At 38.2% G+C, this 144,179-nt stretch overlaps 6 protein-coding genes across 12 annotated transcripts; 3 read left to right on the top strand and 3 right to left on the bottom strand.

Annotated features, from left to right (window-relative positions):
* Positions 1 to 43,910: 43,910 nt before the first annotated feature.
* Positions 43,911 to 57,228, top strand: LOC142530367 (protein LNK2-like). 4 transcript variants are annotated; one of them, XM_075636174.1, is made up of 8 exons: positions 43,911 to 44,254; positions 45,369 to 46,712; positions 46,971 to 47,316; positions 47,431 to 47,560; positions 51,422 to 51,677; positions 54,869 to 55,534; positions 55,624 to 55,766; positions 56,817 to 57,228. In XM_075636174.1, exons 3-8 carry the CDS (start codon positions 47,088 to 47,090, stop codon positions 57,172 to 57,174), a joined length of 1,782 nt encoding a protein of 593 aa, XP_075492289.1. In that variant the 5' UTR covers positions 43,911 to 44,254; positions 45,369 to 46,712; positions 46,971 to 47,087; the 3' UTR covers positions 57,175 to 57,228. The 4 variants fall into 4 exon arrangements, with proteins under 4 accessions (XP_075492289.1, XP_075492285.1, XP_075492288.1 ...); XM_075636173.1 differs by lacking the exon at positions 45,369 to 46,712 and adding an exon at positions 56,344 to 56,702 and having other exon boundaries at positions 43,916 to 44,254; positions 56,817 to 57,027; XM_075636172.1 differs by lacking the exon at positions 45,369 to 46,712 and adding an exon at positions 56,344 to 56,698 and having other exon boundaries at positions 43,916 to 44,254; positions 56,817 to 56,956.
* Positions 57,229 to 62,264: 5,036 nt separating this feature from the next.
* Positions 62,265 to 62,705, top strand: LOC142530606 (secreted RxLR effector protein 161-like). The gene has a single exon (XM_075636429.1). It carries the CDS (start codon positions 62,265 to 62,267, stop codon positions 62,703 to 62,705), a length of 441 nt encoding a protein of 146 aa, XP_075492544.1.
* A 2,382-nt stretch (positions 62,706 to 65,087) lies between these two features.
* On the bottom strand, positions 65,088 to 66,584 carry LOC142531643 (aspartyl protease AED3-like). The gene is given in 2 exon segments (XM_075637855.1): positions 65,088 to 66,002; positions 66,004 to 66,584. Coding segments are annotated over 2 exon segments (1,308 nt in total). The 5' UTR covers positions 66,504 to 66,584; the 3' UTR covers positions 65,088 to 65,194.
* A 2,977-nt stretch (positions 66,585 to 69,561) lies between these two features.
* Positions 69,562 to 90,291, bottom strand: LOC142531965 (uridine 5'-monophosphate synthase-like). Of its 3 annotated transcripts, none has more exons than XR_012816427.1 (7): positions 89,793 to 90,291; positions 88,908 to 88,984; positions 88,043 to 88,126; positions 87,758 to 87,840; positions 87,585 to 87,672; positions 70,606 to 71,173; positions 69,562 to 70,021 (listed from the first exon to the last, which is right to left on the bottom strand). XR_012816427.1 is itself a non-coding variant. In XM_075638252.1 (6 exons), exons 3-6 carry the CDS (start codon positions 88,106 to 88,108, stop codon positions 70,955 to 70,957), a joined length of 456 nt encoding a protein of 151 aa, XP_075494367.1. In that variant the 5' UTR covers positions 88,109 to 88,126; positions 88,908 to 88,984; positions 89,793 to 90,288; the 3' UTR covers positions 70,046 to 70,954. The 3 variants fall into 3 exon arrangements, 1 of the variants encoding a protein (XP_075494367.1); XR_012816428.1 differs by having other exon boundaries at positions 70,602 to 71,173; XM_075638252.1 differs by lacking the exon at positions 69,562 to 70,021 and having other exon boundaries at positions 70,046 to 71,173; positions 89,793 to 90,288.
* Positions 90,292 to 104,320: 14,029 nt separating this feature from the next.
* Positions 104,321 to 112,556, bottom strand: LOC142530407 (F-box protein At3g54460-like). Of its 2 annotated transcripts, XM_075636238.1 has the most exons (8): positions 112,043 to 112,556; positions 107,634 to 110,213; positions 107,340 to 107,553; positions 106,324 to 106,608; positions 106,183 to 106,242; positions 105,966 to 106,096; positions 105,448 to 105,562; positions 104,321 to 104,677 (listed from the first exon to the last, which is right to left on the bottom strand). In XM_075636238.1, the coding sequence occupies exons 1-8, from the start codon at positions 112,513 to 112,515 to the stop codon at positions 104,531 to 104,533; spliced, it is 4,005 nt and encodes a 1,334-aa protein (XP_075492353.1). In that variant the 5' UTR covers positions 112,516 to 112,556; the 3' UTR covers positions 104,321 to 104,530. The 2 variants fall into 2 exon arrangements, 1 of the variants encoding a protein (XP_075492353.1); XR_012816151.1 differs by lacking the exons at positions 104,321 to 104,677; positions 105,448 to 105,562; positions 105,966 to 106,096; positions 106,183 to 106,242 and adding an exon at positions 106,797 to 106,869 and having other exon boundaries at positions 106,471 to 106,608.
* Positions 112,557 to 133,768: 21,212 nt separating this feature from the next.
* LOC142531177 (zinc finger protein ZAT9-like) lies at positions 133,769 to 135,121 on the top strand. Its single transcript, XM_075637245.1, has one exon. It carries the CDS (start codon positions 133,901 to 133,903, stop codon positions 134,819 to 134,821), a length of 921 nt encoding a protein of 306 aa, XP_075493360.1. The 5' UTR covers positions 133,769 to 133,900; the 3' UTR covers positions 134,822 to 135,121.
* The last annotated feature ends 9,058 nt before the right edge of the window (positions 135,122 to 144,179 follow it).

Here is a 144,179-nt window from a genome sequence, read left to right on the forward strand (position 1 = left end):
CGGCTATTATCTAAGTCCAGGGATCCGTACCATGGCTCGGGGCTCCGCACCTCGACCATTATCTAAGTCCAGGGCTTCGTACCCTGGCTTGGAGCTCCGCACTTGGACCATTATCTAAGTCCAGAGATCTGTACCCTGGCTCGAGGCTCCGCACCTCGACCATTATCTAAGTCCATGGATCCGTACCCTGGCTCGGGGCTTCGCACCTCGACCATTATCTAAGTCCATGGCTCCGTACCCTGGCTCGGGGCTCCGCACCTCGACCATTATCTAAGTCCAGGGCTCCGTACCCTGGCTCGGGGCTCCGCACCTCGACCATTATCTGAGTCCAGGGCTCCGTACCCTGGCTCGGAGCTTCGCACCTCAACCATTATCTGAGTCCAGGGCTCCGTACCCTGGCTCGGGGCTCCTTACCTCAACCATTATCTAAGCCCAAGGCTCCGCACCTCGACCATTCTCCTATCCCGAGACATTCTCCTCAGCCCAAGGCTCCGAACCTCAACCATTTATTAGGCCCAGGGCTCCGTACCTTGGTCATCCAGTAAGTCTGCGAGACATGAGGCCCCGCCATTTTATCTCTAGTCCGGGAGACTTAAGGCCCCGATACCTCATCCCATCTCTGGGATATTTGAAGCCCCCGATGCTTTTATAGTCTGGAATTGATAATCTTTCTATTGAAGTCCCTGATCGGGCACACAAGACTAATCTGGACAGCGAGTATGACTCTAACCCGACTATATAAGGAGGGAGTGATGATACCCCCAGGATAGCCCGCTTCAGGGGTTGTGCCTGGGTCAGGAGTATGAATTGTGCCCGGGCTTTTAGGATGATCCGAGACAATTGGTGATGTCTACAAAGAAGCCCGGGTCACGGACGACCCGGGATATCTAGCAGATAGCTCAAGTCAGGGTAAATCTATTAGAAGGGTCACCAGAGGGCGAACAGTTGAAAGACCGAGACGACTTATCTCCAGGGTATTGGATGCCCGGGCTCTCGTGCAAGCTCCCGGGAAGTTTTCTACCAGACCACCTCGATATGAGCACCACACTCGAGTGTACTAACAGAATAGGATATGAGCAATTGTCTCATCTCTGACATTGATCCAAGTGGTTGACGGAATCAGACAGGCAGGATGTGACTAGTATATGATTTGACGTGTCAGGATATAGGGTATGATCAGCCGCCCTACTATAATTAGTAGGTAGCACGAAGAACGAGGTCATCATTACTTCTCCTACTATAAATATCATGTTCATTCTACATTAAACACAAGGTGCACACACCTATTCATATCAGCAACAATATTTTCTCTAAAGAGCTTTCTCTTTTACACCTGCTGACTTAAGCATCAGAGTGGCCACGCCGGACACCCCTCCGGCGGCCATTCACGAGTTTCTTTCCTTGTTTACAGGTTACAGCTGAAGCCATACTACAGAGATATATCTTCATCACATATATAGTCCTTGCTTAGTTTCCTTTATTATTTTGATAGCAGATCCGTTGGAGCACCTGACCCTGCTCACTCATTTCACCAGGATCACATCAATGGTTAAAGTAGTTGTAGTGGCACAAGATCGCCGGAGATAGAGAAGTTTACGTGCCGGAAAGCCGAAAAGAAAATTTGCAAGAGCTTCGCCGCAAGTTTGAATTCGAAAGTAATTTTTGAAAAAAAGGAGGGCTAATATATATAGGCGGTAGGAGGAAAATCTCAGCCGTTGATCCAAACACACGTGGACGATCGAGATGTGCCTCGTAAATTGCACCGGGCAGACAAAAGGACGTGCACATATATCAAGATGTCAGACTTGTCGGATTCTCGAAAAATAGAACGTTTTTTGGCGGGAATTTAATACTAAAACATGCGTCATAATGACACCTCTTGGACAACCCGGGAGATCTGAGGCCCCGGTATCTTATTCAATCCCGGGAGATTTGAGGCCCCGAAATCTTATTCAATCTCGGGAGATTTAAGGCCCTGGAATACTATTTTAAACGCGGGTGGTATCAGACCCCGGTATTTCATCCTATCTATGGAATCTTTGAAGCCCCCAATGCTCTTACATATTCAGAAATGTGCGGTAAATAAGAATGCAAGTATGACTGATCGGGACAGCGAGTCAAGCTCTAGCCCGACTATTTTAGGGATGAGTGGTGATACCCCAATAAGGATTCAGGCCATCATTAACCCAGTTTATTACTTGGACAATCCTTATCAAAGCCACTTGCCGGGTACTCTCCTCAAATACCCGGGTATTACACCTCTTCCCGGGCAATCATCTCTGCCACCCGGGTTCTCGAGCCAATAGTTAGGATCTCAAGCAAACACCCGGATACCCTACTACCCGGGCCACCTCGAAACTTGCACCATACTCGAGTATGATTGATACAGGCAGTCTAATCTGTCAGAACCACTTGGGCTTGGAGTGTCCTAGAAGTTATCAGGAGCTACAAGTATGGGTAGCCGACTTGACATATTTAGTAGGTGGCTCTGGAATCGAGGTACCTACCCTATTTTCTACTATAAATAGCAGGTATTACTGTCATTTATAAATTCTGAAATCTTTGAACTCTCAAGCATTTACATATTTCTCTCAAATATTGCTTGTGATCATCTTCAACCTGCTGACTTAAGCATCGGAGTGGTTACGCCGGACACTCCTCTGGCGCCCATTCACGAGTTCCTTTCTTGTTTGCAGGTGCTTTAGAAGCCATTATCTTCACTCAAATTCCGCAAACACTAAAAATTATTGATTCGGTCCGTTGCAGTCCTGTACCCGGCTCATCCATCTCAACGAGATCGCATCATTAGGGAAGCCAAAATTTTCAAGTAGGCTATTATTTTTGTACTTGGGAAGTTTTTAATCATTCAAGACGGCATCTGAATTGTGTCTGTGTTCTTTTTTAGTGATGTTTCTACCTTTTTTACTACCTTTGATGGTTTTGAAACCCATACTTTTGTATCGTACTATAACTCATCTCGGAGTTGTTTATACGGTTCTCATTGCATTTGAGATCTATGTTATTGCCTTTTCTTCGCATTTTGGAATGTGAAGAGCTTATTTTTTGTTGTTGCAAGAAGCGTTATGCCCCGTCTGTTGTTGCTTTTTATGATCTACTATGCATATCAACTCTTGTATTCTTGTCTAAAAATGACCACCCACGATGGAATGAAAGGCGTTTACAATATAATTTGTAATGATATCTTTGCCGATTCTTGCATAGATCTCACATGGTTTTTACATTTTCAATTAATTACATTGGTAGCAGAAAGTTGATTACAATGAGCTTTAGCTTATTCAGTTTTGTGGAACTAAGGACCGAGCTTTTCATTTGACTTGAAGAAAACTGGGTTCTAATGCTGTTTTCGCTTGTTATCTACATCATTTAATTTTATTACTGGTAGTTAACTTAAGAAGTCATAGTTCCTACCGAGCCATTAGGTCATTGTTGGTTAATATTTCTGGAGCTTCCTGTAATAAATTTGGTAAAAAAAAGTTGTTTTTGATCGCTTTTCTTCAAGGGTCCACAGAAGAAGACATATCTATTTCAAGAAAAATCGAGAACTTGAAACACCGTTCTCAATATAGAAGGAATGATAGAGATTTTTTCTTGTCAGATTCATCAAAATATAATGCCGTTATTGAATAGCTCAAAGAAATACTTCAGCAACTTTCTCCATAGTACACGACATTTACAAAGTAAAGATCATCTCCAGGAAAAGGGTAAAATTGTTTGCAACCTTACAAGGGGGTTTTAGATGTAAATTGTCATTTTAATTGTTTAGTTCAATCTAAAGACAACAAGTATCCTTTTAAAACTCATTTTATATTCTAGAAAATGAGTTTTTTACTTGAAATGTCAAGATTTGTGTTTTGATTTGGAAGAGATGTTAAATGATTAAATGCACGTAACTGGTCTAATTTTTCATAGAATAATACAATATTATATGATCAATGATATTGTTGATTTCACACTATCTTTTGCAATCTTATACTCATTTTGTTGGCTAGACTATCTACCTAATTCTCTTTCATTTTTTATTTTTTGTATATCATAAGTTTTAAAGTAAATAAAACAGGTTTTATGAAATGAGTAAACTGCTCTAGCTCAACAAGGTGTTTGATGAATTATTTTCGATTATTGATTTGTTACTTTGTAAAGGAAAAATCCATAATCACTTTTTTAAAACATTTGCAAACACTACATAAGAGTCGTAATTAATGATAGCTCTCATATAATGCCCAGATATTCGTATGTATATGATGTAAGGTAATGATTATGATTAAGAATGTTTATTATTCTTTTTATGATTTGTTATGATGATCATTTGGGATATGTGATGTAATGGTGATGATTTATGGCTTCAAGTTATGATATGAATGATAAAGAATGGATAGAGAATGAATGAGTAGAATAGAAAGTTGATCTTGATTCAAATAGGTAATGGAAATGCAGAAACGATATGAAAACTATGGCAGTAGTTGTGTTTTTTGTCATAATGATTAGTATATTGATTCAAACAGTTTGAGGCCACTTTCGTTAGAAAAATAAGATATAAGGCTATAAGTTTCATGTTTTAAGTTTTGTTCAAATCATTAGAGAAGACGAGCCCTGCACTGACACATGTTGGGAGAATAAGCATAAATTTCTCAAACCTTCAAATGACATGAGGTTAATTGGAGATGCAAGCCAAGACATATGATTATAACTTTCATGTTTACCACTTTTTCAAATTATGAAGGGAAGAGACGTTTCAGAAGCAACTATTATTGTAGTTGTGTGCAGAGCGCGTTCGAGCGGTAAGATTTGACCGCCCGAGCGCGGCTCGCTCTGGATTTTTGAGTTTTGGACAATAAGGTCCGCACTAGGGCGGTAAGATGTGACCGCCCGAGCTCCCAGCAAAGTGTAAAAGCGTGTTTTGGGTATTTTAAGGCATAAAATCGATTGAGACTCACTTTTTCCTCATTTTCCTTCTCTTCTTTTCTCTTCTCTTCTCTTTTCTATCGAGTTAAGGCCAGGGTTCTTCTTCTTTTTTTTATCCTCTCATTAAATCAAGCAATTAATCTTCAATCCGGAGTTGGAACTTCACCTTTTTAGCGAAATGAGAAAAGGTAAGTGGTTTTTCTTCTTGTTCTTGAGTTATTGATAGTTGGTGAAGTTGGAAGATGATAGTTGTGATTGATGTATTGGATTAAATGATCATTTAAGGTTATTATTTGGGTGTTAATGTTTAGTTATTGGGTTTATTGTTGTACGATCATCGTCAAGGTTTAGGAAACCAATTGCTCCAAGTATTGTTAGTGGAATCAGTTCTTAAATGCATCACATGATCCTATATGTATGTGTTTTGATGGTTTTATGACGTTAACTCCTTTCAATTTCTATTCATGATATTTATATGTAAATATGTAAATATGGTAGTGCAATTATATGCATTTTTGAATGGAATGAGTTAAACTTTAAAGGATGCCTCTAATGTGTTCGATAAAATGTCTGAATGAAGTTTTATATGATTGAATGATTGGATTGATAGTGATAGTAGCGGTGTTGCCTCTGGCAATTTTAAATCCGCAATGTAATTAACCAATTAATGATGAAAACATGTGTTATCTTATAAGATGCATTTTATGCAGAGGTACATGTCCCTCCTATAAGATTCTTTTTTTTACGAATAGGGTTATCAATGAATGAACTATCTTATATGAACTATCAATTCTTCAGTTAATAAATGAAAATGAATATCATCCCTATGTATTGTTGTATTATGATTCTTGACGGATGATATTAAATGATGTTTCAACATTTATGATATGAGGAGGATAATGTTTTCAAAAAAATTAAATTTAAGCTGCATTTTATGTTTTACAATAAAATGATATATATGTATATTAGTCACGAGTGTTACATCTGACTTTCCGGAAGCCTAGGGTTGCTTGTGGTCAATCTGGGGATCCAGTCCTAACAGGAGGAGCACATGAACTATTCTCGGAAAGACATTCCTGTTATGACCAATCTTGTTTATTTAATGGCATTACTTCCCAAAGTCCATCGATTTCCAGCTTGCCCTCCCCTCCTTCCCAATCATTAAGACTGATTCAAGCTACAAACGGAGATCCAAAATGTGCAAATAATAGAGCAAAAATCATGGCAGGAAGAAATCAATGAAATTATTCGAGAGATGGAGATCGAATACTCATCTTAAACTGAACTTAGCAGGTTATTTATCATTATATTATTAGGACGTGGTGATGAGTAAACAAGGGTATGTCGGATCTACTTATGAGTGGGTCATAAGATAAATTACTGAATTCATATTTGAAAGAATAGTGGGTGATCAAATCATCAACTTTGAATGACCCTAGATCAAACCAAAAAGCAAGATAGCTCCATTTCTAAATTTTAGAGGGCTATTTTAATTTTCTTTGAATTAGAACTGTTGTTTTTTTTATTGTTGGTTGTCTTATCATTAGGAGTGGGCATTATATCGGTTAAACCGAATTAATCGACCAAACTGAATTTAGTGATATCGGTCAAATTTGTAAAACCCGCAAATTTCAAACTCGGTGTATTATTTATGTATCGAAATTTTAAACTAGATTATCAAAGATTGTATTTAATAATTATCCAAATTATTAAGTGATATGAAATAATTAAATCTTTGTGTACAAAATATACAAATAGTTCAGATTTCAAGTGATAAATATACCTAATTTTCGATTTTGGTATATAGATATAAATATGTCAAGATCCAAGAATTTAAATAAGGAGATATTGGATATATACAATTATGTATATGTGTATTTCGAAATTTTGGGTATATAATTTCGAAATTTAGGAAATAAAATACAAGATAAAGATATAGGATAAGATTCCATATATATAGGGAATCTTTTTTAAATTTACGTATACCAAGATGATGAATAAAAAGTCCATCAGATATTGGAAATTAGACTTGAAATTCGAATTCTATGTCTAACAAGAATAGATTTTCAAAAATCTTATCCAAGGAGATAGATAAGATATGATAATATATCCTAGATTCAAATTTTAATTCTAAAGTTTAAATGAGAAGATAATACCAGATCTGGATAGCAGTCACCCCTCTAGAAATTGGAAAAGCCCCCATTTGAAATTTACACATCATATTACAATCAAATTTTTGAGTTTTGCTCTCCATATTTTCGAAAAGCCTCTCCCAAATTCTGTTGTAGTCATCAAACTTATGTCCAGCCCTCTCCTAGCTTGCATATAGCCCTTGTACAGCCCATATAGGACCATTTCTAGACTCCCTTAGGACCCTTGAACACATCCCAAATAGCAGCAACAGTCGTGCCCACTTAGAACCCAAGTTTGAAACCCTAGGACTCTAGAATCCCATATTTTCGTTCATCCCATTTCCCTAACTTTTTCAGGCCTTATACATGCATCTCATGACCCTTAAACATGTGGAAGACGTCTCATCTAGTAAACCTACCATGACAGTCCCTTTGTGCATCATTAACATAAGTTTTAGATCATAAAAACACAAGTTTTGACCATGACATGTCATAAAAACGAAAATATAAAAAGTATATCATGCTTTTCATGCAAACATACATCAAAACATATATTATAGTGTGATAGATGAGAAAAGAGAGAATTAAGGCGTGTCTTTGCGTAATTCACACACGAAAAACGATTGGCGATGCGAGGGACATTGGCAGAGAGGTGGGGGAATAATCCTTGCTGAAATTCTGCACTATTTTCGTGAGTTTTCCCTTGAAAACGTGCTGGTGTGTGTGAGTTTGTGATGGTGGAAGAGTCCTTGTGCCTTTGTGTGATGTGTGCGTGTGTTTCAAGTGTTTTGAGTTAGGGTTTGGGGCCTTATTTTTTAAATAAAATACATGGCACAAGTTTAGGTCCAATAACATGGGTATAATAGGCTCATTAAGCCCATTAGATGATAATTAAAATACTTTGTTTAGGTTTTTTTTTCGAAAATATTAACCGAGCCTCCAAAAAATCTCTATTCTCCTCAAAAATCGAATACCAATTTAAAATACGACTTGGCGCATGAAAAACCCTCAAAAGTTTCCATTTTCAAAAAAATATCATATAAAATATATCATGTATTAAACAATTAAAATAATTATTTAATAAAACTATTTTCCCTCATATGGCATCCGGTCTTCGTTCCTCGATCGCATTTCGAATAAGCTTTAAAACACAGTTTTATGCATTCTAATTGAAAACCATATTTTAAATATGTAAACATGCCTATCGCATTTAATAAATTCAATTGAAATAATTTATTTAAAATACATAAGAAATTTGATAATTTTGCATGCATATGGCTAACGTGGACCTTCAAATTTTTGGGACGTTACAGGAAGGATTCAAGTGGATATGTGTGGGAATCCCATTTTATGATAAGCTTATGGCCCTTATACTGTGAGATTGTAGGCATCATATGGTCTCGCTCTCTTAGAAAAGTAAAAATTAGGGACTGATAAATAATAGAAAGCAGAGGAATATCAGTGCCTTGCCCAAGATATGTTTACGTTATGTTTATGATATGTGGTACGAAATATGTTATGCGTGGTATGAATTTTTCGAAGATCGTGTATGTTTGTGCTTGAACGACTTTCACTTACTAAGTGACGACCATATCACTCACATTTCGCTCTAACCTCCCCAGATAAGTCAGAAAGAGAAATCGAGGAACAAGAACAAGCCCAGTTTTGTGGCTGGTAGTTATACACATGAAGAAGTTAAGGCTGGTAGTTATACGCATGAAGAAGTTAAATTAGTTTATGTTATTTATGTTTTATTTATTTTAAGTTGTAAAATGCTTACACAGAATTTTCTTATGTTAGTGGTTACGTTGTAAAAACGATTCTATTTGATGACATTTATGAAATAAATTGGTTTTGATTTATATTGTACTGCGAGGCTTGTTGTTTGACAATTATGTGATTGTTGAATAACGCCGTGTCGATTAACCTCGATCTCGAGACGTGATAAAATTAGTTTGGTTTCGGTTTTTGTTTAAAAAATTCAGTTAACCAAATCAACCAAATAATTAAAATTTGAATATTTTTTTATCATGCTTTACATATAATTTGTATTAATTTTGTATGGATTTTTTAAAAAAGATTTTTAAAAAAAAAATCGTTAAATTCTGTCACCCTTACTTACCATGGAGGGTATAAATGAGTAAATCCAACTTTGAAAAAAAAAAATCATCTAGAGATCTCATGTTTTTGAAGGCCAATCATATATGTCCCATCTTCATGTGGAACAAGTAGTGAAGATAAGTTTTTAAATTGTTCCAATTTAACGTCTGAATTTGGTAATTATGATGTGCTGTTAAATTTGTGAGAGCATGACAAAGGTGAAAATAGGTCAATTTTGAGTGTTTCCACATTTTTCTTGGAGTTTTAGTATGGATGTTACACGGGGATATTCTTAAAATCACATGCAAGTTAAAAAAAATCCATATTTTGTAGCATTGGAAAAATAGTGTACTTGGCTCTATGGTATGGTCCTAAGCACAAAATTGAATACTCAGTTGTAGAAACTCCCTAGTTTCTTCTTGAAATGACTGCATTTCAAATGGGTTGGAGTAGTATAGAAAAACAACTGTGTGAAAATAAAAACAAAATGGTTTTGACTCATACGAAGATAAAACAAATAAACAATTGATGTTCTGGTGGGGAGTTGAACATGATTAAGGAAAAGGTGTTTAGCAGAGTAAAGAAGATGACTATTTTTACAGTGATTCCATATTATGAAAGATGACAAAGATGAGGATTTATTTTTACCATTCTTCCTATAATCTTGGCATTTGGCTCGAAAATTATGATATGATATTTTCTTAAATGATATTCGCCATATTTTATTGATTTCATACGCCTGTGCATAATTATTGTATCTCTTAATCTCGTTGATGCACAACTTCGATGACCACTCCTTCCATAATAATAAATCCTCAATCATGCCGATATCCTTCTTACCGATCAAATCTATCATCTTGATCGCATCATATTTTTTAAAAAAATTATTCTACTTGATTTACTCAGTACTAATAATATAATAATAGAATGCTTCAATGAAAAGTTCTCTTTATAATATCATCACGCTACATGTGATTCTTATCAAACTTTCACCAAATAAGGTCTTGGTTAATCATCGAATGATTGAATGATAAAATGATTGACCAAGACAGATGCCTGGATAACGGATTTTGGTCTGGAGATTGAGTCCATTGAATGATGTGACCTTAGTCTGGATATATTAGTTTACTTGGCTCATCATTCTTTGCTAACCATATTTTTTTCCTATGCATTCATATGACCGGATGCTAACCCTGTTGTCATTATATCATTCTGTAAAATTTACATCATATTTATTATTATTTAATTATTGCTAAATAATTTGTAATTTTCAAAGACAGGTATCCGAGAATTGGATAAAGAAAGAAATTTTGGTGAATGATCTAGCGGTGGTTGTCTAAAATATTTATAATAAATTGTTGTCTTTTTTTATTTTATGTTTTAGTTTGGTATTGTAAAACTCAATCGTAATTCACTAGTACTTTGTTCGATTCGTTTCCGCTAATAAAGTTTAGAAGTTTTTTTTTTAGTGCCTACAATACTTCAAAGGAGCATTTCTGCACGAGGTGATATTAGGTATGGTGGCATTTCTCGAGGGCTAAGTCCTGAGTTGAGTGTCACAGAGGCATTTTATTAAAAAAAAGTTTCTATTGGATAAAAAAGACATAATGATAGACTCGAAGAAATTCGATAACCACCCACTTTTGAAATAATAGAACCCATACTCCAAAAATCAGTTGAAGAAACACAAGCTCATAGGAGATCCGAAAGGGTCTCAAATCTACAAGTAGTTGGCTATATGGCAAGTGGAAGATTTTTACAGCAGCCCAGCAAGCCAACTTATGGCTTGGACTTTATTGACTCTTATGTATAAACAATTTTTATTTTAATAATATTTTACGATTTTATCCAATTTTGACATTTATTTTATCTGTATACACATGCAAGCTGCATAGAGAAAGTTCTTGAATATGCAAAAGGTACCACAAAGTCTGCCTTTCAACGTAAGATCGTGGAACTTATTAGGAAGTGTACCATATATTCTAAACAGGTTCTTAGTCAAATTAGCCTCCTAAAATAAGGATAAAGATCGCTTGAAACTAGCATCTGTTATGTAAACGCCATATTTCATTGGTAAGGACATGAAGATGTCCATTCATATAGATGATTGTTCATTTGATGATGCACTGAACAACCTTCCATTTGACTATCCAAGTGGTTATTACTTATCGAGTGAAATAATTTCCATTTATGGTTGTACACCATTAGTTATTTGACCTGGGACAATGTAGAGGCTATACGTAATAACATGCACTTTGATGCGTTTACTGATTCCATTGAAGGTCATCAGGTCGCGAGGTTGGATGTAGTTTCAAAATACTTAACCAAAAATGCATTGTAGTCGGAGAATCACCATTTGCCTATGGGTAAAGATATGAGTTAATAGTACAAGTAATCTCTGACTAGAGTAAGACATGTGCATTTTGAAAAGTGTTGAGTACCTCATTAGTGTTCTGTAGTTCATGGATTTGAGACTCAACTTGCTAGTGGTGCTGCCCATGCGTTGTCAGTATGTTGCCTCTCAAGCAGAAGGTCGTCGATTTGTTTGGTTAGTGGAAGTTTACATCTGAGATTTTTATCATGGCACCTGAGCGGCCTCTAACAACTTTTTGTTCTTCTCATGCTGCTGGTTTGCCTAAGTCAATCGAGAAGTGTAGTGGTCGATATCACCACAAAGTTCTTCTCTCGATGGCGTCCAATTTGAATGTCATCTCATAGACAAATTTTGTCACATTTAACTTGCTCCAAATGATGAACAATTTGGCTCATATTCTCCTTGAGATTAGCATTTACTTCGCCTAATTCTTAATTCTCACGACGTTCACTAGCAAGTTTAGCCTTTAAGCACTTCATCAGCCGATCTTGGTTATCGATGGAAATCTGCTTTATATGATAACGAATTGGACATGGGCACGAGGTTGAAACAGAGCAATTTCCTGAAATAACATAAAGAAAATGCTTAGAATACATCAAGATGATGATAGCACTAATCAAAAGGTAGTAATTAGGTACTTTAAGTAATTTCAGCAAAATAATAGGTCGAATGATATTTTTCGAAATTTTCAAAAATGAAAAGTTTGGAATTTTTGACATTGATGGAAAGCCTAAATGAAGAGGTTTTTGGAATATTTTTTGGAACCGAATTCCGATTTAATATGCAAAATTATGGATTTACAAGATTCCAAAAATTTTGGCCGAAGTTTAGGCTCTGAGATGTCTGTTTTACGTATCTTGCCAAAAATTTCAACAATTTTTGCACTTCAATACTGTTTGGGTTATGAACTTGGTGGCTATCCCAACCGGATTGTGAACCTGGTGGGTTCTGATATCACATAAATGTCATACCTCGAGACCAGGGTGAGTCAACAACCGATATTTTTCACAATCATAAAACAACAAGTCTCGTCGTATAATGTACAACCAAACTAGTGTTTTTCATAAAAATAATAAACAGTGTCATTACAATGATAGGAAACCAAATACAAAATGAGAGGAAGCGAATTATAATCTAAATAAAGTAAATTAAAATAGAACTTCGATATTTATCACTACATCCAAAACATATTTTGTTCCTCACCAACCATCGGGGGATTCTCAACCAATCTTCCCCCACGCTGGAAACAAGGCTGGCTCCATACCCATGATTTAAGGCGGGCTCTAAGAACACATCAGATTGGTCCTAACTGCTAGGTTTGATCTTTGTGATTCAAAGCAAAGTGCTTTCTCCTTCATTTCAAAGTTGTCAAGTTTATCTTCGTTATTACCTGTGCAGAGAGAATAATAAATAATAAAATACATATATTTATACGCTTCTAAGAATAAAATGTCAAGATCAAAGCTGAACAAAAAATATGACAATGGAAGTGATATTATTTTATATGGTTTACTGATCACTCTTTAATTTTTATTCCTCTACAGAGCAAGACCATGATATCGGTTATTATATCACACCGTATCAAAGCCATATCAAATCAATATCAAAGGTTGTAATTTTTTTTACCATTTCAAATGCAAATCATAACATTGTCTTCGAATAATTTCAAACATATATTTATATTGAAGAGAAACGAAACAAATAAATCATATATCAATTTGAATAAATATATCACGTCGATCGAATTTTCAAACACATACATATATTTTAAAGCATAATTTACAATTTATGCTCCAAAATGTTCTTGGATTAGAACAGAATTTTGGACAGAAAAATTGATTGAATATGTCGAGAAGTTCAATAGATGTTTTTCTATGTGATTTTTTTATTATCATAGAATGTCGTGTTGGAATTATTTTGTGGGCTTACATAATTTAATTAATTGTACTTGGACAAGTTATCTAACAAAGGACCCAATAAAGTGATCAAATTAATTTTGAAAGTATTAAATAAATTCGTATGGTCTATTTTATGTGTAGAAACTCAGCCCAATTAGGTCTTCTATAATGGGTCGAAGACTGCTAAGGTTATATAAGGTTATGGTCCCCAACGCACAGAGAATAACACATAATATATACGACATACATATTCTAGATTTCTCTCATTCTCCCATCAAAGTCAAAAATAAGGTGGTCGATTCTCTGTTGCCTTGGAAGATCCACAATTCCGACGCTAGATCAATCGACGGATTCTGGTACGTGTTTACTGTTTTTTATATTTTCTGATAATTCGACATGAATTCCTGACGTGTTTTAATATATGGATTCAATCACATGATTTATAGATTAATTTTATTAAATCTCCGACACGTCGAGTTTATAGACATAATGAATCCAAATTACGCTGTTTTCCCATAATTATCGACTAAGTGATGTCATATCCTTCTTTTACTATACATTAATTACACGTTGAAATGTATGCTAACAAGGCTCGATGACCAATTAAATTTCCACAAATTATACATGATTTCAACATTTGCACTGTAATATAAATATTATAACTTATTATTACTCATAAGTATATTATTTCACAATTTTAAATTCTAAGGTACCAAATTTGTGAGGGTCTTCTCAGATATAACATTTGTAAATTTTTTTTTTTGAAAAAATATACTAATTATCATCTCTCATATAATAAAACATAGATATTTGGTTGAATATTTTCTAATAACTTTTTTTACATATCATTTTCATTAGTCAAATATATACTTTACTTTTTAAGTCAGTTTCATAAAATATTTGAGAAATTTTATCTAGAATATGAAGATATAATTTTATTAATTTATTTGTCTTTTTATTTTTAGTTTTTTGGCGTTTTAAGCAAACCCGAGATTGGTTGGATTGTGATACCCCCATAAGGATCCGGGTCATCATTAACCCGGTTTATTCATTAGATAGCTCGGATCAGAACCAATATGTCGGGTACTTTACTCAAGACCCGAGCATTTCTCCTCTTCCCGAGTGATCGTCAGATAGCCCTGGCCCTCAGACCAGTACCCGGGTATCTTACCACCCGGGCCACCTCGAGAATTGCACAACACTCGAGTATGATTGATACAGACCGTTTAATCTGTCAGAACCACTTAGACTTGGAGTATTCTAGAAGTCATCAAAAGCTATAGTATGGGCAGCCGACTTGCCATACTTAGCAGGTGGCACTGGAATCGAGGTACCTACCCCATTTTCTACTATAAATAGCAGGTATACTTCTCATTTAACCGGGACTTAATCTTTGAATTCTCAAGCACTCACATATACTTTCTCATATATTTGCTTTTGTTCATCTTCAACCTGCTGACTTAAGCATCAGAGTGGCAACGCCGGACACTTCTCCGGCGCCCATTCACGAGTTACTTTCTTGTTTGCAGGTGTTAATTCAAGCCATTACCTTCACTCAAATTCCTAACACTTAAAATTACTGATTTGATCCGTTGGAGCTTCTTACCCAGCTCATCCATTTCAGCGTGATCACATCATTGGCGCCGTCTATGGGAAACTTGAGATTAAGACGTTGATATGGCTCCAACTCGAAGAACTAACCAGGACAACTCCCGGGCTCCTGGAGATGGTGCTGGTGCACATACTTCGGGACAAGGGGGTGCTCTTCTCACAGGACCTAATCTTATAACTGTGACCCCGGAAGATCTGGCTCGGATGATAGATGAGGCAGTTAAAAAAGCCATGGCCCAGAAAGATCCCTCTCATCATGATACTATTCCAGGGAGGGGAGCAGGAGCAAGGAAGAAGGGTGGAGGAGGAGATGAGAGGAGAAGACGAAGAGTCCAGCGCCGGGTCTAAATCTCCAACTGTGGCGGAAGAATTGTTGGAGCTAAGACAAAAGAAGAAGGTCTTGGAATGGCAGTTGGAAACCCGGGATACTTCCCGCGCAGTCACCAAAGGATGCCCTTTTGCTGGTATCATTGTCTGGGAACCTCTTCCCGGGAACTTCAAATCTACCAAAGTAAAATATTACGATGGCAATGCAGACCCCGAAGAGCACCTGGCCAAATTTAAAAATATGGCCATGTTACACTGTTACACTGATCGAATCAAGTGTAAGGTGTTCTTAACAACATTGATGGATTCCGCTCAGAGATGGTTTGAGGGATTGGCTCCTCAAAGTATCCATTCCTTCAAGGACTTCCAGAAGGTGTTTTCACACCATTTCAGCAATAGTAAGAAGTACAAAAAGACTGCTTTTAGTCTTTTTGAAGTCAAACAGAGTCTGGAGGAGAGTCTGAGGGCTTACATCAGAAGATTTAATAGAGTGGCTTTGGATGTCCCCACCTGCGCTACTGAGACGAAAACTACTGCCTTCACCCAGGGTTTGAGGGAGGGTGAATTTTTCAAATCGTTGACCAAGAAAGTGCCCGGGGACTTTGAGGACTTATTATCCCGGGCATAAAAATATATAAACATGGAGGAAGCCCAAAAGCAGAAGAGGGAGGCGGGGAGAAAGGAGAGGGGGGACAGGGTGGTAAAACCCGAGGAGAAGGGGCTGAGGAGGGGTAATCCGGGGCATTTTTCTCATCATGTGCCTTTAAAGATTACCCGGGAGAGAGAAGTGCAGGAGTGTAGCAGAGATTTGGCCCCAGATCATCAACTTCCCCGGCCGGAGGAAAAAGGATATTGCACCCTTCACAAAGTGTGTTATCATAACACCGAAGATTGCAAAACCTTGAAAAGAAATTATGTCCAAACATCCAATCAGGTACATAATCAAACCAACAAGAAGCCGAGAATGCCACCTTGGACATCTCGGCAGCTAGAATCCAGCTCTAGGGGAGGAGGTTTGAGGAGTAATCTGAGGAGTGAGCCCGGGAGAAAGAGAGAACCTGAGCCCGAGAGAAAGAATAATTCACCCCCGACTATGGGGGTAATCAAAATGATTTCTGGAGGATCCACTGATGGTGACTCTAACCGAGCGAAGAAATCCAGGAATAGGAGGGATTGCATGGAAGTAGAGGGGATGAGGAGGAATGAGGCGGTAATCAGCTTTGGCCCGGAGGATTTGATAGGAGTAAATCTGCCCCATAATGATACCCTAGTCATCCAAGCCCAGGTGGCCAACTATGATGTCATGAGGGCCTTTATTGACTCGGACAGTTCTGTGAATGTAATCTTTAAAGAGGCCCTCATACATGATGGACTTGCAGGGTTATCATTTAGAAGCTGTGGAGACTGCACTCTTTGACTTTGCTGGCCATGTGGTTTACCCGGAAGGGGAAATTGTCTTACCACTAACTTTGGACTCCCAAGATCTTAAAAAGATAGTGATAACCTCTTTCACTATAGTGGACTCCTCATCATTGTATAACATCATTCAATTTCCTACATGGCTCTCGAATGTGGTGTTGGTGCTTAAGTCCACCGAGAAGTGGAGAATGTGCGTGGATTTCCGTGATCTCAACAAAGCTTGTCGCAAAGACCATTATCCCCTGCCCAGGATTGCTCTACTGGTGAATTCCACCTCAGGCTTTGAACTGCTGAGTTTCATGGATGCTTACCAGAGGTATCATCAAATCCCCTGGCCAAGAATGATCAAGATAAAGCCAGCTTCATCACTTCGGGGGGTACATTTTGTTATGTTGTAATGCCTTTCGGGTTGAAGAATGCAGGGGCCACTTACCAACGTCTCATGAACAAAGTCTTTGAGAAGCAATTGGGCCGGAATGTGGAGGTATATGTAGACGATATTTTGGGCAAGCCTAAAGAGGTCACGGACTTCATCACTGATTTGGAGGAAACCTTTGCCACTCTGATGCATTATGGAATCAAGCTCAACCCTGCCAAATGCATTTTTGGCATAAAGAGTGGCACGTTCTTGGGTTTCATAGTGACAGATCGGGAGATCGAGGTGAATCAGGAGAAAGTCAAATCTGTGTTATGCATGTCATCTCCCCGATCTGTCAAAGAAGTACAGAAGCTGACTGGGAGGATTGCTTCTCTTTCTCGATTTATATCCCGGTCAGCACACATGAGTTATCCTTTCTTTCAAGTCCTAAGGATGGCCCAACGATTCGGGTGGGATGAGAAGTGTGAACAGGCCTTCCAGGATTTGAAGATCCATCTTGCGGAGCTTCCTGTATTGGTAAAGCTGGAGCCTGGGGAGAAACTGTTTGTTTATTTATCAACTACGGAGTATGCTGTCAGCTCAGTCCTAATAAGAGAAAAAAGCTCTGATCAAAAGCCTGTCTACTATGTCAGCCATGTTCTCAGAGGCCCCGAGCTTCGATACAGTGAAGTAGAGAAGATTGATTTGGCCTTGATCATGACTGCCCGGAAGCTACGACCTTACTTTTTGTCGCATCAAATCGTTGTTCTCACCAATAGTCCTCCTGGGAGGATTATGACTCACTCAGAAGTGTCCGGGCGAATGATCAAGTGGACAGTGGAATTGTGCGAGTATGACATTGAATATAAGACCCGGGTTGCCATCAAAGTACATGCCTTGTTAGATTTTTTATCCGAGATGGTACAGCCCGACGAAGAGGAAATATGGAGAGTTTTTGTGGATGGGGCGTCTAGCCTTGCTGGGTGTGGAGTAGGGGTTGTGATAATATCCCCCCGGGAGAAAAGATTAAATTGTCCCTAAGGATTGATTCCAGGTTAAATAATAATGAGGCCGAGTATGAAGCCGTCCTTGCTGGTATCCGAGCTGTCCCGGGAGATTGGAGCATCCCAGATTATTCTGTTATCTTATTCACAGCTAATCACTCAGCAGATTAAGGGTGCTTATGAGGCTAAGGATGACAGAATGCACAAATATCTACAGCTCATCAAGGCCCATTCAGAAGTCTTGGTGGATTGGAGTATTGAACAAATACCCCGGGAAGAGAATAACGAGGCAGAGGCTCTGGCAAAGATGGCTGCTTCTTTTTATCAGAGGCCAGTACCCAAGTAGTGCTACATGTTACTCGGCTAGTCCTTTCCGCAGAGGAAGAAGTATTGCCAGTGCCCGAGAAATCCTGGATGACACCCCTGATCGAGTTCATTATGAACAATGAATTACCCGAGGACAAAGCCCGAGCTCAAAAGATTAAGAGACAAGCTCCCAGGTTTATTCTCTTAAATAATGTCTTGTACAGGAGATCATTCCAGGGACCTCTATTAAAATGCTTATCTGAGGGAGAAGTGGAGTATGTCCTCCGGGAAATTCATGAAGGGTGCTGTGCTGAGCATCTCGGAGGAAAATCTTTGGCTCGGAAGACAATGCTTGTTGGGTTATAGTGGCCAACTCTTAGCCAAGATTCTGCTCTATTGGTCCTGACTTGTGAGGGTTGTCAAAATCATTCAAATATTCAACATAGCCCGGCTACTCATATGAAGCCTATTTGGGCATCTTGTCCATTTGATCAGTGGGGTATGGACATTGTGGGTCCCTTCCCAATTTTCCAGGATCAGAAGAAATTCTTGCTGGTGGCTGTGGATTATTTTTCAAGTGGGTAGAAGCTGAACCCTTGGCCAAGATAACTGAGCAAGAGGTTTTGAAATTTCTGTGGAAGAACCTAGTATGCCGATTTGGGATACCCAGAAGGTTGATCTCAGATAATAGAAGACAGTTTCAGGGCAAAGAGATTACATCCTGGTGCCGAGAAATGAAGATCACTCAGTCCTTCACCTCTGTTGCCTATCCTCAAGCTAATGGCCAAACAGAAGTTGTGAATAGAATTATTCTACAAGCACTGAAAACTAGGCTACAAGGCAAAGGAAAGGACTGGGTGGAAGAATTACCCAGTGTTCTCTGGGCATACAGAACAACTCCCCGGGCACCTACTCAAGAAACTCCCTTCAACTTGGTTTACGGTTCTGAAGCAGTCCTTCCAGTTCAAATTGGACAAACTTCTTCCCGGGTAGAATCTTACCCGGATAACAATGATCAAAGCCGGGCCATGGGGTATGATTTGGTGGAAGAAAAGAGAGATCGAACGTTGATTTGAATGGAAGCATACCGGGGCCGGGTTATGAAATCTTATACAAGAAGGTTCGAATCCGAGATTTCCAAGTGGGGGATCTGGTCATGAAGAAAGTCAATCCAGCTGGGGATGTTGGGAAGCTGGAAGCTCGGTGGGAAGGACCTTATAAAATCGGCCGGAGGGTCAGCTCGGGATCTCTTTATCTAGAGGATGCCCAAGGACGTTCTCTCAAAAGGCCTTGGAATTTATTTAATTTAAAGAAGTATTATGCTTGACATATGTAATTATTTGAAGGAAGATATAATGAAAAGATCTATTTTCTCAGAGAGAAGTGTTATATATTGTTTCTTATATCTTAACCCGGGAGATACTAAGCCCCGGTTAGTCAAAAAGCCTCTTAACCCGGGAGGTACTAAGCCCCGGTTAGTCAAAAAGCCCAGGGACACTACACCCTGGCTCGGGGCAACACACCTCGACCATTCCCAAGTCCCGGGACATGCTCCCCGGCCAAGGGCTCCGTACCTTGGTTCTTAAAAAGCCCAGGGCACTACACCCTGGCTCGGGGCAACACACCTCGACCATTCCCAAGTCTCAGGACATGCTCCTCGGCCCAATGCTCCGTACCTTGGTTCTTAAAAAGCCCAGGGCACTACACCCTGGCTCGGGGCAACACACCTCGACTATTACCAAGTCCTAGGACATACACCCGCGCCCAAGGCTCCGTACCTTGGTTCTTAAAAAGCCCAGGGCACTACACACTGGCTCGGAGCAACACACCTCGACCATTCCCAAGTCCCGGGACATGCTCCCTGGCCCAAGGCTCCGTACCTTGGTTCTTAAAAAGCCCGGGCACTACACCCTGGCTCGGGGTAACACACCTCGACCATTCCCAAGTCCCGGGACATGCTCCCCGGCCCAAGGCTTTGTACCTTGGTTCTTAAAAAGCCCAGGGCACTACACCCTGGCTCGGGGTAACACACCTCAACCTTTCCCAAGTCTTGGGACATGCTCCCTGTGATAGAGGATCGATTAAGGTGCCCTTTAGCGCAACGGAAGTTTTAAAAATTGTTTTTCAACAAGAAAACCGAGCACCTCAACCACTATAGTGTTTAGCAAATACGAAAAACACGAAATATGTCATACATAGGGTGTTTTAAGAAAATATACCTATCAATCTTAAAATATTGATGTTGGCTCCAACTTAGTTGATATACAACTATGCTCTTGATGGCAAGACTATCTTCAAGCTTCCTTCATTCAAAAATTAGGCCCACCACCAACTAGCTAGAACCCATCTTATTTTGCACTAGAAAAATAAAAGGATTTTTCAAAGAGAAGTGTTTTCTTTCCTCAACAATTGAAGAAGAAAAATGAGAGAAAATTTGAAGGAGAATGATGTTGATGCGAGCACGGATGGTCAGGCGCCAAGGAAGGCATGGGACCCTTTGGAGTTGCCGGAGGGACCAATCACGAGGGGACGATTGAAGAAGTTCAAGGAAGCGTTGCACTGGACTTATGAGCAATGAAGAAGGACTTACAAGCAAGGAGCAGAGTGCTGAAGGGTTTGTGGTGCATGGGATTGAGTTCGGAAGGCATAGGAACACCATTCAAGTGATGAACGAAGAAAAGTGACAGAATGCTTCGCGCCCAAGCGGTAAAAAACAACCGCCCGAGCGCCAGATGGACTGTCCAAGACGTGATTTCCAGAACACCCGGCGCCCGAGCGGCAACATTCTACCGCCAGAGCGCGAATAGTGCAGAGCCCCTGTCGCTCGAGCGGTAATATTCTACCGCCCGAGCGCGAACCAGTTCCGGAAAAATCCTAGTTTCCTAGTTAGAGTTTTGATTATTTTGGTAACTAGATTTGCAATCTTTTTCTAATATGTAGACATATTTTCACGAAATTTTGAACATTATTCAGATTCATTATTGATATTTTATCAAAGTTTAGAGTTTTCTCTCGAACTTTTCAAAGATTCGCTTTGTTATTCAAAAATCAAACTTATCAAAGTTTTTTAACTTTGTGGCGTTTGTCGATCGTGCTTGTGCGGATTGTCGTTGACTTGTTCTTCGAAGGTTCGTTATAATTTCGTTTGTTTATTTCGTGATTATTTGTTGCTAGACTTTTCATAGTTTAGAGGTGAAAATCGCAACACACACACTTGATTCAAAAGATCGGGACAACAACGATTCCTTGTTCGTTATCGAATTGAGGGCGCGATTCGATTTTAATCGTGTTTGCTATTCGTCGTACAAAGATTCACATCATTTGGTATCAAAGCTTAGGTTCATTGAATTCAAGTAAGTATCTTGTTATTCAATTTTCAGATCTGTTATTTCTTCGTAGTTTCCAGATCTGTTTTCGTTTATCGTTCTTCGTCTCTTCGTGAATCTGTGATTCTCGAAGAAAAGTTGATTTTTTTATTTTTCTTTGGTGATTTTCGAGCAAGTACTCAGCAAAAAAAAAGAGTACAAAAATTCCGAAAATTCACCATTAATTCCTTTTGATATCTTGTTCTACTTCCTTTAGAGAGTCATAATCAATTGCCTCTCACAGTCAAAAAAAAATTATTATTTATCTTCAAATTGCTTGTCTACGCAGTCTAAGTGGGTCGATCACAATTGTTCACAAGTTAAAACTTGATTGTTTGATACACAACTACAAAGCTTGAGCACCTTGAGAGAACTCTCGAATTCGAGTGACATTACTTGAGTGCGAGTGAATTTCTTGGAGTGAACGGTGATTATTTGTTGTGAGCGAAAAAAAAATTGAGAGAAAAGACGAGTGAATTTCTTTGGAGTGATCGTGAGCATTTGGGTGAGGATTATTTTGTTTCTACTAACGTTTTCTTGCAGGTACAAATTTGAAATTAAATGGAGAGGGAGGTAGGAGATAGTTCGAACCCGGGGTTGTCTAAGGTTCAAATGGAGGCGTTGTTTGGGTATTTTAGTAGGATGATGACGACCCAAATGGAGTCGTTACATGAAAGGTTGGATAAGCTTGAAGTTGGTACTAGTGGGGGTAAGGCTAAGTCTAAAGATTTGGGTAGAGGAGAAGAAGAGGAGGAATATGATTTGGGAGGAGACGAGGAGAGTCAAAATGAAAATTGGGGTAGGAATGGAAGAGGTAGAGGATTCGGTAGAGGAAAAAGAGAAGCCGTACGGGGTAGATATGATGGGGATAGGGAAGATGGTAACATGGGTAGCATTAAGATGAAAATTCCATCGTTCCATGGGAAATCTGACCCGGAGGCGTATTTAGAGTGGGAAAAGAGGGTAGAGTTTGTGTTTGAATGTCACCACTACTACGTACAAAAGAAGGTGAGGTTGGCGGTGGTGGAATTCTTAGACTATGCTCTTATTTGGTGGGATCAATTAGTGACCACTAGAAGGAGGTATAATGAGAGACCTATTGAGTCTTGGGATGAGATGAAAAGAGTGATGAGAAAAAGGTTTGTGCCCAATCACTACTATAGGGAGATGTTTAAGAGGTTACAAACTTTAAGGCAAGGGGTGAAGAGTGTTGAGGACTACTATAAGGAGATGGAAGTAGTCATGATTAGGGCAAACATTGAGGAGGATAGTGAGGCGACCATGGCACGTTTTCTTTGTGGTTTGAACAGGGAAATTCAAGATCAAGTGGAGCTTCGGCACTACTTGGATCTAGACGAGATGGTGCAAATGGCCATAAAAGTGGAGCAACAACTCAAAAGGCGTGGAGTTGGCCGCACCAATCAAACTGGGGGTTCATCATCTTCTTGGAGGTCAAATGTAGTGAAGCGTGAGGAGAGCAAAGTGGTGGCCAAGCCCAAATTTGAAACCAAACCAGAGGCGCCTAAGCAAGGAGTACAAGGTAAATCTGAAACTCCTTCTAATCGATCTAGAGATGTTAAATGTTTTAGGTGTCAAGGGTTATGGCATATTTCTAGTGAATGTCCTAATAAAAGGGTGATGATTTTATATGACTATGGTGAATATGAGTCTCAAAGTGAGAGTGACGATGATGAGATGCCTGCATTAGAGGATCCTGATGAGGGGTATGAGGCGGTTGTAGGTGAAGCACTAGTGACTAGGCGTATCATGAGTGCCCAAGTCAAGGAGGAGGAGATTAACCAAAGGGAAAACTTGTTCCATACTAGGTGTTTTGTAAATCAAAAGGTTTGCAATTTAATCATAGATGGGGGGAGTTGTACCAATGTGGCTAGTAGTGAGATGGTGGAAAAATTGGGTTTACCTACATTAAAGCATCACCAACCATATAGGCTTCAATGGTTGAACGATTGTGCGGAGGTGAAGGTGAACAAACAAGTGTTGGTGTCTTTTTCTATTGGGAAGTATGTGGATGAGGTTTTGTGTGATGTGGTACCCATGCATGCATGTCATATCTTGTTGGGTAGACCTTGGCAATATGATAGGCGGGTGACACATGATGGGTACAAGAATAGGTATTCATTTATGATGAAGAAAGATTCCATTGTTTTACTTCCATTGTCCCCAAAGCAAGTGTTGGAGGACCATTTAAAAAAAAAGAAGAGAGATGAGGCCGAAAAAAGAATGAACTAAAAAGTGAGATGGCCTTTGAAAACAAAAATGAGATGGCTGAAAAAAAGAGTGATAAAAAGAGTGAGATAGCCATACAAAAGAAAAATGAGAGGGAAGAAAAAGAGAAGAAAGAAAATGAGAGGAAAGAGGCCAAAAAGAAATCATATATGGCCCAAAAAAGTGAGTTGAAACACTTGTTGCACACACATGAACCAATTGTGTTGATTCTTTATAAAGAGATCCTCTTTAACACAAGTGATATAGCCGGTTCCCTTCCGAGCATTGTTATTTTACTATTGCAGGAATTTGATGATATATTTCCGGAGGAGCTACCTCAAGGACTACCGCCTTTGAGGGGGATTGAACACCAAATTGATTTGGTGCCCGGGAGTGCATTGCCAAATCGTCCAGCTTATAGGAGCAATCCGGAGGAGACGAAGGAGCTTCAACGGCAGGTAAGTGAGTTGTTAGATAGGGGTTTTGTGCGTGAGTCCATGTCACCTTGTGATGTACCTTTTTATTAGTTCCTAAGAAAGATGGCTCATGGCATATGTGTGTAGATTGTAGGGCAATCAATAACATAACTATTAAGTATAGGCATCCCATACCTAGACTAGATGATATGTTAGATGAGTTGCATGGTGCTTGTATCTTTAGCAAAATTGATTTAAAGAGTGGTTATCACCAAATTAGGATGAGGGAAGGTGATGAGTGGAAAACTGCTTTTAAAACCAAATACGGGTTATATGAGTGGATGGTCATGCCTTTTGGCTTAACTAACGCTCCTAGAACCTTTATGAGATTAATGAACCATGTCTTGCGTGCATACATAGGAAAATTTGTTGTTGTTTATTTTGATGATATCCTAGTATATAGCAAAGACTTGGATGAGCATGTTGGTCACTTGAAACTTGTGCTAATCACATTAAGGGCTGAAAATCTATATGCTAACTTAAAGAAATATGATTTTTGTACAAGAAAACTTGTCTTTCTTGGTTTTGTGGTAAGCTCACAAGGGATACAAGTGGATGAAGACAAGGTAAGTGCTATTCGAGATTGGCCATCGCCTACTACTGTTGGTCAAGTCCGAAGTTTTCATGGACTTGCAAGCTTCTATAGGAGGTTTGTAAAGGATTTTAGCACACTTGCAGCACCGATGACGGCGGTAATTAAGAAGAACGTTACATTCTATTGGGGCGAGGAGCAAGAGAAGTCTTTTAATCTTATTATGCACAAATTGATTAATGCTTCTTTACTTGTTTTACCTGATTTTTCTAACACTTTTGAAATTGAATGTGATGCGTCAGGTGTAGGTATTGGCGGAGTTTTGATGCAAGGGGGACGGCCAGTGGCGTACTTTAGCGAGAAGCTCAATGGAGCAGCCTTGAACTACCCTACGTATGATAAGGAGTTCTACGCACTTGTGAGGACTCTAGAGACGTGGCAGCACTACTTGAGGCCTAAGGAGTTTGTGATTCACACGGATCATGAGTCTCTTAAGCACCTTAAGGGGCAGCAGAAGTTGAACAAGCGGCACGCCAAGTGGGTGGCATTCATCGAAACATTTCCTTACATCATCAAGTACAAGCAAGGTAAGGAAAATGTAGTGGCCGACGCACTATCACGGAGGTATGTACTAATCTCTACTTTGGAGTCTAAAGTTTTGGGATTTGAGCATGTGAAGGAATTATATGTGCTAGATGAGGATTTTAAGAATAAATTTGAAATATGTATGCATGGTCCACATGACAAGTTTTATTTGCATCATGGTTTCTTGTTTAAGGAAGATAGGTTGTGCATCCCTAGATCATCCATTCGTGAATTACTTGTTAGGGAAGCGCATGGGGGTGGCCTAATGGGGCATTTTGGTGTGGCTAAAATTTTAAGTGCATTGCATGAACATTTCTATTGGCCACACATGAAACGTGACGTTGAGCGTGTTTGTGATAAGTGCATTACTTGTAGGCAAGCTAAATCTAAAACACAACCACATGGCTTGTATACACCACTTCCCGTCCCTAGTGAACCTTGGGTTGATATTTCTATGGACTTTGTTTTGGGGTTGCCTAGGACAAAGAAGGGGAGGGATTCTATATTTGTTGTTGTGGATAGGTTTTCTAAGATGACACATTTTATTGCTTGTCACAAAACTGATGATGCATCTCACATTGCGGACCTATTCTTTAGAGAAGTCGTTAGGTTGCATGGCATGCCTAGGACTATTGTTTCTGATCGCGATGTTAAATTCTTGAGTTACTTTTGGAAGACGTTATGGGCTAAACTTGGCACAAAATTGTTGTTTTCTACTACATGTCATCCTCAAACGGATGGACAAACTGAAGTTGTCAATAGAACTTTAGGAACACTTTTGCGTGCTATTCTTAAAAAGAACTTAAAGAATTGGGAAGATTGTTTACCATTTGTTGAGTTTGCGTATAATCGTTGCATGCATTCAACTATGAATTATTCGTCATTTGAGATTGTTTACGGTTTTAATCCTTTGACTCCGTTGGATTTGATGTCTTTACCTGTGAGTGAAAGGTTAAACATGGATGGCAAAAAGAAAGCTGAATTTGTTAGGGGTTTGCATGAAAAGGTCAAGGCCAATATTGAAAAGAAGAATGAGCAAAATGCCAAGCAAGCCAACAAGGGAAAGAAGAAAGTGATATTTGAGAAGGGAGATTGGGTGTGGTTACACTTGAGGAAGGAGAGGTTCCCCGAGAAGATATGTTCAAAGCTATTACCTAGGGGCGATGGACCATTTCAAGTCCTTGAAAGGATCAATGACAATGCCTACAAACTCGATCTACCAGGTGAGTATAACGTGAGTTCTACTTTTAATGTTAGTGACTTGTCGTTGTTTGATGTAGGTGACGAGCTGGATTTGAGGACAAATCCTTTTCAAGAAGGGAAGGATGATGCGAGCACGGATGGTCAGGCGCCAAGGAAAGCATGGGACCCTTTGGAGTTGCTGGAGGGACCAATCACGAGAGGACGATTGAAGAAGTTCAAGGAAGCGTTGCACGGACTTATGAGCAATGAAGAAGGACTTACAAGCAAGGAGCAGAGTGCTGAAAGGTTTGTGGTGCATGGGATTGAGTTCGGAAGGCATAGGAACACCATTCAAGTGATGAACGAAGAAAAGTGGCAGAATGCTTCGCGCCCGAGCGGTAAAAAACTACCGCCCGAGCGCCAGATGGACTGTCCAAGACGTGATTTCCAGAACACCCGGCGCCCGAGCGGAAACATTCTACCGCCCGAGCGCGAATAGTGCAGAGCCCTTGGCGCTCGAGCGGTAATATTCTACCGCCCGAGCGCGAACCAGTTCCGGAAAAATCCTAGTTTCCTAGTTAGAGTTTTGATTATTTTGGTAACTAGATTTGCAATCTTTTTCTAATATGTAGACATATTTTCACGAAATTTTGAACATTATTCAGATTCATTATTGATATTTTATCAAAGTTTAGAGTTTTCTCTCAAACTTTTCAAAGCTTCGCTTTGTTATTCAAAAATCAAACTTATCAAAGTTTTTTAACTTTGTGGCGTTTGTCGATCGTGCTTGTGCGGATTGTCGTCGACTTGTTCTTCGAAGGTTCGTTATAATTTCTGTTGTTTATTTCGTGATTATTTGTTGCTAGACTTTTCATAGTTTATAGGTGAAAATCACAACACACACACTTGATTCAAAAGATCGGGACAACAACGATTCATTGTTCGTTATCGAATTGAGGACGCGATTCGATTTTAATCGTGTTTGCTATTCGTCGTACAAAGATTCACATCAGATGTGCAATTTTCAGCCATGTGAGATGGGAGAGAAGGAGTGAATGAGTTATCTTAGTGTGTGAAAAAGTAAAAGTAGTATTTGCATTGTCATGCAATTTTTTAATGAAAAGTATTCCCCAACTCTTCACCTCCCAAGCATGCTTTTGACTTGAGCTTGTAACAATTACAAAGCCCATGGACTTTTATTTAAATGTCCCAAACATATTTGAGTCCATTTAAAGTTTACTTGATTTTACTCAAGCCCACTAGTTTAATAATTATTTCTAATTGGGCTCTACAAGGCCCAATGTTATTTAATTAATCCAACACTTGAATCAATTTAATTATTTGACTTTACTAGGTCCACTAGTGTTTAATTAATTCAAAACTTGAATTAATTTAATTTAGTCCATAATAATGTTTATGAAAATCAAAATTTTCAAATACATTAATCGTTTGGCCAACTTTTAATTTAGGAACATTTCCTCAAATTAAAAGTTACATTCTCCTTATAGAAGTCATACTTCTATTTTATTTAAGCTTATAAACTCCTTTATAAGCCGTTCAACACATTGAACTATTTTACTTCTCAACGGAATCTAGAAAGCTAGCACTTGTGTGGCTCTCAATGGTTCATTGATACAACTAGCAGTGGGTTCACATCTCCATGTGATTCGGACTAAACATGTCCTTATACGAGCATACCCCAATTGCTCCATTCTTAATTATCAACTCCTTGATAACAAGAACGTCAGAACTCAAGTCTGATAGTACCCAACCAATCATGTTAAACTCCTAGCAGCATCGCTTACATGTTTCCTTAGGTATCAAATGATAGTGCCTGCAAGAACCATTCAATTATGGTTAGCGTACAGTACGGTCCCTTCATCTCATATATCCCGACCGATTCGACAACCATTGGTATATCGAGAGTTGTAAATGAATCGATACTATGTGTCATGTCGTAGTTGCATCGATGGTGTAATCTATGAAACCCCTTTCATAATTACCACCATACTCTGATCAGAGATTTCATACTACATACACATGATTTCACATGGGATATCCATACCCAAAGGTAAGCGGTGAATCCCCGACTACAATGCATCGACTCCTATATGTTTCGACAAAACACTCAACCTTGCCACCTGATGATCCCATAAGAGTCGGTAAACAAATCAAAGTGTAATGCTAGCACATAGAGTCTCAATGTTGTCCCGAGTCATAAGGACTAATGGTGTACAACCATAAACTAGGACGTTTCCACTCGATAAGTAAGAACCACTTGGAAAGTCCTTTATGGAGGGTTGTTCAGTGCACTCTACCAGGAGCACCTATCTGTATGCTCGGATATCAAAATGTCTCCTACCAATGAAACATGGTACTCACATCGCAGATACTAGTCTCGAACTCGAGCGGCCTATATCCTTCTTAGCGGCGGCTGAATCGACTAGGAACTGTTTAGAATATATAGTATTACAAATATGAGTTTCATGATACTCATCATATGAGCATCTCATATTCTTTCTACTATTTGTATATTCAAGAACTTAATCTATGCAACTAACATGGGTATACAGATAAAGAAGTGCCAAAACAATAATTTCAAATATTATTAAAATAAAGATTGTTTATACATAGAGTTTAAACATGAACCATCGGCCAACACTTGGCTCGACGGGCACCTACTCTAACACCCTGGCCTAAGGCTCCGTACCTTGGTTCTTAAAAAGCCCAGGACACTACATCCTGGCTCGGGGCAACACGCCTTGACCATTCCCAAGTCCCGGGACATGCTCCCCGGCCCAAGGCTCCGTACCTTGGTTCTTAAAAAGCCCAGGGCACTACACCCTGGCTCGAGGCAACACACCTCGACCATTCCCAAGTCCCGGGACATGCTCCACGGCCCAAGGCTCCATACTTTGGTTCTTATAAAGCCCAGGGCACTACACCCTGGCTCGGGGCAACACACCTCCACCATTCTCAAGTCCCGGGACATGCTCCCCGGCCCATTGCTCCGTACCTTGGTTCTTAAAAAGCTCAGGGCACTACACCATGGCTCGGGGCAACACATCTCGACCATTCCCAAGTCCAGTGACATGCTCCCCGGCCCCAGGCTCCGTACATTGGTTCTTAAAAAGCCCAGGGCACTACACCCTGGCTCGGGGCAACACACTTCGACCATTCCCAAATCCCGGGACATGCTCCCCGACCCAAGGCTCCGTACCTTGGTTCTTAAAAAGCCCAGGGCACTATACACTGGCTCGGGGCAACACACCTCGACCATTCCCATGTCCCGGGACATGCTCCCCGACCCAAAGCTCCGTACCTTGGTTCTTAAAAAGCTCATGGCACTATACCCTGGCTCGGGGTACCACACCTCAACCATTCCGGATCCCAAAAACATGCTTTCTGGCCTTGTCTTCACACTTGGGTTATACATACAAGAGCATTAAACCCAGGTTTAAATTTTCTACATCTCGGTTGTTTGTTAAAATATGGGGTTCCTTATTTCTTACATAGACCGAAATCCGACTACTTATTCAAAAAGTTAACCGGTTAATTCTCAACACTTGGAAAATTTTCTGATTATTTTTCATACAAACAATTATGTTACTCGGGTCTTTGAAGATTTATCAGGATACTACTGCAAGAACAATTGAAAGAAATATAATTGCATTAAAAAGCCGGAAGGCGGGAATTACAGGAAAGAAATAAAGAAAAACATAATCCTAGTCTATATCTATGTGGTCAGACCCTGTCTGTTCTTCTTGAGTTCCTTCCTTCTCTTTCTTCTCCATCCTTGGGAAGGGAGGCTACAGCACGCCCAAAGTCCGAGAATTCTCCCCTATCCGCAGGCACAAGACCGGCTTCTTCAAATTGTTCCCGGCACTTTTCAAAACCGGTCTGGAAAAGGGGATAGGCCCGGTCTTCAACGGCCTTCTTGAATTCGGGATATTGAAGGAAGGAGGCTTGCCACTTATCTTTGTTATACTCAGCCAGGGCGCTCTCGGCTTTCTCGGCCCGAAGTTGTTGTACCTCTACCTGCTCAGAAAGGGAATGATTCCTCTATTCCGAGACAGATAGGATACCTCGCAGATTTTCCTCCCAAGCAAGGCCTTCGTTGATGTCATCTCTGGCCTTGTCCAGAGCCGAGCGCAAGCTGGCCATTTCCTCTTCGTAAGTAGCCCGAGCCCGGGACAATTCTTCTTGAAGTTTTGACTGAGTATCTTGGAATTTTCGGGCTCCATTAGCGGAAATGGTGGCAGCCGCAGCAACCTCCTCGAAGGCCGAGATCATCAGTTGAGCAGCCTGTTCAAAAGCAAGTCAGTAAAAGATAAATAATAACATAGCAAGAAAGAAAAGCAGAAAAACTTACCGCCAAAAGTTTGTTCGAGCCCTTGAAAATTTTGGCAACAGGCCGGGAGTTCTTCAAACAAGCCTCCTCGTCAAGAGTCAGGAGCTGTTTAAAGATCTTAAGCCCCATTTCCGAGGATCCCTCCTCAAAAATGTTGACCCAGAGAGGCTGCTCGGTGAAGAGGTGCTATTGGTTGGATTGTTGATGGGGAGGGGTGGTTGATTGGGCTGCCTGAGACGAACCCTAGGCCCCCTTCATGGTCACTCTCGACCAGGATCGGCTCCGGGTTTGTGACAGCCTTTCGCTTCCTCTGGGTGAGAGGGATGTGGTCTTCAGAATCCTCCCGAGATTCATCTCGGCTTGCCTCCTCCTCATGTTGAGTCTCGGCCCAAGTCAACTCAACTTGCCGGGTCGCCTCCCTGGCCTTTTTCTTCTCAGCTGCGGCTTTCTGGGCTGCCAGCTTCTTCTCCTTTGCCGCCTTCTCTTCCGCCCATTTCTTCTCTTTGCCTCCTGCATTTTGTCTGCGTAAAGAAAATAACAGATGAGTATGAGATTACCAATCCAAGCAGAACAAATACAAGACAAGGAATAAGAAGTTACCGGGTTGAGAGCCCGAGCCAGCTACTTCATCGATCACCCTATCTACCGGATCTTCAGCCCGGGCACTTAACCGATAGGTAACCAGGTTCTCTTGGGCAATGAGGGTGGAGGAGGAGTGTTTTTGACCCTCCACCAAAGTCTGGCTTTGGGTGTAAAACTCCTCAAATTTATAAGCCCGGGGAAGGGCAGGTTGTTGGGGAAGAGAAGTGATGAAGCCGGTTTGACAGGAAAGAGGGGCTGGGAGTTGAATGAAAAAATATCTTCCTTTCCATCCCTTCTCGGAAGAAGGGATGTCATCAAGGAACCGGGCATTAAGCCGGGAAGAAAGGAAAAAAGAATAATCACCTAATCTACAAACAAAATAGTAATGAAGGATGAGGGAGTTAATTACAAGATTATGCATTTTAAAGAGAACATAAACCGAAGCCATTATTCGGAAAGAATTATGGTGGTATTGGTTGATAGGCACACCAAAGAGCTTGGCGACCTCGATGTAAAAAGAAGGGATGGGGAACCGGAGAACATTTCTAACCTGGTCCCGAAAGAAGGTTGTATAGCCAGAGGGAGGTTGATCATCCCTATCAGAGGGGCCGGGTATGAGGATAGAGTAGGTGGAAGGAATAGCCCCCAAAGTTCGAAGTTCCTCGTCTGCCCCCGAGCACAAACTGCTGCTCATTGAGATAAACCAAGGAACCCCCGGGGCCACTGTAGAAGGAGGGTCAGAAGCCCGGGCTTTGCCCTTGCCCTTGTCTTTTTTCAAGACTCGGGAAGTGCCCGAAGAAGAAAGTTTGGAAGAGGAAAGCTTGGTTTGGTGGGCCGCTGGTTTTTTGGAGGTTTGGGTAGGGAGGCGACGGCGAGGGGGAGATGTGGAGGAATCAGAGCGCATCGCGGTGGACTCATCACTAAGAGAGCCTCGCGCATTCGCTCCGGAGGTCGAAGATGTTGAATTAGACATAGTTCGAGGGAGAAAACTTACGAGTTTTTGGAGGAAAAATCGATTTGAAGTTGCAGACGGTGGGAGATCACCGGAGGTAAGTGATTTTGCATGGAAGAGCTTCGTAGAAAAATTTTGCAAGGGCTTCGCCGATGATTTGAATTTGCAAGTGATTTTTTGAAAATAGGTGAACTACTATATATAAGGGGAGGGAGTTAATCTCCATTGTTGATCTAAACTAATCGGAGGGTCGAGATGAATCTTGGAAGTTGTGCGGGCAGATGAAAGGACGTATGCGGTTATCGAGGCGTCAGACTTATCCACTCTCGGAATACGGAATGCTTTTTGTCGGGAATTTAATGCTAAGACATGAGTCATAATGACAGCCCCTTGGACTGCCCGAGAAAACTAAACGACAAATATTCAAAGCCCGGGAGATATGAGGCCTCGACATCTTATTCAAAAGCCCGGGATACATGAGGCCCCATCGTATTATCTTAATCCTTGGTGGTATCAAAACCCGGTATCTCGTTCCATCTGTGGGGTATTTGAAGCCCCCTATGCTCTTAATTTGAAGCCCCCGATGCTCTTACACATGCTGGATTATGTTGTTGCGAAAGTACAAGTATGATTGATCGGGACAGCGAGTAAGACTCTAGCTCGACTATTTTAGAGATGGGTGGTGATACCACCATATGGATTCGGGTCATCATTAACCCGGTTTATTCATTGGATAGCCCGGATCAGAACCAACATGCAAGGGTACTTTACTCAAGACCCGGGCATTTCTCCTCTTCCCGGGTGATCGCCATATAGCCCGGGCCCTCAGACCAGTACCCGGGTACCTTACCACCCGGGCCACCTCGAGAATTGCACCACACACGAGTATGATTGATACATGCCATCTAATATGTCAGAACCACTTGTACTTGGAGTATTCTAGAAGTCATCAGAAGCTATAGTATGGGCAGCCGACTTGCCATACTTAGTAGGTGGCACTGGAATCGAGGTACCTGCCTCATTTTCTACTATAAATAGCATGTATACTTCTCATTTAACCGGGACTGAATCTTTGAACTCTCAAGCACTCACATATACTCTCTCATATATTTGCTTGTGTTCATCTTCAACCTACTTACTTAAGCATCGGAGTGGCTACGCCGGATACTCCTCCTGGCGTCCATTCACGAGTTACTTTCTTATTTGCAGGTGTTAATTCAAGCCATTACTTTCACTCAAATTCCTAACACTAAAAATTACTGATTCGATCCGTTGAAGCTTCTTACCCAGCTCATCTATTTCAGCGTGATCACATCAGATTGATTTGAGTTTTATTTAAGTCAAACAACAGGTAAAAGGAACCAAGGAAGAGAGACAATTCGTGAAATTACATTCTATTTTCACTTGAGTTTTTGTCATTTTCCAAACTAGAAATATAAGAATTTGAGCAAGACATTTTAATTATTTTTTTTATACATTCTTCATTCGGAAAAATAATATAATTTGTTTTTTTAAAAAACAAAGAAAAGAAAAAAAAATAATATAATTTGTACGTGGCGACATTCCACCACTTGACGAATTTTCCATCGGTCTCAATTCCCATAAGACGAAACCACATTACACTGGTTTGTCAATAGGTCATTGTACGGGAAATGATTTTAAAAGATAAAGATATTACGAGTTGTAACATTTTTAGTCATTTATTTTATTTGAATCAATTATAATATTACATTTATCTTACGATTGACTTTAGTCATTCTATTTAGAGACGTGTAAATAAAAATTATTAATTTTAAATTATTTAAATTATATGATTAAACTCATACGCATGTCACACTGAATTTCTTTTAATGATAAATTTGTCAAAAGACTCTGAAAGTAACCAAAATTTGCTTTCACTCTCTGTGTCAGAGAAAATGTATTTGAACTCCTTGAGTCAACATGTCTATTTTTGTATAAAAATCGGTACAAAATATTTAAAATATGACACTAATATATGATATTTGAGTGCCAATTTTTTAGATTGATATTGATATATGATTTTTGAGTACTCAAACATGTACAACAAACATTAGTATTGTCTTTTCGGTTAAAATTAATACAAAACATTGAAAATATGATACTAATATATGATATTTGAGTACTAATTATTTTCGATCTTATATAAAAATAAGATTTTGAGTATAAAATTGGAACAAATTTATTAATATCAACATTTGCTATATATGTTTGTGTACTAAAAAATCATATATTGGTATCATATCTCAAACCGTTGGTACTTAGATATCATATAACAATACAATATTTTCAATGTTTTATACTGATTTTTATCCAAAAAAACTAATGTGTCATTAATATTAATATTTGTTAAACATATTTGAGTACTTAAAAAATATATATTAATATCAGATCTAAATAGTTGATACTCAAATATCATATATCAGTACTATGCTTTTACTTTTTGTTTCCGATTTTCACTCGAGAAAAAACATGTGAAATCGAGGAGTGCAAACATATGTTGTTATGGAACAGAGAGTGAAAACAAATATTTTTTTTAACAGAAATTAAATGCCAATTTAAGTTTGAGTGTCTGAATTTAAAGCATATTTACTTTTGTTTTTTAATTGTCCCCATTAAAATTTTTGAACCCTAGCCCCGATCAAATCTCTAAAATACTTAATTGCGGAAATTTAAATTCATCGTCTTTCTCTTCTTAGTGATAGGTGATGGAGATGATTATAATTATGGATTTTACAAATTTGATCTGAGGCAAGAGTTGCAAATTTTTAATGGAGCTTTTAGTGATAAAAAATATATTTTGTGACATACATGTGTGTTTAATCATATAATAATAAAAAAATTAACATCGATAATATGATTCTGATTAAAATGACTAAAATTGATTATCAGAATAACAAACTATATATACACACACATGCATGTATATATAAAAAAACACGAGTAGGTATCTTGTGAGACGGTCTCACGAATCTTTATTTGTGAGACGGACAACCCTACCGATATTCACAATAAAAAGTAATATTATTAGCATAAAAAAGTAATATTTTTTCTTGGATGACCCAAATAAAAGATCCGTATCACAAAATACGACCCGTAAAACCGTCTCACACAAGTTTTTGTCAAAAAACATAATGTACTCATATATATTGAACCAAGGGAAAATTGTTCGTAACTCCCCAAACCCAAACTCAACTTTACCCAAACTCCCTACACATCAAAAACTTTCTTTAAACTCCCTAATATCCTAAAATGGACAAAAATACTCTTATTTCCTATTTTAAGTTTAATTGATCCTCACGCTTTCAAAATGATATCAGAGCGAAAGGTTGATTTATTTCAAACACAAATGTTATTATTAATAGTAACTAATTGTATGAGAAGGAGAATTTCGAAAAAATCATGAATCCGAACTTAGGTTCGAGAAATCTCAGGTAAACTTATGATTCAAGCAAATAAGTTTCTGGAGATAGTACCAGACTCCTCTAAGCTCTCTTTAGATCTTAGATAAATCCAAAAAACAGTACAAAATTATGGCAACATGCTATATTTTGTACCCCAACGAGTTGAAGAAATCCTTAAAACCCAGGAAGAAATTCTTGGAATATTAAAGGATATTCAAACAAGAATTCAGAAACTAGAACAACAACCAGGTTCTAGTAAAAGAACTTCAGGAGGATGGTTACCACCATCATTTCGCACCGAACCTTTGTTACATCAACAAGGGAAGGCTAGAGTGGTGTCAAAACCATTGATTGAAGAAGAAAAGATGATCAATCTAATTAAATCTATCTCAGAGTTTGCAGAATCTTTTGCAAATCTAAAAGTTGTAGATCTAAAGATGAACACAGCAGGAGGTGAAATACCTGCTATAACCTGGTCATCTACTCAGAAACCACCAAGAGAAAGTGTGAGATCTCAGAATGTTAACATGATAGAATCCCAATCTGATTTCCATACTGGTGGAGGATCACACCCAGCGGGTACAAGGACAAGGAGAAGTCAAATTTCCTTGCACCAAACACCCTACGGGAAGACTGTTTTAGATCTGATACATCCTTATGGGGTTATGCTTAACCTCGATGTATTAGATTTTAAAAACAGAGAAGATCTCATAGATGATTGGACATCTGCTATGAGAATCGCAGCAGATACACTTGATCTCAACAAAGAAGGATTCATTAAACCCTTAGAAATGAGTCTTATGGGATCAGTGAAAATTGTTTGGGACATGACTTCATTAGAAATGAAGGAGTCAGTCCTGGCCGGAGAATCTCTGAGCGAGATAGCCGGAAAAATGGCTACTCTATTTAAAGCACAATTTATAAGGGTAGACTATTTTAACAGTCAAGATACAGAAAAGAGAAAGAAATATACTCAAGCTCTGTATAGTCTTGAATTACACGATATATGTTTGGTAGATGAATACATTATGTTATTCACTAAATATCGATGGAATTCAGGAGTCGAGGAAGATATAGCTATGCAGATTTTCTTTGCAAAAATGCCAAGCCCTTGGAGAGAAATGCTCATAAGGAAATACGTACCTGGTAATCCAGATACGTTGGCAAGAAGAGCCTCTTTTCTTGAAGGAAAGTTAGCAAAATGGTGTCATATGGACAGCATTACAAAAGAATTACAAACGCCTAAGGGGTATCAACAAAAGAATTCCTTTGTGTTGTAAAGAGAATGATCTTCCAACAATTATTGGAAGTAAACCACAGAAGCATAAGAGAAAAGGTTTTAGGACTCATCCTTATGCTCGAAGTGGAAAAAGTTCCTGGAAACCAAGAACTGTTTGGTCTAGACACAAAGCCAGATCTTATAAATCTGGAAAAAGAAATGGACCATCAAGGAGTAGGATATCATCCCAAACATCGAGTACATCTCGAAGCAAGGAAGAACACCTACGAAGAAAACTTTCAGAAGAGCTCATACTCAAACCAATGAAAGTTTCAAGGATTGTAATTGCTGGACATGTGGAGCAAGAGGTCATATCCCGACCAATTGTCCAGAAAATGAAAAAAAAGGTATTAAACGTTTCGATCCTACCCCGGATATTGAAGAAGCAGTTTATTACCAAGATCTTATTCAAGTATACCGATTTGAGGGCATTGCCTCAGATGAGAGTATATATGAAGAAGAATAAGTTTTAAGTCAAGAAGGATCCGATGGAACTGAATCAGAATTTGACTAAGGACGAGGTGTTTCGACACGAAACACATGAAGATTTGTCTGGATTCTTCAGCCAGACAACAAATATCTCATAATATGGTCCAAAGGATCATGAGAGAAAATCCTAGCCTACAGAGATATCAAGGATTCTCTGCAGGACAGGTAGAAAAGTTCTTAGGAAATCTTGGCCTAAGAAACAGAAAGCATCTTCTAATCTATAAAGTTTCTAGAAGGGAAATAGCAATCCCTATGGAACTTACAGGCAATAGAATGGAGATGCAGTTAATTCTTTCCGAAGAAATTAAGGAGGAATTACAAAAACTCAAGATAGAAATAGCAAGACTATGTCTTGGATTCATATTGGAGCAATCCAGATTATGATAAAGGCTACTTTCAAAGAAGGGATAGATTCACCTATTAATATTGCTATATGCGATAAATGAATGGGGAATCTACAAGATTTAGTACTGGGAACAATTTCAGAAAATCTCTGTGCAGGAAAGATTTTAGGAAGTAATCTATCCAAGGATAGCCTACAACTTGGCAGATTGAGATTTCAGCCGAGCCTTGACATTACATCAGAATTTCAAGGAAAAGAGGCTGATGAAAGAAGGTAATAGACCATATTCTATTACTTATTCAGATTTCATATGCTCTATCTAATACACATCATTCTGAGTTGTTTATTAGAAACGAGTTTATTGAAATACCAGAGATATTTGGAAAAGTTGCTCAGGCAATCTATCCAGAACGAGTTGAGTTTCCTTTAATACAGGAAACAGATATCCAAATACAAGACAAACCGATTCTACAAAGGAATCAAAGTCTTAGATTGGAATCAAGAAGACTATCTTTTCAAGGAGATAGAATTATGAGTTATAGGTGGGAAAAAACACCTGTCATAGAAACCCAACAGGAGCCGAAAAGTTTTTCTACAATGGGAAAACTTAGATGCCCAGAAGGGTGGAAGGAAATATAAATAGTATTTGATATTACTAAGCAAAGGAATCAATTTTCTTGTAATTCAATATACTATTTGGAACAACCTATGATAGGAACTTACCAAGGACTGATTAATATCGGAGAATCGGAAGTTCATATTCAAGGAATTCCAGAGGAAAGAATCAGATCGACTGATTCTTGGACTAGAGTTTCTCGAGGAACACAAACCTTGAAACGTCTAGAATATGGAATGAAGTTTATGGCAGAAGATAAGATGTGGAAAATCCAATGACCACAAGTCCATTATCCATATACATTCCAGTAGGAATGTTGTATGAACAATATAAGGCAGAATACTTTGCTGCTTATATTGATTCAGGTGCTGGAATCCGTACAGCAAAAAGAGGTGTTTTTCCAAATAATTTGGAAGAAGAGTTACCAAAGATTGCTGGAAGATATTTTTCCAGAAGAATCTTAATCTTATGTAAAGGGATTAAGATGACAGAAATCATGATTGGCGGTGCTGGGCAAACACCTTGGTACAAGGTTAAAACACCACCAATTTATTTTCATGATACAGGAGCTGACATATTGTTAGGAAATAATTTCCTACAGATGTTCAAATTCTATACTCAAGAAAATGAGACTAGAAGATTAGTGTTCACAACACCCTGTGATCACAAAATCATAGTCCAGAGACTAAGAGATGCATTTTATAGAAAATTGTCGATCCACTTTCGCAACAAGCGTGGTGATTCGGGACAACTTCTGAACCCAAAGATGAAAGATTCTAGACGATTTGGAGAAACAATGCTCCAGTTAAGAGCAGATCAAGCACTCCAACCAGAAGATATAGAATGCCTTAAGATAACTCTATAAACAAATGAAGTAGAGTTTGAATCTAAGGTATCATTGGAATATGTCAAGAAAACGATCAAGGAAAACTACAATGAAGATCCCTTGGCATGGTGGGACATAAATCAACTCAAAGCTTGCCTTAAAATTAAGGAAGGCAAAGAGTATGAATTTGTCAGTTGCAAGCCTATCCCAATGAATATCATTGATCAAAGGGATATGCAGATTATAATCAAGGAACATTTGGACCTTGGTTTGATCAAAGCAGGTATGTCACCATATAGCAGTCCAGGTTTCCTGGTAAGAAATTATGGTGAGATAAAACGAGGAAAAACCCAGATTAGTTATTAATTATCAAGAAATTAATAAAATTCTGGAGTTTGATGGGTATTTTACACCAAGCAGAGAACATCTAATCAGTTGCATACGCAATGCAAAGATATTCTCTAAATTTGATTGTAAGTCCGGATTTTATCAGATTCGGATGGAGGAAAGAAGCAAGAAATTCACAACTTTCTCCACACCTCAAGGACATTATATTTGGGAAGTATTACCAATGGGGTTGGCTAATTCACCCCAGATATTTCAAAGGAAAATGGATAATCTTTTTAAGGATTATTTTAAATTTATGTTTGTTTATATTGACGATGTTTTAATAGCATCTAAAAATATGGATGAACATGTGAAACACTTGGAGATTTTCTCTAAGGTTTGTAAAAAAGAGGGACTGGTTTTATCTGAAAAGAAAGCATTTATTGCAACAAGAAAGATTGAATTCCTCGGAATTGAAATCGATGAGTCAGGAATAATTCTGCAAGACCACATAGTCGAAATGGTGCAGAATTTTTCAGAAAGTCCTAAAAAACAAGAAACAACTTCAAAGTTTTCTAGGAGTTGTTAATTTTGCTGGGATGTTTATAAAAAACCTAGCAAAACACAGGAAGGTGTTCAGTCCATTATTGAAAAAAGAGGCAAGATTTATATGGACAAAAGAACACACAGAAGGACTTATCCATTTAAAGGAGGTTTGTAAAAATCTTCCGAAAATGGCTATTTCTCAAGATGAAGATGATCTGGTATTATATACTGATGCCAGTGATCATTGGTGGGCAGCAGTTCTTACTAAGCTCACACCAGAAGGAGAACAACCATACAGATATTGTAGTGGGTTATTCTCAGATGCAGAAGCCATAAGATGGCATATTAACGAAAAGGAATTTTATGCAGTAAAGAGGCTTTTGAAAAATGACCATTATTTTTCTCAGATGCAGAAGCCATAAGATGGCATATTAACGAAAATGAATTTTATGCAGTAAAGAGGGCTTTTGAAAAATGGCCATTATTTTTACTTGCAAAAATATTTACTTTAAAAGTTGATAACACACAGGTAAAAGCTTTCTTAAGGAATAGAATTGATTTTAAACCTGAGAAGGCAAGATTATTAAGATGGTAGGCACTATGTCAGAATTATATTTTTGATATTGTGATAATAAAATCTCATGAAAATATTCTTGCAGATTTTTTAACAAAAGATGGACAGCGGTGATATCGATGTCATCATCAAGATGCAGAGGCATTTGAGGGAACACCTTGAAATGCTTCAAAACGAGTTTAACAAGTTGGTCTTAAACGCAGAAGTTGCAGGAAGACTACAACAAGCCGATAAGAGAGTTGTCTCTGATCGAATTACAGGATGTTTACAGGCTTATACTCAATTATGGTCTGTTACACAAAGGCCTATCCTCCAAGGCATTGAGAAGCCATTGGTTTGCCAAATGGAGAGTTTTTGAGTACAGGACTCTATACCTGGAGCAGGGGATTCAAATACCCCTTGCACGAGTGTTAAGTCGGGATCATCTCCAGATGAGTCGGCTGAAACAAAAATTGAGACTCCTGATCCTTATCTTGAGTCATCAAGTCAACCCTTCACCTCGGGGATTGAAGAGGGAGAGATCAACCTTAGGCCTCGTACTGACAAAGGCAAATATAAGGTTGGTACTAATGAAGTTGCAATTTCTCCATTTCAGGTTTACCAACAGAACTGGGAGAAATTAAAAACAAGAAATGGCATTAACCCAGCTACCAATAGGGTTGATGTTTCAGGGAAATATCCTAGGGTATGGATGAAACCTAATTCATATCCCAAGGAGGTCAAAGCTTGGTATGAATTCGGGGCTCTTGCCTCAGTTTATACTACATCAGCCAGCTTTCCGGAAATTTCAGGTCTACCAAAATGGATCCAGGAAGCTGTTCATGAAACCTGGGCGAATAATGATTATTTGTCCAGAGGAGATGTTTTGGAGCTATACTTTTTCAGTGCACACCAGAACCAGCAGGGAAAGGTACACATGAAGCCTTTCATTTCATCAAGTTAAGGAGGCCAGATACAAACATTCAGAAATTTATCAAAGATCCTCCGACAGAAGAAACACCTCTGGTTGCTTCAATTACTGAAGATGACATTTCTACCAGAAGAGCTTGGGGTCTATGGGTCTGTCTCACTGAGATGGACAAAGTCAAGTTTTCGTTCAAATTTTATAATCATTCAGTGAACGGATCAATCCTGTTAAACACCATGACAGGAAAAACAACAATTTTTGCAGAAGATTTATTCGAGAAAAAGAGAAATATTTTGTGGAACAGCAAGCTGCCGGCAAGTAAAGAAACTCGTCGGAAATTCTGTAACATGGCACATGTAGGAAGATGGTCTGAAAACATCTATCCAGAATGACAAAACCAGAAGGAACCTGAATTCGATAAAGGATTCAAACCGAGATCTGATCGGAAACACTTTACCGACACAAGCACAAGTGGGGATGGACCACATTCACGTTTTTCCCGAGGACACCGAAAGCCAAAGATTCCTCGAAAAAGTTAATTGTGGACATGTGACTAGCCCACTAACAAAAGAAAAACCCACCATGTGAGTGGAAATAAAAAGACCACCAATAATAGGTGGAAAAGGACACAAGAACCACTAATAATGAGTGGTAAAGGACGGGAAAACATTGGATACTTTATTTAAAAAAGGAATCCAATAAAGCAAACAAGAAAACTTGACCCAAACTTTACACTATAAATAAGGGTAAATGAAACCAGTTAAACACACCAAAATCAAAACTTAAAGATGTATCGTCTATATCTGAAAGTTTTGAAAAAGAGAATCAAGTATAAAAGAACTCATCTGGAAGCTCTCAGATCATTAGTCCAAATGTTCAAAGAAAAAGATGATGAGATTACAGCCGATATCTTACATACACATTTCTACTGGTATGTCAGAGAAATAAAAGAAGATGAAAAGTTGATTTCTAGACTAATCATCTAGAAAAAGACATCTCAAGAAGATGGAGGGACCACTTAACCACTACATGGTCCATATGCAAGCTGTAAAGGCTTATCAAGATTTGAAGTCCGAGTTTCAAATCCGAAGAAGCCTTCTATAAATAAGGAAGCAGAAGGAAGATGAAGGAATCGATCAACCTCTTCATTTTTCTTCAAAACATTTGTAATAATTTTCTTTCGAATATATGTGTGTAGTGAGTTCAGCTACTATTAGTAGCTAAACAAGTTTCTCTTCCTCTACAGGAGGTTACTATGTATTAATAAAATGTTGGTGTTTGAATAAAGAGATCTTCGCTCTTAGCCCCTCTCATGTATTATTTTCAAAATTTTCTCTTTTATTGTACACTCTAAGGTATGAAACGAATTAGAGTTGTGCCAAGTATTACTGAAGGAATCTACGTCGGTAACCATCGGTTGCCATCGCGTGGTTGGGCTGTGAGAAGCAGTCTGTAAAATACGGTGGATATAACCCGGTGGTACTCCGATCAAAAAGGTAAAAGATTTAATTTATTTTACGGAAGCATGATGGGCCATTATTTACAAATGAAAAATCAATTATTCAAAATAAGAATATAAGGGTTAATTTGGAAATTTGAAAGATATGGGGAGTTGAAACAAAATTTTAGTGAGGTAGGGACTAAAGGAAAGGTTGAGAATGAGAATAGGGTTTTTTTGACAAATTCCCCTTGAACCAATATCATATTTTTACCTGAATTTGTTTATATTTGCAACTTGAACCGATATAAGAATCAAACTATACCTATTGTACGAGATAACGTTTTCACTTGAACCAATGACAATGCAGCAATAGATCTGATAATTCTTATATATATATAAAAAATATGATAATTCTAAGCCACAAATTTGATATGCTGCGTCAAGAATCAGCCTTTCTCGCCCTCAAAACGAATCGGTCACGTGGGATTGGGCCCCGCCACCCTACCTCGCTCTTCTCTCTCCACCAAATCAGTCTTGTCTGAAAGTCCCACTTGTGAAGAAACAGCCCTCCCCCTGTTTACCCTTCAGGAAGCAGGATGAATAAATAGAATTAATGGAATCTTATTATTGTTTTCTTGATCAATACTTTTGTTCGACAAGGCTTGCTTGGAGGAAATTTGGTTATACTTGAAGCTGGATTTAGTGAAACTGCTGTTTTTTCGATCTGGTGAAGCGATTTTTTCTTTATTTCATGGCTATGTTTGATTGGAATGACGAGGAGGTATGTGGGTTTGTTTTTTGTTTTTCTTTGTTGTTTTTGCTGGCTAGTGGCTTCCTTGAGAGTAAAGGAGAATAATACTGGAGAAAATATTCTTGAATGATCGATTGTGTGATTTTTATTTGAATATATGCACCATTTAAGGCATTGAAACGAATAGATTATTTTGAACTTCTTTCTGTTTCGATTATTTTTCTTGATGATTGAACTGGATGCTTTGTGTCTGACGTGATTTACCTAGATTTCTTTCATATGTATTCTTTGGTAAAATGATGTTAATTACTCACATCAGCATTTAAGTCATGGACTGTAGCAACTAATAGGCCAAGTTTTATGCTCCAGAAAATGGATGGTGAAAATTGCATAAACTCGGATCACAAGAAACACTTTTGGGTCGAGATATTGTGACATACTACTACAGAATATTGAGACCCAAGATTGACCCTTTTGGAGAATCAGAGTGATTCTAGCAACAAAAGTTGTTTTCAACCTCCCCAGTCCTTGATATTAAATTCATTTAGAAGGCATTATTTTAAAATTAGATATCTCTCTTCAATCGTTACCTATCACTGTCATATCATTCATGTCCACCAACAAGGATTGTGACTCCCCCTGATTTGGAGTGTGTGATATAGAAAAATAATGGCAATTTTAGCTCGTTTGTACCTTAATGTGCGCATTACTTTGGTGTGTCGTCCGAACTAGGCTCTCAACAATTCTTTGTGTCCATTGAGATCCTTTTTAAGTCTACATGCCATTCCCTCTCTAGATTCAAACCCAGGGCAACATGCATGTAGATTTCTTCTGCTATATCGCCAAGGATATAGCTTAGGGCAACTGATAGATCCGTGTCATGCTTAGCTGCGAGCTTGTGCTTGGTTAGAGGTTAATGCTTAGTTATGGATTTCTTAGGCTCAGTTGATGGAGAGACATTGTTGGTTGGTGTGGGAATAATTTCAGGAGCTGGATGGTTGCCTGAATAGGAGATTGCTCTGCGCCAATCGAGATAGTGGGATTTTCTCCCTGAAATAGGTTTTTAGTGATTGAACATGGTCTTGTTTCCCCTCATTATTCATCATTTCACATGACTAGGCTGACTTGACAATTGGTATGACAGACTTCAGAGGACTGGAGTGGCTTGGTGACTTGATCGATGCTATAATAGAGCCGTGATAAGAAAACTTTGAAATAGGCGTGGATGGAGACTCGAAGAAGTTAAGTTGCCTGGGAAACTCAGCAAGAAACATGTCCTTATCTCTATCTTCCCTTATTTTCTTCCCCTGAAGATAGGAGGATTGAAAAATGGCTCAGTTTCATCAAACATAACATCGACAAAGGAATACTTAAAGAAAATTCAGTGGTTGGAAGTAACTTATATCCTTTTTGTGGAATACTCGATGAAAATTCATCTAAGAGCACCTGTTTCAAGTTTTCCTCCTATTTTGAGAATGTACATGAATGAACACGACACTTGCAAAAATTCTGGGAACATCATTGCTCGAAATACTCACATGGGAAAATTTTTGCGAGGAGTTCGGTTGGGGTTTTGAACTCAAATACCAGAGTAGGAAGTCGATTAATAAGTCTTGCAACGGTTAAACAACTTGTCCCAAATATTATTTGGGAATATTTTTGTAGAAAAAATAGGCTCTTGTGAGATCTAAAAGGTGGTCATTTTTATGTTCAGCCACCTCATTATATTGTGGTGTGCACTTAAGAGGACTCGTGTATGATTCCTTCCATTGGGAAAAATGAAGAGGGGCTCATTGTAATAGTCTTTGGCATTATCAGATCTACCTACATCTCTTAATCTTTACATCATATTGCGTCTTGACCGTGTTGTAAAATTTGGGAAAAATGGTGCTAACTTCTGATTTACTTTTTAAAAGATAATCCGTAGTAGTTGAGTACATAATGAAAGATACAAACCACCACCCCACACTAGAAATATTGTGAATAGTCAACATACCCCAAATATCACTATGAATGAGAGAGAAAGAACCAAGTGTTCTCTTATAGCTTATTGAAGCATGTTTGTGCTTAGCAAGTTCACAAATACAATAAAACTTAGGATCAGCACTTTTAGATGATAAATGAAATGTCAACTTGAGAACTATAACAGATGGATGACCTAAACGATGATAATAATACCAAATTTTGGTTTTATTTGACTTAACTAACTTGGACAAGAATCATGTAGATAGGGGATTGTCAACCCTAGTTCTTCCATTTTTATTTTCCAGGTAGTAAAGATAGTCTCTCTCTAGCACGTCCCATTTGATTGATATGCTGATTGAATATTTTTCAATTCTGGGTTGAAGCAGCCCATATTATTCTCGATTGTTGGGACATTGGAAACAGGGCTGTCTGTTGTGGTATCCGACATACTGCTGGGCAGTATCAAGAGAAAAAAAATTTAAGGGAATCAGAAAGATGACAGCTCCTCTTTCATGATTCTACTGTATGATATTGTGTCTCTCTTCACCTTATGTAATGCCGTGAATATTTCAAAAGTCATATATTTCTACTGATGATTTCATTTTTATTGCAATTTATCTTATCTGATTGTTCGGATACATCTTATGTATGTTGTTGGTCTTTCTGTTTCATTACAGCTTCATGGGGCAAATTAGGCTTCTTCATGTTTCATGATACACTTCAGTCTCTGAGTTAATTGCAATTGTATCAATACCTGACTATCTACTTCTCTTTGGTTCAGTTAAAAAATATCATTTGGTGTGAGGCTAGGGAAAGTGATGATGATCATATTGTTCCTTATCCTGATCAAAATGAGGAGAACCATCCAGTTTTATCTCGAGATCTCACGAAAAAGGAGATGAATCGTGAAACTGCTTATGTTAGCCGTATTGAACAAAAGAAACCTTGTACAAATAATGAACGTGGGGTTGAAGCGGTTGTCAGCTGCAAGTATGGCATTCATGACCCCTCGAAGGGATTATCTAACTCATGGCCTGATGGTTCAGAAAGAGCTATAACAAATCTTGAGAAAGTTGATAAGGATTCGATGGGCACCGCTGCATCCAACAATATGATGACTACAAAAGGTGGATTTTTGAAGGCCAGCGCATCAAATTTATTTTACTCGAACAATTATTTTAAATATCAATGAAAAGGCTTCGTAATCTAATTATCTAATTGTTTATCTTCTAAATACATAGATGCAACTGGGCAAATAGATAAAGTTCCTGATTTTCTTCAAAATCCACCAGAGGACAGAGAACAAGGTGATTTTGCCGACTATATTTGGGCAAATATCGGAAGTTTTGATGATTTGGATAGGATATCCAGGTAATTTAGAATTCTTATTTTTCGTCTTTTTATTAGAATTCATTTGCCTTGCAGATTTTCATTCCTTTGAATTTTCTTGATGAAACAAAATTATTTTTCGAAGGAATTAAGTGCGTGCAGTCAATCAAACTTGTGATTGATGGCAAAAAGCTAAATTTGTTTATGTCACCAGCAAAATAAAGGAGGCCACAACCATCCAACCACCAAGTAGACATGATGAACATGGAAAGCTTAAAATTCCCTTATGATAATCAATTTGATGGAAACTTCAATTGGTAAAACATATATGTTTCTTCTGACATCAACTTTTCTCATCAAAAGAATTGTGGTATGCTGTCAAAGAAACATACTTGAACCTCAAAAACTCGTTGCAAATCTTTGAACTAAAATTAAGATTGTGGCAGAAAAAACAAGGTCTGAGAGGTTACTGAGTATTATAATAAAGTGAAGTCACTGTGGCAAGAATTATATCTCCGCCATGATAATGATTTGGCTTGGAAAACTGATAGAATCCATTTCCTGAAAGTGATTGGAAGACACGTTTGGTGGCTCGAGTTCAAGTTTTCCTTTGTTCCAGTAATTATGAACAAAGGTTGTGCAACTAAAATCTTTAGAGGGTAACTATCCTTAACTTCTAGTTGTTGGAGAAGAGTTTTTTAAATTTGAAGGGGAGTTTGAAAGTTAAAATTTTAGAGGCAATCATTGAATGAGATATGGTGCAGTTAAAATAGCTCTCCGTATAGATACTTAAAAACCTTTGTGGAAGGTAGTAATGATCTATCTACCTCCAAAAGATCCTTGTTTTTTCTTTGGGCCTCTACGTTTACGTTGGGCAATATTAATACATGAAGTTTGATATTGTTGGGATGCAACCAAAGTCCCACATTGAAAGATCTAGAGAAAGATCATGGGTTTATAAAGATGGAATGATATCTCTATTGGTATGAGGCCTTTTGGGTGGTTCCAAAAGCAAAACCATGAGGGTTAAAACCCAAAGTGGACAATATCATACCAGCGTGGAGATATCCGGATTCCATTGGTCCTAACAAGTGGTATCAGAGTCATGGTCTAGATCGAGCTGTGTGGGTAGAATCCTCGATACCTAAACGAAGGAGGTGAGGGCTCCCGGTAAAAATCCTTGATTAAACTCTCGGGGTGGTTTATGCTCCCAGTTTCATGTAAGGCGTGCGCTCCAACGCAGTGAAGTGGAGTAACCTCGATTGGAGGACGAATAAGGCTTGAGGGGAGGCTCGGCCCATGAGAATAATAGTGGAACTTCGTTTGAGGGGAGGATTGTTGGGATGCAACCAAAGTCCCACATTGGAAGATCTAGAAAAAGATCATGGGTTTATAAAGATAAAATGATATCTCCATTGGTATGAGGCCTTTTGGGTGGTTCCAAAAGCAAAACCATGAGGGTTAAAACCCAAAGTGGACAATATCACACCAGCGTGGAGATATCCGGATTCCATTGGTCCTAACAGATATATTATACCATTTTTAAGGAAAAAAACTTCCTAAGATCAAATTAAATATTCATTTCCATCATCACTCCTAAATATCTAGATCTTTGTTTGAAACTATTTCTGTACCATTTGGTAAAATCTTAAGAGACTTTGCATGTATCGGAGTTGTTACTTAGTAAATAAAAAAGTCTTGTGTGATCATGTGTAAATGTGATAAATATATTTTATTCGACAATGTGTTTATTTAGAACCCCAAACATCACTTTGTATTATTAAAAAGGGTTTTGAGGATTTAGATGGTTATGAAGGAAATGAAATGATGATGTTTTTTTATATTCACATAATTCCAATTAAAATGAAGATGATTCATCAAAAAATCATTTAGGAAACAAATGTTTTAAATACTTGAAGTTTGGATAACTAAGTCTAAAATGACATAACATAATATAATCATGGATTTGGGACAAGACAAGTACTCAATGGTTGAAATTTTTTCCCCAATTCCGATCCATTTTCAAAGAAATATAGGCCTCCACTGTGTCTAGCACTGCCAATCTCCTTCCCTGTAATCAAATCCTGAAAAGGACTTTGGAATGAAGAGAAATTAGCTTGATGATTTTATCATGAGTTAGTTTACTTATTGAAAATAGATTACGAGGAAAATCGTGGATGTGAAGAACATCATGAAGGGTAAGAAACGGCGACACAAAGATAGACCTTTTTCCTACAATGGCTTAAAAATAGCTATACGTGATTTTAACTTTCCGTTTCCTTGCACAAGGACTAAGAAAAGAAAAAAGAAGTTTGACAATCCTGTGACATGATCGGTTTCACTTGAATCAATAATCTAAGGACAATTAGAATCATTTTGAACAGGAGCAGAGGTAAGGTTTTTATCTTTTGGGGCTATTGTGCAATAAGACTTGTTTGAAATTCAAAAGGTTTGTACAATTGGTTTACTTGTCCCTCTGTGGAGGGAAAAGAATGTAAAGGAGAATTTCTCCTGATATGAACCACCAGCCTGAAATGCGCAACCCTCGTTCCCAACCTTCTTCTTTGGGTTTGGTGGCTTACAATGAATTTTCCAACCGGTTTCTCGAGATTTGATTATGAATCGACGTCTGCAAAGATCATACCAAGGTTTGCCTTCCTTTCACCCTATGTCTTGGTATTTTCTGTCACTAGGGCAGAACTTTTATGTTCGATTATTGAAGTACCACAAGGTGTAAATCTTCTCCGACCTTCACTTTGAATTCTGATTATGCAAGGATGGAAATGGCTTCTTTCCCAGGATTTGGACCCTAACTTCATCCAGCTCCTTGTTGAAACTAGCAAAAAACATAAAAACCCTGTCATTCTTGTCTCTTTAAGTCTCAAAACACTGTCATTTGGGTATTACCACACGTCGTCAGAATAGAGATCCAGTTCATGCCACCATAACATCATCTCATCGTAAAAGGTTGTGGCATCTCGGTGACCTTACCTTGTTTGCCACAATTTGGATTTTAATCCAAATAATTGAGAGGAATTCTATGAGTCAGATATGTATGTCACGGCCAAGCTTCCATAGCCGTTGTAAAGACATGATGGTTTTCAATCACGTTTCAATTGAGTTGACTAACCTGGCAACCATTAGGGAGTTCTCAGCTCTCCAGTTTTTATGTTGGATCACCGGTCTCTCCTGACATGACTTCGTTGTTGCCAGTTCTTCCTCCATAGCTGCCGTTGGTGGAAATCATGCTTGTCACAAGTTTATTCGCCGTTACGAAACGATTTGGTTTGGACTACACTTGAGGCTGTGGGCTTCTGAAATACCGAGTTCTTGAGCTTGTTGGGTGTTTGGACTTAGACAAAGGATTGCTTCGCTGCTGCAAGAGGTTCGCACTAACACCACTGTCACTTCTGCAAGAGGATCAGCAGCACAAGAACACAATGTTGAGGTAGGTTTCTGCGGCTATGGGCACTGTGATACCCAGAAGGAGCGCATCAACGTAAGGTTGAGTTAGGGTTCTGCAGGCTACATTACACCTTTGCAGATCCTAGTTTTTTTCATGGAATATCAGAATGTTTGAGAGGAAAATAACATTTATTCTCATTGATTACCCTGGTACATATATAAGAAAACAAGGAAACAAAAATATGAAACAAATAAATTATGTGTCTCCTAATTTATTTTATTGTATCTACTAATTTATTTTAGTTTCTTAAAATCTGGAATTTTACTAATAGTAAAACGTCTGCCTTTTTTTTTGTTTTTGAAAATTTTAAACTAAACAAAGTTCATTTCATTGAATAAATGCATGGCCCGGAGCTCTATTAACTTTACTATCACGGTTTACTGGGTTTCCTTATCATGTCCATCTGATTTAGTATCCTCATAAGTGATATTTTACAGGAACAATGACCCAATATGTGGAGTCGTGAATGGTGGTACTGTTGATGAGCCATGGTTGTCTTCTCAAGGTGTTACTAGTCATACATCGATACTTATGCCTACATCTGGTGATTCTTCTGATATGCCTCTTGGTGCACCAAACTCTTTAGATATGTCTGAGATTGGAGCTGAATTTATGCTAGATTCCAGCCATTGTTCTGTTTTTGTGAATGAAACATTCAGCAAGATTAAGTCTCAAGCTGGGAAAGATGAACAGGCAAGCACAATTACTATTGAACATATAGCGAGCTATTAGTGAAAGAGAAGGTGCAAAGAACTAAGTTTATTTTATTATTGTTCTTTTCTCGTTTTTTTTGGAAATTGACGAGCTTGGCTTAATCATCTTCTGGTTGTGTTTGAAGAAGCTGCTCCTAGTCCCTCTAGGATAAAAACAAAGAAAGAAACAAACTTACGGATTAGAATCATTCTTTGTCATTGAAAAATTTTATGCTCGACTTAAAAATATGTTTAGTTGCCAAACAACTTTCTGAACCTTCTATGAGATTTAAACTCAAATACTTTATAATAATCTATTAGCTGTTATTTAGAATCCAAACACATGAATTCTTTTTTTATTTATTTTTTATTTTTATAAGAAACGATATTTTATTAAATATTTAATAGCTTTTAATTACAATAAGCGGACTAGTAATCCATTCACGACAAAATACTAGACAAGACCCTAACCCTGACATAAATGCACAAGAGCCCAACCTCTCAATAAATCTGAAATTGAGACATTCTGAAAGTCTACTTGATATCCAATCTAAATAGATATTTTGATAATGATATTTTCCCAGCACTCTTCCCTTGTATCTTTAAAGTTGTAAAAAATTTTCCTATTTCTCTCTGTCCGCACACACCAACGTATGCCATGAACCACCACTTTCCAAAAAAATTTGCCTCTCTTGCCAAGAAACTGTCCAAGATCTATATCGAATAAATCTTGCGTTGATTTTGGCACCACCCAAACCAATCTCAGTTCTTCTAAAGCTTTTGCCTACAATCCATTCGTAAATGTACAATGAATCAACATGTGATCTCGCGTCTCCATGTCATTCCGACACAACACACGCCGATTTGGGCACAAAGCACACGTGGACCAACTCTTTTGCATTATCTCTGAGGTCGACAACTTATCCATAACCGCTATCCACGAGGATACTTGAATCTTTGTTCGAACTGTAGGTTTCCAAATAACATTGTAAAATGTAAAAGCGGGAAAACTAATGCTCGAAAAGAGACTCAAAGAAAAATTTGATTGAAAAAAACCTAACGGATCCCCGTTCCATACTCAGACATCATCTTCCCCTTCAATCCGAAAATGCAAGTCCCATGATGGGAAAGAGGATAAATTATCAAATAAAGCAAAATGAGATATAGACATATTATGAACCGAATAAAGCTGAAATAAAGACGGATAAAGATCCCGAAAGGAAGAACCCCCCACCATATATCTTTCCAAAACCTGACCTTTGTACCTCCTCTAACCATTGTACTCACTAATCGATAAAAAGTCAGGTAAGATCTAGAAATAAACTTCCATGGGCATCTAAACATCACGTTTCTTGCTAAACCCACATCCCATCCATTATCTTGTAACCCGTATTTACTCAATATGATCTTCTTCCACAACGTCCCGTCTTCTGCAAATACCTCCACCGCCATTTCCCCAACATGGCCCTGTTCCTCAAACAAACACTTCCAATACCCAACCCCCTCTATTTTTGGGTTTGCACACCTACTTCCAGGCAATCGGATGATGATTACGTGATTCACCATCAGATCCATCCCAAAAAAAATCCCTCGTAATCTTCTCCATCACTCCTCTACCTTCTTTGGTACCCTTAAAAGAGACATGAAATACATCTGTAAAGAATTCAGAACGGCCGCAATCAACGTTGACCTCCCCCCTCTTGACAAAAATGCTTTCTTCCAACTTGCCAACTTCTTTGACAACTTAGTCAAAATCGGTTCCCAAAACGGGATTTTTAATGGATTTCTTCCTAAAGACACCCCAAATACTTAATTGGCCATTTCTCTGTACCACACCCAATTTGTTGAGCCAACTCTTATAATTCTTCTTCGCAATGGAGACCCAACAAAACACTCTTTTCCCAATTGATTTTTAACCCTGACATTTTACAAAACGACTTCACAACTACACGATTCTCCTTCTTGACAAAGAAAAGTGTGTCATCCTCGAACTGAATATAAAATATCTCGATCTTATCTCTACCCACCTCCATCCCTTTAATTAAGTCCATGGCCTTGGCCTTATCAATCAGTCTCCCCAACACATCCACCACCATATTAAACAAAAATGGGAACATAGGATCCCTTTGTCTAAGTTCTATCTGTGCTTGAAATATACCCCTTGGCTTCTCATTTGTTTGTCCTTGGATATCGAAAACGTGGTAGGCTGATCATGAGAAAAGAAAATAACACTGGAAATTCATTATTTTGAAGGACAGCTATAGTATTTTCATTAAAAAAAGGCTGATTATGCTATATTTGTACTAGTTAATGATCTAAATAGTCAAGGAAGAATAAAGTCGGTAGATTGTTCATCACAGGACAAATGCTTTGCAAATCACAGTTTGATAATTTTATTGAGTTGATATTTTCCAATCTGAATGTTTGACTAGATCTATCTACAACTCTTTGATTAGATTACAAGTTGGAATGAATTTACCATACAAAACATGTGGAAGTTAAGAAATTGTGTACATCTTTGTATATCATTTCATAAAACATTATACACTTAGATGACTTGCTATCGTGACATTGTCTCTGCAGAAACTGTAAGGTATGTCACTCTTTCTACACGTTTTTGGATTTTTACTCAAACTAATTGTCCATGATAAAGTTTCAGTTGGTTTCTTAATTAACCCGTGCTTTCCTCCTGGGCACCAAAACAAGCACACACTGTTTTTGTTGGTCTTTCTGTGATTGTCTTTTTTTCTTTGAATTTCAGATTGTTTGTCTAGTTGTTTTTGCTGGGTGTTTGAATATATAAAGGAAGAGTCTATAAATTTGAAGGGTAATATATATCAAAATGCAATATATTTCAATAGAATTCTTGCACTACAATTCTATTGAAAATACAATGCAGCACTCCTGATGCTCTCAAATCCACTCAATTTTCTTGCAATTCTATTGAATCTACAATGCAGCACTCCTGATGCTCTCAAATTCACTCAATTTTCTTTCTTGGTTTCGTGCGGTAGAAAACTATATATTACTAAAGAGTGAATGTCCTATTTATAGCCTATTCTAACCTCTAAATATCATTATATTATTGGCCAATTTGGACAGCATACAGGCGGTCATTGTTGTTTCCATCATGAATATGTGGTCTTCATTATACCATGGATAATTATCTTTCAACATTTTTCATGTGCTCAGGGCAATAATAAAAAGAGATTGCCGAAGGGCCATAAGTGCCAGAAATCAGAAGCAAAGAATGACATCAGACAGCTGCATGATTTAGGTTATGCATGCTCCTCGCGAGCAAGCCCGTCACAGCAATTCAACATTCGCTACGCACCATCAATGGTTAACCAATATCCACCTTTGGTCCTTAGCCAGCAATGTCAGTTTCAGAGGGCTGTACCTTTCCAACAAAAGCAATTTACTGGTCCACTTTTGTCATCTACTTTATATGGGAATGGTTTTCACTGCCCCTCCATGTCTATCTTACCACAGTTTCATCCTGTGGAAGGAAACCATGAAATTGGCAATGCAAATTCCCCAAATAAGTCAATGGATGGTGCAGCGAAGCCTCAAACAATGACACCCAAGGAAAAAATCGAAAAGTTACGGAGGCATCAACAATTGAGAGCATTTCTTGCAATTCAGAAACAGCAGCAGCAATTCGGTAATCATTTATCAGTTGAGCATTCGACAATGGAAGGAGGGAACTTAGAAGTTGATGAAAATCTTAGCACCTTGCCTTCCCTTGATCACAGCACATCCACAGAAGTCAATGATTCCAGTGTAGTTAGCATACCTTCTGAAAATTGCTCAGTGGAGGAATCAGTGCTTTATCAACTTCACGAAACAATTTCTAAAGTTAGTAAAATGTCACTGCTGGTAGAATGCTTTCTGGTCATTTTTCTGATAAGTTGGAATAACTCGGCCACAAACTGACATTTTTGCAGTTAGACATCCAAATAAGACTTAGCATCCGGGATAGCTTGTTTCGACTTGCTCAAAGTGCTATTCAAAGGCAATGCCCTAGTGACACAGCTAGTATCAACAGCAGATATGAAGTGCTCGGTAAAGATATTGATCCTCATGAGAGGTTAGTTAACAATTTGTGAGGAACACTCACGTCAATCATGCATGTCATTTGTTGCACTGTGGGAGCCCCTTGATTTTTTATTTTTAAATATTTTCAAGTTTTGGACTTTACCTACATATTATTGATCACGCTTTTGTAACTTATCATGTGAGAGATCATGATTTCCAGTAAGACAATCAGCGTTTAATGATGATAAACATCGGTAATATGTTGTCAGATAATCATATCTAATAGAGAAAATAGAATGTATAACATTAAGTTGTTGGATGTAAACTAGTGGAATTGTATGAATGCTGAAGTTTGGAGCAAAATTTACTCTCTTGAATCAACTGCAAGTCCAATGGATTTTTATTAATGCAGTTGGAGAGATTTAACTTGTTGGCCAAAATTTAATTGTAATGACACAAATTTCGAATGCACGCACCCTTAAATAAGTTCCAAGACTTCTTTTGAACTAATGTGATCATGTGCTCTCCAATCATTTTCTTCTCCAGTCCTGAAGCATTGATAACAGAGTAAGCTTAAGTTATTTTGGTCTATCAGCTATGTTTGATCATCTGTTTATTTTCCCAAACAGAATTAGTACAATCTCTGATGAAGAGAACGACACCAATCCAACAGATCGAACCGTGGCACATTTACTTTTCCATAGGCCTCTAGAGTTATCAGGAAAATTTTCCAAGAAACATGATTCACCTGTATCTGCTTACCTCTCGCATGAAAGGAAACCAAGAACTTTAAAAAGCTTAGCGAAGGGACATTTTCCAGACACTTTTGAGAAAGCTCATGTCAAATCTCCACGTGGATCAAAAACTTTGGGTGTATATTTTGATAAAGATCAGTCCAAAAACAGCCCTTGCTTAGACACTCCTCCAAAATATATCAAACGGTGAAGCTGCAGAGAGTGAACTGAATTGCCTCTGAATTATTATGTAAGTGATTTCCTCCTCTTCTATCAATTTGTTTACATGTCTTTACGCATCAACCTTACCAATCCTTTGGCACTGAGTTTACATATTATAATCAGTTAACTTTATCCTTTTCTGATAGGTTGTACGATACCTGTACTAGGAGCCTATTCTACAAGGAAAAAGGTTTGTGGCAGTCATATTTTGAAGTGTTCTGTGTTCATCTTTTCCTGATTCATTTTCAAGATCGATGTGCTATCAAGGAAGTGGTGTCATTCTTCAGTTCACCCTGTCATGTTCGAAAACTTCAAGACGGGCTTAGTTTTTGCAACTATAATGCGGTGTTGACATGTCTTACACCTCTTTGTAATATGGAAAAACATTCATTCATGTTCTTCTGTATGTGTAGTTTGAAACGTAGCTCAAGTCTAACAGAAGAACTTTGGAATGCACTGATTTATGTAAATCTCTTTAACTGGCTATATTTGCTTTATATTTAATATACCAGATGCTTTTGTACGTGATTCTTGCTTGTATTGATTTTGTGAGAAGCTTTTTTTTTTCTCAACATCCGGTGTAACCAATTATTTTTTCCAAAAAAATGAAAATATCATTATATTTAATTTATTTTATTTAGAAAACTTGTCTGTTTTTCACTTTAAGAACATATGTGAAATATCCAAAATTTAAAGTATTATCGAGTTACAAATGGTGCTTTAGGTATATAGATTATTGCTGTTACTTAAATTATGTTTAACTAAAATTATAAGTGTTTTTTTTTAATAAGGAACCAGATTTCATCTTGTTAAGACATAAACAAATCATGACATTTTTTATAAACCATGGAATGGCTTCCTCCAACACTGAGTTGGCGTTTTAGAAAACATCTACCGCGAGATCATGTGCCACACGATTAGCATTTCTAGGATAATGATGTATATCAGCCCCTGGAGCATCAGCACGAAGTCTTCGAATAGATTCAGACAAGGGGTCATCCATTGCATAAGGAGCAGGAGTCCATATTGCTTGAATCACCAAGAGTGCATCCGTCTCAAGAATCCAATTATGCTAACCAACCTGGAGTTGTGAACCAACCCGGGAAGCATCTGCCTTCAGCCAAAAGAAATACATGCCTGTTTTGATCCGATCCTCAATATACAAACTGAAATAATCTTTGAAGTCTGATACCACTGGTGGTAGAGAACTTTATGTTTTGAATATAATGCATTCAAAGTCCATGTCATAACTATCTAACAAAATTTTCTGAGCTCCGGTTCGAGCCTTGTACTTCTTCTTTAGAAAATCCTGAAAACTTATATTGATAGTCTTGATTTGTACCGCAAACATCAGCAACTCTGAGCTACAAGAGCCCGGCATATATCGTATTTCAAAGAAATCACTAAACTTGCAAGAAGTGCGAGCATTACTGAGGCTGGCTATGCACAGCACAGAAGCCATGTATTCCTCAAGATCAGCACTTCCAACTTGTTTTTTTCTTTTCAGCTTCTTTCATGCACCGTCCGAGGCTCAGAGCTACTTCTTGCTTGACGCTTAGGGCCGAGCACAGCCCTAGCACGGAAGCTGTATGTAGAGCTGTTGGAAATTTGAATAAAATTTAGAGTTTGAATAAAAATTATGTCTCATGAATGTGGGAGTGTCTTTTGGCTCTCCACATTCTTGAGTTAGTTGAAGAGTTTTGCCTCTTCATATTCTTGAGTTAATGAGAAGATTAATTGAGTTAATTAATCTTGCATGACTCTTGGTGTGCATTTTGGGGCTTATTAATAGTGTGTTCATTTCCTCATTTCATACACATGAAAATTTTATCTCTTTCAAGCACTCTCTTGCATAACATATTGTTATCTTTCCGTTTAGCCTCCGTTAAATCTCGGTGATAAAGTAAAAGTACGTTTTCAGTTCGTCGTAGTAGTGCCTCGTGCTACGTCACTGCTGGTTTTTCCGTTGTATCCTGGGAAACAGATGTCCGTTGAAACCTCGAAGCACATACCGGAGGGGGCGAATCTGTTTTAAGGAAACTGTACACGCTACAGACCTCAGTTTGATTTAATTAAGCATTATACTACTGTTTTCTTCACGATACTGATTTGCTGGTTTTATACATTAGTCATACTGTAAACAACACGCTTGTTTATGTTACTGCTTTATCTCTACAAGTTCGTTTCTACGCTACTGTTTTTAGCAATTTTTTCTAACAAACTTAAAACAAATTCCTCATTACTTGGTTTGTTTTAGATATGGCTACCGAAACCAGCGTGCAAAGAGAAATTGGTCATGTTGTCCCTACTGTGGCTCAGGTTGTCCCTCATGTTACCCCACGTGCTGCTGCGGTTGTTGTCCCAGCCAGTCACGATGAAAAGCCTGAAAAGTTCACTGGTGTGGACTTCAAAAGGTGGCAGAGAAGATGTTGTTCTACTTGACAATGCAGAACCTGGCCAGATTCCTGTCTGAGGATGCTCCTAAACTCGAGGAGGGTGAGGGAGATGTTGAATCTGTTAGTGTTGTGAAGGCATGGAATCATTCTGATTTCTTATACCGAAACTATGTACTAAACGGATTGGCCGATTCGCTCTACAACGTGTTTTGCGAAAGAAAACGATTAAAGAGTTGTGGGAATCCCTTGACAGAAAGTACAAAACCGAGGATGCCGGGGCCAAGAAGTTTCTTGTTGGCCGCTTTCTGGACTTTAAAATGGTAGATTCAAAGCCGGTTATCAGCCAAGTTCAAGAACTCCAAGTGATTCTTCACGAGATTCACGGTGAGGGGATGACTTTGAGTGAATCATTCCAAGTGACTGCTATTGTTGAGAAGCTACCACCAGCTTGGAAGGATTTCAAAAATTACTTGAAGCATAAGCGAAAGGAGATGAATGTTGAAGAGCTCATTGTTTGACTTCGCATCGAGGAAGACAACAAGAGTTCGGAAAGACGACTGTTTTCTCCTGTTGCCGCTAAGGCAAATGTTGTCGAGCATGGTCAAAGCTCGAAAAAGAGAAACTTCTCTCCATCAAACAAAAAGTTGAACCTCAGACCCAAGGGAGGCGTTTCAAAGAAGAAGTTCTCTGGAAAATGCTATAACTGAGATGGCATGGGTCACAAGGCATCTGAATGTAAGAAGCCAAAGAGAAACCGAGAGGTAAATATGGTGGAGAACATATCTCAAGAGGTTTCAAACATGAATCTATGTGCTGTAATCTCTGAAATTAATCTGGTGGGTTCAAACCCAAGGGATTGGTGGATCGACACTGGTGCCACTCGCCATATTTGCTCTGACAAGGAGATGTTTGCTACTCTTGAGGAATCTATGAATGGGGAAAAGCTATTCATGGAAAATTCCGCCACTTCTGATATCAAGGGTCAAGGAAAAGTTGTCCGAAAGATGACATTTGGAAAAGAACTGACTTTGAACAATATGCTGTATGTACCGGACATCCGCAAGAACTTGGTGTCCGGGTCGCTTCTTAACAAGCATGGTTTCCGCATTGTCTTTGAGTCAGATAAGATTGTTTTGTCGAAAAGTGGAATGTTTCTTGGCAAAAGTTATGTTTGTAATGGGTTATTCAAACTCAATGTAATGGCTATTAAGCCTGTGATGAATAAAGTTAATAATTTTGCTTACTTGCTTGAGTCTTCGTGTTTGTGGCATGGTAGACTTGGACAAGTTAATTATGATACAATTTGTAGACTAATTAACATGAAAAGCATTCATGCATTCCAAATTGATAAACAACACAAATGTGAAACTTGTGTTGAGGCAAAACTAACGAGATCATCTTTTCGAAGAATTGAAAGAAATAGTGAGCCACTTGAAATAATTCACAGTGATATATATGATTTAAAAGGTGTTCAAACTCGTGATGGAAATAAATACTTCATTACTTTTGTTGACGATAGCACAAAATTTTGTTATGCGTATCTCCTCAAAAGTAAGGATGAAGCTATTGACAAATTTGTTCAATATAAGAGTGAAGTTGAAAACCAACTTAGCAAGAAAATTAAGGTGCTAAGAAGTGATCGTGGAGGTGAATATGAATCACCATTTGCTGAGTTTTGTGCTCAACACGGTATCAAACATGAAAGAACTGCACCTTATTCTCCTCAGCAAAATTGCATTGCAGAGAGAAAGAATCGCACCTTAAAAGAAATGATGAATGCATTGTTATTAAGTTCTGGTTTACCACAGAACATGTGGGGGGAAGCTGTTCTAACAGCAAATTACCTTTTAAATAAGGTGCCCCGGAAAAAGCAAGATAAAAGTCCATACGAGTTATGGAAAGGTTGAAGTCTTTCCTACCAATACTTGCGAGTGTGGGGGTGTCTTGCCAAGGTTGCAGTACCCACTCCAAAGAAAGTAAAGATAGGACCAAAAACTGTTGATTGCATTTTCATTGGATATGCTCAAAACAGTAGCGCGTATCGTTTTCTCGTACATGAATCTCAAATACCTGATATTCACAAGAATACGATAATGGAATCAAGAAATGCCTCGTTCTTTGAACACATGTTTCCATGCAAATTTAAGGAAGAACCAAGTTCATCCAAAAGATTATATGAGACAATTGAAAAGGAACAATAGCTTGATCAAGATATTGAACCTAGACGTAGCAAGAGAGCTAGGACTGAGAAATCCTTTGGTCCGGATTTCATCACTTTCATGATGGAAAGTGAACCTCAAAGCTTCAAGGAAGCAATTAGTTCATCTGATGGACCTCTATGGAAAGAGGCTATCAATTCCGAAATGGAATCCATTTTACAAAATATACGTGGGAATTAGTACATCTTCCTCTGGGAAGCAAACCACTAGGTTGTAAATGAGTTTTCAAAAGGAAAATGAAATCAGATGGAACTATAAATAATTATAAATCCAGGTTGGTAATTGAAGGTTACCATCAACGTGAAGGGCTTGATTACTTTGACACATATTCTCCTGTATCGAGAATAACCTCTATTCGTATGATACTTGCGATTACCGCATTACGAAATCTTGAAGTACACCAAATGGATGTAAAGACAGCTTTTCTAAATGGAGATTTAGAAAAAGAAATTTACATGGAACAACCTGAAGGATTTTCTGCTACTGGGCAAAAAAAAAAAGATTTGTAAACTGATGAGGTCTCTTTATGGCTTAAAACAAGCGCCAAAGCAAAATGGCACGAAAAATTTGATAAAGCCATGATAGAAAGTGGATTTAAATTCAGTGAATGTGACAAATGTGTATAAATAAAAACCACTGAAAATGGATATCCATTTTATGTCTTTACGTAGATGACATACTTATCATTGGTAGTAATGATAAGATGATCAAATCCAGCAAGAAGTTATTGAACTCAAGATTTGACATGAAAGATTTGGGCTTAGCCGATGTAATCCTTGGAATTAAAATTCATAAAACATCAGAAGGGTTAGTTCTAAGTCAGTCACATTATGTTGACAAAATACTTGAGAAATTCAATAAGGATGACTCTGCATTGGCTAGAACCCCAATAGATATCAGTCAGCATCTATCAACGAATCGAGGTGAGAGTATGTCTCCATTAGAATATTCTCGAGTCATTGGAAGTCTGATGTACTTAATGAGTTGTACAAGACCAGACATAGCTTATGCAGTGAGCAAATTGAGTAGATTCACGAGTAATCCAGGAGTTGAATACTGGAAAGCAATTATCAGATTGCTAAGATACTTAAGGTACACTCGTGATCATGGGCTGCACTATACCAAATATCCTGCTGTTATTGAAGGATACAGCGATGCAAATTGGATATCTGATATGAAAGACTCAAAATCTAAAAGTGGACTTGTATTCACTTTAGGAGGTGCAGCAATTGCGTGGAAATCTTCTAAACAAACTGTAATAGCCAGGTCCACAATGGAATCTGAGTTTATAGCTCTTGACAAGTGTGCTGAAGAGGCTGAATGGCTGCATCACTTATTAGAAGATGTTCCAAGATGGGAAAAATCAGTGCCGGCTATATGCATACATTGTGATAGCCAATCTGCGATTGGAAGGGCATAAAATAATATGTATAATGAAAAGTCTAGGCATATACGTCGTAGACATAATACCATTAGACAACTACTCTCAACTGGAGTTATCTCTGTTGACAATGTAAAGTCAAAGAATAATATAGCGGATCCGCTGACCAAGGGGTTAAACAGAGAGTTAGTTGCGAAATCGTCAAGGGGAATGAGGCTCAAGCCTATAGTATAAATTGGTGCGAAGGAAAACACAACCTACGCTGACTGGAGATCCCAAGAACTAGGTTCAATGGGACAACCTAATCGAACTGATTTGGTATATCACTGTAGGGGTTATCCCTAGTCCATTCCTATTATGAAACAGTGAATGTTGAGGATAAGCTTACGGCTTTTAATGATTGTGATAAGAAGCAATATAGAATCACCAATGTGAGAGAGAAGTGGGGCCGCTTCGAAGGAATTGCAGGGCTCAATTCTAGACCCTCTCGCAGAACCAGGCGTGTGTTCATGGCCAAAACGAACGCAATCATGAGAACTGAATAGTATCAGGGAGAGTCTTGTGTGAAGTATATCTTAATTTACATAAACGGCAGAACAGTTTAAGGACATCATGTCTACTGATCAGCTAAGTAAAGAAAATATATTTCATAAGGGAAAGTTCAAAGGGTAACACCTACCTATCATATGCAGGATTCAACTGTAAAACTTTGTCACCAAGATTTGTATCAATTTTCATTCATGTGGGGGATTGTTGGAAATTTGAATAAAATTTAGAGTTTGAATAAAAATTATGTCTCATGAATGTGGGAGTGTCTTTTGGCTCTCCACATTCTTGAGTTAGTTGAAGAGTTTTGCCTCTTCATATTCTTGAGTTAATGGGAAGATTAATTGAGTTAATTAATCTTGCATGACTCTTGGTGTGCATTTTGGGGCTTATAAATAGTGTGTTCATTTTCTCATTTCATACACATGAAAATTTTATCTCTTTCAAGCACTCTCTTGCATACATATTGTTATCTTTCCGTTTTGCCTCCGTTAAATCTCGGTGATAAAGTAAATGTACGTTTTCAGTTCGTCGTAGTAGTGCCTCGTGCTACGTCACTGCTGGTTTTTCCGTTGTATCCTGGGAAACAGATGTCCGTTGAAACCTCGAAGCACATACCGGAGGGGGCGAATCTGTTTTAAGGAAATTGTACACGCTACAGGCCTCAGTTTGATTTAATTAAGCATTATACTACTGTTTTCTTCACGATACTGATTTGCTGGTTTTATACATTAGTCATACTTGTAAACAACACGCTTGTTTCTGTTACTGCTTTATCTCTACAAGTTCGTTTCTACGCTACTGTTTTTAGCAATTTTTTCTAACAGGAGCAATATTCTACTCTCTATGGAATGTAGGATAAACAATCAGCTGTCCAAACTCCACATTATAAAACATATGACGGGCTCTCATATTTTGAGCAAGCTCATCCCCTCACATCGTATTCGCTGTCTGAGTGAATAATCTGCCCCATTATGTAACATGTAATACATGGACAAAGTTCCAGAATCGGAACCATCGGTTTTGGAATGGTGGTCAGGCCTACTTAGACCTCCATTATTCAATATAATGCACAAAGTTGGCAGCCTTATCCAATCGGCCTCTTGGTATGTCTATCACTGTCTCGTTTCAAAAATCTTTTATACCATGTATTTCAATCCTACCAAGTTGCAATAAATCGAGTTTAAAAAAACCCTCTCTTCCATTGTTTCGATTTCCACTTTAAAATTTGTTTAGAGTGTAAGTGATCGCATCTTTTTAACCAGCATCCATTTGTCCCAACATTTTAGTACGATAGAAAGGAATTAAAGACAGAAATTGAGAAAACTAACAGAAAAATGTAACGTGGGAACAAGCAAATTAATAGATAGTGGTTGGAGGAAGTTTGGTAATGGAAATTTGGAATGACAAGGGAGAGGCACGGACATAATTATGTATGTATGGAACTTTAAACATCGTTGGTTCGAATAGATTCAATGGAATTAGACCGTGTTTCTAAAATATACTCGTTCCTGTTTTTGAGGGTCTAAATCTCTCCTTCAGGCTCAAACCGCGCTTTCGGGTGTGCACTGGGTAAGCTCCAGATATGCGCAGTAGCCTACAAACCGGACAAGTATTTTTGCCCCTCCTCGGTAGTTTCGTAGAAGGTTTTTCCGGACATTTTCTAGGAATATGAGGTAAACCTGCAGAAAACTATAGGCTCACACAGAGAAAACTTTGTTGGAATTCTAACTTGAGACCTTGATTTCAATCTTCAAGCTTCAAGCACTTAAATAAGGAGTCTGCTAGTTTTTGAGCTAAATAAAACTTTTACAACATAAATTTTCAAAGACATTTTATATATATATATAGCTGTGGGGCTGGATGGACACAATGTTTTCCAAAGCACTGTCAATAATGTAATCAAAAGACATCATTATTCTTTTTCACAAACATTGACAATGACCAAGAGAACATCAAAACTAAAATACAAGCCTAGTTAATCAATTACAAAGCTCACGAGCAATGCCCAAACGAGAGTTGACAGTATCAAACAAAATCCTCAAATTTTGTTGCTGCAAATTGGCTATCACATTCAACACCGAGTTCACATTATTTGGTGCAGCCGCCATAGCCAAACAAGCCAGAGAACCCGAGCTACTGTGTATCAAAGTATTCTCGGCTGGCAACTTTATGTCCAGCCCCGAAAAATGCAATGTGATTGTTGGTGCTACTTCTTCATTGGTCGCAGCAAAACATGTGTCGAAAGCCCCCAATGAGCTAAAAGGCCCTTTCACCTGCTTCGTGAATTCGTCTCTAATGGCGGTGTACACGGGCTGGACGAACCGGGTTATCACCGTGCCAGAGTCTATTATGGTGCCCGCGCCTGTGTTGGGGTCGAATGCGAGTAGCTCCGGAGCTATGGGGATGCTGATCCTGCCGACACTGACGCCAGTGATGTTCACATAGTATAGCGATGGCCGGTGCGGGCTGGTGAGAAGTGGGGTGGTTTTGATGTTCTTCGGCTGACCCAAGGGTCCGAGTTTGAGCGACCCGGAGAAGTAGTAGTTCTTGAAACTAGGCAGACAGTACGAAAACACACCGGAGTAGAGGGACCCAGTTTGAGAGAGCAATGAGAGGGAGCCTCGGCCAAGACCCAATAACCCCTGGGGCGGGATAGACCCGCCGGACACGGCGTTGATGCATCCGAAAGCGTAGTTTGGGATAGCATCCTTGCCGAGGCCGAGGATGTCGTGCGACAGCGTGGCCGTGAACGAGGAGGCGGCCCCGTACGACCGGTTGAAGTTGCAATGAACCCGAGCCTACGGTGGGACACGATGTTCCGCTGACTTGGGTGCATTCAGACGCGGAACAGTCCAACGACCCGAACGTGGAGGATGTATTGGTGTCGAACATGGTGGAGGAACATCCCACGCAGCCGCTGCATGGGATCCATGCAGCATCATTGCTGGTGTCCAAGACCATGAACATGAGCTGGCCCGGAGTTCCGATCTTCGCCCTGACGACATAGTTTCCGACGTTAATAACTTGGCCGGGGGCGATGGGGACACTGGTGGGCTTTTGGACGGCAAGGGAAGACAAATAGGAGAGCCTTTTTGGGTCATTTGAGGCCATTTTCATGACTGTGCTGAACCATGAGGAAGCTTCATTGGAAGGTGTAAAGGGTGAGCATTTGCCATAAATGTGGAATATTGACAGGTCTGAATCTGAAGAACAAGAAGGATCAAATGCAGCAATGCATGATGTGGAAAGGAAGAAGAAGAAGAAGAAGATAATGGATGAGTACTCCATTGGTGAGCTTAGCTAGTTTTGAGTGAGAATCATGCTACTTTTGAATTTATAGATGAGTTGGAGTACTATTTGGGTTAATTAATGTAGATATAAGACTCTAATCATTTATAGACATTGAGTCGAATATCGTATGAAACAACAACGAATAGGTCTCTTGTGAGACGGTCTCACGAATCTTTATTTGTGACACGGGTCAACCCTATCGATATTCACAATAAAAAGTAATACTCTTAGTATAAAAATTAATATTTTTTCATGGATGATCCAAATAAGAGATCTGTCTCACAAAATACGATCCTGAGACCGTCGTACATAGTTTTTGCCAACAACAGGAGGATATTATTTAATGCGCGAGCGTATATAATAATAGTTGTTTTTGAAAGTTTATATGAAAATCTAATCTTGTCTAGTGGATATTTTACTATGGGTTTGTTTTTCTTGTTTATTAATGTCAGTTGTTTCTATTTTTTATGATATCATTTTTTATATCTAGTTGTTGCCTCTTGGTTTTGAAGAAATTAGAAGCTAAAAACAAATATCTATTTGGATTAATGGTGAAAAAAATGTCGATATAAAAAATAAAATGGTAAAATTTATATATATATAACTAATAAATATTAAATTGGAAATATGGAAAAGTGTGGTTAAATAAAAATGATGAAAGTAATATTAACATATACACAAACAGACAATTAAAAAATCTATTTAAAATTTATATTTATTGATTATAAATAAAGTTTTGCTTTCGGATTATATGTGTTTATTCATAAGTAAATTAATTCAATCAAGATCATTTATCTGTGTTGAATATGCTGAAACAATAGAATGTTCGTATCACTGAACAACGTAATTTTCATCTTATCAGTTGGCTTAAATTAGATTTTGATTCTCTGATTAATTGTAAAAAATAGTTCTTAAAGTATTTTTAATACAATTATTTTCACTGATAGAATACCGATGCGACATAACATATCAGTAATATTTGACGTAACATCAACAATATTTAACTTCGTATCAGCAACAATCGATGTCATATCAGCACTATTACGAAAAAAGCTAAATATGCAAAAGAGTACTTGTTATGTTAGCGCACTAAGATTAGATGTGTAAACGAACTGAATCAAGCTGAATATGACGAAAATTTGAAGGTTCAAATTCGGCTCGAATTAGTTTTATTCGAGCTCGATTCGAATTTCGAAAATTTTAAAACTTTTGGTTCGAATTAAAGCTCGAGTTCGGCTCGAAAGATTCGAACATATTCGCAAACTATTCGAATTATTGCTCGAAAATAAGTACTTGAAAGACTCGAAATTTATTTATTTAATATATAATTATATTATATTAATAAAATATTAAAGCTCTCAAAAGCACGCGAACTATCGAATAAAATAATCTGAACTCGAATTCGGCTCGAAAAAAAGTTCAAACATGTTCGAAATCGACTCGAATTCGACAAACTCGAATCCAAATAAAAAATTTTTCGATACAGCTCGAAAATCTCGCGAACCGACTCAGTTCATTTACATACTTAACTAGATCAAAATTCAATTTAGGTACAGACTGTCTTCATGTGTTTTTTTTATCAGCCAACCATAAATTTGAAACTATAATACTCATGATCGATTGGTTTACCTGTTATTTATATTAGAATAAGTAAATAATTAATACACTAGCCTAAAATAAAATATACACTTAATTTGAAATAAAACAAAGCTCAAGGCAAACCGATGAGCTAAGCAGCCAGCTGCCAATTTGTCCTCACTGTGCATGGCCAAAAACATCGATTGAATTTTTTTTTTTTTTAAAAGATATTATAAATTCGTAGGGGAATTTAATTTAATGAAAAAAGATGTGCAAATAATAATGAACACGATCGTGAATTCTCTTGGTGGATAGTTTTGCGAGGAAAAAGGGAGTTTGTCGTTTGGGAAAATAGAGCAGATTGTGCGGTCGGTCACGAGCTTACACTGAACACTTTCTGATCACGTGACTTCTTTGTCATTTTTCTTGCCCCGTTCATAACAATAATTGACATATCATACACACACGCTTTTTCTAAGCAACAGCGTCGACTCGATTCATATATATATATATATAGTACATATTTCATAATATAATTTTGATATACAATAATATTTTTTATTCAGATTAGCACATATTACATAATTTTTCATTATAACATAACTAACAAAAATAATACTTTTGTAATAAAAAAAATATTTTGAAGTAATATTTTTTGTGGATCGAGTCAAAATTTTGTATAAACATGATTGACTCGTAAAATAATATCACGTGAATTTTTGTACATATATACCATCGATCATTGTCACCGATCATTGCCTACAAGTGTACAGAGTAGAAAGGAGAACAAGATTTTGCATTGGAGAGCGTAATTGCAATTTGAGATCGGTTAGAGAGACGAAATTATCATTTTGAATATATATTTAAGATTATATATATATATATATACTATTCTACATTATTAAAATCGAAAGATTTAGAATATTTAACTTTAGTGTCATATTATCAAAAGATAACCGATCCATCTTCTCAAACTATAAAAATTATTTCTTTTTAATAAAAATATTATATAAATATATTTTAGTACCTTTATATTTAATTTATATTTAACATATCCTAATGAAAATTATTTATAATTTTAAATTTTTAAATCGTCATATCACCATACAATAAAAATTAATTTTTAAAAAATCAATTTTATAATTTTTTTTAATTTTAATATAATATTTAGATTTTTATTAAAAAAAACTATTTAATATACATGAACTCATCTCATATCAAATGACACTTGTTAGTATAAGTACGAAAATGAAGTGGGTAACAAATTAATTTTGGTCCAAAGTTTTTTTTTTAAAAAGTTAAACTTGTCACGTATAATTGAAAACATTGAAATATATTGTGAGCATGTGGCAAGACTCAAAATCAAACATCTTTAAAAAGTTTGATCCGTTTGTGTAAAAATACCATAACTTACTTGATGTTTTAATTCAATATTTATATGCAATAAATCTATTGTAAGAAAGTGGGCTAAATAGATGCTTTAATTAATATCAAATGAAAAAGGCGAATTCACATGCAATGTATGTGCATCTTGCTTGAATCTAACAAAAGCCTACAACAGAATTAGATGTTTATAAAAAACATGATCGTAAAAAGTTATGGAATTCTGCATCAGAGAAAGGGCCGTCAAGCTCAAACGAGATTTCATACACAGGCAGCAATTTATGCTTAATGTTTGAAAACAACAAGGTCAAGCCATGTCTAAGGCTTTTCCCCGGATGATGTCGTGCAACCGTGAATTCTTGAAATTTTACCCGCCGGATGAGATGCGTCAAAACAGAAAGCGAAAGGAGCAAATCAAAATTTGTTACTTGCAATCCAGCAAATATGCATCCCATCCTTGATGCCGGTACTCGCGTGCTGCCTCAGCAGGGTTGGCTGCCTTTATTAAACCACGGCCAACAATGATAACTGTCGCTGCCTCTCGCAGAAATGACCTGTTGTCGTGAGGCCAGTAAAAATTATGCAAATATTTGGTAATACAGTATATTGGATCGATTTTTAAGCTTTTTTCAGTTCTCTTCAAAGATTAAAAAAAGCGTGACGCGCAAAACATTGGTCTCAGGTGGAGAAGTTCATGAGAAAAGAAATGCCAAACATTTATCAAGCATGCCATCACATAACCTTTAATGCCATGAAATTAGTTCAGGAAGTCTTGAGCCAGTTTTGTAGGTTTTTCCATTAAGATATTGCAATTAAGAAGCAAACATCATTATTTAACAAAAGAAAACTCGTTCTTATTTCCATAATCTATAGAATCCAACCGAACTTTGATGTACACAACCAATTTAACACTCGTTTTTCTTACTAATTGCAAATTCCTAAACTGCCCTCTTATGAAAAATCCATTTCATAGGCAATGAAAATGCTGTTTTTCTTGATAATAAGATACAAAAGTAAAGCTTGGTATGAGAATTTGCATTACAAAACTAACGGAAAAAGAAAACCAAAAAAACTACCTTTGCACGTTTCTGCTTAAGGCAATGTAAAGGAGTGCTATATTAAAATGGACTTTACTTACAGAACTTGGAGTGTTATATTGCTGTCCCAAAGAATCTCCACCTTTGACCAATTGGACACCAGGGGTTGCGTGAATAAGTGATGGATTTCCAGTACCAAGATGCAGGATTGATGGAGATGAATCCAATTACAAAGTCTGCATGATCTTCTGCTATTTTTACAGCCGCAGCCGTGTAATCACCCTTGGCCAGGTTGCCACATGAACTCATCTCAGCAAGTAATAACTGCAACGTCTACTCGTTTTTAAAAGTGCGGAAATATACATATTTTTTAAAGCTCTCATTTTGAAAATAAACATTTAAATAAATCACATGCATGCAATCCTACGTAAAAACATCATTTAAAAATCATCATAAGCAATTATCATTAAAAATATATAGCGGAATAATAAAAATGAGCAAGAATCCTAACACCCAACAATAATATAAAACAGTGTATAAAATCCTCATATCCTCTCCAAAACATAAAATCATAATGTGCGGAAAATCATAAGGTCGTCGGGTCGTCTCGCCCACCACGTCTGCTGACTCAGAGTCCAGCACCTCCAGTCTCTTCGGCATCGAACTCACCTGCATCACACATGCCTAGTGAGTCTAAAGACTCAACACACACGTACCATAAATAACAAATACCTATACATAGCACACAGCAGTGAAAAATATCATAATCAACATATCCTTCATAAACTTTAAAAGTTTAAAGTAAATGTGTCGTGTAAAATAATGACGTGTCAAAACAGCTCATCGTTAATCATCATTCATCGTTCATCATTCATCGTTTATCATTTATCATTTCCTTTGGTGAATTCAGTTCATTAGAGTTGACTATCGTACATCATCATTTACGATGGATCCATCATACATAGAACCGCGGTATCTAGTGGCTATCGGACATCAGTGACAGGATTACTCATCCACTGTGCATAGGCCTCATCATCAGCATTTACATATACATATTAAACGTTTACATATACTTCGATAGTCACAACTAATTCTCATCATTCAATGCATCGTCATTTACATCACTTATAAAAATTATGCACAAATGCAATTTTCTTTAAATTCAAGCAAGCAACGTATATTTTCATAAATTCTTAAAAAATCGCGAATCATGATGCATAAACATTCAAAATATGGTAAATTTGTGCGCAGGGCGCTGTCATGACCAAAATCTCACCCCGGGTGCAAAATGACTATTTTGCCCCTGGAAACCCAAAAATTACCGTTTCACCCCTGGACCTCTAAAATTGACCCGAAGCTTACCAAACTCCTTAAATTGTCCCAAAACATTTTTAAAAGCATTCTTAGACGTAACTCGAGCCAAATTCAGAACTTCATCGATTCGTTTTAACACTTGGACCGGGGCCCTGGTTTTAACCCGAATTGACTCGAAAACTTAACCAAAACTTTCCCAACTATCACCATACCTAAAACACTCATTTACAGCCTTAAAACCACATTTTCCAGCCCACTAAGACCCATTACAACAAGGCGCACGTTGCTGGAAATTCAGTCAAGTCTAGGTCGAAAAACCCTTGGTGCAAACTTTCCATAATTTCGTTCTTATCACGTGACTGAATAGACCAACTCCTATCCAACCTCCCCTGGACCTCTCTAGGACTATACTGAACCGGAACAAGCCAAGGACAAAACTCCATGCAAGCCAAGAAGCACCACTCTTATCTAGACCTCAAAAAAAAGAACGTCTGGCGGCTCCTACGTTAACTTCGATTCCATCCATTCTTACATCACCTCCAGCAGCGAGCGACCACCCTAGACCATGACTCCGACCCACAGTGGTCAGGTCCACGGCCCGAGATGGTTCATCACGCTACCAGCTACACGCATACACCCGAGCGCACACTCGATCGCTTCCCAGCAAGGCGTCGCACAGCCCTTCGCTCAATCCGTTACAACCCCGACATCACCCTCAAGACACCCTCTTAATACCGTGAACAACCCTTAGCACACACCAAAACCAGCAGCCCTTGCAACCAATACAAGAAAACGTGAGCAACACAGCACAAACATGCAATATTCCAATGCAAAACCGAAATATTCATCATGTCCTAGACTAGATCGAAAGATTTCATGAACATACGCATGCACAGCAGTAATATCAACGTGAATGATGCAATACAATGTAACAAGCGTGCCTGATGAGTTTATTATGTACAAATGCTCAAAGGACCCGAGGAATGGAAGGAGCTTGAGATTGAACGAAAGGAAGAAACCGAAATTCTATGTTGTAGCACTCACGACTGCGTGGGTTTTTCTTCGAATGACAAGTGCGGTGTTAGCTGAAGTGGCTCATAATTAAGCACATGTAAAGGATTCGACATGTACTTACGCAGCATGGTGACGTGGAACACATTATGAACTCCCGCAAGATTCGGCGATAATGCAACTCTATACGCAAGTGTTCCAACTCTCTCTAGGATCTCGAATGGTCCGATGAATCTAGGGCTGAGCTTGCCCTTCTTCCCGAACCTCATCACACCCTTCATCGGTGCGACCTTCACGAAAACATGATCCCCTACTGCGAACTCAAGATCTTGCCGCCTCTTATCAGCATAACTCTTCTGACTGGCTCTGTGCAGTCTTCATCCTGTCCCGAATCCTGGCAACTAAATCTGTTGTCTTTCTGACAATATCCGGACCCAACTCTGCTCTCTCACCTACCTCATCTCAATAAACTGACGACCTACACTTCCTCTCGTATAGTGCCTCGTATAGAGCCATACCTATCGATGCCTGATAACCTGTTGTTGTATGTGAACTCCACAAGAGGTAACTTCAGCTCCCAGCTGCCTTGGAAGTCTATCATGCAAGCTCGGAGTAGGTCCTCCAGAATCTGAATAACCCTCTCTGACTGACCGTCTGTCTGAAGATGAAAAGCGGTACTGAACAGTAGCATTCGTACTCAAAGCCTAGTGAAGACTCTTTCAGAATGAAGACGTAAATCTCGGATCCCCGTCTGACACGATTGACACTGGAATCCTTTGCAGTCTGACTATCTCTCTGATGTACAGCTCTGCGTACTGAGTCATGGTGAGTGTCTTCCTGATCGGTAAGAAATGAGCTGACTTAGTGAGCCGATCAACATTCACCCAAATGGCATTGTATCCTCCAGTAGTCCTCGGAAGCCCCCCTGTTACGAAGTCCACAGTAATATTCTCCCGTTTTCACTCGGGAATATGGAGTGGTCTCAGCTTCCCTGCAGGTCTCTGGTGCTCTGTTAACCTGCTGACAAGTCAAACACTCGGAGACGAATCGCAGAATATCCCGCTTCATGCTCGTCCACCAATACAGAGTCTGTAGATCCTTATACATCTTCGTACCCATCTCCTCTATCGCATGTTCAGTTCTTATGTGTGAAGAAGTACTTCAGTCTCTTATGATCTGTGAAAATCCTGCACTTCTCCCCATACAGATAGTGTATCCAGATCTTCAGGGCAAATACCACTGCGGCTAGCTCGAGGTCATGAGTCGGATAATTCTTCTCCTAGACCTTCAGTTGTCTGGACGCACTCTGTCCAGCTGCATCAGAACCGCGCCCAAACCAAGCTTAAATGCATCTGTATAGACCACAAACTCTCCTTGCTCTGATGGCATAGCTAGTACAGGTGCAGTGGTCAATGCTAGATTCAGTCTGTCAAAGCTCTCCTGACACTCTGGTCCCTCAGATAAACTTGAGATTCTTCTTCGTCAAGGCGGTTACAAGCACCGCAATAGAAGAGAAGCCCTGGATAAACTTCCTATAATAACATGTCAATCCCAAAAACTACGGATCTTTGTCACGCTCTTCGGAACTGGCCAATCTCTTACTGCATCTACTTTGCTGGGGTCGACCTCTATGCCATCCTGAGATACAATGTGGCCCAAGAATGCCACCCTGTCAAGCCAAAACTCACACTTGCTGAACTTGGCATACAGTTGCCTATCCTGTAGAGTCTGTAACACTGTCATCAGATGCTGACTGTGCTCCTCCCTGCTCTTCGAATAGATCAGAATATCGTCAATGAAGACTGTGACGAACTGATCTAAATATGGCTGAAACACGCGATTCATGAGATCCGTGAAAATCGCTGGCACGTTCGTCAAACCGAAGGGCATCACCAAGAACTCATAGTGCCCGTATCGCGTCCGGAAGGCTGTCTTATGTACATCCGACTCTCTCACCTTCAGCTGATGGTATCCAGATCGAAGGTCTATCTTAGAGAACACTGAGGCTCTCTGAAGCTGATCAAATAAGTCCTCGATCCTAGGCAACAGATACTTATTCTTAACTGTGACTCTGTTTAGCTCTCTGTAGTCAATGCACAGTCGCATGCTACCATCCTTCTTATTAACAAACAGCATTGGAGCGTCCCAAGGAGAAAAACTAGGGCAAATGAAACCCTTATCCAGAAGATCCTGAATCTGATCCTTGAGCTCTTTCATCTCTGCAGACGCTAATCGATATGGTGCCTTAGATATTGGCACTGGCCCTGGCATGAGCTCAATAGAGAAGTCCACCTCTCTATCTGATGGAATGCCTGAAACATCGTCAGGGAATACGTTGGAGAACTTACTGAACACATCCACATCCTTCAGCCTCTGACTGGCTGACTCTGTCACTGACACGATGCTGGCTAAGAATGTCTGGCAGCCTCTCTTGATAAGCTTCCTCGTACACATGCAGGAAATGACGTGCGTGGACTGCTGAAGTCTAGCTACCTCAAATACAAACGGCTTCTCCACTGGGAGGTCTGACAGTACACTGACCTCTGGCGAAAATCTATGACTGCGCCGTGAGACGTTAGCCAGTCCATACCTAATATGATGTCGAACTCCGGTAGTGGTAAGACTATCAAATCTGCGTGCACCGAATACTTCTATAACCGAAACTCCAATCTCTTTACTATCTGGGAGGTGAACATCTGATCCCCGGATGGGATTGATACTCTGAAACTCAAATCCATCGCTCCTGGTATGATTCCTAGCCGCTTCATGAAAGATTCGGATATAAACGAATGCGTAGCCCATGAATCTAGCAATGCATGCGTGGCTACACCTGCAATGTATATCCTCCCTACGACAAAAAATACCATCAAATCTAATAGAGTTGAACTTAGAGATTTCTTATCGGCATTTAACCCAAAATCCTCGAAAAATCACTGAATTAACCCAAACATCATTTCCTAAAATTACGAAATTGAGCTTCGTAACATCGAAAATCGTAATTAGTCCCATAAAGTTTCGAACATTTCATTTTGGTCCTTAAATTAACCTGTCATTACAATTGGGTCCTTAAAATTTTTCGGACCTAACAATTATATTCTTAATCCCAACCAAGTAGAACATGCATCCTAAACCTTTCTAAGTTATAAATCCCACAATTAAACCCTCAAACAATCATAAAATTCATGCAATAGTACAGTAAATTAAAATCTTAAAACAAAAAGGTTACCAGTAATCAGTGTCGAGTCTGGTGCTGTCTCAGGCTCCTCGGCATGCATCACATATGCCCCGCCGGTAGTGGGGCCCTTGCTCTTAGGGCAGTCTGCTGCTTTGTGGCCCTCCTGTCCACAAACGAAACACCTGTAGGACCCCCATAAGCACTTGCCGATATGAAATTTGTTGCACTGCGGGCAAGGCTGTCTGTCATCTGGCTTAGGCGCCTGAGGAGGTCCCTGCTGCTGCTGTTGTTGTGGCTTCCTGAACTGCCCTTGGGGCTTCTGATGCCCATGCTGTCTCGGTGGTCCAATAAACTATTTCTTCTGCGGCTGGGAACTGGGCTGAGCCGGATGTCGCTTCCGCTGCATCTCAAAATCGATATCCCGTAGAGTCTGCTCAGCTTGAAAAGCGCAGGCGGTGGCCTCATCGTAACCTGCCGGCCTCATCAACATGACATCCCGGCGGAGGGTGGATCTCAATCAATCCAAAAAGTACGGCAGCTTCTGATCGGCATCTCTCGATATCATGGGCACAAAGTGACAGCCCCTGTCGAACTTGCGGATCAACTCCGCCACAGATGAATCCTCCTGGCGGAGACTCATGAACTCCCTCGTCAGGCGGCCCCTGACGTCTGCTGGCAAGTACTTCCCGTAGAATAACTCCTTGAACCTGGCCCAGGTAAGGGTGGCCAACTCCATTGCATGCACGACTCCCTCCCACCATAGGGACGCATCATCTCTCAGCATGTAGATGGCGCACCTGGCTCGGTCGCCATCCCTCATCTGAAGGTAATCAAAATGAAGCTCCAGTGATCTGATCCACCCCTCAGCTACGAATGGATCAGTGGTACCCCTGAACTCCTTCGGGTTGAGCCTATGAAACTGCTCAAAAATATCAGCCTGCTGGCGAGGCGCCTGCTAGGCCTGCTCCATGAGCCTCGCTATCCCCTCAAGTACTCGGGTAGCGGGGTCCCCCGGTGGTGGTGGTGGTGGAGGGACCCCTGCCACCCTCAGGAATATCATCCACTCTGACCATCTTGGGCTCGCGTCTGCGAGGCATTTCTGAATATAATCCAATTAAAAACGTAACCCATCATGCAATTAATCTAGTTTTGAAAATAATGAACCTTAAATTCCTAGACGTAAACTCTAATCGATTAAGTTTGGTTTTTGGGCTCGAGTTTACGTCTAGGAATGCTTATAAAAATGTTTTCGGACATTTTAAGGAGTTTGGTAAGCTTCGAGTCAATTTTAGAGGTCCAGGGGTTAAACGATAATTTTTGGGTTTCCAGGGGCAAAATGGTCATTTTGGTTCTGGCAGCGCCCTAAGCACAAATTTATGATATTTTAAATTTTTATGCATCATGATTCACGATTTTTAAGATTTTATGAAAATATACGTTGACTGGTTGAATTTAAAGAAAATTGCATTTGTGCATGATTTTTATAAGTGATGTAAATGACGATGCATTGAATGATGAGAATTAGTTGTGACTATCGAAGTATATGTAAATGTTTAATATGTATATGTAAATGTTGATGATGAGGCCTGGGCACAGTGGATGGGTAATCCTGTCAGTTGTGTCCGACAGCTGCCGGGCACCGCGGTTCTATGTATGATGGATCCATCGTAAATGATGATGTACGATAGTCACCTCTAATGAACTGAATGATGAATGATCAATGGTAAATGATGATTAATAATGAGCTGTTTTGACACGTCATGATTGCATATGACACGTTTACATTAAGCTTTAAAATTCATGAAGGATATGTTGAATATGATATTTTTCACTGTTGTGTGCTATGTATAGGTATTTGTTATTTATGGTACAGGTGTTTTGAGTCTTTAGACTCACTAGGCGTGTGTGATGTAGGCGAGTTCGATGTCGAGGAGACTGGAGGTGCTGGACTCTGAGTCAAAGGGCCTGGTGGGCGACACGACCCGAGGACCTATGATTTTTCCGCACATTATGATTTATGTTTTGGAGAGGATACGGTGATTTTATACGCTGTTTTATTTTACAGTTGATGTTAGGATTTTGCTCGTCTTTACTCCGTTATATTTTTATGGGTAATTGCTTATGATAATTTTTAAATGATGTTTTTAAGTAGGATTTCATGCATGCGATTTTTTTTAAATGGTTAATTTCAAAATGAGAGCTTTTTTAAAAAAAAAAACTATTTCCGCACTTTTAAAACGATTGACGTTTCAGTTGGTATCAGAGCCAGGGTCCTGTATAGGGTTGTGCCATCGCAAGCTTCTGCAGCTCAGTCTTCAACACCTCAAGTCTGTAAGCTTTTACGATTTAAATGTTTTCAAGAATTTATTGTTGTCACCTGCATGATTTCATTATTTACGCTTTATGATGATTTACTACTTATGTTTTAACTGTTTTTACGATTTAAGGTTCAGTATTTTCAAAACTAGATTAATTGCATGATGGGTTACGTTTTTAATTAGATTATATTCAGATATGCCTCACAGACGCGAGCCTAGGATGGTCAGAGTGGATGATATTCCTGAGGGTGGCAGGGGCCCTCCACCACCACCACCACCGGGGGACCCCGCTACCCGAGTACTTGAGGGGATAGCGAGGCTCATGAAGCAGGCGCAGCAGGCGCCTCGCCACCAAGCTGATATTTTTGAGCAGTTCCGTAGGCTCAACCCAAAGGAGTTCGGGGGTACCACTGATACATTCGTAGCTGAGGGGTGGATCAGATCACTGGAGCTTCACTTTGATTACCTTCAGATGAGGGATGGCGACCGGGCCAGGTGCGCCATTTATATGCTGAGAGATGATGCGTTCCTATGGTGGGATGAGAGTCGCGCATGCTGTGGACTTGGCCACCCTTACCTGGGCCAGGTTCAAGGAGTTATTCTACGGGAAGTACTTTCCAGCAGACGTCAGGGGCCGCCTGACGAGGGAGTTCACGAGTCTCCGCCAGGGGGATTCATCTGTGGCGGAGTTCATCCGCAAGTTCGACAGGGGCTGTCACTTTGTACCCATGATAGCGAGAGATGCCGATGAGAAGCTGCGGCACTTTTTGGATGGATTGAGACCCACCCTCCGCCGGGATGTCATGTTGATGAGGCCGAAAGGTTACGATGAGGACACCGCCTGCGCTTTTCAGGCGGAGCAGGCTCTGCAGGATATAGATTTTGAGATGCAGCGGAAGCGGCATCAGGCTCAGCCCATTTCCCAGCCGCAAAAGAAACAATTTACTGGACCGCTCAGACAGCAGGGGCAGCAGAAGCCCCAAGGGCAGTTTAGGAGGCCACAGCAACAGCAGCAGAGACCTCATCAGGCGCCAGGGGCGCCTAAGCCAGATGACAGGCAGCATTGCCCGCAGTGCAACTAATTTCATATCGGCAAGTGCTTATGGAGGACCTACATGTGTTTCGTTTGTGGCCAGGAGGGCCACAAAGCAGCAGACTGCCCTAAGAGCAAAGGCCCCACTACCGGCAGGGCATATGTGATGCATGCCGAGGAGGCTGAGTCAGCACCAGACTCGACACTGATTACTGATAACCCTTTTGGTTTAAGATTTTAATTTACTTTACAATTGCATGGATTTTATGATTGTATGAGTACTTAATTGTGGAACTTATAACATAGAAAGATTTAGGATGCATGTTCTACTTGGTTGGGATTAAGAATTTAATTGTTTGATTCGAGGAATTATAGGGACCTAATTGTAATAACAGATAATTGAAGGACCAAAATGCAATTTTCGAAACTTTAAGGGGGTAATTTGCAATTTGTGATTTTTCTGAGGCTGAATTTCGAATTCTGGGGAATGATATTTGGGGTTAATTCAGTGATTTTTTTAGGATTTTGGGTTAATTGCCGATAAGAAGTTCTTTAAGTTCAACTCTATCAGATTTGATGATATGTTGTCGCAGGAATGATATATATTGTAGGAGTAGCCACGCATGCGTTGCTAGATTCAGGAGCTACGCATTCGTTTATATCCAAATCTTTCATGAAGCGACTAGGAATCATACCAGTAGCGATGGATTTGGGTTTTAGAGTATCGATCCCATCCGGGATCAGATGTTCACTTCCCAGATAGTGAAGAGATTGGAGCTCAGATTGCAGCAGAAGGCAGTACAAGCAGATCTGATAGTACTTCCGTTGCCAGAGTTTGATATCATCTTGGGCATGGACTGCTCTCTTCTTATGGAGCAGTAATAGATTTTCGCAAGAGGTCAGTATCTGTCAGACATCCCAGTGGAAAACCGTTTGTTTTCGAGGCAGCTAGACATCACCAGTTCCCGCACGTCATTTCCTGCATGTGTGTGAGGAAGCTTATTAAGAGAGGCTGCCAAGCATTCTTAGCCAGCATTGTATCAGTGTCAGAGCCAGTCAGTCAGAGGCTGGAGGATGTGGATGTGGTCAGCGAGTTCTCCAGCGTGTTCCCTGACGATGTTTCAGGCATTTCACCAGACAGAGAGGTGGACTTCTCTATTGAGCTCATGCCAAGGACAGTGCCGATATCTAAAGCACCCTACCGATTAGCGCCTGCAGAGATGAAAGAGCTCAAGGATCAGATTCAGGATCTTCTGGATAAGGGTTTCATTCGCCCTAGTTTTTCCCCATAGGAAGCGCCAGTGCTATTTCTTAAGAAAAAGGATGGCAGCACGCGACTGTCCATTAATTACAGAGAGCTGAACAGGGTCACAGTCAAGAATAAGTATCCGCTGCCGAGGATCGAGGACTTATTTGATCAACTTCAGGGAGCCTCAGTGTTCTCCAAGATAGACTCCGATCCGGTTATTATCAGCTGAAAGTGAGGGAGTCAGATGTGCATAAGACAGCCTTCCGGACGCGTTACGGGCACTACGAATTCTTGCTGATGCCCTTCGGTTTGACGAACGCGCCAGCGATCTTCATGGATCTCATGAATCGCGTGTTTATGCCATTCTTATTCGAAGAGCAGGGAGGAGCACAGTCAGCAATCTGAGGGCAGTATTGTAGACTTTTCAGGATAGACGACTGTATGCCAAGTTCAGCAAGTGTAAGTTTTGGCATGACGGAGTGGCATTCTTGGGCCACATTGTATCTCAGGATGGCATAGAGGTCGACCCCAGCAAAGTAGAGGCAGTCGGAGATTGGCCAGTTCCGAAGAACGTGACAGAGATCCGCTGTTTCTTGGAATTGACAGGTTATTACAGGAAGTTTATCCAGGGCTTCTCTTCTATTGCGGTGCCTATGACCGCCTTGACGAAGAAGAACGCCAAGTTTATCTGGGGATCAGAGTGTCAGGAGAGCTTTGACAGACTGAAGCTAGCATTGACCACTGCACCTGTACTAGCTATGCCATCAGGGCAAGGAGAGTTTGTGGTCTATACAGATGCATCTAAGCTTTGTTTGGGAGCGGTTCTGATGCAGCAAGGACAGAGTGATAGCCTACGTGTCCAGACAGCTGAAGATCCATGAGAAGAATTATCGACTCATGACCTCGAGCTAGCCGCAGTGGTATTTGCCCTGAAGATCTGGAGACACTATATGTATGGGGAGAAGTTCAGGATTTTCACAAATCATAAGAGCCTGAAGTACTTCTTCACACAGAAGGAACTGAACATGCGACAGAGGAGATGGCTCGAGCTGGTGAAGGATTATGATTGTGACATTAACTACCATCCGGGTAAGGCTAATGTAGTTGCAGACGCTCTGAGCAGGAAGCACGCAGTGATTGCCCATCTATCAGTGCAGAGACCGCTACAGCTTGAGACTTAGAGATTTGAGCCTGCAGTTTATGCCAGGGGCAAGGCCCCGAATCTTGCTACTCTGACAGTGCAGCCGACTCTGAGAGACAGAATCCGGACAGGGCAGACTTCTGATGAGCAGTTACAGAAGTAAAGACAGAGGGACGAGGCTAAAGGCCAGAGACTGTATGCAGTTGTGGACGGCATAGTCAGATATAGGGACCGCCTATGGGTTCCTGACAGTGATTCCCTTCGAGCAGATATATTGAGCGAGGCCCACAGCACCCCGTACTCCATCCATCCAGGGAGTACGAAGATGTATAAGGATCTACAGACTCTGTATTGGTGGCCGGGCATGAAGCGGGATATTCTGCGATTCGTATCCAGAGTGTTTGACTTGTCAGCAGGTTAAGACAGAGCACCAGAGACCTGCAGGGAAGCTGAGACCACTCCCTATTCCCGAGTGGAAACGGGAGAATATTACTATGGACTTCGTGACAGGGCTTCCGAGGACTACTGGAGGATACAATGCCATTTGGGTGAATGTTGATCGGCTCACTAAGTCAGCTCATTTCTTACCGATCAGGAAGACACTCACCATGACTCAGTACGCAGAGCTGTACATCAGAGAGATAGTCAGACTGCAAAGGATTCCAGTGTCAATCGTGTCAGACGAGGATCCGAGATTTACGTCTTCATTCTGAAAGAGTCTTCACTAGGCTTTGAGTACGAAGCTACTGTTCAGTACCGCTTTTCATCTTCAGACAGACGGTCAGTCAGAGAGGGTTATTCAGATTCTGGAGGACCTACTCCGAGCTTGCATGATAGACTTCCAAGGCAGCTCGGAGCCGAAGATACCTCTTGTGGAGTACACATACAACAACAGTTATCAGACATCGATAGGTATGGCTCCATACGAGGCCCTTTACGCGAGGAAGTGTAGGTCACCAGTTTATTGGGATGAGATAGGTGAGCGAGCAGAGTTGGGTCCGGATATTGTCAAAAGACAGCAGATCTAGTGGCCAGGATTAGAGACAGGATGAGGACTGCACACAGCCGCAGAAGAGTTATGCTGATCAGTGGCGGCGAGATCTGGAGTTCCCAGTATGGGATCATGTGTTCGTGAAGGTCGCACCGATGAAGGGTGTGATGAGGTTCGGAATGAAGGGCAAGCTCAGCCCTAGATTCATCGGACCATTTGAGATCCTAGAGAGAGTTGGGACACTTGCGTACAGAGTTGCATTACTGCCGAATCTGGCGGGAGTTCATAACGTGTTCCACGTCTCCATGGTGCGTAAGTACATGTCGAATCCTTCACATGTGCTTAACTATGAGCCACTTCAACTGACGCCGCACCTATCTTTTGAGGAGAGAGCCACTCAGATTCTGGACAAACAGGAAAAGAGGCTCCGGAACAAGGTGATATAGATGGTCAAGGTCAAGTGGCTGAATCATTCTGAGGAGGAGGCTACTTGGGAGACCGAGACCGAGATGAGGAGTCGCTACCCGGAGTTATTTGGTACGTTCTGATTTCGAGGTATAAGGTCCAGGAATTTAATTCACGTAACCTGAATGCATGCAATCTAGGATTTTTATTTTAAATTATGTGTTTAATTGTTTTTATGCATTTATTGCATAATTCATGTATGATAGGATTTAATTCATGAAATTTTAAAAGTTCATGCATTAGGGGGTTCTAGGTGCATTTCACGCTCGAACGAGGAACGGAGACCGGAGAATTTTCAGGAAAATTATTTTATAACATGATTAATTTTTATTAATTTACTTGATGTGTTTTTAAGTGTATTTTTCAAAAATAGAATTTTATTGAGTATTTTTACCCGCATGATTTTTTTTTAACGGTTAAGCAAATTTTATCGAATCGAAGGACTTTTTGAGGGTTCGGCTAATATTTTCAAAACCTTTCCAACACGAAATATTTTTCGGGAGTATGTTTGGATTTAATGGGCCTAATTTTAAGCTTATTGGGCTTAAAAATCTTTTTTATTTAAAATTAGGGCCCATTAACTAAATTATTATCTATATAATTAACACTTAATTGTTCCCTAAGCATTCCCACTAAACCTAATAACTTCACTCAGCCGCCCACCCCCCTTCAATCAGTCATCTTCTTCGTGAGTTGCAGCAACAAAAATTTGGTGCCTCCATTTCCATTCGGCCGTGTGTCCCATTGCATTGTTTGTTCACAAAGAAAACATTAGGCACGCTTGTTACTTCGTTTTCGCATCATTCACGTTAATATTATTGATGTGTATGCATGTGTACATGAAATATTTTGGTCTAGTCAAGAACATGAGGAATCCATCGGTTTTGTTCCATCGTATTGCATTTGGTGTTGTGTTGTTCACGTTTTCTAGTTTTGTTGCAAGGGGACTGCCAAGCTCAGGCTATTACGTGGCTAGGGTCGTGAGTTACTGCTGTCAAGGGGCTGGTAGTGCTAAGGGTTGCCATCGGGGAGAAACCGAGCGCTGGTCTCGTTTTTTTTTTTTTTTGTGCTTTGAGGATGGGGCTGTCGAGAGGTTAGAAGTAGGCGGTGGTGCAAGGGCTGCTCCTAAGCCTCGGACCAGACCCTGGTGGGTCTGAGTCGTGGCCTTGGATGGCCCGAACACTGCAGGGCGTGGTGCTGTAGGCGACCGCATGAGCTTGGTGAAGGGGGTCTCGGGTTGGGCTCGTTCTAGCGTTCCTCGGTTGGCTGCGCTTCATGGCTTGCATGGGGCTGTAGCCGTGAGTTCCTCGAGTCCAGAGGTGTCCTAGGATGGTCTAGGGAGGGTCGAGTCATTGCTGGTCCAGCTGGGTTTGGGCTAGGGAGGTAATTATGGTAGGGGTGCAACTACGGTTCGAGTGGGTTCTTTTGGGAATTTTCCAGCAGTATATGGTTCATGGCCGAGGGGTGTAGAGGTCTGGTTTGGATGTTTTTAGAGCCTTTTTGATATTTATTAGGTGTAGGAAAAAGTTGGGAAAAAATTTGGTTGTGTTTCGAGTCGATTCGGATTAAAACCGGGACCCCGCAACTTTTAAAACGAATCGATTAAGTTTGGTTTTTGGGCTCGAGTTTACGTCTAGGAATGCTTATAAAAATGTTTTGGGACATTTTAAGGAGTTTGGTAAGTTTCGAGTCAATTTTAGAGGCCCAGGGGTTAAACGATAATTTTTGGGTTTCCAGGGGCAAAATGGTCATTTTGCACCCGGGATGAGATTTTGGTTCTGACAGCACCCTGAGCACAAATTTATGATATTTTAAATGTTTATGCATCATTATTCACGATTTTTAAGATTTTACGAAAATATACGTTGCCTGGTTGAATTTAAAGAAAATTGCATTTGTGCATGATTTTTATAAGTGATGTAAATGATGATGTTTTGAACGATGGGAATTAGTTGTGACTATCAAAGTATATGTAAATGTTTAAGATGTATATGTAAATGTTGATGATGAGGCCTGGGCACAGTGGATGGGTAATCCTGTCAGTTGTGTCCGACAGCTGCCTGGGCACCGCGGTTCTATGTATGATGGATCCATCGTAAATGATGATGTACGATAGTCACCTCTAATGAACTGAATGATGAATGATCAATGGTAAATGATGATTAATAATGAGCTGTTTTGACACGTCATGATTGCATATGACACGTTTACATTAAGCTTTAAAATTCATGAAGGATATGTTGAATATGATATTTTTCACTGTTGTGTGCTATGTATAGGTATTTGTTATTTATGGTACAGGTGTTTTGAGTCTTTAGACTCACTAGGCGTGTGTGATGTAGGCGAGTTCGATGTCGAGGAGACTGGAGGTGCTGGACTCTGAGTCAAATGGTCTGGTGGGCGACACGACCCGAGGACCTATGATTTTTCCGCACATTATGACTTTATGTTTTGGACAGGATACGATGATTTTATACGCTGTTTTATTTTACAGTTGATGTTAGGATTTTGCTCGTCTTTACTCTGTTATATTTTTATGGGTAATTGCTTATGATAATTTTTAAATGATGTTTTTAAGTAGGATTGTATGCATGCGATTTTTTTCAAATGGTTATTTTCACAATGAGAGCTTTAAAAATATATATATATTTCCGCACTTTTAAAACGGTAGACGTTTCAGTTGGTATCAGAGCCGACCTCTCTGAATACGGTGTGGTTCAAGGATGAACCAAGCGGAAGCTGGTGGGCATGTAAGGCTCGGGCCCGAAGAGGGCGGGGGGTGATCGCCGGTGCCATGAGGTTGCACGGACAATGAGCAGCTCCTGGAGGGCTTCTAGGCGGAGGGAACATGTATGAACTGATCTTACACCGAAAGGAGAGGAATTCCGAAACTGTTCAGGTATGGGACTGTGCAAATGAGGAGGGCTTAAAAGATTTGATATGTACTAATCATATCAAGAAGGTGCATCTTCTTTTCGGTAGCTCATCACATAAGAACTCCAAAGTTAAGCGTGCTTGACTTAGGGCAATTTTGGGATGGGTGACTAACTTCCCAGGGTATGTGTGAGTGAGGACATAAGCACGCTGGAAAGACCCGTCTTGATACAGTGAGGACAGTCATCGAATCTGGGGCGTTACAAGTAGACCCCCTTCACAAAGCTCATGTGATCGCCTACAGCACCACGCCTTGCAGTGTTCGGGCCATCCATGGCCACGACTCATACCCACCAGGGTCTGGTCCGAGGCTTAGGAGCAGCCCTTGCACACCACCGCCTACTTCTAACCTCTCGACAGCCCCATCCTCAAAGCACAAACAAAACAAAAACGAGACCAGCGCTCGGTTCCTCCCCGATGGCAACCCCTAAGCATTATCAGGCCCTTGACAGCAGTAACTCACGACCCTAGCCAAGCAATAGCCTGAGCTTGGCAGTCCCCTTGCAACAAAACTAGAAAACGTGAACAACACAACACCAAATGCAATACAATGGAACAAAAACGATGGATTCCTCATGTTCTTGACTAGATCGAAAGATTTCATGAACATACGCATGTACAGCAGTAATATCAACGTGAATGATGCAAAACAATGTAACAAGCGTGCCTGATGAGTTTTTGATGTACAAATGCTCGAAGGACCCGAGACGTGGAAGGAACTTGAGGTTGAAGGAAAGGAAGAAATAACTGATTGGAGGGGGTGGGCGGCTGAGTGGAGAGTGATTAGGTTAGTGGAAATACTTAGGGGAATAATTAGGTGTTAATTATATAGATAACAATTAGTTAATGGGCCACAAATTGCAATTTAAAAGTTCTAAAAAAAAATTTAAGCCCGATAAGATTAAAAGTAGGCCCATTAAATCCAAACACACTCCCGAAAAATATTTCGTGTTGAAAAGTTTTTTTTGAAAATAATAGCCAAACCCTCAAAAAGTCACCCGATTCGATAAAATTTACATACCGTTAAAAATTATGCTCTGGAGGTAAAATACCCAACAAAGCCCGTTTCTTGAAAAGTACCTTTAAAACATCTTAAATAAATTAATAAAAATTAATCATGTATTTAAATAATTTTTCCTGAAAATTCTCCGGTCTCCGTTCCTCGTTCGAGCGCGAAATGCATCTAGAAACCCTAATGCATGAACTTTTAAAATTTCATGAATTAAATTCTATCATGCATGAATGATGCATAAAATAATTAAACACATAATAAAAATAAAAATCCTATATTACATGCATTCAGATTACGTGATTTAAATTCCTGGACCTTACAATAACAGTCCTCTGCCACGAGGTAACTGGTAAATCCCGTCACAGGTAGAGTTTAAATTAGAGATATGAAAGAGAGTTCTTATCTCTCTTGTTCAAAATTGAGCATAACATCCTAACCTTCAATTTCAATCCATCCACAACTCCTGGACCTGAAATTATATGTGCGTTTACTATGTCTGCCCACTCCAATATATGTAAGATACCTCTGCATAGAACAAACAAATAAGAATCATTGCTAAAAGCAGCAGAAAAATCAGAATATAAACAGAAAAGTGAGCAAAATAACTCACCCTTCATATTGTATGGCTACTGTGTTACCAATGTCAGCAAACTTCCGATCTTCAAAGATTAGGAAATTATGTTTCTCTGCAATCTTCAAAAGTGCGACCATAATCAGTCTTAGCCAAAGAATCAATATTCAGGTAATGAATGGGATCTAATACGAGTAGCACGTATCTCACATTTTCAGAACAAAAAAGAGGGTATTCGATCAGCTTGATAAATGAGGGATAAAGTCATCTTAATAATCAGAATTAAGGAACCGCTATGCCAAAAATATGATGGTTCTAACGTACCAAACGAAGCTTAGATCCAAAATCATCGGTGAAATCAGGAAATATATCCACATGGGTTTTTAACATGAAAATCTCAGCTCCAACCTGCAGAATGAAATAAGAGGGTAAGATGATTGTTCAAAATCTGCATGCATTTACAACAACTGTGCCATCTAAAACACTGCACGGGGTTTATCTCAATTGACACGTGTGATACATAGTAGCATGAATGAGCTAAAGACATGACTGTAGATAATGACTTATAATTGGCACACTGTTTGCTCAAAGCCACCAGATCTTCATTAGAAAGAGAAAAAAGAAGATGAACTACTAGTTGGCTACTAGATTCCTCGTCCTCTTATTTTATTGGGCATGGAATATGAAAATTTATCAACATAAAGCAGCCGTAGATACATATATACTTTACTTTTTTAAGTTGAACACATATCATCTGATCAAGAGAAATTTCCAGTAAATATCCAGCATTCCAACTACCACGTGATTCGAAAAAATATAAATATAAAAGGGAATGACAATGGTCTATGGTCAAATTCTTTAACGGATAAATCTCTAATTCGAAAAAATATAAATATAAAAGTGAATGACAATGGTCAAATTCTTTAACGGATAAATCTCTAATAGATGATCACAAGAGATTGAAATCAACTTTCCAAACTTCCTAGTCTATCTGACCCAACTTCTTATCTTATTTATGATATGCAAATGGTGACCACTACTCAATCAGGATAATACAGATTCTAATGCCAAATGAATAAATGATTCCAAAATCATATTCTGAACTGGTTATGACAATTCACACAAAAAATACAGCAGGCTAAACATCATCAGCCAATAAGAAAGTAGTAATTATTTTTCGTCACCTCACCTTGTCTACAATTTCAAGCAACTCAGCAGCAGTGGCAACATCAGCAGCCACACCTGCAGAAGTAGGAATAACGGCACCTGAAATAATATTGTTTCCATGAAGTAGAGATCGAAAAACATGTTCACAAATACCATCAATATCTACTGGAGAAGCAGCAATGAAGGCAATAATAAATACAGAAGTTGCGGTCAATAAGGTAGGGATCATCAAAACACCAAACCATCCAATGTAAAGATGGTTTTTGGTGCTGGTTATCCGGTTACAGATACATACGTCTCTATAAAATTGCAGTTTAAAACAGGTGCCTAATTGTACACAGTCAACCACCAGCAGATATCTAGGCTGTGTTGGAAATAACACATCATAGAATAGTATTACTTTCTACTAAGCTGTAGTTTATAGCTCTTTAGAATAGTATTGCTTTCTACTAAGCTGTAGTTTATAGCTCTTTATAATGAAGTAGCCACGACAGAGCAATCTTATGCCGACCAGTAAAGAGTAAATGGCATTATACTGACGTACTATTGTTGCACCTAATGCAAAAAAGCCGAGCTTTACCCTAGAGCCACCAAAATTCACGCAAGCACGCAATAAAGAAAAATTCAAGCAGAAAGGATGGTCAAATAAATTACCGCAGCAAAAAAATGTGCCACCAGTTTCATACATCATGTACATTCATGCACCAGTTTCACCTTCATCGCGTTATAAATACTCAATGATAAAATGGTCTAGAGGAATATAAATATTTTCAGTCTCTTCCTCTGTGAACTAAATGCAGCTCAAAGCCAAAAAAAAAACACGGATACATTTTTCGTTACGCGGCTAAAATAGCATTAGCTGACAAGATTTACACAAACACTACATTGACTAAACTACATTCTTCACCTATCAATCATGACTACGGCGTCAGTCACCTTCAGGCCAGCAGCGCGGAGTGGCGCAGCAGTCTCGAGCACAGAGGCGCCGCTAGTTACGAGATCCTCAACAATAAGGCAAACCTGACTTGACTCAAATGCTCCTTCAATCGCTTTTGCTGTGCCGTAGTCTTTGACCTCCTTGCGACGCATGAGCATCGGAATCTCGGAGGAGACGGAAATGCATGTGGCGATGGGGAGGGCGGTGTAGGGAACGCCGCAAACAACTTGGTATACGGAGGTTGGAGGGAGGGTTTTGATCAGAGCGTGGGAGATTTGGCGGAGCAGCGAAGGGTAGGAAACAATGAGGCGTAGGTCCATGTAGATTGGGGAGGAGATGCCGGATTTGAGCTTGAAGCTGCCGAACTTGACGGCGGCTATATCGTGGAGCTGCAGGATTAGGGACTCCATCGTTGGCACTGCCAATGGAGCAAGTGTGTCTGAGGAGTGGGGGTCATGGGGGAAATGAGGAAAAAGGGGGCGGCGCAAGTGTTTATTCAATGAAAGGAAGTCGAGAGTAATTTACTTTTTTATTTTTTATTTAAAATTTAATTTTCTTGATTAGACATTAGTGGTAGGTCAAGGCTTGATGTTTGAGTCGAGTTTCGACCCACAAATTTTTTACTATAACACAAAATAATTTAAATTTTTTACAATTTTTTTTTTCAGACTTGCTTCCCCATAAAATTTAGAAAAGATATCAATTATAAATTACGTTTGATAGCATTTTTGATAATGTTATAACATTGTGATTTTTATGAATATTTTTAACAACTTACTTGAATTATAATATATATCTCATATTAAAATATTTACATATAAGATATCAATTATATATTACAACACTATCAAATTTTATTTTAAACTCAATAAATATCTTTTAATTATCAATTTTTATTTAATTATCTCATATTAAAATGTTTAATATAAATATAAATTATTTATGTGTTAACATGTTTAATAATTAAACTCAATCTCCACTCAAATTATTATTCGAACTAAACTCGACCCAAACCCCAAACATCAAACCCAAAATCCACCCACTCGACCCATTCCAACCAAAATGTACCCAAACTCCACTCACTCTACGCAAACTCAACCCAAAAGTACAAAACTCAACCCAAACTCCACTCATTCCACCCCACCCCAAAAGAAAAAAACTCAACCCACTCCACCCAAAATCATAAAACTCACTCCACCCAAACTCCACTCACACTACATGATCGACCCACTTCCATTTGAAATATGTCATATGCTCGACCCACTCAACCTATTGCCTATTTGAAATATGCAACAAGACTCTACCCCCGCTCGACCCACTACGCCCATGCTCGACCCACTCGACCCTACTCGACCCATTTTATAATACTTATTTATAGTTCCAGTATTTGGGATAAAAACAATTATTTAATATTTTATATTGATTTTGAGTTGAATTTATGTGATCCATTTAAGCAGTTTTGATTAGAATTTTGTAGTTTCAGTACACCACAATGAAAACAATTCATTTGGTCGAGGATATGATCGTGTCGGTAGAGCCAAAAACCCAAAGACTCAACCCATCGACCTGGGTCGAGCTCGACCCAGCTTGTTGTCTTGGGTCGAGCTATTCTATAACAAAAAAATAGTTTTGTCGGCAAATTACAAGGATTATAATCAGTATAATTTAGTTCGTAAACTTATGATATGTATAACATTGATTATTAATTTTTTCAAATATAATTAATTCAATTAATTCTCATTCTTTAGTTTATTATTTTAAATTTATATTAAATTCACTTAATAAATTGACTAATGATAATACTAACTAAGCATTCTAGAAAATTAAAATTGAAATAAAATTAGCTGGGTCGAGCTCACCCAAGTTTGGGTCGAGCTCGACCCAAAGAATGTTTATTATTTTAAATTTATATTAAATTTACTTAATAAATTGACTAATGATAGTACTAATTAAGCATTCTAGAGAATTAAAATTGAAATAAAATTAGCTGAGTCGAGTTCACTCAAGTTGGTCAAGCTTGGGTCATGGGGTTTTGGGTCGAGCTCGACCCACCTCGACCCAAAATGGAGTTTTTGGAGGTGGCTCGACTCACGTTCAATACACGAATAACATGGCAAGCTCGACCTATTGAGATACATTAAACATTCATTCGAGTGAACATGTTGGAGTGAAATTTGTTATGAATTTTTTAGGTTCCTCTATTGTTATGAAATTTGTTATAAATTTTAGATACATTAAAACATTCAGTCGATATTCAACTCACATGGCTCGACTAAATGATACATTTTTAACATAAGGTTCCACTATTGTTATGAATTTTTTAACAACTTACTTAAATTATAATATATAACTCGTATTAAAATGTTTACATAATTATAAATTTTTTATATACTTCGTATACATTCTAATTATATTTAAATAGATCATCATAAATATCAATTATATATTATATCAAAAGCTCAAAATCCACCAACTATATCCACTCAACCTAAAATCGACCCAAACCATAAATCCTAAACCAAACCCCAAACTCCACTCACTCGACCTAACCTACACAACTTCGACCCAACCTTCTCAACTCGACCCACTCTTATATTCTTCTATCAATTTGTTAAAAGTTCATATAATATGTATCATTTATGAAATCCATACAAATTAAGAAGAGTGGGTCGAGCTATACAAATTATGAAATTTATACAAATTATATAAAATATATACAAATTATGAAATTTAGACGAATTATAAAATAAGAAGAGTAAAAAATAAAAATAAAAATAAAAAAAGAAAAAATTTAAATAAAAAATAAAAAAATTTAGAAGAGTGGGTCGAGCTCTTATTTTTTATTTTTATTTATTTATTTTTCATTATTTTTTGAAAAGTTTGGCCCGGCACCACTTGGGTCGAGTTCTTCACACCTAGGTTGAGAGTATGAAGAGTGGGTCGATCTCGATCCAAACAAAGAGCTCGACCCAGGTGAATCGTTGATTATCTTCAATGACATCCTCCATGAAATAAAGGCTAAAAATAATTTTTAAGTAAACAAAATTCTCCTAATTTCATTAAATTATTATAATTATAATAATAAACAAACTTTACTGTATGATTGAATTTAAGCATACAAACTTTAAAAGGTCTCAAAACAATATTATTATTCATAAAATATAAATGATAAGGATGAAGTTTGACGTTTTGATTTGTTTTGATTTTCTAAAATATTACATACACAATGAAGAGCTCGACCCATAGTTTCTAAAATACTACATACACAATGAAGAGCTCGACCCACTCAGACCTGGGTCGAGCTCGACCCAATTTTTAAGACTCGTTCTGTGTTTCTTTGATCCATTTCGTTCCACCGATAACACAGCGTAATCTATCTACGTAAGGCCGATCCAAAGCATCAACGTTCACATCCCGGAACTTCGTTACGGTGGGCCTCGTTCCTGTTCCTGTTCCGACCGTTCTGCTACCTTTTCTGCGAAGCAAGACCTAAACTGAAACAAATTTAGTTGGTGAAATATTACGATAATAGCAACAATATTACGAGTATATACTTATTTCTCTTACAAATATTCAAATTTTCAAATTATATTTGATTATATTGTTGTTTTATTTGCTGTGAGTAACACAAAAATAGCTATAATGAAAACATGAAACCTAGAGACGAAACGGACGAGACCAATTAATTTTTTTTAAAGTGAAATATAACTAACTAATTAATGAGTTAATTAATGATCTCACATAACTAACCGATTCAACTCCCTTTTCTCGATTTTAAAAAGTCAAAATCTCTTTTATTTAATTAAAATTTAAATAGATTTTTATTGACCCCTGAGGATTGAGACGGGAAAACGAGGGTAATTTCATGAAAGGATTGATTTTAAAAAAGGGTGAAAACTCAATTCAAATACAAAAATCAACTTAAACTTTAAAAAAAATTCAATCTAAATATAAAAAATAATCCAAACTCCAATCAAACTCGACCTGATGAATGATAAAAGAGTAGGTCTTTTGTGAGACGATCTCACGAATCTTTATCTGTGAGACGGGTCAACCCTGCTGATATTCATAATAAAAAGTAATACTTGTCGGCAAAATGGGGAGGGGGGACCAGTTACCAGTAAAAGAAAAAATAAACACGTTTTGCAGCAAAAGGAATTTTCAGACGGAAATATGAATACGCGTTTTTAACGCGTATTCACACTGACAGAAGCTCTATAAATAGAGCTCCCCCTTCATTCTGAAATCATTCATTCTTCGAGTTTTCTCTCATCTTATAAGCATTTGAGTGCTTAGTTCTATAATATTTGTGAAGTGTTTGTTCTCCTGTATTAAGAGAGTGTGTGTTCTCTTTGGAAACACAGTGAGTGAGTTGTACACCACAAAATATTATAGTGGAATTCTTTTCATCTTGCCTGTGGTTTTTACCCTAATAATTTTTAGGGGTTTTTCACGTAAATCTCGGTGTCCAGTTTATTCTTTATTTTCGGGTTTTATTATCTCAAATTCCGCACGTGGGACCAACAAGTGGTATCAGAGCCTTGGTTTAAAATTTCTTAAAATTCTGAGTATGCTCTGTGGTTGCAGCCTAGACTGATCTTCTACATCAGAAAAGATTTTTTGAGATTTTTTATTTAAAGCGGGATTATTTTGTCCGGTCTACTAAAATTGTTGTAGACATAATGGCGGGAAGGTACGAGATAGCAAAGTTCAATTGAAGCAATTTTATGCTGTGGAAAATAAAGATACAAGCAGTTTTAAGAAAGGAGAATTGCTTGGCGGCTATTGGAGATAGACCGGTGGAGATTGCGGATGATGGAAAGTGGAACGAGATGAATGATAATGCTGTTGCCAATTTACACTTGGCTATAGCTGACGAAGTTTTGTCAAGTATCTCTGAGATAAAAACAGCCCAAGTTATCTGGGATACTCTGAAAAAGATGTACGAGGTCAAGTCGCTACACAACATGATTTTCCTAAAGAGAAGGCTTTATACTCTTCGGATGGCGGAATCTTCATCGATGACCGACCATATCAACACACTAAATACTCTATTTGTCCAACTCACTTCCATGGGGTATAAAATAGGGGAAAAATGAACGTGCAGAGCTTCTACTTCAAAGTCTACCAGATTATATGATCAACTTATCATCAACATAACCAACAATATTTTATGGGCTTTCTAAAATTCGACGATGTCTTGACTGCGGTTCTCGGAGAAGAAAGCCGGCGCAAGAATAAGGAAGACAGGTTGGTAAATTCGAAGCAGGCATAGGCTTTGCCGATGATAAGAGGAAGATTCATGGACCGTGACTCCAGTGGGAGCCAAAGGCAAGGTAGATCAAAGTCGAGAAGTAAGAAGAAAGATATTTACTACTTTAAATTTGGTGGTAAAGGGCACTTCAAGAAAGAGTGTACGAGTATCGATAAAAGCTCTCAAGGAAATGTGGCCAGTACTTCAGGCAGTGGTGAAATATTATTCAGCGAAGCAGCAATTGTTGCAGAAGGCAGACACAAATTTTGTGATACATGGATTATGGATTCAGGAGCGACGTCGCACATGACGTCTCGGAGAGAATGATTTGATCATTATGAACCAGTCTCAGGAGGATCTGTATTCATGGGAAAATGACCATGCCTTGGAAATCGCTGGGATCGGTACTATCAAAATTAAAATGTTTGATGGCACCATTCGCACCATACAGGAGGTACGACATGTGAAGGGACTGACGAAAAATATTTTGTCCTTGGGGCAATTGGATGATATCCGGTGCAAAACTCGGATCGAGAACGGGATCATGAAAATTGTGAAAGGGCGCGCTTGTGGTTATGAAGGCGGAAAAGGTTGCTGCAAATCTGTATGTACTTTTGGGAGAAACACACAAAGAGGGAGAAATAGCAGTTGCATCAATTGGTTCAGGAGAAAAATTAACAATGTTATGGCATAAAAAGCTCGGGCATATGTCAGAACGAGGGTTGAAAATTCTCTCAGAACGGAAGCTGCTGCCGGGACTTACAAAATTGTCACTACCCTTTTTTGAGCACTGTGTTACCAGTAAACAACACAGATTAAAGTTTGGCACTTCAACTGCCAGGAGCAAAGGCATATTGGAGCTGATTCATTCGGATGTTTGGAAAGCACCGATTGTATCCCTAGGAGGAGCGAGATATTTTGTCTCGTTCATTGATAATTTCTCTAGGAGATGTTGGGTGTATCCAATCAAGAAGAAATAAGATGTTTTCCAGATCTTCAAAGATTTCAAAGCGCGGGTTGAACTTGATTCTGAAAAGAAAATCAAGTGTTTGAGGATTGACAATGGAGGAGAATATACCAGTGACGAATTTGATACATATTGTCAACATGAAGGCATCAACAGACAATTCACGACGGCTTACACACCTCAACAGAATGGAGTGGTGGAGCGGATGAACAGAACTTTGTTGGACAGAACAAGAGCTATGTTGATGACTGCAAGTCTAGAAAAGTCATTTTGGGTAGAAGCAGTCAAAACCACTTGTTATATTATCAATCGTTCTCCTTCAATGGCGATTGATCTGAAGACTTCGATGGAGATGTGGACTGGGAAGCCAACGGATTATTCTCATTTGCATACATTTGGAAGTCTTGTGTACGTTCTGTACAATGAGCAAGAAAGATCAAAGTTGGATTCGAAATCCAGAAAATGTATTTTCTTGGGTTATGCTGATGGAGTAAAGGGGTTTCGCTTGTGGGATCCTACTGTTCACAAGTTTGTCATCAGCAGGGATGTCATCTTCGAGGAAGATAAAATAAAGGGAGACAAAGGCACATCGAATTCAGAAATTACTATTTTTCAGGTGGAAAATAAGATGGACGAAGGTCAAGTTTCTTGTGAAGCAGTACCAGAGCACGAAGAACAAGAATATGTTGAGTCTGAGGTTTCCAATGTGAGGCAGTTAACTCGAGACAGAAGACCGCTAGGTTGGCTTTCAGATTATGTCACTGAAAGCAACATTGCATATTGTCTATTATCAGAAGATGGTGAGCCATCGAGTTTCCACGAGGCTACTCAAAGCTCGGATGTATCCTTGTGGATGATAGCAATGCAAGAAAAATTGGAGGCATTGGACAAGAATAAAACTTGGGATCTTGTTACACTACCACGAGGGAGGAAAGTCATTGGAAACAGATGGGTCTATAAGATCAAGCGTCATGGCAATAACCAAGTGGAGCGGTATCATGCTAGATTGGTGGTAAAAGGGTATGCTCAGAAAGAAGGGATTGACTTCAATGAGATATTTTCTCCTATGGTTCGACTTACAACAGTCAGAGTAGTGTTGGCATTGTGTGCGGTGTTTGACCTACATCTAGAACAGCTAGATGTGAAAACGGCATTTCTTCATGGAGATCTTGACGAAGAAATCTATATGCTCCAGCCAGAAGGTTTTGCGGAAAAAGGCAAAGAGAACTTGGTTTGCAGGTTGAACAAATCTCTGTACGGTCTCAAACAGGCGCCGAGGTGTTGGTACAAGAGATTTGATTCCTATATCATGAGACTTGGATACAACATACTGTGTGCAGACCCTTGTACATATTTCAAGAGGTCTGGTGATGATTATACTATTTTGCTGTTGTATATGGACGACATGTTGGTAGCAGGCCCCAACAAAGATCAGGTCCAAGGATTGAAGGCACAGTTGGCTAGGGAATTTGATATGAAGGACTTGGGACCAGCAAACAAGATTCTAGGGATGGAAGTTCACCGAGATAGAAGTAACAGAAAGATTTGGCTTTCACAAAAAAATTATTTGAAGAAAGTCTTGCAACGATTAACATGCAAGACAGTAAGCCAATATCGACCCCTCTTCCTGTTAACTTCAAGTTATCCTCCGAGATGTGTCTTAGCAGTGAAGCAGAGAGGATGGAGATGTCTCGAGTACTGTATGCATCAGCAGTAGAAGGTTTGATGTTCGCTATGATCTGTACAAGACCGGACATTGCTCAAGCAGTGGGAGTAGTTAGTCGATATATGGCGAATTCTGAACGAGAGCATTGGAGCACTGTTAAAAGGATCCTTCGATACATTAAGGGTACCTCGAATGCTGCATTATGTTATGGAGGATCAGATTTTACACTCAGGGGCTATGTCGATTCAGATTATGCATGTGATCCTGATAAGAGGAAATCTACTACTGGTTATGTGTTTATACTTGCAGGGGGAGCAGTAAGCTGGGTTTCAAAACTGCAAACAGTTGTAGCGTTATCTACAACAGAGGCAGAATACATGGCAGCTACTCAAGCGTGCAAGAAGTTAATATGGATTAAAAGGTTATTGGAGGAGATCGGACACAAAGAAGATAATGTTCCTTTGTTTTGTGACAGTCAGAGTGTCTTGCACATTGCAAGAAATCCAGCCTTTCATTCTAGGATGAAACACATTGAAGTCCAATTTCACTTTGTGCGAGAAGTAGTAGAAGAAGGAAGCGTGGATATGCAGAAGATCCATACGAAGGATAACATAGCTGATTTTCTGACCAAGCCAGTAAACACTGATAAGTTTGAGTGATGTAGATTCTCAAGTGGCCTAGCAGAAACGTAAGCAGCAGGTAATGGCAATATTGAAAGGATGTGTGGAGATGTGTTTGATTTTCAATCAAATATTCAAGTGGGAGAAATGTCGGCAAAATGGGGAGGGGGGACCAGTCACCAGTCGAAGAAAAAATAAACACGTTTTGCAGCAAAAGGAATTTTCAGACGGAAATATGAATACGCGTTTTTAACGCCTATTCACACTGATAGAGGATCTATAAATAGAGCCCCCCTTCATTCTGAAATCATGCCTTCTTCGAGTTTTCTCTCATCTTATAAGCATTTGAGTGCTTAGTTCTATAATATTTGTGAGGTGTTTGTTCTCCTGTATTAAGAGAGTGTGTGTTCTCTTTGGAAACACAGTGAGTGAGTGGTACACCACAAAATATTATAGTGGAATTCTTTTCATCTTGCCCGTGGTTTTTACCCTAATAATTATTAGGGGTTTCCACGTAAATCTCGGTGTCCAGTTTATTCTTTATTTTCGGGTTTTTTTATCTCAAATTCCGCACGTGGGACCAACAATACTCTTAGCATAAAAAGTAATACTTTTTCATAGATGACCCAAATAAGAGATCCGTCTCACAAAGTACGACTCGTGAGATCGTCTCACACAAGTTTTTGTCATGATAAAAATTAGAATCGAACTCAATTTAGTAATGAGAAACTCGACTTAAACTCCACTCAAATATAAAAACTCAACTCAAATTCGATAAGTGATGAAATTATAATCAAATTTGATCCAGTGATAAAAAAACTCGACCCAAACTCCACTCAAATGAAAGACTAAATTCAAACTCGACCCAGTGATATCTTGACAAATAGAGTTGGTGGTAAAATAAGTTTCTACAAAATTGTGTTTGGGTTCAAGTTCAGCCATTTTAAATAAATTGGTGTCAATTTTTTTCTTTTTCTTTTAAAAGTAAAAGTGCAAAAGATTAAAATATCTTTAAGTCTATTCATTTGACTCAATTAAAAAAATCATACTCTTTTTCGTTCAAGTAAAAGAGTGAAGAGTTATATATATATATATATATATATATATATATATATATATATTTATATATATCAAGTGTGGGACTTAAGCTTCGAGAAAATGTATTTATTTACGAGAAAATATGATTTATCTATAAAAAAATTTATTTTTAAAATATATCTCTTTTCCATTTATATTTTTTTATTTATTAAATATTAAAATCCATTATACAATTTGTATATAAAAATTAATATAATAATATTTAGATAAAATAAAATTGAAAAAAATATGTGGGGCCATTAGCTCAAATCGTTATTACAATGCAATATGATTAGTGTTAAGTAATTACAGTGGAAAACGAGTGAAAATTTCTTTACAATGAGCCCAAAACGTGTCAATGATGTCGATACTCAAAATAGTATATAATAAAGTCTCGTCATAAAATATGCCAACACATAATCAAAGCAACTCATACAACAACTCATATCCTCGGGACATGCCCCGGTATATATATATATACTGGGATAGACAATAAAACCTCAAACATCAACTGTGACTCCCTTCAGAAATACCCTATCCGGTCTCCTGATAACATGGAGTACCTGTCATTGTCCATACACAAAAACAACAACAGCCCCCTTGCGGGTGAGCAAAGCTCCGTATGGAACAACCACACTATATACAACATGTATCTACACAATGATATATGATATGCAATGCATGCATGTCGTGGGGATATCAGGTCAAATGCCCAATTACTGATCATGTATTAGAACCAATCGAATCGTTGTCAAATCAATGCTCAAGCTGTCACACTGGCCTCCATCAAGTTTTAATGGATGATCGTATGATAGCGTCGGAAAAGCGCCATCAAATCCCAAATCTCAATCAATCAATCATCGGGACCACGAATGTCTATGTTTTAAGGGTCACGTAATGCCAAACATAGCAGCCTGCTCACAAACCCTAAAATCAAATCCAATCATATCAAGGTATCCAAGGATCATAGCTCAACGTGTGTAAGGACCGTGTATCGTATTATCATAAATCCTATATGATTATCGATAATTCATGAATTTGATATGTGATTATACATTTGATGTATATCGTGACAATGGAATTGAGGGAATGAATATTGAATATGAATTGACGTTGTAAGAGCTCGAGTGGAGAGGCCGGACGCCAATTTAGTACAAACATAAATATTTGTACAGAACGTGTGGCGCCCGGGCGGTAGAAAGTGACCTGCCCGAGCGCCAGGGTATATGACAATTGTGTTCGGGCAGAGCACTTCGCGCCCGAGCGGTAGTTTATGACCGCCCGAGCGCGAAGCAAGGGGCATTTGGACAGAACATGCCGCGCCCGAGCGGTAGTTTGTGACCGCCCGAGCGCGGTACAAGTGAAAGCTGGGGGCAGAATGTCTCGCGCTCGGGCGCGAGAATTCTACCGCCCGAGCGCGAGAGAGATGAGGATAAGAGTAACTTTTCTTCTCTTTCTTTCTTCATTTGCAATTCAGAGGTTTCGAGAAAGAGAAAAGAAACTCGATTTTCTTCCGTCCAAATCGACTTCGAAACGCTGTCTAAACGCGAAACAAATTATATATTTGTGATCGTCGCGTCGAGGGCTTCTGACTGAGGTAATTTTCTTCTGGTTCCAGCAGCTCTAAATATCAAAGTGCTGGAATAACATGTATTTGAAGTTGAATTTCTTATATGTAGTAGAATAATCGACAAGAAACTTATATTCGAAGTCGGAATTGAATTATGATATGGTTTGAATTTGATATGAATTTTTGAAGTTTCAAAGGATATTTGAAACTCATATTAATGATTTTGGAGTATGTTATTGATTGAAATGAGTATGTTATTGATGTAGATAAAGGGTAATATCAATACCTTCAGGCTACATCAACTGGAAACGAAGAATTGAGGTATGTTGCGACCGGGTAACATACGACATGTATCTGTATTATATGATATATGTCAGATTGATTTGATTGATTGGAATGAGATTATGTGTCTATATGCCTTATTTGTTGATTGATGTGGCATACATGACATTGAGATTGAGATATCGATGTATAAAATAAATGTTTTGTTAACACACATCATTTTATGCATACATCGATACATGACATGCACGTTGAGCTATGATTCTTGGATACCCTGATATGATTTGATTGGATTCCGGGGTTTGTGAACACAATCGCTATGCCGATATTATATGACCCGTAAAGCATAGACAATTGTGGCCTCATATGATTGGATATGAGATTTGGGATTTGATGGCGCTTTGCCGACGCTATCATACGAGTATCCCATATTGGCCGGTGTGCCAGCTCGAGCATTGATTTGATAGCGATTCGATTGATTCTGACATGTGCTCAGTGGATGAGCATTTGACCTGATACCTCCACGACATACATGCATTGCATACCATATATCATTGCTTAGATACTTGTGGTATATATGATTGGTTGTTCCATACGGAGCTTTGCTCACCCCCAAGGGGGGCTGTTGTTGTCTTTGTGTGTGGACAATGGCAGGTACCTCCAGGATATCAGGAGATCGGAGAGGGTGCTTCTGGAGGGAGTCACAGTTTGAGTTGAGGTTTATATTTTGTTCCCAGTATATATGTATCTATATACCGGGACATGTCCCGAGGATATGAGTTGTTTGTATATGATTGATTTTGATTTCGTGTGGGCATGTTTATGACGTGAGATTAAATACTATTTTGAGTATTCAAATAAAATGATTTTGGCTCATTGTAAAGAAAATTTTAAACTCGTTTTCCGCTGTAATTAGTTAACCCTAATCAAAGTGCATTGTAATAACGATTAGGAGCTAAGGGCCCCACAACGTGCATGTCATGTATCATGTATGCATCAAATGATGTGTGTTAACAAAATATTTATTTTATACATCGATATCCAATCTTGAATGTCATGTATGCCACGTCAACTCATCAAATAAGACATATAGACACATATTCTCAGTCAAATCAATCAAACATATATCATATGACACAGATACATGTCGTATGTTAATCGATTGCAACATACCTCAATTCTTCGTCTCTAATCAATGTAGCTTTAAGATTTCAGTACAGAAATGATATCTATAATCAACATCGTCATTTCATTCAATGAATTCAATGAAAATCAACAATTCAAGTTTCAAAAATCATTTGAAACTTTGAAAATTCATATCAAATTGAAATCAGAACATAACTCAATTCCGACTTTGAATAGTAGTTTCTTGTCGGTTATTCTATAGCATATATTGAATTCAACTTCAAATACACGATATTTCAGCAATTCAAGAAATAACGGTGTTGAAACCAAATGTAACTTACCTCAAAAGAACGCTCTCGACGCGAGGATTCCGAATATATAATTTTTTTTCACGTTTTGACAATGTTTCGAAGGAGATTCGGACGCTAGAACTCGAATTCATTGTTTCCTCTCTCGAAGGCTCGAAGCTTTCAATGAAATGAAGTGAAATAATTTATTCTTATCACTAAAATGCAGGTGTGCGCACTGAGGCAGTTAAGTAATGGCGCCCTAGCGTGCCGAGCTATGCTCGGAGCAGTTTTATCCTGTCAGGCGGTCAAGGATTTGCGCCCTAGAGCGCAAGGTTCTGTTCGCAAATCTTCATAATGCCGTGCTAGGCGGTCAAACAATGACGCCCTATAGCGCCAAGCTCTGTTCGGAATGCTATTTTTCGAATTAGCAAAGTGATCAACATGAAAGTTGTAGATATAGGTCTTGGCTTTCATTTGCTACCAGCCTCACTCAATTTGGATATAAGATGCAAAAGTTATGCTCATTCTACCAAAATGTGTCAATGTAAAAACTTCAATGTACACAATACACATCGGGATAATTTTGCCCCAATTTCCAAATGCATTTGGACAAAACTCAAAACATGAAAGTTCTAGTACTATGTATTAGCTTTTCAATGAAATTAATTTCATCTTATTTGGACTAATACTCAGATAATTATTTTAAAAAAACTGAAACATGTGTCACTTTTCTATTGTGGTTTAACATATTCGTCAAATACAAATCAAATACTACTATAATCATTCATTAGCAAAGCATATTTTCTTTAATAACATCACAATTTCATGAATTATCGATAATCAACATATGATCTACGATAATACGATACACGATCCTTACAAAATAACTTATAAGTTTTAAATTTAAATAACTAATTTTAGTTAATTTGAATCAATTTGGTGTTACTAAACATCTTGAGTTGAAGTGTTGTATATGTTTTAAATCAAATAATTAAAGTCTATTTAATTTGTGGATTCATATGTTAAAAGGTAAATACATCTACTAATTTGGTGATCCACGGACCAGAGATATTGTGAGAATCGAGCTCGTAAATTATCAATTGAATTTTTGAGTAGAAATTTGGTGAAATTAGTTGTTAAATCCAAATGAAAATATCGATAAGATTGACATAACTTACAGATAAAAATTCGTAAAATCGTATCACAAAAGACCTATTCTGAATAAATTGGATGAATCAACTTGACTCTCTTTCATAATCCTAAATTGTTGCCGAGAAACTCGAAAACCTGAAATTTTGCTCTGCTTCTCATCCAGGAAATTGATCCAGCTCAATGACCCAAATAAATTGATTATATATATATATATTCCTTTTATATATTTATTTATATAATTCAAGAAGTAAATATTTATAAATATTTCATAATTTTTATTTTTTACTTATAATTTTTATTTAAAATGATAAAAATTAAATTAAAAATAAATAAAGTAGGGTAACCTGAACCTAACATGATCCGAACAGAATTTTAATCAAGCAGGTTATTTTTTTCATATCAATGATTCGATACTAAATTGGACAGACTGATACTGGTTTGAGACTCGATTCATTTACACCCCTAGTCGATACTCAGATCGAACTCAAACCAATCTCCCTCGGTAAAGTATGTTTTGGTTATATATACTACTGGTCCAATTTAACCAGTAACAATACATCGATGAATATTGACAAACAAAAGATGTTTCTGTTAAATAAACCTACCGATCCAGAATGTGTAACTTAATTATAAACTAATATTGGATCATTTGACCTGTAAAACCCATGTATGGTCCAATAATCCAGGGGAGGATACCTACCAAGCTCATGTACAGGAAAATGTTCGCACAAAGCTCAGACGGGCCAAATAATTGCTCTCGGCGAAATCATGTAGCGTACGATATGATCGTGTCTTGTCAATATCATCCTTCCCAAACTCTTCCTTCAACACTCTTCTACATCCATCAGCATCCTATAAGCCAAGACAGTGTGGAGTTAGCCGTTCAGAAAGATTATTACACCAGAACTTCGTCACTGTTTGAGGTTGCATTGAATATATTAACCAGGGATCGTTCAAGCAGTTATGAACACTATATCAATATGAACTCTTATATTTGGTACGGAGAAAAAGTTTGACATCGTATGTGGTTGAGGATTCATAAATTCAGTGAAGATGATTTGTATGTCCTTCAAAATGTCATTTTGTACTGTTTTTGAATACAACCCTGATTCTTAAAACCACAATTAATTCAAACTAATCTAAGACTTTAAAACCAAAATCTTGCTTAAGCATAACCAAACTCCTTATCAATCGGGCGTGACGTTTGTGAATAAACTTTTTTTCCCCAAACTATACTTCACAGTTACATATCGGTGTTCATTATCAGATTTATGTAACAAGACGGTACAGACACTTGCAACCTCTATGTCACATTTTTCCAGCGACTACAAGAACCCTTCTTATCACCACAATATTAGCTTCACTTTGATATTCTGCTAGAGGAAACACATATATAAACAAACTTTCTCAAACATACATTTTAGCAGCTATCAAATTTTTCGAATGGGTGGTCAGGACAAGCACTTGGGAAAAAAATACAACTTTTGAGAGATGTATGATTCCAAGAACAAAAATAAGGTGTACTTGATTAGAACTATTCTAGCAACAGCCACAAACAATCACTGAGAAAACAATCACGTGAACAAGAACAAGAAAAAGAACAAGGGCAAGGACAGCACTACCTGAAGGAATTTCAACATTTGTTCTTCAATGGTGCCATTCATCGCTAATGTCTCAACATGAATAGGACGCACAGCACCCATTCGATGAGCTCTACTGATAACCTGCTCCTCCATGCTATTCATGTTTCATAAAATTGAAATAAATCATCAACAATATTAAAAAATGACAAATAAAAATGTGCAATTCTCAGTCAAAGTAAAGCAAAACAAGCATAACAATATCAGAGTATGGATCAACTCTCACAGGAAAGCACTGGTCTAACCAGTTGAAAAAATTAGAGTTTGAAAAAATTAGAGTTCGCATCTTCGATGGAATAGCTAATACCAGATGGATAATCAAGATGTTACAGAATTTGTCTATGAGCTGTTTAGACTTGTCCCAAAAAAAACATTTGAAATTACAGTTCACATAGTCGATGGAATAGCTAACACCAGCTGGACAATCACGATGCTAGAGAATTTGTCTATGAGCTGTTTAGACTCGTCAAATGAAGAAAAATAGAAATTGTAGCAATTACCTTCTATCCCATATAGGTTCCATCAAATAAACATGAGTTACAAAGCTTAAATCAAGACCTAAGGCAGCACTTCCATCCATCAAAAGAGCCATACAGTTGTCATCATGCTGGAATGTTGCCAGTGATTTCATCTGAATTCCGCAAGAAAAAGTTAGCAACTAAACCGCATCAAAAGAACTTATTACAGTAGCTATGAATATTTTTAACAAAAGCATACCTTGTTACTAGAATGCATTGGGCTATACATCCCAACAAATTGGATCCCAGCAATATTTAACTGTACCAACAGTTTAAAAATATTAGACTCGTAAGTCAAACAAATATCATGGGAATCAAGCCTGCAGCAATCAATAGTTACCTGCTGCTCAATGACATGTATGTGTTCAAGAAACTGAGAAAAGATGAGAACTTTCTCGAGAGATATCTTGTTATACCCATTTCTAGAATTACAGCAAGTTTCCTGATCTAATGATGGGTTTAAAAAGCTACTCCTAGAGGAGAGATCAAGGTTATCATAGATAACCTCTCTGCTTTCACTTTGGTACACTATAGTCCTATTAGCTTCCTGCAGTTTCTGTAAATTCTGAACAAGATATGTAACTTTACTGCTGGTTGTTGACTGCCAATCAGGATTCCAGTCGTCCTACATCAAAAAGTGATATTTTAGGAGACCTTTCCAGCAAAAGATTCAAGACAAAAAGAGGCAAAATGCATAAAATCTCCATTGATTTTTAAATGGACAAACACAGTCAAGGTGATCATACGTATATATAAATACACAAAATGATATTGGCAGAATATTTAATGCTTTAAATTAAAGAAGGGCATAACCACATGTTCAATCTTCTCTTCATTTACCAGTCACCGTTCAACTTATTTTTGTGGTGTGCATGATCTACTCGAACTGGAAAAAAGAAGAAAGAGAATGGGGAAATCATATGATGGAAATATTTAGTGCGGCACAAGCCCTTAATTACATAAAGAATTGGCATTAACTGAACGTTATTAGTACCTTGAATCAATCAACGAATGCAGCATTGAACCAATTAAACCCATTATAAGGTCATATTTCCTTACTAAGTTATTAAGGAATAAAATTAAACATTCACACTGGTAGATAGAAAGTAAGAAGGATTGTTTAGGAAAACAAAAATGGTGCAATGTACTGTATATCTGCTGATAGGTGGTGACAGATGATAAAATTCCCATGCCATCTAGAGTAGCTTTTCCTTTCCTTAGTAATAAAAGGTGTGTAAGACATAGGCCTTAGTATGAACTGAAAACATGAGCATCTTCTAGCAAATGCATCAAAAAAGAGAATCACCATGGACCATATCAAATTATACCAAATTTAAAGTACTTTGTTAGGCACACCTGTTTGTATGAAGGCTGCAACTCAATGAGATCCTTTGGCACGGGCCACTTAGGATTCGGATTCTCTGGACGAGCTAAGGCTTCTGGACTCTGCATCTCATACAAGTAACCACACCCTGGAAACGTACACCTTTCACAATCTAAAGCAACACAATCAAGGCATAAAAAATGCCGACAAGGTGCAATGACAGGTAAACGACACCATTCTTGGCACCTAACAAGAAAACAAAGGATACATTATTATAAAAGGTCAAACTAGATCTGTCATACATGGAAGAAAAACAGCTACCTTACCTCATGCAATTTCCACCATGCAAGAGATTATACTTTATTAACCCATACTCTTGCGACATTGTGTCCAAACCGTTCTCAACTAGCATATCCATAGTATCTTGGATATCTTCACCAGCATCTGTCACTCTAACATGTCCAGCCACACAGCAAGATAATCTAACATTTCGTATTGTAGTAGCACGGAATTTCCATTGTTTTGGGTTCAGTAAACTCTCAACATGAGAAGGGTCATTCCAGTCTGCCATTAATATATTTCGTCGTACTGTTTCCACTAACTCATTATAACTTTTTGCATGTTCTTCTGAAAAATCCAAAAATGCAACTTTCTTGATGCAAGGTGGAATTGCTTGCAAATCTATTTTTCTCGCACTGATCATGCATCTGTGAAGCAACTGCAACAAACATGACCTCCCCTCTTCCATCTCGGCCTCAAATGGCCTGAGAATACCTGCTTCCCATGATTTCTGATGTTGCCCATAAGCCTCTTCTTGGAGGAATTTAAGCATTGGTTGAAGATAAGAGAGCTGGCTGCTAGGAGTGTTGGGAGTTGGAGTACCTGTCAACAACCACCGGTTTGTGGCAGTTAGGGACACAGCCATTTGTAATTTGTTTGTCATATTGAGACTTGATCCAAGAGTATGACCCTCATCCAACATGACTCGAAGCCAATGAACTTGCATCAGTACACTTCTCTTATGAGGACTCCACTCAGAACTCAAATGATTAAAGGTAGATATCACAACATCATAGTCCCAAGCCAAATTGTGTGCAGAAAGCTTTTTCTTCTGATCGCCCCATACATAAACTCGTAATTGTCCTGGTCGGACATGCCTGTCAATTTGAGTTTTCCAGTGATCGACAAGATTTGATGGGACAACAATCAAAGTTGCACTTGACACATATAATCTTAATGAATGTAATGGCTCACAGAGAGCTATCCTGAGGGAATCCAAATCAAAGGACAGGTTTGAAAGTGCCCTTGGATAGAACCACCTTAGGACATTCTTTACTACTTTCTTAGTAAGGCCAAAAGCTTGAAAGATTTTGTGATAATCACGAGTAACTCTAGTATCAAACAGAGAGTTTCCTACTACAGGGCTCACCAACCCAATCGTTTCCATTTCTACTAACTTATCAGGTGAAAGTTTAGCCAACCAAGTCAGGGCCTTCTTTGTCTCTGTATTTATCAGCGTATAATGTTCCTTTAGCACACTGATGAAAAATGCAATATTTTCCTCCTGGCCACCGTATGTTCCCTTGGTATGAAAGCCCAGCAGGTATGTGATGGGCTCCCCCAAATCCCAAGATTCTTCTGGAACGTTACAATCCTGGTGAAAGGGGTCATTGTTCATGCTACAAAACCATGCCCTAGAAGCATTTTCTAGGATTCCATTCTTAAGCTTTCGCCACTTGCTACAAGAATCACATTGGATCCAGGTTTCTTTGCAATCAATATTTTCTGTGACCATCTCCTTATCCCTCCTGCAGGAGAAACCAACTTGTTTAAAGTTATGTTTTCTGTTTTTTGAGCATTTCTTAGCCTTCTTTCTCTCAGAAGTGACAGGTGGATCATATGCATATAGAAGCTGTCTTTTCACAGTACTATTGCTCCCAGCGCTACGCACCAAAAATGTTGAAGAAGTTGAGCATGCAGACAGAGAGAATTTAACTTGGTTACTAACTGAGGAATCACCAGAGTCTAAAATTTGATCAGCAAAACCAAAAGAACCAGGAGAATTAGGTGCATGGAAGCTAGAACTATTCCTTGGTGCGAGTTCATTAACTGATAATTGTCCTCTTCGAGATTTCTGACCCACCTTTTTGTTAGTGTCCTGCAATCTACCATGGATTTGATTGTCTCCACTAACTTCATAGTAGCCACACTTCCGATCCCCGTCATGTATGCTCCAGATCACTTCTACACCATTTGGAGGTTCAGCCCAAGTTCCTTGAGTTTTCAGGATTAGTGAAAGGGATGTTATAGTTTTACCCAATCCAGGCTCATCACAGAACATACCGCCATGGAAATCCTTAATTGTGGGAACTACACCAGAGACGATTTCACCAGAAACCTTATTTATATAGAAATCAAATCCATCTTCTGTTTTGAAATCCATGAATAGGGGATGTGGTAGAACTTTAGATTCCCGTTCACGCAGTAACATCCAATTAACAGCAGCCTGCTGATGAGGATAAAGCTTAAGTTTCATGCATGGCATGATTGACGCTGCTAAATACCTTAAATGACGACACACCAAAGAAAACCTAAGCAGATCTTTTGGGCATAGTGCAGATAAGATATTCATCAAAATATCATCTGACAACACCCAGATACCAGAGTCAGATGATAAATGAGCTGGCTGCACTCTTGAATTATCAAGGTCCGCTTTCTCCGAGACACAGGGTAAGCTCTTAAAAATTTCTTGGAGTTCAAAAGGCTTTTTCTTGGAATTGTCTGGTGCACTACAATGCCATTTGCAGTGAAGGACGTGACAGTCCGTAACACTCCAAACACCATAATAGTTGTCGTAGTCCACTTTTACAGACCTTAGCATTGAACTTCTAGCTTCCCAATCACAACTGTAAAATAAAATCATTTAAAAGTTTAACATTGCACTGCAGTCAACAAAACCTAAATTTATTTATCAAAATTAACATTGCACTGCTACAAATACGGGATAACAATTGAGATTTACAGTAACATTAAAACCTTATTTTTTTTGCAAAAAACTAGTATAAACTCTCACGTTCAGAGGTCTATGGCTGTAGCGGCTGAGTTATGTGACATAATGGGAATATGCGTGAGCACGCTTGTAAGAAAAGGAACTGATTTGCTCTGTTTGCTATTTCTTTTCTATTCTAAGCACTGAAATTGCGCAATTCTGTTTCTAGAATTATGTGTAATTGTTTTCAATGCATTGAATTTATGTGAATTCCTAAGAGTATTATGTTATTTAGTTTCTTCATAACATCTTTAAGCCTTGTAGAATTCATCGAGAAACCGACAATGAGAAAAGCTGGCTTGTTATGTGTGAAAACACCTTAGAGATCTTATGCTGAGACTATGGATGGGCAGCAAACACAACATATCGGTTTGTATGTTATATTCTGGGAAAATGTTTCGTGAACATAGATGAGTCGTCAAGAATCCTTGCATGCTCTTCATAGTCCCTGCCATGAACCAGTGTCGTGGTGAGGAACACGAGCCTGCAAGTTTTTGTAGCACGTTGAGAAGTGTCATATTCACCATTGCCAAGAAATGTTTCTGAGGAGATGGGAAAACATATCCTTGGTGGGAGACCTGATGTGCCAAGCACAACACTTGCCATGTTTTACATTTTTTATGTTTAGTACATTATGGCATTTTATGCCATATTTATATTTGTGTTCTCGTCCTGACTAGGTTATCATGTTGTTGACATTTGACATAGAAAGTTTAGTGCTACTAGACAAGTAACGTGGGAGAGAGAGAAAAGTTATTTGTGTCATGTTTACACTCCTGACTTTAGGAGGTCAGTTGTGTAGTTATATTTAACATATCCTTGGTGGTCCGGGGGGGGGGGGGGGGGGGGGGGGGAAGGTTTGTCTAGTCCACGTGGAAAAATAATTTGTTCATGTTTTACCGCCTTCCGGAATCATCTTTCGACCCTATTTCACTCTACCTTATTAAATTATGTGTAATTTTTCCATTAGGCTATTTTTGAAATCCTACTTTTGGACCACTAAATACTTCATCAAAAAATGAGGCCAACTTTCATGTGTTAAATCACACTCCCAGACAATCAAATAGATGTTTACTTCCCACACAGGCGAAGCTCACTCATTCAAGGAATTTCTTTTCTTACACTCTTCCTCTCACCCCACTCCTTCTTTCAACATGCATTTATAGCATCTATGTCGTAGCAATAAATGTTTCAAAGCGAAAAATCTAAAATCACATCAGGATTGAGTCATTTGAAATTAAATTGTTTAAACTTCATATGCTTTGGTATAAAGAGATTTCAAAATAACTGCCAAATGAGCAATTGAAATAGATTTCAAAATAATTGCCTCTACATTTAAACTTCGCATGAGCAATTGAAATATATTTCAAATACCCCAGGCAGCCAATCTCGAAATCCAACTGTCAAGTTTTTTTTTATCAGATTAAATTCATCAAGCCACAGACTCAATGCTTCGAAATTGTGCAAGATATAGGTGACTTAACAAAAAAGCTAAGGTCGATAGATCTAGTAACAAAATAATTCATGCCAGCATAAAGCTAAGAAATAGCACCACAAAACCCTTGACTAATTTACAACATTAAAGCACTGCCTAACCAAAGGCAGCTTATAAAATAGTAAATTTCAACCAACAGTAAAAACCTCATATTATCAAGAGAAAAATCAATCCCTAATTCAAAAACGCACCTAAGGTGTTTGCAAAGTGAAGCGGCGATGGCGCCAAACCGCGGGAACTGCCATCCACACCACAAGACTGCAGGAAAGTATACATCCACTAAAACTACAGCTCTAGTTTCCCTTCCCCCGCCTTCAATTCCACTCCGCCGGTCCCTGGTTTCAACAACTCGCGCCACGATTATCAAGCACTTGTGCGTAACGAGGGCATGCAATTGGTGCAGCACACTAATTGACCCGTGTACCATCCCCATCACGCTACGTCTCTTCTTCGATGAAGGCGTCGTAGAGGCTCCCGGATTGGAAATTGGGACCAATGCGACGTTGTTCTGGGACACGAAGCAGATATCTTGACGTTCGCCGGCAATGTGGCAGGCGGAGTGAAGAGGTACGGGAACTGCGGCATCGGGAATTGCGAGAACCATGCGGAGGAAACCGGCGAGCTTGTGGTCTGCGGGCGGCTCCACTTCGTTCTCCATTAACATCAGGAATTTTCAAATTCCTCCTTCCTATGATTCTGAGACGGGATTTGGAATATTTATATCTGCCGGACGACCCGGCCCGTAAATACTGGTCCAGCAATAATGGGTCAGTTTCGGTCCAGATCAGTTGGGACTGGGCTCAGCCCAAACTCAACCGCTATATGAATAAAAATTGGGCTGTCATCTATTCATTTTCTGTGTTCTTTTACCACTTGAATTTGCGAAATAGGAGATCGATATATGAAAGTATTAATTTTTATATTAAAATAATAAATTTTTTATAAATATGAATTGAGTTAATTTATTTTATGAATATATATCAGTTAATTTATTTTATGAATATATATCAATAAAATCTACATACTCTTGATGAATTTATTTTAAAATAAGCTTAGATATTTTGATTTTTGTAGAGCATATTATATTAAATTAAAATTTTGAATCAAGTTTTATATTTTATGTTTTAATTTTAGCTTCTAGAAGTTAAATATTTATCTATCTCAAATTTTAACGAGGAAGCAGGAAAGGGTATCTCCAAATACTTTTTGGTGCACTTTAGACATCAAAACTAGTCACTGTAATAATATCTCACTTAATAATACAATAATATTATATGTATATGAGATTATTAGAATTGAAAACGAATTGAATTGAACCGAATATTACTAAAATTTAAATGCTCGAATTCAGCTATAATTAAGTATATTCAAGTTCGAGATCAATTTTTATTTTTATTTTTTTGGCTCGAGCTCGAACGAACTTTTGAAAGCTCGAAATGTCCAAAAAAATTCGAAATTTATATATATTTAATATATAATTATATTAGATTAATAAAATATTATGGTTCACGAACTAAATAATTTTGACTTGAGTTTGGCTTTAAAAAAATTCGAACATGTTCGACTTCGATAAATTAAAATATGAATCAAATATTTATTGAATCGACTCGAAAAGCTCGCGAACTCACTCGATTCGTTTACAAAGCTAGTGTATTATGTATACTAGTAAAAGATGCACACGCATTGCATGTAATATTATTATTTTTAATTTGATCAAATAATATTAAACAATTAATAAGAAATTATTTTCAATTTAGAAGAATTATTCGATTTTTAAGGAAAGTTTTGTTTAGATTTTTTAATGTAAAATATGGGGTGACTTGATGAAGTTTTTAGTAGAGTAAGAAGGGTAATTATGAGATTAAATATTTTGGTGTCCTCTAAGTTAGTTACTCTAAAGATCTCACACTTAATAATATATCATAGATATATCACTATTGGCTTTCTTAAAATAACACTAGCTTTTATTTTCAATTTTTTTTTTCATTTTAAAAAAACTATACATTTCTAAAGAAAAATTAGTAGAAATTTAGAATATTTTTTGTAACGTCCGGAAAATTTGGGGATATTTAGCTATATGACCTCCTGACACCAAATTTTTAAAAAATTGACCACTTCTTTTAAATTGGTATGAAATGCCAAAATTGACCCCATATATACGGTATATCCAAAATTAAACTACTATATTTATATTTAATAGTTAATTTATTTACTTACACGGGTAAAAAAAGAGAGAGTAAGAAGCAGGTTGTGGGGACCCAGACGCTAATCATGTTCTTAATCATCATTGAGACAATTTAATCGATTATAATAAACAGGGTCTAATTTTTTTTTTTAAAAAAATTACGGAACGTAATGTAATTCAATCTAATATACATGTCAGTATTAAAGTACAAGTCTTGTACTATATACAATCATTCAAACTAAGGTTTAACAACTAAATATCAAGTGTCCAAACCCTATCTCTAATCAAGGTCCGTAGTCTCCACTCTAATCACGATCTCTCTTCATCTCCTCGACCCCGATCTTGTCCCACTTGTTGCCATGCACACAAATAAACACGACAACAGCCGGATAACTCCGGTGAGAATATAATCCCAGTATAAGCAATGTATACATGCGATGCATAAAATCATATACAAAAGCATAAATCATGTATTAAGAACATGAATCATAAATTTATGACACATTAGTGAATACAGATAAAACTCTCTAACTCGTCATCTCCGACTCGATTCATCTCTAATCTAGGGATCCCGGTTCCTGGATATTAACACGTATATCGAATCTCAGCGATAGGAGTCGATCCGCCCCTAAGAAATATCGATATAAGTCAATAATCCAGTGTCTTGGCATATCCGCCACAGACTTGGCATATCCGCCAAAGCTATCCTATGACAATGTGCAATGGGCCAATGATCACTCTATCACTGTCTGGCCCTTCTGTCAATGACTCTCGCTCAATAGCTATCGGCTATTCTCTACTTTCTATAAATCAATAGATTAATCATATCAATGTCAAACAATTGCAATAAAATAAAGTATGTGGTTTTAGGGAAACTAGAGTCCAATCTGACTCAAGTTAATATCCCGATTAACATCGACTTATACCTTTCGTTCGTAGTCTCGGTCTGAAGAATTGGAAATTCTGAATTCAAGACTGTCTCTGTCAATCTGAAATGACATATCGAGAATAGTAATATCAACATTCCATTCCCAATTCAATACTAAATCCGATCAGTCTGAATCTAATTCAAAATTAACAGCATAACGGCACAATCCCGATATCCTCGTCAATAGAATATCAACAGATATCAATGACAAATCATAACCAATATCCGATACAATCCAGAATCAGTCAATAATCCAAATCTGTTCAATTTCCAATTAATATAATCAGAAAATCATAACAATTTCATAATCAATCTGTTCTTCGATCTGACTTCGATTCTACGATGTCTAGCATATCCAGAACACCATATAATGATCAAATAATAATTTATCCAATATCATAATTTCAAATGATAACATAACTCAATAAAACTTACGTCCTGTTGTAGCTGTTGACAAGAGGAGCACGGTACTGTGTCCGGATTCAAATTCTGACGGTTAGATCTTGTAAAATCAGAATTCTAGTTTTCGAAGGAAATTTTGAAAATCTTCTATGGCTACCTCGGTTTTGTCCTCTGGAAATGCTAAATGGATTGAAGGATTTTAATATATATAAGCATGGCAAGACATGTGTCCCACTCAATCCAATATTGCACTTTAGTCCCTGAATTCTTCACTATTTGCAATTTGGTCCTCACAACTCTTTTTAATTCAATTTCAATCCTAATTAATTACAAAAACCGTGGAATCTAATTCATCATTCCAAAATTCGTAAATTAAATAATCTCGAATTAAAATGCTAAAATCTCGGGCCTTACACAGGTCAATAAAAATCTTAAACCCTACCCATATTATCAATATTTTCTCTACACCCATGTTCTCTTCCTGGCAATTTCTAACAGCAAGACCCATTTTCTCTTTTTTGGATTCAAAAAACTTTGCTTACAAGGAGACAATATTTAGAAACATTGTTTTTCTTGCTATTTTGTGGATTTTATTTGAGAGTGGTTCTTATTTTTTGGTGTATAATTTTTGTTTTTTGGTTAGAATGGGTCAAAGGTGAAGACTAAATCGAAAAAAAAGTGAGAACGGATCAGGAAATGCTTTGGTTAGCGTGAATGTAAGTTTTCAGCTATAGAAATCATGTTCAAGGCGATTGATACGAGGTTTAGATAAAATACAGATTTCGAAAAAATTTCTCAGTGAAACCCGAAAACAGTGTGGCAAACCAGATGATTAAACTAAACAAACTCACATTCAAACATAAAATTGGGTGAAATCCGCTTCTTGATATCCAATGCAGGTAGAACAAGAAAAATTTTATCAGCCTTGGTTGGTTACTCTCTAAATTAAAAATTTTCTCATGTAAAAATGGGTAGAAAAGTGGCGAAGAATGTATTATTGGAAAAGGCGCGAAAAGACTCGACCAAATGACCTAACCAAATTTTCTTGGATAATTTTGTATTTTAAGGGAATTAATTAATTGAAAATATAGAAAGAAGGTCATTTACCTAAATAAAAAATATTTAAGGTCACTAACCAGATTAACTTTCGAACGGAGGTTATAAAACTAAATGTCTCGAAAATTTGAAGGTCCACGTGAACCACATGCATGCAAGTTATCAAATTTCTTTTGTATTTTATTTAAATTATTTTAATGCATTATTGCGACATGAATATATGTTTTTATGACATGGTTAATTAAGATTGCATGTTATAGGGCTTTTGACAGTATTTCACGCTCGAACGAGGAACGGAGACCGGGGACAGTCAAGGAAAAATATTTTCTTAAATGATTATTTTAATCACTTAATATATGATGTAATTGATATGAAAATTTCGAAAATGGGCCATCGTTGAATCGTATTTTTAAATGGTAGACGATTTTTAGCAAAACAGAAGAATTTTTGAGAGTTCAGGTAATATTTTTGAAAATAAATTTAAACGAAATATTTTACGAGTGTGTTATTGGTTTTAATGAGCCTATTTTAATGTATGTTGGCCCTAAACTCCTACTTATCCACATTTATTTTAATTATGGCCAATTATGCATTTATATTATAGCAAACCCTACCTCCCAAAATCCTAATAACTCACTCTAACTCATTCAGCCAGCCCACCTCCCTCGTCCAGCACCTTTCAGAAATTTCAGCAGCCACCTTGCTGGGTTTCCTCAAGAAAATCTCATAAGAACTCTTCCCTGTCTCTCCGATGACCGTTCTACGTGATTGTTTGAAGGTTTTCGAGCGTAAATACGCAAAGGCACGCCAGAATCCATTATTTTCGCATTGATCACATCATAATATGTGTTTTGAAATGTATTTGCATGATATATTGTGGTTATAGTGTTATGCATTGGTTTTACTTGAATTCTACACGAAAATACGCAATTTTCTTGTCATGTTTCTCACGTTTCTTGACTTGTGTTGAAGGGGCTGCCATGTCTCGAGGTTTAGGAGTGATTTTATAGTAGATATGTAGGAACGTGTGTGCTGTTCTTGAGGTAGATGCAAGTTTGGGGGAGAGCTGATCGATTCCCGTGTTCGTGGCACGGTTTTGGAGAGTTGGATAGTTCATTTATATTCAAGGGCATGTGGTTGAAGGTCATGGCTAGGGCAGTGTGAGAAGGTTTGATTGTGTTCTATGAGAGGTTGGTTCGAGCGTGGTCGGGGCTAGTTGGGCGTGGTATAGAGTTTGACCTCAAAAGTCAATTTTGGGATTTCTCCCATGGGGTTGGCACCGCAGCGCTGGCGCGTCGGCACTTGTAGTGCCGCGGCACTAGCACATGGTGCCTAGGCGCTTACCAGCGCCACAACGCTACACTATCAGCGCCTAAGCGCCAGTACTGTATAGGTATTTTGCGAGATTTTGTGGATATTGCTCGTTTTGGGAGTTCCAGTAAGTTACACCGACATATCTGTGGTTATAAAGGGTTTAAGTTGAGTCACACGGGGCTTGGTTAGGAGTCGTTGAGCTATGGTTAAATTTGATCAAGTCTCGGGTTAATTCGGGTTAAACGGGACTCCGATCTAAGCCCTGAAACGAAATATAGAAGTTAATGCAGGGGTTCGGGATACGTTTAAGGAAATGACTAGAAGTATGTTTAAGGAGTTTGATAAGTTTGAGCGGGTCGAGTAGCAGTCCTGGCAGTGCCCTTATAACTAAAAATACATATTTAAAATGTATATGTTGATATGGAACATGTATTTTTACGTAAATATTAGAAATATGTTGCATGCTTAAATTTAAGGAAATGTATGTATACGCATGAATTTTACAAGTGATGAATATGACGGCATGTTTTGAAGGAGGTGAGTTGGTTGTGACTAATACGAACACGAACATGTAAGACCAAAGCTCAGTGGATGGGTAACTCTGTCACTGATGTCCCCATCATCGGGTACTGCGATTATACATAGATGGATCCATCAAATTAGAGCTGATACGAAAGTCACAAATAATGATATGAATTTGATTAAGGAAAAGAATACGTATATGATGATACAATATGACATGATTTGATATGAATATTTTTACGTTTATGTTCATGCTTTCGAAGATTATAAAAGTTATTTTGCTTACAGTACTTTTCATTGTTGCATGATATGTATATGTACTTGTTGTAACGGTTCAGGTGCGTTGAGTTTTTAGAATCATTAGGTGAGATTGATGCAGGTGATCTTATAGTTGAGAAGACTGGAGACGCTAAAGACTGAGTATGCTGAGCTGGGGGTACATGTGAAAACCCGAGGACTTTGCATTCCTTCCGCATAATATGATTATAAGACATGAGTTTAAGCAATTTTTGAATCTGGGTTTACGTTGTTGAGTTGTCAGACTTTTGTTATTACGCTCGAGTTTCTTTCTAAACAGAAGACTAGGAGATTGATTATATTTTAAGATTTTGTATAGCTGCATTTATTTTTATTAAAGATTGGATGAATTTTAAAATGACTGATTAATTTATTTAAATGTTTATGAGCGTGTGTATTTTTGGTCATAGCTTATTTTAAAAAATATTTCAGTAGAATTTTAAGGAGCAGACATTTCACTTTTTTTAGAACAAAATAAACAATTTCTAAGAGTCCCAACCGCTCAAATTGATTTTTAAAATTTTCGTCAATTTCAAATATCCATATTTGTCTGCTAGCTTTACTTCATACAGTTGCCCTGACCCACCGCCACCACACTTCCAACATCGTACTACCACTTAACCTTTGAACCCATAATTTCAAATATATTAGACCGAAACAATTTGGAATTTGACAATTATATATCTTGCATATGTTATTTTGGGGAAGGTTCAATTAACGATACAAATTTTATACTTATCTCCAATAAAACGAATGACTGTTATCGATTATCATAAAAAAATGAAAATTCTATATAAAATTTAATAGAAAATTAAATTTATCAAACCACTGCTTATTCTATCACGACAATCAAATACACCCTTAAAGAGAATAAGTATTATCATAGCCATTGAGTGCATATGATTTTTTTATTTTCTTAAAAACATTTGATAAATACATATTTTTTTTTCATTTTTTAAAATATATTTTAAATTGATGTTACTATACACTGAATTTTAATATTTGAAACCATTTTTAGAAAAATTAAATACATTAAAATTAATATTCTTTAAAAGATTTTTGGTAGTCATTCAAATTTCACAACAGTTTGAATCGAACTCAACTTCAAATAATCACTCACTCGCTCACTTGCATTGCACACTTCCAATTCCAAAGTATTTATCTCCATTTGGATTAAGATACATTTGTTGAGTTATTGCACATAAACAAGCTAAAATTTTGAGTTATTTTTTGGAAGAATGGCGACAATGGAGAGCTTAATTTTGCTGGTTAGCATAATTCAGAGGGCTTGCACCGCCCTTGGTGACTACGACAACGAAAACCAGACCTTTTCTTCTCTCTAGGATGCTTTGTCGTCTGTTGCCGTTGTCGGTGGCCAGGTAATCAACAACTTTGTGCTTATAAATTTTGAAAGTATCATTGTTGCGTATTTCAGGAGAATTGGAGTATCATCTCGGTTTAGTAGATTTTGTCAAGTTTATTTTGTTTTGGGTTCATATTTGATGATGTCCGACTAAATTGGATGAGTTAGCTAGCAACTTATCGAGTCAGATTATGTTTTTTTCTTACGAATACTAATGCTTGGGCAAAAAGGTTCCCGAGCTGGGTAATCTGTACACTTAAAGAGCAAAGAAAGTTTGTGGGACGCCAGAAGAATTTCTGACGCAACCATTCCGATGCTCAAGTCAATCGAGTATCCATGAATAGAAAAGTGTTGTATAGATAATATATAGTGGATATTTCTTGAAATATTAAGTGAATCTGTCTAATGATCGAGCAAACATGAATACTTATAAGAAAAAAAAAGTAATGATGACCTTGTTTTCAGTGTTGTTCCACTCCTCATGATCAGAAATTTTCCGAGTTTCTCATGCCCTGCGCTTTGACACTGTTACGATAGACAAATCATACTACTTCTAGTCTTGTCACATCGCCCCCACCTGCATTGATTGATATACTAATGATTTCGAGGCATGTCGATCCATATTTGTGAGCCCAGATTCTATTCATGTCACGAGATTCTCGGACAGTGGTCATGATGTGAGGGCACTGGACAGGGTCCCTAATCTATTATCTTATATTTGTTACACAGCCCGAGCTAGGCTGGGATCCCAAGCTTGTATGAGTTCGAGCTGGTCTAACCAACTTCCCTAGTTATTGCATACTCAGGGATGATTTATATAAGAGCACTTTCTTTACCCGAGCTGGTTTTTCCCCGATAGCCCCAGGCTCTTGATCTCTTAACCTGCCTGAGTCTGATGATGACCCGGGGTCTTTCCGAGGCATCACCAATCTCTCCTTAAATAGTCGGGCTAAGGTCCTAATCGTTGTCCCGAGTGGTCAGATTAAAGTTGGGTGAGGGATCAATTATATTTTGAATTTTAGGCGGGCTAGTTTGATAGAAACATGATGTAAGCCATGTATGTTGAAAATACGAAAATTTGACAGGCGCCGCTTTGTATCACGACCCGACTTTTCATCTTCTCATGTGACCCTACTCAATTCACGTGGTGTATCTCGTCCGTCCATGTACTTCGAGATCAATGGCTATGATATCTCTTCTCCCACTTATAAATACCAACCATCTTACTCAATTTCATACTTTTGCATTCTCGCGTTCTTGTTCCCTTGCTCCTGTGATTCCGGCATCCTTTGCTTCTCTTTGGCGAATTCGTTTCATCAATTTCCGCCACTTTCTCCTCTCATTAATTCTCATAAGTTTTCTTTTCCTTCTAAACATGTCAAACTCTACCTCATCCACTTCAGGTGCCAAAGCTCGTGTCTCCTCAGACTTAGAGTCCGCCATGTTGCACTCTAAATCTACCCCCTATGCATCCCCCATTACCCTCTCCCCCAATACCTTTAAGAAACCAATCATCGCCCATCTTTCCAAGAAATCCCAAAGTATCAAAACTGTCCACCAAAGCTACCGGGCTTTCTAATGCCCGAGAGAAGAGTAAGGCCAAAGTCTGTGCTCCTTCCAAACAAAGACTAAGGCTCCGAGTAATCCATTGTTTTCTACTATGAACAGTACTCTATGTCTTCGAGTTCTCGGATCTATCCCTTCTTCTTGCTCTCTCCTCATTCCTGGTCTCTCGGATCGAGCAGATCGGCACCTAAAGAGTTCTATTGTAACGACCATGGGCTATCCCGATCTTGGGTTCCCTCGGGGGCCTTGTCCCGTCTTGGGTTCCCTCTGGGGCCTTCTCCCTCACGGGCTTTCCACATGCGTCATTACTCATAGGAATCTCCACACCAGGTTGGTGGAGTGATACCTCCCCAAGGTGGCCTGCTTTCTCGGTGGAGTGATACCTCCCCATCCTTTCTTTATATATCGAGGTGGCCTGCTTTCTTGGGGTTCCTTTAAATCAACTTCATCCCATCTCCTTCTACATAACGACCTCAGTAATGACCTCAGCTTATGTGTTCTTTAAAATGCATAATCTCTTAATTAACCCCATCATCCTCCATTATTATTTGTATGATGGTTTGGCAACCATGCATTTTCTCTGACCGTTCAAGTAAGCAACTGATTCCTTAATGACATTCTCTCTTCCTTAAAGGGCTGGAAAGGACGATATTTTTTTATTAACCTCTCGTCTTCTCTCAGTTCCACGATTGGCTTTCAATCCACACTGTTGGCCCAGCCCGAGCTCCATAGCAACTATAAGACACATGAACCTTATGCTCGGAGCCAGGAGATCGTGGAGAAGGAAAAATTTTCTTCTTCTCTGCTGATTTTCGAGGAAAATCTTGTAGCCTACAGGTTGCGTGCCCAGGTTGAAGACCCTGTGGATAGGGTAATTGATGAGTTCTAAGCCTCAGGTGTTCAACCCGATATCTCTTCCTTTTAAACTTTCTTTCTTATACTTTCCTTTAATTTTTTATACTTTGTTGTTAACAATTGCCTGTTTCATGCAGATAAGCCCGAGATGCAAGAAGATTTTCCTAAGAAATGAGCGGTTTAAAAGCAGTCGCAGAGAAAAAACAAGCAGCCTAGAAGGCCGCTGCCCAAAAAAGGCCTTGTCTAAGAGGACTGGCTGAGGAAGCCCGAGCGGCTACTGAGGCCCGGGAAATTGAAGAGAGATCAGTCACTGAGGCCCAACATAAGGCTGCATTTGAACTGGAAACAGGGGAAGGGGTGACTGTTACACAGTTCGTGGAACAAGACCCTGGGAAACCCTCTTTCCCAGGAGTCTAAGGACCTAACCCCCCCTCATTTGTCGAAAAAAGGCTGCAACTGACCCCGAGATAGTCTTCCTTAGCGATATTGATGAGGGGGCTAAAGACATTACCCGAGTGGTTGGCCCTACCCCTTTTCCTTCCATCCGGGTCTCAGCAGAGTAGCACCAACTTGACCCCCAGAAGCCCGGGTGTTAGGATCAAGCGCTTACCACTAGGCCAAAAGCTATAACTATTAGCCAAGGTGCAACTCTATTCCTTATACTTGTGACAGTGCAGAGTACACCTGCTTGGATACTAATGGGTCGGGCTTTTAGGCCCATGATTCCGGATACGTGCATGTCTATCTGCTGATGTTGCCTCATATCCCTTAGAGATCAGTCTTACCCTTCTCCCATCATCGGCCCTGTACCCAGCAGAGACAGTATTACCCGTTAAAATTTGATGTCACTCTTTTACGGCCCACTTATCCAACCAGATCAAGCGGCGTAATGTCAGCAACTTGACGCATGAGAACTTACCAAGAGGTCACCCATCTCAATATTATTCTCACTCATGCACGCTTAACTCAACATCCCCCCAAAGAAATATAAAAATATGCTTTTTGAGAAACTTGAACCCATGACCTCGCTCTGATATTAATTGTTAGGATTAAACGCTTACGACTAGGCCAACAGTTATAGCTATTAGCCAAAGCACAAATTTATTTCCTTATACTTGTGACATCGAAGAGTGCACCTACTTGGGTACTAATGGGTCGGACCGTTAGGCCCATGAGTCTGTGGACGAGTGTGTCTTTCTCCTGGTGTTGTCTCATATCCCTTAGAGATCAGTCTTGCCCTTCCTCCACCGTCGGTCCTTGTCCCCAGCAGAGACACTATTATCTGTTAAGATCTGATATCACTCTTTTTATGGCCCACTTTGCCAACCAGATCAAGCGGCGTAATGTCAGCAGCTTGACGCATGAGAACTTCTTAAGAGGTCATCTATCCCAATACTACTCTCACTCATACACGCTTAACCCAACATTCCTCCCCCAATAAGTATAGAAATATGCTTCTTCGAAAGCTTGAACTCATGACCTCGCTCTGATACCAATTGTTAGGATCGAGCGCTTACCACTAGGCCAAGGTGCCACTTTATTTTCTTATACTTATGGCAACGTAGAGTGCATCTACTTGGGTACTAATGGATCGGACTGTTAGGCTTATGAGTCTGGGGACGTACATGTCTATCTGCTGGTGCTGTCTCATATCCCTTAGAGATCAGTTTTACCCTTCCACCGTCGACCCTGTCCCCAGTAGAGATATTTTTATCCGTTAAGATCTGATATCACTCTTTTACGGCCCACTTAGCCAATCAGATCAATCGGAGCAACGTCAGCAGCTTGATGCATTAGAATTTCCCAAAAGATTACTCATCTCAATACTACTCTCAATCATGCACGTTTAACCCAACACCGGGGTAACTTCTTCTTACATGGGGTTTCCTCGGCGGGGATATGGCTCGTGAAAATCTTGACTTCCCCTACCGAGGAGGCCCATCTCCTAGGCCTGGGTCCCCTTTGTATTTTTTTTTCCTGACCTCCTGGACCAACCTTGTACTCCTTTCCTATTGTGTCAATAAAATTTTCTCTTTTCTATTATGTTTGGCTTTCTATTTTCTCTTTGCTCTTTGTTATTTATAACTCAAACTAAGAAGTAGACCAAACCAAAGGCTGGACTGATAAAGTCCAGACATTTTGAATAATAACTACGTCTTCAAAGATTGTAAAAACTTTCTAGGTTTTTAGAAAAAAAAATCGAGTTGGTTCTGAACACTGGGTAAATATTACTCACAAATCCTTACAAGGCCTGATATCTTCCTGATTTAGATAAGATAAAGGGTTGGGGCCCTATAACTTTCGAGGTTGGGATAAGAAACTGGAGTCTCAATCCTCACGGGCCTATACCAGATAAAGTGTCGTGAACTCGTAACTCCCGGACTTTAGATAGGAAACTGGGGCCTCATGCCTCCTGGACCTATATAGAATTCCATATATATTGAACGAAGAAAACAAACTTCATTGATACTTGGATTATCAGTACAACTTATGAACAATATTTCTTTTATTTTAAAAAGTTCTTGGGCCTTTTGAGGGACTGACCATGGCCATTCTCTAGATATAATGCTCACGAATTGATCTTCTAGATCACTTTTTGAGGGACTTCCCATTGAACTTCTATTTTTCCCATGTTCATGGCTAGGTTAGCTTTCTTTAAGACTAGATCACCAACCTGAAAATCCCACGGTCGGACTTCGATATGCCTCCATTCCTGTGACATCCATTTCTCTTATTTCTTCCACAATTTCCACCTCTTGAGCTCGGGGTTCATTATTCCTTTCTGGATAGGCTTCTATCCAATTGAAGTTTTCCCTATCTCGGTAGGTAACACAATCTCATAGCCATAAAGAAAACTAAAAGCCGTTTCTTCAGTGGCAGTCTGCGGAGTAGTTCAATATGCCCATAGAACACTCGGTATTTCTTCTACCCAATATTTCCCAACTCCTTGCAACCTGGATCTTAAGGCGGCTTGAATAATGGTGCGGTTGATGACTTCGGTCTGCCCATTAGCTTATTGGTAGGCAACCGAAGTAAATGACTACATAATCTTCATTTTTTCACCAGGCTATCAACTTTCTTTCCTAAAACTGTCGTTCATTGTCAGATATCAACTTCCTTGGCAGTCCAAATCGACACACCAAATTTTTCCACAATAATTTCAACACATCTTCTTCTATGATTCTGTCCAAGGGCTTGGCTTCTGCCCACTTAGAGAAATAATCAACTGCAACCAACAATAACTTATTTTTGTGCCCGGGCGATCAAAAATGGTCCCACAATATCCAGACCCTACTGATTGAATGGACACGACATTTGAATAGGTTTCATGGCTGAGACCAGGCTATGATGAAAATCTCCATGCCAGTGGCATCCTTCATAAGATCGGACCACTCGGACAACATCCGATTTCATAGTAGACCACCAAAGTCTTGCTAACAATGCTTTACGAGTTAGCGACATAGATCCGATGTGGTCTTCAACACCCTTATTGAAATTCTCTAACTATATACTTGGATTCCTCCCCGGCCAAGCATTTGAATATTGATCCTTGATAGGATCGTCGATATAACACTCTATTCAATACCACAAAACAAGGGGCCCGTCTTTTGACTTTTGAGCTTGGCAAGGATTCTCGGGAAACTTAGCAGTCAGGATGTATTCGAGCAGGGGAGTTATCCATGTGTCATCCTGAGGAACCAAAGAACCAATTTCTATCATAGATACGGGCTCTATTTGATGAACAATACACATTTCCTTTACCTCGGTTAGATGGAATGCCAATTTGGCCAAGGTATCGACTTTTGTATTCTATTCTCTCGGAATCTGCTCCACACTCTAGTTTGTAAAGCTTTATGACAACTCTTGAATAGTCCTCATATATTTCATTAGTCTTTCTTTCCTGACTTCACAAGATCCCTTCATATGTTGAGTAACCAACTATGAATCTGAGTAAATGATGACCCGGGTGGCTCCTGACTTTTGAGGTGCTTTCATCTCTGTTAGAACAATTTCATATTCATCTTCAATAATTGAAGCTCGGAAATCCAACCTTGCGGCAACTTTAATCTTCTCCCCACTTGGAGAGATTAGAACAACTTCTGCACCACTGCCTTTTTAGCTGGTGACACCATATACAAGTATCCTCCATACTTCTTCTTGCCCGAGTTGAGTCATATATGTCAAGAAGTCTGAGAGGGCTTGAACTTTAATACTAGTCCTTGGTCGATGCTTAAAATCATACTCTCCTATCTCCACCGGCCATTTTACCAGTTTCGCTGAAATATCCGGGTTGGTCATGATTCTTCCGAGTGGACTGTTGGTGAGGACATCAATAGGATGTGACAAAAAATAGGGTCTTAACTTTCTCGCGGTGATTACCAGGGCCACGACTATCTTCTCGAGCTCAGTATAACTCAACTCCAATCCTCTAAGGGCGTGACTAACATAGTAGACATCCTTTTGATAAGATCCTTATTCTCGGATGAGGATTGAGTTGACAAAATTTTCGGTTGAGGATAGCTAAACCCATAACTTCTCTCCTGGCTCGGGATTGGATGGTTAGCCCCGCTAGATAAATTTTCGAACCTCGGAATGCTTGTTCATACTTATCATTCATCCAAAATTCTGAGTCTTTCTCAATACTTGAAAGAAGAGATAAATACAATGTGCCAATATAGGAATGAATAAATACAGAGCAACGATCCATCCCGTAAACTTCTGTACTTCCTTAACAGATTAGGGGAAGTCATTTCCAGGATAGCTCTTACCTTCTCCATGTTGACCTCAATCCCCCTCTCGGTCACCATGAACCCGAGAAATTTGCCACTCTAACCCAAAAGTACACTTGAATGGATTTGATTTTATCTCATATTCTCTAAGAGTTGAGAATGTCTACTCGAGATCTGGAATGAAACAAGATTTCTCTCTAGATTTTACAAGAATATCATCTACATATACCTCAATGTTTCTCTCGGCTTGTTTCTCAAATACATTATCCATCAACTGCTTATAAGTGTCCTCTGCATTCTTCAATCGATGCGGCATAACTGTATAACATAATGTAATGCCTGAAGCTGACCTTGTTTGATCTTCTCGGGCCAAGGGAATTTGGTGCTACCCCTGATAGGCAATCATGAAACAAAGCAACTCATACCCTGAGGTGAAGTCTACCAACTGATTGATCCAGGGCAAGGGGCAACATTCTTTGGGGCACGCATTATTCAGGTCCCTGAAGTCCACACACATTCTCCATTTATCAGTGACTTTCAGGACCATGATCACATTTGAGAGCCAAGTAGGGAACTGTACTTCTCGGATGTGCCTAGCCTTAAGAAATTCTTGCACATGCTCAGCTATTACCCTGTCTTTCTTGGGCCCAAAATGCTTTCTCTTTTGTATCATAGGTCGGGAACTTGGGAAATGTTTAATTTGTCTTAGCAACATAAACCGGTATCTTGACCAGATCTGAGGGGGACCACATAGAGGTGTTTTCATTGGTGTTTTCATTTATCTGTAAACAAGCCAACAACTTTGTCTGGATAGATGTTTCAAGATCTCGGGCCACTTTGGTAGTTTTCTCTAGGTGACTAGGAACCCGATCCACTTCTTCCCACTCTTCCTCCATCACGGGGTGCACATTCCAAATTGAATGCACTTCTCATTTCCCACCCTGATGTTATTCCACTCCCTCCATGTTCTCTTCTTTTCAACCCGGACTATCTCGGCATAGCATTTTCTAGAGGATGGTTGATCTCATCGGACTTCTCCTACTCTGTTTCCCACAGGAATTTGATTTTTGACGGTAAGTTGAGGCAACGACCATGACGGCATTCATGGCTGGCCTCCCCAAAATGATGTTATATGAGGATGGCGCACTGACCACTATGAGAAGCTGTCACGATTGAATTTCTTAGGTCCTCGATTTCAGGCATGACGATCCATACTTGTTGGCCCAGATTCGATGCATGTCCCGAGATGTTCGGGCAATTGTCATGATGTGAGGACACATACAAGTTCTCTGATCCATTATCTTAGCATTTTTACACAGCATGGATTAGGTTGGGACCCCAGGCTTTTATCTACACTTTGCTCCATATATTGCTTTTTCTTCTTTTTTTTTTTGTGGTTAATTTTGGCTTTTTCAGCAATGCACCACGCAACTTCGGATGCTATTAAACTCGCTAGGGAAGTTGATGCAACAGGTATTTGATAAATTGAAATTATGAAAGGTGATTAATTTAATTTATGTTATATTACTTTATATTGCGAACGCATGCTCCTCCCACAGTTCCACAAATTCACTAGCCCACACACTACGGAATACAAATAAATAAGTAAAAATAATAGGTGGAATACACTTGGTCCCTTGGAGGAACCTAAAAAGAGGAATGACCTCTTCCATGAGAACATAATTCTGTTAAAACTTCGAGAGGGCAAATCTTTTGGGTGCCTCTGATCCATGTATACTTAATGATCATTATTTTTTTTTATTTTTATTTTTATTTTTATTTTTTAAATGCGAGTAAGATTGTAATATATATGAAATATGTTTCCTATTAGTTGGTTCGGATGATGTCTTATTATTCAATTTTCCATGTAATGAATTTGTGTGCTTTGTGGAATGAAACTGTCTTGGTCCTTTTGCTAGTGGAATTGCTTGTGGCTAGCTTATCAGCAAGTGTTAAATATGGCTCCCACTCGTTGGGTTGTTAATGAAGAGAGTTCGAATATCTGTCCACATATTAATCGTTTCGAATTATGTGTAGAATATCGTGTTTAATTGGTCGTCGGCCGCCACTATATCGACCTGCATCGTCACTTGTAATTAATTATTTGGCTTACGTACGTTGAGCATGCCCCTACCTTAGACATTATTGTCCATGCTTTTGCATCATCTTTTGGATTCTGTGTTTGCTCACGTTATTACCAATTTACTATTCATACAAATATTGTCTGAGCCATAAACTATACTTTTCAACGAGCGCAACTTGATCAAATGTGAAGGCAATTTTGTTAGGCTACCTTTTGGAGTTTGGATCGGTTGACCATTTTACGACAAATATTAGCATCAGAAATGGTAGAAAAAAAATATCACAATATCTCGGTTATATAAATTTCATGATAAATTCCGAAAGAAAAAATCAAAATAAATTTTGTCCGTCAGATTAAAAGTTACTAAGCTACACTCTTTTTTATGTATCCAAAAGCATATTTTATATAGACAAAAATTTGTGTGAGACGGTCTCACGGGTCGTATTTTGTGATACGGATATCTTATTTGGATCATCCATGAAAAAAGTATTACTTTTTATGCTAATAGTATTACTTTTTATTGTGAATATCAGGAGGATTGACCCGTCTCACAGATAAAGATTCGTGAGACCGTCTCACAAGAGACCTATTCTTTTAGATAGGCTAGACTTGAGAAAATCCTAATCAACGAAGGTTACACTTGAGCCATAACTCGACAAATGTGTAGAAAATGGGGAAAAGTCTATATTAGATTACCCCTTCATTTGGTGCGAGCATGATTCACAACTGGAAGATAGAATTTCTTTCGTCATAGAAAGTTGACTTCTTTGCGAGCTAAAATTTTCTTCATAGAATTAATGAAACACTACTGGAAAACAAGTGCATTGACTTCCAAAATCTGCCCACTTTTTCTCAAAATGGACCTGTACTAGGTGGTAATAAACTATTATTATTATTATTAGACTTCGGAAAATAGAGTTGCCAACTAACTAAATATTGGCTGAATTTTAATAGATCGGATAGTTTTTCTGCTTTTTGTTTCATAACCTTTTTTTTTTTTGTGTAAAAAACAATTTGATCACACATTTTTAACGAAATTCATAAATATATATGTGGTGTTTAAATTAATTTTTTTTACTAATTAGAGAGGGTTTTATTTTAGAGTAGGTCTTTTGTGAGACAGTTCCACGAATCTTTATCTGTGAGACGATTCAACCCTACCATAAGTCCAGCCCACTCGACCAGTGGCTGTCATTCGTATCTATGAGAGATATACTTCTTCAACAGCTCTTTTTATCCCCCTAGTGAACCCTAAGGACAGGGGTAAGGGGAAGATGCAACCGTCTTCCAAAGCTCTTACAACTAGTTCAGATAGATGTCACTCTGACTCTGTCACAAGTATTGAAGGCGGTGGCAAGAAAACTGAAGATGTTCGATGTGTGGTTTGAACATCACACATCAGTACCGTTCAAAAAATTCTAGAGGAAGATTTTATGGAGAAGCTGGCCGTTCTTGAAGGAAAAATGCTAGATTGGGTTGAAATAGAAGAGATTGAAATTGCTCTCGACCATCTAACTTTTATTGATTTTCAACTGTCAAATGTCTTCTTTGGCTTATTTTATTCACAAAAAAAAGTAATACTCTTGCTATAAAAAGTAATACTTTTTCATGGATGAGCTAAATAAGAGATCCATCTCACAAATACGACCCGTGAGACCGTCTCACACAAGTTTTTGTCTTTATTTTATATTACATGAATATAATCAAAATACATGTGGAATAATGTGTTTAATTTGAAAAAAAAAAAGAAAAAGAAAAAAGACCATAAAGTTTGAAGTAGGCTAGCTAAACAACTAAATGAGGTCCGTCAATTAGTCCTAAACAAAACGGCATTTACTTCCCTTACAACACTTCATTCTCAACGGAGGAGGTTAGAGGAAAATATTTGACCACAATTAATTGAATAGTAACAGTTGCCTATGCAATTTGAACTTTTCTAATTTACTATTAGCTATGTGCATAATTAAATATATTTTTTTGGCATTAAGGAATTTATTTTTTTTATAGAAAATATAATATCATAGTTCAAAACTTTATCAATGATCTTAAATAAGATTTTGTATAATTAATTAATCAATTTTTTAAGTAGGATAAATTTTTGTTACTTTAGAATTTTATTTGTTTAGTAAGATTTTTCTATAGATATTTATATTCATCTCCGTAATATAATTTGGCCATTTTTCTTTTTATGTTTTTCATTGGAAATTCAAAAATTAAAAGCTAGAATTCTAAAAATGAACCATAGTTGATTGCACATTCGTTATCCTCCATTAAACCAAGGACAATAATATATCCTAATGTAAATGGGTATTATTGGTCAAAGTAAAATAAATAAATAAATTAATTAATAAATAAAATTCCTACACCAATTTTTGGAAATAGTGGCAAAATATGATGTTTTAGGTATAAATTCATGATTTTAAGTTATAAACGCAATTTCGTTTGAGGTTAAATAACACTCGATTCAATATTGTCTTCTTATGGAACTAACTTCACATTCTAAGATATCAAAATAAATCATGAAATTGTTAATACCAAGAACCTTCAAAAAATTTAAGTCGCTTTTAAATTTATCTTACTCGTATACAATAATACTTAGTTATGGTACGTTTTTAAGAATAAATCATAATGACATTGTCAAGTGTCATATATACGCTCAAACGAAACAAAACTAAAAACTAACCAAAAGCAAAATTACATGACCAAGATCCAATTTTGACATACTAGAGGATGAAAAGAGAAAATATGACAACTTACATGACGAATTTGACAAATTTTATCATTTCTTATGCGAGGTCCGGGGCCGAATAAGGCGGGGGTGATCGCCGGTGTCATGAGGTTGCACGGACAATGAGCGGCTCCTGGCAGGCTTCTAGGCGGAGGGAACATGGATGAACCGATCTTACACCGGAAGGAGCGGGATTCCGAAACTGTTCAGGTATGAGACTGTGCAGTCGAAGAGGGCTTAAAAGATTTGATATGTACTACTAATATCAAAAAGGTGCATTTTTTTCGGTAGTTCATCACATAAGAACTCCAAAGTTAAACGTGCTTGACTTGGGAAAATTTTAAGATTGGTGACCCCTCTGGGAAGTTTCCTAGGGTGCGTGTGAGTCAGGACATAAGCATGCTGGAAAGACTCGTCTTGGTATAGTGAGGATAAGTCGTCGAATTTGGAGCGTTACATCTTAGTTATAAAATATATTAGCACAAAACTGTCGATTCTCTTCCATTTTATTTCAAAAATTTGTATTCTAATAATCATATGAAGATACATGAGCTTCGCCAACACTCCGGTAAAATAGAATTAGAACCAACAAAAAGCGATGTTACAGAACTAGGACCCAACTTTGACAAATCAGACTATGAAAACAAAAAATAATGCAACTTTAAGCGACTAAATAGACTAAAAATAGTATAGAATGAAAGGGAAAATGGCATTCTCCTTTTTTTTTTTTTACTTGTAAAATTGCACTCTCTCTTCTGAATATACAAGCAAGGTATACACAACACATTATCATAAACCCAAAAAATAAACAATCTTTCAACATCTGTCGTCTATTTATCGCAAATTGATTTGTAGCTTCAAAAGAGATATATCGGGATCATTTCTTTATTTTTTAATTTTTTTGAAAAAAGAATGTTTAACTAAAAAAAAGATAAATCCGAATCTCAAAAAAAGATAAAATTCCATTTCATATATAATATCTTATGCAATTTGACTTGCTTCTACACTATTATTGTTATGCACACTTGAAACAATCTAAGAAATCGTAGACACTACAAAATATCGTTAGTGGAAGATTTCGTAAAAAAACTTTAGAAATTGTAAAATTATATATGTGAACGTCGATGGGTTTTTATTGAATATTGTTAAAATCCAAAACCCACATAAATTATTTGGATATCAATTTATATATATATATATATATATATATATATATATCTGTGTGTGTGTATATTTAAATTACTAATAAATTTTGGGTCAACTCTTTACTTCAAGGATCTCGTTGAATTGAAAAGTTAACAGTTATATATATATATATATATATATATATATATTACATTAATGAAAAAATCATATGATACTATCAACCAACTTAATTTTGTAAAAGTGATTTCTGACTCGACTCAACTCATGAAAAAAAATTGTTTTTTTCGGGTCAAACATGTTAATTTTTAGGACCGAGACAACTCATCTCAAGAATATAAAAATGTGATACCATTTCTCAAAAAAGTCGTTCATATATTAGTAGGTTTTTTATGAGACGATCTCACGTATCTTTATCCGTGAGACAGATTAATCATGTCTATATTTATAATAATAAGTTATATTTTTAGCATAAAAATTAATATTTTTTCATTGATGACCCAAATAGTAAATGTGTCACATAAAATTTACTAACGAAAACGTCTCACAATTTTTTCAGTGTATATATTAGATACTAGTCCGCATGTTACACGTCCATCTTTGCCTTAAAGATATGCAACTTTAATGAATTTTGCCTTATTAATTTCATTTTTTTGCCGTTTCAAAGAAAAAAGTATAGCCTCAAATTAAATATTGTCACAGAATTCTTAAGATATATATATATTTCGTAGCTAGGGTGAAAGAATGCTCGTCACCTACTCCTACTACGTTCAAACGCACTCAGTATCTGTGCAGAGACGCTCCCAAAATTTCAAGAACCAAAAAACAGTGTGTGTGTGTGTGTGAGAAAAGCATCCGTTTTCATCTATTTCTATCGATGGAGACTGCACACAGATGCAAGCTTTGTTTCAGAAATTTTGCCACTGGAAAAGCTCTAGGGGGGCACATGAGATCTCATGTCGTGAATCTCTGCACGGCCAAAAAGGGATTCAAACGTGAGAAGGACGAGGACCCTTCAGAGAATTTCGATGATTCTCGATCGTGTTTGTCGATTTCATCTCGATCATCGTCCGGAAATGAAGAAGGAAAGAGGCAGAGTTTCGAAAAGGGATCGGTTTCGGGGGATCCTGCAGAGTTCTGTTCTGTTGATGTTCAAGATTGGGAGAGCGAAACCGATTCGTCGAGGAAAGATTTGGCGATCAGAAGAAGATCAAAGAGGGCTAGATATTCAAGATCAGTTTCAGGTTCTGATTTGAAGGGTACTACTACTTATCATGTCCTACAAATCAAGAACTCAACCGCCTCGGAGACCACCGAGGCTTTGAGCTCGATTTCGGACACGACATCGGAAGACGAAGACGTCGCTTATTGCTTGATGATGCTGTCCAGAGACAAGTGGAAAAGGGAAGAAAAAGAAAAGGTGTTGGAAGATGATTATCATGAAGAATATTCTGATGATGTTTTGAAAGTGAAAAAGGGTGCTAGTAAACTTAGAGGCAAGTATAGGTGCAAGACATGTAACGAGATGTTTAGGTCCTATCAGGCACTTGGTGGGCACAGGGCGAGCCACAAGAAAATCAAGGTCAACCCGATAGCGTCGACATCGGAAACGGCTCCCCACGGCGTCCCTACGGCGGAGAGGGTACATGAGTGCCCTTTCTGCAATAGGGTGTTTGCTTCGGGGCAGGCACTTGGAGGTCACAAAAGGTCACATTTTGTGGGTGCAGTTCCAAGAATTGGCGGAACATTGAGCATTGATCTCAATCTCCCTGCGCCAGTTGATGATGATGGCACGTAGGATCCTGGTTTGAGTGAGTCATTCAATGTACTTTCGTGGATCAAATATATATCGACAAAAGTTTATGACATTTGATTTTTTTTTTTTTTTGACTTTAAATTTATAAAATGCCACCTCGGCCCCAACCTTTGGGATTTAGCCATCTAGTTTCAATATTAATATTACAATGAATTTAATATTTGGAGTCATTCATTTTCTCCAATGTAAAATATTAATGGGCTCATTCATTTTCCCTTATATAAAATTTACGCATTAGTTTATCGATTATTTCACTCGAGTTAATCAAATTTTATTAAAAAGTTAAATATGCTTTAGGCTTTCGACTTAGCATGACCTCAATTTAGTACTTGGTCATGCTCATAAAACTTTTGAGATTAGATAGAAGGGAAAGATTTTTTTTTAATAATTAATTCCGCTTGCTTCGATTTGATTCAAGCTGTGATTTCAGTTGCATAGATTCAATCGTATGTGATTTTTTTTCTTTGATTGCTTCTGCATCTGGTAATTCCACAGCTGTGCTTACATCTTGAATCCGCTCTACATCCTGAAAACAATGGAATCTGGAGTCGAGCCATGATAATTGCAGCTAAAAATAAGTTGGCGTTTATTGATAGGAGCTGCAAACGACCTGCATCAGATGCTGACAATTGCAGCTAAAAATAAGTTGGCGTTTAATCTACTCAAAACCGTCGCAAATTAGTGACGAGTTTTGAAAAATCGTCGCAATATGTTTGCGACATCGACTTTAACGACAATGTTAATTTCCCTCGCTAATTTGATTTGCGACGATTTTAGTGACATAATAAACCGTCGCTAAGTAGAATTTTTTTTTTTGTAGTGGTTGAAGCAATGGGAACGATCATGTAATGCAATTGTACTGTCATGGATAATGAATGGTGTCTCGAAGGAGATATTTAGTTGTACTGTTTATTAATTCCACGGATGCGAAGGATGTTTGGGAAGATTTGAAAGAGTGTTTTGATAAAGTGAATGGTTCTAGGATTTTCTCACTGCACAGAAAGATTGGAAAGATATTGCAGGGACAAAACACAATTTCTGTGTATTACTAAAAAATGAGGTAGCTATGGGATGAGTATTCATCGCTCGCGACTTTGCCTTCATGCTAGTGTGAATTGGCAAATAAATATATAGAACAAGATCAGCAATAGGAATTTCTTCGGTTTCTCATGGGGTTGATGTTGGTGTGCCGTTTCTCACACCAAGACTCAACATTTCTTGGTCGTTGTATGATTTAAAACATTCATATGATATTTTGGAACTGTTTACTTTTCGTATTTAACGTTGGACTCCAAACCAGTTCGAGATTAGCGAAGTTTATCCTTCTTGTAAATCTCTACGATCATATCTTTCTCATTTGATCGCCTAATCAAGTCCACGATCGGAGACTGGATTCCTCGCTTAGATTACACTAGAGATCCAAACGAACTTTGCCTTGGGACTAGATTACATGTATTCTAGAAATCTAGAGAGTTTATCCTAAGTGCGCATAAATTGATACTGATTAGGCTTCGAATTGATCAGTTACCAAGCTTAAACTGAAGATATCGAGACGCAAACTGAAAGTGACAACTGATTTATCGAACTGAACCGGTACAACTGAAGTATCAAGAGAAGTTCAACTGATTGTCTAGTTGATAGGTGGTTCAGCAGAAGACCTTCATAAGCCCAACCAGCTGATGAAGTGTTCAACTAATGAAGAGCTCAATTCACCGGTTCAACTGAATCAGTGAAATCAATTCAGCTGACGAGTCAACTGATTTCACCTCACCAATTCAAGATCAGTTAACTGACCAGTTCAGAACATCAGTTAGGAGCGAACCAGTTTGCAGATACGACAAGCTTAATCCAGGTGTGCACAAAGGTACAAAAGCTATTGTAGGATAAAAGTACAATAAGAGACATTGCAGCAGCGCTTAAAGCCAAATGTTCTAGATATCTATTTGGGGGAACAAATTCAAACTGCAAAAGATTCATTCACTAAGTTTCACTGTACGTTTAGCCAAACGCCTATAAATAGAAGCTGAAGTTCAGTGAAGACGATGATGAGAGTTGATGAGTGAAAAGATAAAATACAGAGATGGCACACATAATGCTTATCAGCTTTGAAGAAGTAATCAGCCCTGAGGAAACACTTCAACGTATTATCAACTTAGTTTTAGAAGCATATTTCCCTCACCGTGTAAGAAAACTTTCGGGTGGTTTTCAGATATCAGTTCACACACACACACACCACCACTCAAATTTCGTCTTGCACAAAGACGTAAAACATGTGTATGTAGTCTTTGAAACACAGACGTTTAACAAATGTTGGCTGGAAGGTGATGCCTTCAGTCTAGACTAGGAGTTCAGTTAGGTAGTAGATAAGTCCTAAGTTGGGTGGGTTTGTACAAGGTGTTGTATAAATCAAAGTCTTCTAGTGGATCCTACCCGAAGTGGTAGAAGGGGTCACATAGGAGCAGTTGAAGTCTCCGAACATCTATAAACATATCTTGTGTATTAACTGCTTAACTGTGTTTTAAACTGATTTGATCAGTCCAGTTAATATCAGTTCAATTATGTCCATAGCTGAACTGATAGAATTCAGAACTGATTCTCCGTATTTCAGTCGATCAGTTTACACAAGTCTTTAGTTTTCAAAATCTCTCAATTTTTCTTAACGAATGATTACTTTGATTATCTTCCGCTTGATTTTAAACCAAACTCGATTTAATTCATCGATGTTTACATTATTAGAATACGAGCTATTGTAGCTCATTGAGAATATTGTGTTTGAAGCACCCTCGCAGGTGCCCGAACCGATCCATCAATATATATATATATATATATATATATATATATATGAGTCATATTATGAGCGAAATTCCTCATGTGATCAGTAATCAAAGCTTATAAATTTTTTATTGAAGGTCATATAAAATAACGCAAGTTTTTAAACAGATTTTGACTGTCAAAATTCCTCTCCATCTCCTCAAAAATTGGCCACCCCATTTTCATAAGGAAAATTCACGGTCATATATAAATATACACACAACATGAGAATTTTGAAATTTCGAAGATCAAGATTTCCAGTGATCCATTTTTGACACTTGTCAGTTTTGTGAACTCTATCACCAAAATAAGCAATTGTACTCTCCTCATTTAATTAGCAGTTAAACTAACTTCCACAACTTCCAATACATGGAATCCATTTATAAACTATTTGATAAGCAATTTGTTTGATTTTCATCAAACTACAGTTGCGAAATTCAACTAATTGAACTTGACTATCTCAACAGGAACTCATAATCCGATATTTGTGTGATCCTCAATGGTTCAGAGATATAACTAGCCATTGGTTCACAACTTCATATGATTCAGAACAACATTTATTCTTATATGAGCTTTCTTTAATTAGCCTCATTCCTTTCATCAACACCTTGATCAAGAATGTCAGAACTCAAGTTTGATTATACCTATCAGACTATGGTAAGAGCATCTAGTAGCATCGTCCTATGATTCCCTAGGTATCACCCATAGTGTCTGCAAGAACATTAAGTTATGGTTATCATACAGTACGGTCCCTTCAACTCATATATCCTAATCGAATCTACAATCATTGGTATATCGAGAGTTTCAAATGAATTCGATAACGATTTGGTATACAATAATAGTGACATTGTATGTGAAACTATAAAAACACATTTCCCTAAAGCACGTGGCTTGATTTGGCTAGAGATTCTTTGCATTATTAACTCATGATATCGCATATGATATCTTCACTCGTTGGCGAGCGGTGAATCCTCCACTACAACGTATTTGCTTCTACGTATTTCAAAACTATACCCAATCTTGCCACCTGATTACCCTCTATGGAGTCGGCAAATGGATCAAAGTACATGGTAGCACGTAGAGCCTCTACGTTGCCCCGAGTAAAATGACTAATGATGTACAACCATAAATACCGACTATTACACTTGATAAGTGATAACCACTTGGACAGTTCGAGGAGCGTTTTTCAGTGCATCATCAAATGATCACTCGTCTGTATTAATGGACATTTCCATGCTCTTACCAATGAAACATGATGTTTACATCACAGATGTTAGTCTCAAGCTCATGCGTAACTTTATCCTTATGTTAGACGGTCGATCTGACTAGAAACATGTTTAGAATATATGATATACTTATTAATGAGTTTTACTGATCTTACGTTGAGAGGCAGACCTCATGGTACCTATAGTATATTCAAGGACTTTATCAATGCAGCTTGCATGGGTATACAAATGAAAAAAATGCCATAAATAGATAAAACCGTAAAATATTATTAAAATAAATATTGTTTTTACATAAGAGTTAAATAAAGCTCAATCCACAAGTTAGCTGGCTGGGCACTTACTCTAACAATTGAATTCGAGTTACATACATATTAGGAGTCAAATTTTGATGATGCAACACCTTCCATTTGTTGGACAAGCATTTGCTCTTATTTCACAGGAAGAATATCATAGAAATTTGCCCATTATGGGTATGATTTTGACTGAGGCTCCTAATGCAGCATTTTACTCTCACCAGGTTAGAGGAAGAGCATTGTGATCCGTGAGGATTGTAATTTGCCTAGTCATACAAAATCCAGATGTTCCAAGCTTTTAGATTATCCAACTGCCCATATGATGTACAAAGGAAAGAACAAATGATTGAATATGAAAGACTATAAATTCCCACATCAGGAACATGACAGGTTGGGGAATAACATGGCTAATGTGGCCATTTCAGAAGGAACAATACCAAACCAAGAGGGTTCATCTGGAATTTCTTTTAACCAGAACAATATACTACTATTTTGAAGTTATTGGAGAAGGAAAAATCCTCTTATACTATGATGGCTTCACCAAATAGGCACATATTGAAACGTCTGCTTATTCGTTTTCTTAAAAAGTACTAGAAATTTTTTTTAAAAAAAACCTCCCAACTTTCGGCCTAAACATATACATATACATAAAATACTTTTGCACCATTTTAAAATAAACCATCCACTAATAATTGAAAATCCAAAGGGAAAAGTCCAAACAAGAAATCATAAGACGTTTTACCAACCTAAAAGCAACAAATGTTGAAAAGTGTAGCCCATACTAAACCTCTCAAAATATCTCAAAAAGCATAAATAAAATGTCGTAAATATCTTTAACTTAAAATCATAAACTTAAATGCGGAAATAGAAGAGCTGGTCCTCGGGTTATGTGCACCGTTAGTCCAGCAAGTCACTTGTCAAGACCTCCAACCTCATAGTTATTTATATCACCTGCATCATACACATCTAGTGAGTCTAAAGACTCAACACGTCCTATCCTTGATAACAAGTAATACGTAATACAGTTAACATATAACGGTGAAAAATACTTGTACTTAAAATATCATTTTCATGAAGATGCATAAACTTAAACTTAAACATTTTCGTAAACATTTTCATGATGCATAAAAACATTTTAATAGAAACATAAACATACTCATATTCATATTAGTGTTTTTTGAATTCAGATCGTGATTGTGACTCGTATTCTTGATCGTATTGGGCGATGGATCCATCTAAAGAAAACCACAGTACTGGACGGCGGGGACACCAGCGACACTCTCACCCGTCAACTGGGCCTTGGCCAACGTATTAACATATTCTTATTCGTATCACGTATTCGTATTCGTATCCGTATCCAAGGAAACACGGTCGTCGGGCTTCCACTGGGACCATAACCCTCATGATATTTCCAACATGTAGTGTTCACAATCCCTTCACGTCCTTCAACACTTCGTATTTCCACCACTTAATAAAAACATGCATATAATATCATTTTATTTTGAAACCAAGCATGCAACATATCTTTTAAACGTCCAATTTAAACTTAGTAATTTATGAACATTTGAAAATCATGATTTCAACATATAAAAATTCATAAACATGTGAAATAATCATATTAGCATACAAAACAGCAAATAGGGCACTGCCATGACGTTTACTAATTTTCCGGTGTAAAAAGACCGTTTTACCCCTGGACGTGACGTTTTACGTTTTTGACGTTTTCTTGATTTTCTTGACTCTAATATGTCCCAAATAATTATTTAAGCCTAAACTAAAATTCCCACAATTTTATTTAGCTTAAGAACTAGGCTTTTGAATTAATTCGTAATTAGACGTTTTGAAGGCGTTTTAATTCCGAAAAATCCCGAACTTCAATATAAAATTCTAAATTCTAAATTTAATCTTTTTATATTATTTTAGCCTTTATGAACCACGACTCGACCCCCGTGAACCATTTTTCAATTTTCTCAAGTTTTAAAAACCCTAATGACCCAAAATCTTCGACCCCGAGCCATCTCTTGATTTTCACGAGTTACCCCCGAACCATGTTAATCCAAAAGTTGACCAACATCCTAAAATACCCTACTAGACCCAAAGATCCCACGGAAAACACTCCAACCCACAAAAACAAACCCCCTACTCCTCTACCATGAGCTGGCCGAGAATCCTTGTTGGACAAGGACTCTCGATCAAGCTTCAAGGCTCCTACCCACGAACTCAACCACTGAGACAACGCTTTGTGCACTGACTTAGGAGCCTAAGGACACACCCGGACCCAGGCCAAGCCCCCTGGACCGAGCCCACAAGTCTGCAACAAGCACAGAAGTTGCGTGTCCCTCCATGACTCCTCTCAGGTAGGAGTCCTTGCTGTCAAGGACTCATCCCAGCCTCTTAGCTCGAGTCCTAGCATGGCTAGGGCTCTTCCCTTGACTCCCTCACGACCTTGGCTAGCCCCTGGAACCAGCCAACGCCCAGCCTAGCCGTGAAGAACAAAAACCGAGCCCCTTGGACTTCATGACAGAAAAAGACGTACCAGCTTGTGTTCTTGTTCGTGTATGGTGATTAGGGGGTGTTTTAAGAGTTTAAAATTCATGTAAAACAATACCCTAACACTTCCTAGACACGGCCGCCCCTTATATACATGTAAACAACAAAAGTTTGAATCAAAATCATGCTTGAAATTTCATGGAATGCATAAAAACGAAAATAATACAAAGTGTCACTTGTTTTTCCAAACTTTTCATGCACAAAAATATAATATGATGTGATGATGGTTTGAAGGGAAGAATAGGCGTGCCTTTGCGTAAATAACGCACAAAAATTGTCCGACGATTTGCGAAGAACGGACAAGAACCTTGGCTTGATTATTGCTTAAGCTATTCTCGAAAATTCCTCCTTGCCTTTGACGTGTTGTTGTGTGTTTGTGTGGTGGGGAGAGTTTTAATTGGTTGAAATTTCAGAAAGTGGCCGAGACTAGAATAGGGTTTGGGGTGATTTTTAACATATTATATAGAAATTAATTCACTAATTAAGGCTTAGGCCTATTAAACATAAGTTTTAGGCTCATTAGTACTTAATTAGGATTTAATTAGAATATTAAAATATTTTTGGTAAAATTAAGTTTGTGAATTTAATAGCCGGTTTGCCAAAAAGTTCGTATTTTTGTTGAAAAACCAATACCGATAAAATTTACGTCTCGACATATAAAATTACCTCAAAACCCCTTATTTTCAAAAATAAGAAAAAACCATTAACCATATTTTAAATAATAAAAATAATTATTTAATAAAATCATTTTACGTTTTTCAGCCCTCGGTCTCCGTTCCTCGATCGCAACTTGAATATTCCTTAAAAATACAGTTTTATGCAAAATGACAATTAAAACATATTTAATATAAAATCATGCATGTCACACAAATAATTTAGCAATTAAATCAATTAATTACTTATTTTATTAGTTCCTAGATTTGCATGCAGTTGGATTACGTCGTCTTAAGTTTTGGACCTTACATGTATATCTCAAGAAAATTTATGTTCAAATTGGATGGTAAATACAAGTGCTAATGACCACATGGTCGGAAGAGGTGCAAGTCTATATAATGTGGTGTCATATGTTGGTTCCAGTGAGATTGTTCAGTTGCCAAATGGTAACCAAACTAGAGTTTCCCAATTGAGATCAGTGAATATAACCCCTATCATTGCCATTCATAATATTTTGTACATCCCTAACTTTCATTTCAACTTGTTCTCAGTGTCTAAATTCACCAAATATCATCGTTGCTCCATCACCTTTCATCCCAAAATTTGTATCTTTCGGGACCTATGCACTGGGAGGACAATGAGGATTTTTGAAGTGAGGAATAAGCTCTACCACTCAGACATTTCCAGCTTTGACTTCAAGAGCATTGATCCATCTATTTCTTTTAAAGATTCATTTAACACATGTTGTAATACTTAAGTTCTGAATTGAACATCCCAAATTCTCATATATCAAATGAGTTTACTTGACATCAATTACTTGGTTATATGTCGTCGTCTCGGATAAAGTTGTTATCCTTCTTATCGCATGATTTTACATTGCAACACTCTCAATTATGTCCTCAGTCCAAACAAACTAGGATATGTTTTCCAAAGACCGCAACCTCTTCTTCCACTTATGCCTTTCAATTAGTTCAAATGTATCTTTGGGGTCCATTTCATGCTGCCACCTACAATGGGGAGAAGTATTTTCTCATAATTGTGGATGATTATACTCGTGATGTTTGGGTTTACTTAATGAAATCTAAGTTGGACACTTTGCTCATGATTAAAAGCTTTGTGGCTCTTCAAAACAGAGTTCTTCGCTCATGTCCAAACAATTAGAACCGATATTGGTGTTGGGTTTTTCAGTAATGATTGTGCTAGTTTATTCAGTTCATTGGTGAAAGAAATTTTATTCCTTGATATATTTTTCCTTTTTTATCTTTAATATTTTGCCTTTCTAGACATGAGAATAATCTCGAAATTGATGATATGATCTCGTATAAATTCAATATGTGATATAAGACTATATTTGATATGACTTATAATATTTTTAAGATATGATATCATAATATCTTTAAGATATGATATCACAATATCTTTAAGATATTATCCTTATTTTAAAAAGAGTTTGTTTCCTAATGAAATTGCGTTTCTATGTTAAATAGGACTCAAAGGAGAAGAAACGAGAGTGGGGGATGATATAGAGCATAAAACTTTCGGAGAGACAGAGATGCATTTGTACGAAGAAAATATTTTCTGATTGAAGCAATCTCGCGTCGTTGATAAAGTGTTGCTGTGAAGTGCTGACAACATCTGAAGACAACACCTAATCACTGTTGTGATTAGTGCGCTGATTTTTGAAGACTTTTTCACTTCTCAGTTGATGCATCCTATGTATTTTGGTTATACGGTTTGTTAGAGGTTTAGGATGCAATTTGTTACTCGCCTTAATAAGAGAGTTGTTTTATTCTTTCACTAGTATTG

The sequence above is a fragment of the Primulina tabacum genome, chromosome 17, assembly GCF_025594145.1.
Source record: "Primulina tabacum isolate GXHZ01 chromosome 17, ASM2559414v2, whole genome shotgun sequence".
NCBI classification, from domain to species: domain Eukaryota; kingdom Viridiplantae; phylum Streptophyta; class Magnoliopsida; order Lamiales; family Gesneriaceae; genus Primulina; species Primulina tabacum.

Coding starts and splice junctions, on each gene's coding strand:
- LOC142530407 (XM_075636238.1), bottom strand. CDS start 112,515: ATGTTAATGGAGAACGAAGTGGAGCCGCCCGCAGACCACAAGCTCGCC. Junction 110,214..112,042: donor TCACTTTGCAAACACCTTAG/GTGCGTTTTTGA, acceptor TTTATTTTACAG/TTGTGATTGGGAAGCTAGAA. Junction 105,563..105,965: donor GAACCTATATGGGATAGAAG/GTAATTGCTACA, acceptor AAACATGAATAG/CATGGAGGAGCAGGTTATCA.
- LOC142530606 (XM_075636429.1), top strand. CDS start 62,265: ATGAGTTGTACAAGACCAGACATAGCTTATGCAGTGAGCAAATTGAGT.
- LOC142530367 (XM_075636170.1), top strand. CDS start 44,225: ATGGCTATGTTTGATTGGAATGACGAGGAG. Junction 47,317..47,430: donor CAATATGATGACTACAAAAG/GTGGATTTTTGA, acceptor CTAAATACATAG/ATGCAACTGGGCAAATAGAT. Junction 51,678..54,868: donor AAGCTGGGAAAGATGAACAG/GCAAGCACAATT, acceptor TCATGTGCTCAG/GGCAATAATAAAAAGAGATT.
- LOC142531177 (XM_075637245.1), top strand. CDS start 133,901: ATGGAGACTGCACACAGATGCAAGCTTTGTTTCAGAAATTTTGCCACT.
- LOC142531965 (XM_075638252.1), bottom strand. CDS start 88,108: ATGTTAAAAACCCATGTGGATATATTTCCTGATTTCACCGATGATTTT. Junction 87,841..88,042: donor TTGGATCTAAGCTTCGTTTG/GTACGTTAGAAC, acceptor GCACTTTTGAAG/ATTGCAGAGAAACATAATTT. Junction 71,174..87,584: donor TGGATGGATTGAAATTGAAG/GTTAGGATGTTA, acceptor TGTGTGATGCAG/GTGAGTTCGATGCCGAAGAG.